Source organism: Vombatus ursinus, unplaced genomic scaffold (assembly GCF_900497805.2).
Source record: "Vombatus ursinus unplaced genomic scaffold, bare-nosed wombat genome assembly UNPS02014772.1, whole genome shotgun sequence".
Lineage (NCBI taxonomy): Eukaryota > Metazoa > Chordata > Mammalia > Diprotodontia > Vombatidae > Vombatus > Vombatus ursinus.
This window is the reverse complement of record NW_020954550.1, coordinates 36059720-36197968: the sequence shown is the minus strand read 5'-3', so window position 1 is coordinate 36197968 and position 138249 is coordinate 36059720. Positions and strand designations below refer to the sequence as shown.

At 36.6% G+C, this 138249-nt stretch overlaps 1 protein-coding gene across 1 annotated transcript; it reads right to left on the bottom strand.

The window, feature by feature from the left end:
- Nucleotides 1-16794: 16794 nt before the first annotated feature.
- LIFR (LIF receptor alpha) lies at nucleotides 16795-97413 on the bottom strand. Its single transcript, XM_027863558.1, has 20 exons — nucleotides 97354-97413; nucleotides 69800-69957; nucleotides 68246-68360; nucleotides 64872-65011; nucleotides 57564-57727; nucleotides 51523-51697; nucleotides 50833-51090; nucleotides 48386-48515; nucleotides 42623-42792; nucleotides 40605-40750; nucleotides 39128-39290; nucleotides 36339-36409; nucleotides 33762-33984; nucleotides 30527-30706; nucleotides 28359-28460; nucleotides 27394-27561; nucleotides 23583-23744; nucleotides 22533-22626; nucleotides 20710-20788; nucleotides 16795-20018 (listed from the first exon to the last, which is right to left on the bottom strand). Exons 2-20 carry the CDS (start codon nucleotides 69933-69935, stop codon nucleotides 19392-19394), a joined length of 3303 nt encoding a protein of 1100 aa, XP_027719359.1. The 5' UTR covers nucleotides 69936-69957; nucleotides 97354-97413; the 3' UTR covers nucleotides 16795-19391.
- Nucleotides 97414-138249: the final 40836 nt, after the last annotated feature.

The following is a 138249-nucleotide window of genomic DNA, read 5'->3' as shown; positions in this document are numbered from 1 at the left end:
TGTGTGTGTGTGTGTGTGTGTGTGTGTGTGTGTGTGTGTGTGTGTGTACCCACAGGTGTTGAAGGGGTGTGTGTGGCACATATCTTGATCTGGACAGTGAATTGAGTGGCCCAGTTACTCCAAGGTAATTTACCTGGGTGTGTGTTCTGTTATTGGCTCTAGGACACATCTTAGCTAAGTTTCTCTATTACAGTGCACAGTGTAGCCACAGACTGTACAAGTCACTTCTCAGGTTCCCACTTTGCTTGCCTTCTCAGCCCCAATCAAAGCAAACGGTTGCCTTGAGTAACCAGGCACCGGCCAGGTATAGCTCCACCAGAACTGGCGAAAGAAGCCCGGGGGAGAGACTCCTCTGAAAGAAGATGAAAGGAAACTTGGAATATCTGTAGCCATTTAAAAAAAAAAAAAGAATCTGAAAAGAAGAGGAAAAGAAGAGAAGGGAAGGGAAGAGAAGGAAAAGGAAGGGAAGGGAAGGAGAAGTCAAGGAAAGGAAGCTTGAACATCTGTACTCATCAGGAAAAAAGAATTTGAAAAGCAGAAAAGGAAAAGAAGCCAGAGGTAGGGAACAAGAGCCATGGGACTGGAATTGTTATGGTCTGAGAAGCTGTGACTCTTCAAAGACTGGAGTACAGGACGGGGTCATCTGGAATGAATTCGCGGACTCCAGCATTCTTTAAGTCAAGTTGGCAAAAAGTTTATTGTTACAGCAGGCAACGATTCTTAAGGAGCCTGCAACCTTAGAGGGGTACAGTTAAAGTTTATATAGGATAAAATATAATAAAAGGTGTCAAATATGCTAAGTAGGTGATTCAGGGTGGGATTAGGGAGTGGTCAGTTCTTAAAGGAACATGCACTTGTACCTACTACGAAGGCATTTTACCCAGAGTTCACTAGGAAAAGCCCACAAGGGGGGCCACATGGAGGTGTGGTTTTAGGCCTGCTAAGCCACTAAGTTAACTAGAGTTCAGGGCTAACTGAGAGTTGTCTAGTCTGCCACCAGGCAATGTCTTGTTTGACAAGATAGATATAGGGAGTATACATATGTCTAAAGTTTAGAATACAGATAATGAGGAGTCCAGGATGAAGATAATGAGGTAGGGCAGTAGTATAGTTATTCCAATGGGTAAGAATGTCTTTATGACCCAGTGCAAAGCCAGTTCAAACTAATAATTCCTTCAGGTGCTGTTTGTTACTGCACCAGGGACAGAGATAAGGGTCTTGCTGGGGACCACTCATGAGTAATTGCTAGGCTCAGTGTCCTTGGGCTGAGGAGAAACTGCCAGAGGCAGTGTTTCTGAGGCTAGGGAGAAATTGGGGTCCAAGCACAAACACCCAAGCACCCCGTCAGAATGGCTACAAAAGCCCTTTTTAGGAAGAGGCAGAAGGTAAGGGGAGAAAGATAAAACTAGATAGCAGATGTGAAAGCTTTAGAGGATTGGCATGCCTAACCTTACCCCTTTTCTCTAGGCCTCAGTTTCTTCAAATATAAAATGGAGGTGGGCCGGGACTTTTCTTGAGGATCTCTTAAGTCCCTTCCGGCTCTAAAACCTGAGATCCTTTGAGGTGTATGATCCCATACTGCTTGGGGCTCATAGAGCTGGGTTGAGAAAACATTTGGTAAGGCTAGTACCTGGAGACCAGGAGGTTTTGGAATGGTGGATACTGTCATACTGGGCAAGAAATGACATCTGCCCATATCTGACCAGATTTTGCTAGGAAGCTTTGATAGGAAGGATCATAGGATTTGGGGGTAAGAAACCATCTAGGAACCTCAGAAATCATCTAGCCCAACTCCTTTAATTTAGAAATTAAAAAACCCAATGGCTAGAGAGGTACAGTGAGCTAGACCCAAACTCAGGGCCTCCATTATCGCCATCTATACATTGACAGGCAGTATAGTCCAGTGGTTAGATGCTTCCTTTAGAATCAGGAAAACATTGGTTAGCGGTGTCACCATGGTGAAGTCACATAGATTCTGTTCCTGCCACCACCACCCAGGAAGCTCTCTAAGACTATAAGTTAAAAATGAGGTGCCCCTCTATATGGATGGGAGGAGTTCCCAAACAGATTTAAATAACAAGCCAAAGCCTTCCTCTCTCTCTCTCTTTCTCTCTCTTTTCTGTCTCTGTGTCTCTTTCTGTCCATCTCTGTCTGTCTGTCTCTCTTCTCTCTCTTTCTCTCTCTCTCTCTCTCTCACACACACACACATGCACACACACACATGGGCACACACATAAAATGTGGTAGGCATCTAGGCTCTATAGAGTGGGATAGGGATTAGATCTGAGTTGGAGGTATGGCTCTAAAGGTAATACCCTTTTATTTCAGGTTTGATATTGGAACAAAGTGAGGTACTTGAAAGTCAGCCAGTCAGTAAAGCTTTATGTAGTGCCTACTATGTGTCAGGCACTGTGCTCAGCACTGGAAATACAAGGAAAGGCAGTAGACAGTTCCTGTCCTCAGGGAGCTTACAGGCTAATAGGGAAGACACAAGCTTCAAATCTGTGCAAAGAAGCTATATACAAGATAATAACTGGAACGAAGGCATTCAGAGGTATTGGGAAAGGCTTCCAGTAAAAGAAGGGATTTTAATTGAGACTTAAAGGAAGCCAGGAAAGTCAGTAGGTGGAGCTGAGGAGGGAGAGAATTCCAGGCATGGAGGACAGCCAGAGAAATGCCGTGTCTGGAGCAGAGAGCTGGAGTGTCTTGTTTGGGGAACATCCAGGATGCCAGTGTCACTGGATCAGCAGCACTAAGAGAACACCATGGAAGTAACTGAAGTGATTTCCGGGTTTTTTCAGCTACATTGTGTGGAAACTGTTGTACACCAGTTAAACTTTAGCAGGAATTGGTAGTTATCAAGGTCAGGATCTTTGCTGCCACTTTTTACCTATGTCACCTTGGGCAAGTCAATTTTTACCTCTCTGGGCCTCCGTTTCCTCAACTATAAAATAAGGGGGTAGTACTAGAAAGCTTCCAAAGTCCCTTCCAACTCTAAATCAGTGATCCTTTGATCATTATTTTTTTTTCCTACTGCCCATGTTTTGGCATTGATGCTTGTTTGAATAAGTTAGATCGAAGCCATTGCAAACGGATGCAGCTCCTTCCAATTTGATATTGATTTTAACCTTTGGATTGGCCATTGGATACTAATTAGTTGATCATCTGACTTTGTAATTGTTTTAATCTCTCACTTGAGCAATTGGTTATTTCCTGCTTAAGATGAAAAATGCTATCCACCTCCAGAGAGAGAAATGATGAACTTTGAAAGCAGATTGAAGCATGCTGCGTTCTTTTTTTTAACTTTCTTTATTTTTCTTATTTTTTTGTCTATGTTTTCTTCTGTAACATGGCTAATGTGGAAATATGTTTTACATGACTTCACATGTATAATCAATGTCAAATTGCTTGCCTTCTCAAGGAGGGGGAAGGGGCAGGAGGGAAGGAGGGAATTTGGAACTGAAATTTTTTTTAATGAATGTTAAATTTTTTTACATGTGATTGGGAAATATTTAATAAAATAAATAAAACTATATTGAAAAAACAAAAACAAGATGTAATCTTACATAGTGAGAAGGGGTCATTTCTACTCTCTTCTTAAAGAAGGTATTCATGATATATAGGCATGAGGCTTTAAGTAGGCTACATATAAACTTTTGGCTTCTTTCATTTCTTAGGTCTGAACCATATTTTCTAACAATTTTTCATCATCTTTTTCTGTGCCCACCTTTGAATTGAAGTTACCAATTAGCCAATCAATAAGTATTTATTAAGCACCTACTGTATGTCAAGCACAAAAGCACAGGTTGACTTGGCATGGAGAGTTTTATCAGGTTTTTTCACAGAATCCCACTGCCTCTTCAGCCTCCGCAGCAAACTGTGGTGCAGGAACTGCTATCTTTACAATGGTCTCCCTGCACTCCAACAGTCTAAGTACTGAGAAACAGAATGATGGATTGTTCCCTGAATTGATGTGTCTTATTGTCTTTGGCTGTAGGTTGAAATCAGTCCAGTCAGATTGTTGCTTGTCCTTCATTCTTTTTTTTTTGTTTGTTTGTTTTTAGGCAATTGGGGTTAAGTGACTTGCCCAGGGTCACACAGCTATTGTGTCAAGTGTTTGGTCTGAGGTCGGATTTGAACTCAGGTCCTCCTGACTTCAGGGCTGGTGCTCTATCCACTGCGCCACCTAGCTGCCCTTTTGTCCTTCATTCTTGAAAAGGACCAGTGACATCAGGTGGGTGATGTCTTGACCTGCAAGTGAATTTAATTTAAGTGAGGCAGAGCTGTGCAAAGTCATCAACCTCACTGTCTCCTCCAGAGTCTTCAGGGTCCAGTGGCAAGACATCAGTCAAGATAAGTGGCAATGGCCCAGGATGCCTTACTATGAAAGGGAGGGGAAAGGGAAGAAAATCACAAAGGATTGACTGAAAGCCATTTAAAATTTTTATTTCATGGGTTCCCAAAGCCAGAAAAGTCCATGAGCTAGTTAGTAGCCAGACTACTGGAGATGGGCTCATCTATACTTACCTGGCCAACCACTTTGAACGGTGGCTTTATTTAGTCAGTGACACTGTATTCAAAGACTGTCTAACATGGCAGAACTTGCCAGTGCCCATCTTCCACTAGCATAGTCTTTGAGAATTCAGGGTCATGTCATGATAAAGCAGCAGAATGTGCAGGTGAGATCAACATAAACAGCAGAGTTGAGAGAAAGGGCAGGCTTAGGAAGAGAAGAATCTGCTTTAAAGCTCTTAAGTTTGATGTGTTGTTTGGATATGTAGGGGAAGACATTCAGGAGGCAGTTGGAAATGGAAGACTAGCGATCTCCAGGAAAAGGCTGGGGTTGGATAGATAGATTTGGAAAGGCTCTGCATGGAGACTATGATTTCAAGTCTGGGAGTAGATCAGGCTGATGGTGAAGAAAGTGCATAGAAGAAAGAAGAGATCCAAAGATGGAGCTTTGGAAAACACCCAGATTTAGGGAGAGGGAGAAGTAGAAACCAAAGAAAAGAATAGTAGGATAGGTGAGAAGAGACCCAGGGAAAAGGAGCATCATGAGATCCAAAGTGTCCAAAATTTGAGATGTTCCTGAAGAAACTCTGGTGTAGCAAAATAACTTTATATTATAATTACTTCTTTGGTCAAAAATATATCATCTTCTCAGTCTGGTTATTCTATCCACCAATGTAGATAAGCAACCATTTTATGCAGCTTTTAAAAGTTGCTGTGGTCAAGGGAAATTAATGACTGAATGGCCAATCCGATTAAGTTTATAATAAATTATTGTTTTAAAAATCACCTCTGCAAATATTTATTAAGAGTTTACTAAGGGCAAAGCACATAGGTTTTTAGATGTTAGCTAATACTAGCACAAATACTAAAGCCTTAGGGCAGCCTTTCTTTCAGGCATAAATTGTCCCTGTGAGAGTTCTTGTAATACTGCTCTGTACTGCAGGAACTAATTTTCTACAGAAAAAAATTCCTATGTCCAGATTAGAGGTCTTCTATTTATTTGGTGGAAGGGGTGAAAATTCAGGAATCTCTTCCCTATATGAGAGCTAAGCCCATCATAGAGCGATGGCAAAGATAGAGGTCACAACTAAAATCTATCACTTTGAGGATTTCACAAGATTCCACATGACAAAAGAAGAGATGAGAAACACTTTTTAATACTCCTTTTTCTAAGTGCACAAATTTTTTGAGGACAGAACATTCTTTCCCATTTGTTGCCTAGATTTTTATTTTGTGCTAAGTTGCATGTGTTAGCAGTGAAGTCTCAAATTCTTCTAACAACAGTGATGTGCAAGACGTCAAATTTTCAAACATTGCCTAAGGTGCACAAATGCTTTGTCCCACCTCCACAAGAGAGACTAGTTCAGTAAACCCTGCTTAATGGCCCCAACATCCAAACTACTTACATATTCCCTCTCTGTAATCATAATATTAGGGCAGCAGGATACAGATGAATTCCCCCCCTTCTCAAGCTCCAACGTTTGGTTAAGTGGAGCTCGGTTCTATTATCTGGATTTAGCTGTATGTCTATGAGATGCATCCACCCATCAAATCACTTTTCTCAGGCCCATCTATGAGCATTCTGTTCACAGTCCCTTATGTGTACCTCATGGAATCACCTTCACCCAAGCCATTACCTTAAAAAGTGTTTCATTAAAGGGCTAAAATAAAAATAAAAATCAGAGCCTTAGCTTATCAAAATTAGTGGCTTTCATTTAATCTAGGGGTTCTTAACCTTTTCTGTGGCACAGTCTGTGTTAGCAGGCTCTTAAAGGCTATGGATTACTCAGATTCATATTTTAATGCATAAAGAATAAAGAATTAAAAAGGCAACTGATTATGTTGAAATAAAGTTATCAAAATAAATTTTTTAAACACATCAAAAGATGTTAGGTTAAGAATACCCTGATTTCATCCAAGCACCCAGACTGGAAAAAGCTTATTCAAGTCAGTGACTATTTCTTCAACCCTAAACTCAGCCTCCTGGGTCAAGGATTGGGTCACCAGGTGAAAGGATTCAGTACCTGGGCATAAACATATCAGCTCCCAGCAAACTAATGCTAGATGTTTATGATTAACTCACACCTGATTATTTAGAAAGCATTGTAGAAGTTCTGGTGTCTACCTTGGTTGAAACTTTATGGGCCTACAAGATCACAGACTTCCCTATATCAGGATCTAGAATTCTTCTGTGCTGTATATCCCAAGGACAGAAAGGATGCTGATAAATTTCCCCAGAGCTATTCTCACCTGGTAGTGCCTGACATAACCTAATGTTCACAGTGGCAGAGGACAGCCAGGGTCTAAGGTACCATTAAGTTTTTTCTGTATCCCTCTCTTTTACCCTTCAAAGATATGTCCAAATTCACTGACCTCTGTCTCCCAGGCCTCCAGGCAGTAGGTAGGAAGGTGGTGTTGTTCATCCTTCCTTTTCAAAGAGGCCCAGTGAAAACATGACAGTATTAACTTGCATGTGAAATGGATTGAAGTGAGCCAGTTACACAAAGTTGTAGGCCTTACTCTCTTCTAGAGTCATCAATGTCCTGACAAAAGTCAGGATGACTGGCAATGGCCTGCCATGCAGTGGATGACCATGGCATCTTCAATGTCTAACCAAGATCTAAGTGCTCCACAGCACCTGCTTGGTTGCTCTCATGGCCATTGGAATAAATTGTTCTCATCTGTCCATTCCACCGGGGAAATCTTCACTTGCTTAGAGTAGACATGCCTACTAACTCACCAAGGTTTGAGGCCTGTCAGTTACCCTCAACCTGGTTTAGCCTGTCTGCTGAGACAGTGTTACTGGGTAGGAAGGTAAGGAAGTAGGAAGGGAGGCAAACCAAGTGAAGGAGAAGAGAATGCTTAAACAGGAGAAAAGAAGAGAGCAGCTACAACCATATAGATGGTTGGAGAAAATCAGTTGCATTCCGTGACCACTTTCTGCAAGTTGGTGTGTATGGGCCGAACTGGCAAGAGAGGAATCCTGCTGATGTTTCTACACACAAATGAATCACCTACATCATAAATGTGAGTTTGAAAAATGGGCTCTCCCTCCTTCAACATCAAATTGGTATCCAACAGTGGCTTCTTAGAGGAAAAAAAAAGCATTCAGCAGTAGAGGATCAGGAAACATCCCCTGCAATTAAACTCACAGGAACATACAGGCATACCTGAGACATTGCCCGTTGAGTTCCAGACCACCACAATAAAGCGAATATTGCAATAAAGTGAGTCACATGGATTTTTTTGGTTTCCCAGTACATATAAAAATTGTAATTACACTGTAGTCTATTAAGTGTGTGATAGTATTATGTCTTAAAAAATGTACATACCTTAACTTAAAAATATTTTATTGCTAAAAAAATGCTAACCATCATCTGCGCCTTCAGTGAGTCATGATCTTTTTGCTGATGGAGGGTCTTGCCTCGATGTTGATGGCTACTGATTAGGATGGTGGTTCCTGAAGTTTGGGGTGACTATGACAATTTCTAAAAATAAGACAACAACAAAGTTTGCTGCATCTATTGACTCTTCCTTTCACATTGAGTCTCAGGGAATAGGGAAGCCCAAGGACAGAGATGGGGGAACAGCTGGTCAGTGGAACACAGTCAAAACTCACAACATTTATCAATTAGGTTCATCATCTTATATGGGCATGGTTTGTGGTGCCCCAATACCATTACAATAGTAACATCAGAGATCACTGATCACAATAAAACATAGATAATGTTAATATGTGGTTTCATAAGTTAATATGCCTCTGTGGTTGTTTATTGGTATCTGACTCTTTGTAACCCCATTTTCGGTTTTCTTGGCAGAGATATTGAAGTGGTTTGCCATTTCCTTCTCCAGATCATTTTACAGATGAGGAAACTGAGGCAAACAGGGTTAAGTGACTTGCCCATAGTCACACAGCTAGTAAGTGCCTGAGGTCAGATTTGAACTCAGGTATTTCTGACTCCAGGCCCAGTGCTCTATTCACTATATCACCAAATGAGTCAATTAGGCAGATATAAAAAGATTGCCTTATTGCAATGAGAGCCCAGCTGAGATTATGTAACATAAATTTGTAGCAGATACAGTCAGCATGATTTTGTAATTTTTCTCTAGCTTCATTCATTGTATTTTACTAGGTACTGAATAGGTACTAAATTTTGCAGCTTGCAGTGATGGGTTCCAATTTATTATTATTAACAACTTGAATTTATATGATGCTTTAAGGTTGTTTCATAGGACTGTTGCAAGCAATCCTTTTTTACTATTGAGAAAAACAAGGTCAGAGAGATTAGTGACTTGCCCAGGGTCCTATAGCTAGTATTTGAAGGTAGATCTCATTCTGGCTGTAATTCAAAGGCATTTTTTTCATTCCATTACAACTGCCTCAGAGCTGAAATGCTAGGAAACAAGTCTAGACCTTAATCCACGCAAATCAAATATAGTAACATCATGCTATAGAGCAATATCCCAAATTTACAAGTAAGCAATTCAAAACCACTTCATTTCTGTTTCAGTTATAAAGTGTTACTTATGTATTATTTGTACGTATTATCCAAAAGTGGAATGTGCTGCCTTACATTAGTGAGCTCGCTGTCAATGCAGTCTTTAAGAAGAGGCTGGATGACCATTTGTTGGGGATATTGCTGAGACACTTCATCCTTGAGGGTAAGAAGTTAGATGGGATGACCCTTAGGATCCTTGTTAAGCTTCTATCATTCTATATAATGGGATAATTAACCTGGCATTTTCCACAACTCTGAAAGGGATTTTCTATACTTATACAGTCGCCCCTCCCTCCATCATTTCCTCCATTGTCTCTATTCATGAACTTCCAATACTCCTTCAATTGAGAGTACTAGAGAGTTTGGCTCAAGAATTTGCCCCGTGGAATCGAGTTAATAATCTGTTCTATAGAACAGAGACCTCCTCTGAGGATATGCTACAAACCATGAAGCCCTCTAGCAAAACCATGAAGCTCTCTAGCACTTAACTGCTAACATGTGTTTCAGAACTCATTACAAATTGTTCCATACTTCAAGTATCCAGCTTCTTTTAACAAAAGGTATAAGAAATCCATGTTTCCATCTGTCTGTGTTTATTTTGAAGCAAGTCCAGACAATGACAAGGACCTTCACATTTAATGCCTTTCTTTGTTTTCACATCCCACCTACTTAAGCTAGCTTGGTATTTGGAAGCCACTTTACAGCGCTCCTGAATCTATCTTAATGTTCTTTCACATTTGAAATGATGTCAATACAGAACACAATATTTAGGAATCTTCAGATACCTTCAAAAGAAAGGGATTTAAATTGCATTTTGGAGATTGACATTCACTTCGCTACTTTTTTGTCTATTTTGTTAGATTATCATGAGGAATGCAGACTCTTGGTGTTGGAAGGGGCCTCAGAAGTCAGTTCATTGGGTCAGTCTATAAAAGTTATTAAGCACCCATATGCAAGCACCCACTAAGTGCTGGGATGAAAGCATAGATCGCCTCTACAACAACCCCAACGAGTAGTCCCTTACTCAGCTTCTGCTACAACACCTCCAGCGATGGGGAACTCACTACCTTAAATTATGTCAGTGTAGAATTACCACATATTTTTTTCCCTTCTTAAAACACTGATCTCACTGCTAGGAAGATACTGAAGTAATGAAATAAAACAGAACAATGCAGTTACTGCTGAATAAATGAAACATAAGAGTGTGCCAGTGTGGAATGGGATGCCTATAAACAGAAGTTTCATGGCCATCTGGCAGGTAGGACTTAAATGTGAGGATGGAAGACATTTATTTATGCACTTTCCTAAACAGTATCTAATTTACTAATGGACACTACCCTATGAGCTACTTAATGCAAGTATTATCCCCTTTTCCCGGAAGAAAAAACTCTTTGCAAACTGGCTTTTGACCTCATCACTCAACTGAAAATGTGCACTCAAAACTGCTCATAACTGCCTAATTTTATGGTCTTTTCTCAGTCCTAATTCTTCTCTGCTTCAGTTGACATTGTGGGCACCCTCTTCCAGGAAACTCTATGGGTTTCTGTGACACTACTCTCCCCTGGTTCACCTCCTGACTGCCCCTCCGGTCTTCTTTGCTGGCTTATTGACCACATCATACCCCTTACCTGTGGGGATTTCCCAAGGTTCTGTCCCAGCTATCTTCTCTACTCGTCTCTACTCTCTCACAACCTTATCAACACCAGTGGGTTTCAATAGCATCTATATGCAATCTTTCAGAATCTATATGCCCAGTTCCTTAACCCCCTCCCCCCAGCTTCAGTCCCAGATCACCAATTGCCTATTGGACATTTCAAAGTGGATGCCCCAAAAACATTTTAAAAATTCAGCATTGTCTAAAACTGTATTCGTCTTTCCCCCTAACCTTTTCAAACTTCCCTAATGCTGTCAAAGACATCACCATTCTTCCGGTGTCCCAGGATCATACCTTGTGTTATCCTGGCCCCTTCACTTTCTCTCACCCTACAAATCAGATCACCAAATTTGGTTTTTACTTCCACATCTCTCAAATCCAATCCCTTCTCTACCCACACCCACCACTTTACTTCAGGCTACTATCACCACCCACCTAGATTATTGCAACAGCCTTCTTAATTGGTTTCCCTGCCTCAAATCTCTCTCCACTCCAGTCCAAATTACAAATTGTTGCCAAAGGAATTTTCCTTAAGCAGAGATCTGACCATGTAACTCCCATACTCAACCAAATAGGGTGGTTTCCTATCTGCTTGTAGGATAAAATATAAACTGCCCAGTCTTTGAACATTGCTCCCCACCCCACCCCATCCATCCCTAGCCTGGCATGTACTTCCTTACTTCAGCCTCTGGGTTGGTTCCACTGTTCCTTTAAGATGCTACTCTGACCCATTTTCTATGCATATCCTTTACAGATCCTCTCCCTAACCCCTCCTGGTTACCTTGTATTTTTCTATGTTTTATTGTTTTAGAATGTAGCTCTTTGTAGTAGGGATTGCTTCATTCTTGAATCTCCAGCACCTAACACAGTGCCTGGCTCATAATGGGCACTTGATAAGTACTAGTTAAGAGACTGAACCATTTCCCAAGGTTATTCAGTTTGTAACTGGTAGAGCCCAGGTTTAACTTTAGGTGTTCTGACTCTTGAGCCCAGGGTTCTGTTTCTACTACACCGTCTTATTTAAAGAATGCCTCTAGGTTGCAAAAACAATTGATGTAGATTAACTCATGCCTGAGGTAGACAACAGTAAATACTTGATGAAGAAATTAACACTTTAAAAAGTGACATGCCCAAGGTCTCCAAATGTGCCAAGTCAAGTACAGTACTTTTTCCAAATAACTTCTCTCGGGTCAGATGAATAGAAAACTCATTGGTACCTTCCAATTTAAAAATTCTATGATTCTATGATCTCAAATTTTAGAAATAGATTCAGTTAAAGTTGCATGTGACAAATTAAATTGCCTACTAATGCAAAAGTACAAGAAATATCTTCCTCCCCTCTTGCCCCACCCACTCTCCCTTCTTATGTCCACCAAATCAGGCAGGAACCAGTAAAAGAAAACATAAGCAACAAATGTCCAAACTTGTTAGAGTGTAAGAAAATATATTTATTTACTTTCATGGCAATACTATGGCAAAACTGTTAAATACATGCATATTTTAAAAACAGACATAAGCAACACTTCAAGAGTTAACAGCCAAGCAAACTAGTTTTACATTTACGGTGTCTTAATAATACATGAGTTAATAGTCTATGCCTTTGCTGTAACCATATTTTCCAACATGATACTAAATCTCACTTTTAAAGTGTATACATTATTTCCAAATGCTTGCCTACTAATCAGTCAGATTCTCCTATCCTAACTCTACTTGGTGCAACAACACAGTTCCAGGAAGAAATTCCTATGTTTGTTACTGATAGAAAACAACAGATAAAATTTCAAATTCCCATGTAAAGGGTTCTTCATGGGTTTATTCCATGGCTTCCAGATTGGGTGAATCACTTTAACCCATACTGTTTGCATCCTAAATATTTAAGTTCTGATTTCTTAAAGAGGTTTCTTTTATTATTAAACATACACTTTTAGATACTGCATACTTCACATGTGATCAGATTTAGAGGTAAATCTGGGGTTAGTTATTACATGAATATAAAAGGTATAGTTTTGAAGCTTATGTTTCTCCCAACCTTCTCTCAACTTGTACTCAGAATATCTTTACAGAACAAATTAGTAAACATGATTTATTAAAATATGTAGCAAACTGAAAATGCTTTAACATATTTAACATTCCCTTTAAAAAAGAAACACATATTCTACATACAACCTTACAAAAGACATAAAAACTTAAACCTGTTCACAGTATGTGTGTATTTAGTAAACAGCAATTCAGTATAATGCAATTTTCGAAGTGAGTAAGGGGGATGATTTCCTAGATTTATGAGGACACATGACTTTGATTGTTTAAAGAGAGAGAGAAGTTAAAACAAGCATTTTTTGGTGTTCCTTTTCCAAGAATGGCAAGGATACTGTAAGTTAGACAAGTAAACTAAAATGTAACAATTGAATATTTTGAAATATGCACTCCAGCTCTGGGTTGTATTGTTGACTGTATTCCTTTAAGAAAAACTTACAGAAGCAAATCAGACATAGTTTTTTTTTGAATCAAGTGCATTATTTTTTTTTTAAAATTCATGCTCTTTTTCTTTAAAATAGAATCACAGGCTACAAGATACATAGAGATGTCTCTCTCTTCACAAAAGTACATTGAATAGACTTTATTTTTATGTCTTTCCTTCAACTGCATTATTCTTAGTGCTATTCACATTTCTGGCATTTATGTTGGTGGGAATAAAGTTAAAAAAGAACTAATGGTTTGTGCTATATTAAGAACACGAGTAAAGTACAGGATATCTATTATCAAATTGGGGGGGAAACTACTGGTAGAGAAGGGAGCATCTATGAAAATATAAAAAAATAAACTCTATAAAAACTAGTACTCAGTGTTCTTTTTCAATGTTCAACAGCAAAATCATGAACATAGCCACTTTTAAAAAAATACCAGATTAGCAATGATTCCTTAGAATAAACATACCATTTCACCTTTCCAATAAGCCAACAGCAATGTGTTTTACCACAATGGAATAAATAGTTTCACCTTTTATACAACATGGAATGCTCAGCAAATAGAATAGTGACCTAAAAATTAGGAGTTACCCATTAAAAATGGTATGCATTTTTAAAAGAAGTGCATACAGCATTTGTGCAATATGTAATGAAACTCAACTGGAGATTCAGGAGAGAATGAAACTAACCACCTTAATTCAATAACCTAACCAAATCATTTTCAATGATACATACTACATTAAGTTTAAAGTATTTTGGTTCTGATTTTAAAGGAACCTTAAAAGACAGAAATCAATGTGATTAACTCAATTAACTCTGTCTCCTTCACATCAATTTGTTGACAAGATAATCTCTTTTCAGTAATGAAAATGATGAAAATTATTACCACTTCATATTTGGTTGAATGTATTCAATTATAGTTTATTTTTCTAAAAATTGTATTTGTTTCAGCTAGGCACTTTCACAGTAAAAAGACTAATTCAGAGGGTGGTTCTTCTAAGACCACAGCAATAAACTCATCAAAATATTAGGAAGTCAGAATTTGACTTGCATAGGTAAATTTTATTTAAGTTGTGAATATCTAAATTCCAAGTATTATTATTTCAAATATAGAGAGGAAATTATAAAAATTACAACTGATCCAAAGGATGCAATGGAAAGACACATGGTGAGCATAATAAACAGATTACAACATGTAATCAATGACAACATGCCCATAAGAAGCAGCATGAGACATTATCATGGACATGTATGACCAGAAGAGAAGGGACAAATCATTTATCAAAAGTGAGACAAATGCACAGCCCAAATGATGCACTGGTACCCAAAAGACACTAAGAGAGCAACACAAAAGTCTCTGGTATGCTGGAAGGATACTCTATGAAGGATTAATGGGAAAGCAGCGACAAGAAAGGAACACAAAGGATGAGGAGATAGGGAAATGCTGTAATCGGCATCATTTCATACCAATTACAAAGCATGGAGAGAAATCACCACTACTGGTCTTATGATCAAAATGCTGTTCGAAACACAATAGACCCTGTTATAATACAACTCAACATTATCACATGGGGTCAGATAGAATCTTGGTCAAATTAAGTGTCCTGAAACACATTTATATATAATAAAAGCCAAACATCATATGGTTTATAAAGTGGATATTGGTTTGAATTCCTCAATAACAGCATTTTAAAATCTTTTGTTAATTAGCATGAAACAAGTATCTTTGACAACTATGACAAAGGTACTAACCAAAAACAGGGTAAATAAATTAAAGCACTAATATAATCTAAATTTTTCATGATTATTACTTAAACATGGTATGGTTATAGAGCTAAGGAGCTGAATAAGCCAACTTTAAAAAACAATTTCAGAAAATATCCTAAGATTATAGTTTGTATGAAGCAAGTATGTTTTCTCTTCAATATGTTATAAATGGAATTTGGATGCAAAAAGATAAAAAATAAAGTTTGATGGCAATTCAATATTGGCCCACAAATGAAACTAATGTGACCAGTTTGATATGGGACATGTGTTTTAAGTTGTATGCACATTGTGGCAAAAAGAAACAGTCAGATTATGCACAGGGTATAACTACAGACACAATAATTCTAGTGGCATTTATGCTTGATCATATCTCAAAACGATGGAGTGTAAAAAATACAAATAGGCCTTTTATATACAACAAATTAGACAAATTTTAACATGGCTCAGAATAAAAAACAACAATAAAAAGGTGGATTTTTTTTTTTTCGCATTTAGTGCCTCAAATTCAGAGAAATAAAAGAGAAAGACCCTTTCCCTCTCACTTCCAGGAAAAGGTTTCAACTCAGTCCTCAGAAGTATCCATCTTATGGGAGTGGGGACAGGTAACTATGGATCCACGAGTTAATATTCAGTCCACATCCATTGATCCATAGTCTGGAAGAACTCTGTTGTGAAGTCAGTTAGTTACATGGGACCACTTCTACAGTAGATTTAACTGACTCAGGAATAGACCCTGCCTTACAGGGCTATTCTAGACTTTAATGGATCACTTGAGATTACCCCAATTGGAAAGACTTGCTCTAGGCCAAGGTTCAATCATATATACTTTCTGGGTATCTACATGCCCAGTCTTTCTGTAGCTGTAGGACAAGCATCATTAACCTGGCCCCTCTGTCCTAGATTGATGCTCAATGCTGAATTTCTACATAAATAAAAAATCCTTTTTTTTAACAAAAAATTATACAAATTCTAATATGGCTCAAAAGAGAAAGCAGCAGTGATTGATTCAGAGTAATCACCCTAATTTATAGAAAGAAAAAAAAGTAACAAAATATCTCATTTGAAGCAAATGCCTTAAGGATATGGATTTCTACTGCAGTCTCCAACAGTACCAGTTATAAGAGTTTTCCCTTTAGAAAATGACTAATAGAAAAACAAAAACAAAAAAACAAACAATGAACCTGAGTATTAAAAGTTAGACTGAGAATTCTTGCTATATACTTTTTAAAAAAAATTGTATATCTTTTTCAATTAATAAACATCTATTTTCTCTCTCGGTTCTAGTTCTTAATTTGCACAGAGACCAAAAACATATCACATACAGTGTTATTTAACTGGAAAGCTATCATTATCCTCATTTCAATATATTCAAAGATAATTTTAATTTTACCACAGGTGAAATAATTTACACAATATGAAATATATGTTTTGTCCAGATCTGTGATTTCATAAGTATAGGGAGCTTCCTGGTAAGGAAACTTCCTTTACCAAAGTAGACCAGCAACAGATTGCCTTAGATTGTTGGCTTCGGACACTGAGAGATTAAATGATTTGCCCAGGGTCATATAGCCAGTATATGTCAGAGGATGGACCTGAGCCCAGATTTTCCTGACACTGAGGTCAGGCCTTTATATTCACTATGCCTTGTTATATTTTTGAAATGTATAAAGACATTCTGATAGTCTGACTGCTTTTTTTCCCCCTACGGATGGTATGTAATTACCAATTTACCTTAATCCAAAATGGAGTCATGAAGCTATACTCAAAACCAGCTTCAGACACTTACTAGCTATGTGACACCTGGCAAATCACTTAACCTTTGTCTGTTTTGGTTTTGGTTTCCTCAACTGTAAAAAAAATAAATAAATCAGGATAATAATAGCACCTATCTCCCAGGGTTGTTGCAAATATTAAATGAAATAATATTTATAAAGTGTTTTACAAACATGAAAGTGCTATATAAATTCTAACTATTGCTAATAGGTTGTTTGTCCCTGGTAGGCAAAGGAGATTTGTTTGAAAATGTAAAATTTGGGTTAAAATTCCAGAAATGTTCTAATGCTTTAAATATGTTTCAAAGTATGGTACTATTCAATCAACATGGGCATAAACATATTACAGTTAAAATTTTCTAATGTGAATTGACTTTATGAAAAGGTAGTATGGAATCATCTACCAGTTTGACTTAATCAATTGCTTAAAGTCTGACCTGCCCCAAATTCTTCTAATATCTTGCTATAATACTTCTTACCTGGCCTAAAAATTTCAGCTTTAGCATCACTTCTTTGGTTAGAACAAGGAAGACAGGACAATGTCTCCAGGTGAACACTGCTACAATGCACTTCTGTTACTTTAAAGATAGGGAAAAATTTGGGGATGTACTTTCCCCCCAATTAGCTCCGATTAGTTCACTATCACCTTGAAACATCGATAGCTTGGCCCTGTGAACATAAACTGCATTGTAGGCTATGTAATTGTCAGAGTGGGTATCATGGCGAGAGACAGTTAGGTAGCTGTGGCAGAGTCACTGGGTGCCTGCCAGGGACAGCAGGACTTACATGATGAAGTGTAAAGAGTTTAGAAACTTCATGGGGAGTAAGGCAGAGTGCAGGAAAGAGGAAGAGAGGGCTTCACAAAGAGAGAGAGAAAGCTAAAAAGTGGAGGAAAGAGGAAGAGAGGGATTGAGAGAGAGAGAGAGAGAAAGCTAAAAAGACACCAAAGGAAGCATCACCTACTTCACAATTCTGTTTAGGGATGGCCCTGGGGATTGACAAACACATGTGGTCAAAGTTCGAATATGCTACAAATATTCTTAGTATATCTTACTCTAGCTAAACCAATCGGTTAAAACGAGGGTTTAAAAACATGATCTCTAAATGAAATTTGCTCCTAATTGTCTTAGCACTTTCTACAAGATACACTAGGACACTTCAGTCAAGGGTCCAAGTGTACAAACAGAATGTTTCTTTGTAAGTAAACAAATAAAAACGAAAATAAAATGCCTTGACTTATTCAGATATCAGAGTATTTTAAGTATTTGTAACTTAACTATTAAAAGGCAAAATACACACAGGTCTTGAAGCCAGAATAAAAAACACTTTGCAATTTGTAGTTTGACATGAAACTTTTCTAGAAGTCATTTCCCTGAAAAGCAGTTGTTTCTGAAAAACTTGGAGGTTAAAATGATTCTTTATAAGGGCACTCAAGCTTTTAGTATGTGATAAAAACAACTGTTTACTTCTGTGATGCTTAATAGAATTAATTCAAATTGAGTTTGAATTTGAAGGCTTTCATCATATTTACTATAAAACAGCCACCAAGTGATTATTTTAAAGCAAAAAAAAAAAAAATCAGTTCTTTAATTTCATCAAAAACAGTAAGTATTCCACTAAGGAGGTGGTACTTGATGATCTATTAAAGAAAAATAACTATTAGACTACAATTAGGAAATAGCATTATTTTGTGGCTCACTATTTAAAGAGAAAATTCATAAAATCATTTCTTCATGGAGAACTAATGCCAATTGTTACTACCAGTGGCAGAGATTGGTTTGGCTAGATCTTGCTGATAAGAATAGTCTCAAATGGAAAATTAGTGCAATTAATGCTAAAGCATTATATTTAAGTGTGTGCTTTGTTCACACATTCATAAAACTGGCACTTTCACGAAATAAACGGCAAGAGTTTGGGTTTGTTTGTACATAATGTCTAAGATATGCAGTCCGAGTACTGCAAATTACTAAAGCATGCACATTAGGGTGCCCTATTACAAGTAAGAATTAAAAATTAATGGGGAAAAGAACCTGCAAAAGCCATATTCAGAAATGTGGCATAAATCAGTGTTATACTCATTTTCCAAGTTTGTGCCCCTGAGTCAACAATTTGATAACCATTATATAGTAGGCACAGAGACCTAGTTATCAAACAAGAAACTAAAATAGCTGCTGCTACATTTTAAAAGCATGTTAATTACAGAAAAAAATGGTCTCACGTTACTTGATCTGTGCTTTGCTTTTATCTAGATTTGAACAAATTTCAGTCAAATAATTCTCTGTTAATCTGAATATCTGCACGTTTTTTCCCCCCTGCCTGCAATTTCAAACACTCTGGTTGGGATTCAATAATGTATCTATAACAAGAAGTGATTAGTGAATGAATGTAAAAAGTTTGGGTATCTTCTAAAATATTAAGCAATAATTAATTTGACAATACTACTTGACAGTAGAGTAAGTGAGGCTTCTTTGGCTGGAATCACAAATAGATTCAAATCCAGTATCTCGGATCACATGAATCAAATTACTGAGTTGCTAGACTTTGGCTTTTAGACTACAGTAAAACAACATTAACACTTTCAGTGTAACTTACATGTGGTAAAGTTCATCTCACTAAAAATACACTCCGCTGGAGGCTCCTAGAATAACCAGTGCTGCTGTTATTACAAGCCCAGAGTCAGAGCTTATTGAGATGGTAGACTGATGCCACACGACCACTATTGCTAATCATTCGGTTTGTTCTGAAAAAAATGTGTAAATGACCACCCTCCGTTAGAAGATTTCGGCGATTCTTCATCCTTTGGGGGAATCAAGAACTGCCGAGAATTAACTGAACACGGGCTTCCAAAGGACACAGTTTCACTGTTGCTGTCTATGGACCGAGGAGAATCTGGAGAGTCCAAGGTCCAGGCAGTGACGTGTGTCTGAGGTCTGTAACCTGCAGCTTTCTCTAAGCCATCGGCTGCAATCATGTCCTCGACGGCAGAAGTAACTGGCAGGTGCATTTGTGGCTTATAGCCTGCTCCACCCACAGAGTTGTTTTCTAGTTCTTCCTCTGGTTTTGCCTGAGGTTGATACATTGATTGAATATCAATGTAAATGACTTGTGAAGAGCCTCCAGCTTCCTCCCCTCCAGCACTTGCTATCTCCTCCTCAATGATTGGTGGACAGTAGGAGACAACCACATGGTTTTCAGGCTCAGCATCAGACCCTTCTTCAGGACCATCAGCAACTGGGGATTTGATCTCAGTATCCTCCTCTATCTTAGGAGCTGCTGATCTCGTTTCCACCACTTCCACATTATTAGGAGTGCAAGGATTCATTTCCAGCGTTTTCAGAGTACTGCTTCCCTGCAAAGGGAAAAACACTGCATGAGAACAGAAGGCTCAAACTGTTGTCACATACAAAAATAACAACAAAGTTCTATATCAGCTCATTTTCCAACTGTAACCTGATCACAAAAACTTGTTGCATATATTTTCTGTCATATATTTTAACAAAATTACAAGATTTTTTGCCCCAATCTACTTTTTGCTTTTTATTCAATCATGTCCAACTCTTTGTGACCCCATGGACCATGGCATGCCAATACCGTCCATGGGGTTTTCTTGACAAAGATACTGGAGTGGTTTGCCATTTCCTTCTCCAGTGGATTAAGGCAAAGAGAAGTTAAGTGACTTGCCCAGGGTCACCTACCTAGTGAGCGTCTTAGATCTGATCTGAACTTAAGTCTTCCTGACTTCAGGCCCAGAGCTCTATCCACTGAGCCATCTAGCTGCCTCCTACTTTTTGCTCACCAATTACAAAAAAAACAGTGAAAGAAAAAAACAGATTAGAGTCCAAAGGAATCTTTTAAACCTCATAACTTGAGATGACTAAATATATTATTTAACATTTCAGACATAAAATTTTCAGGTTGACATACAGCTTTAGTTATCTTCCTCCTAAACTTGCTTAAAAATAATGAGAAGGAAGCTATTATGTTAAGGATGAACTAGAAAACAATGCATTTTAAAATCTTTAAAAAGAGACAAATATTACCTCACAGATGCTTTTATGGAACTGCAATGCCTTACTATTTTCTGGATTTGGAATATCAGGATAGAAAGTTTCTTTAATCCTTAAAAAAATAAAGGAAGTATGATTAAAGAATAAGCTTTTGTAAAGACAAGTCTACCAATAAGAAAATTAGATAACAGAAATTAATATTTTAGTATCTTCATTTTTAGTTTTCTTCATACGAACTACTTTAGTAATAAAATATTCATTGGTAGCAGTAGATCTGTGCATGCATTTTTTCCTGGACATTCAATTATAAATACATATACATATACACATATACATATAGTAATTATGGAGTTTCTAGATTGGAAATACATGCATACTGTAAACACAGGCCTCTAGATTACACCATGTCTGGTCTTCTCCAGGTCATAGTGACAACGCATATGATAATGAAAAAGATATTTGTTAGCTGCTTGAACAATTCAGGACCTTACTGTCCTCCAGTTACAGAAGGAAAAACCTTTCAATAATTAGGGCTGGATAACAATAGGGAGGAATGGGGACAGTGATAATTATACTGTACTTTGCCCTCATCAGATTTCAATCGGAGAACCATTTTCAGTGTTGATAAAGCTAGAGAGTATTCAGATAAGGGCAACTAGGTTCACCAAGGACCCTGGGATTTCTTCATGTATGCACTGGATTAGATGGATGCTGAAGTTGCTTCTAATTTTCAAATTCAATGATAATTAAATGAGCTGCCTCAGGAGTTATCAAGTTAATTGAAACTGCAGATCTTTAAGGAAAGGCTAGAAAGGAAGATCACTTTTCAGGGATACTGTAGATATGATCTGTGCTTTCTGGTATGAAGGGAGCAAGAGTTGGACCAGAGGATCTCTGAGAGCGCCTTCTAATTCAGATTCAGTGCAGCATTACATTGTATTTATAGGTGAGGTGCATGTTATAGTGAATTATGTTCCATAGTGGGTGATATTAGAAAGAGGCCTCAGCATATTATAAGCCATGATTTCAGGAAAGGGGTGTCTTTTATATTAGCAGGAACCGGTAAGATCAAAGAAGAAAAGATGTTAGACTAAAGCCAAATATTTCTCAAGAATATGAATGAGGAAAATGAAATTTATCCCTGTTTTCTAAAAAAAACAAATTAAACTTAAAATTTCACATTAATTTTTCAAATTCCAAGAGTGCTAGACAGTATGGTGTAATGAAAAATGCCCTGGAGTCAGCCTTAGGTTAAATCCAGACTCTTTACTAGCTAAGTATTCATGAGTAAGTCATAGCCTTTGAGACACAATTTCCTCACCTGTAAAATAGGGATAATAATAGCTGTGACTAATTCAAAAGATTATGAGAATAAAATGAGATAATATATGTAAAGTGTTTTGTAAACCTTAAAAGTGCTTTCTAATTATCAGCTATAAGTTAAAGTGATGATATTTCTCCTTTTAGCCTAGTATCTACTAATACAATACTGAAAACCAATGATTTTATAATTAACAGTGAAAATTATATAACTAAATTATTAGGAGAGAAAATTATATAACTAAATTATTAGTAGAGAGATCTAAAAACAGCCTGTCTAAAAATGTAAAGCCTTTTTTCCCTAATAAGTAATATTTTTGTCTATTTTATCAATTATGCAATCATATCAATTTAGGGACCTTTCCAAATATAAGTTCTATGATTCTATACCACCTTTCAGTTCCATAAATGCAAAGATTTTACTCAGTTTTACAATACTCTTAGGTAATGGAAATTTGTAAACCCAACTCCCAAACAAACAACACTACCCATGAGTACAAAAACATCATTCAATATATCTATGTATATGTGATTACCATTCTCTTTTACGATAACAAAGAATACTGGTTACCACTCCAACAAAGACAGCTACTGCCACAGGGATAAGAATGGCAATAATTAATCCCTCAGCTGAAAAAGAGAATATTACAGATTATTAGTTGTCATTTTTATTAGTCCGAAATACAAGCAAAAAATTTATGGTTAAGGAACAAATTAGAAAATGAAAATATTTACCATTTCTAACTGACCAAATTATTGTGAAATATTCCTACTTTATCTGACATTATGAAATTAAATATACTGTCTATTTGTTAAATTTTGGGGTGATTATAGTCATCACAGTTTTCTAGTTAGAAATTGTAGGTAAGCACCAGGAGGAAGTAGGGACCACTTTAGTGTTCATCTGAGAGCTGAGAGTCACACCGTAATAAACTGAAGACTAGTTCAGCCATCCCAGGTGCCACCTTTCCACTTTTTCTCCTGAAGAACTGCTCCTTTTTTTTCCCCCGAGAGCAGTGGACAGGGCATCTGCTAGAGAGGCTTACATGAATCAATGGGTGATAAAATTTGAAAATCAATGCTTTAGCCTATAATATTATTAATGTTAACATCTAGTTTAATATAATAAGCATCAAGTGAAATCTTTTGGTTCTGACCTCTAAAACATAAGTATCAAACTTGCTGCCTTGCACTCCCAGAATTGGCCAAAACAGAATAAAAATGTAATTGGGAAATATTAAACAATAAATAAAAATACAATACAGTATATATAATGTTAATTTGTGGTTTTCTAAGTCAATCAAAAGCCTTTGAGGATCCTTTCTATTTTTTACACCACTTCCCTAGAATACACACACGACAGTCAATTTAGTTTGAAAAGAGTAAACCAAAAAAAAAAAAATTTTCTTACCAGTATACCCCGACCAAAATCAGACTGTAAACTTGAAATTGTCTCCCCCAAAGCATTCCAGAACTACCTTGAACTTCATTAAGAGATTTCTATTATTACATTTCAAGATTTACTAGTAATATCATACAAATATGTGCAGAAAACATTTCTATTAATAAAAATAAATTTAACTTACAATTTTCCTTTGTAACCACATACATAGCCTTTCCTGGACCTATTCCACCATCTGTGTAAGCCTGCAAGAGCAGATGGTAGCCCGTTTTTCCTTGAAGATCGACAATTCTTAATGTTTTCTGTGTTATGTCAGTAATATTCTTAACTTTTACATCAGAACGTCCTGTTTTTGAAATAAATATACCAATAATTCATAATCATTTCATGTGAAGCATTTTTTAAATGACAATACAAACTGGAAAACAGTGTGTTCTGAGTTATACTTGTAATACTTCAATCAATAATATATAACTCTAATCCATGATTTGGGTGGACATTATCATAACTATTATTCTTACAGATCTTGTTCTACTACTTTATTTGGTGATCTCATTAGTTCTCATGGATTTAATTACCATTTCTATGCTGAGGATCCTCAAATCCAAGAGATATCTTATATTCAACGTGTCCAAAACCAAACTCATTATCTTTTCCCCTAAAACCTCCCCTTCTCCTACTTTCCCTGTTACTGCTAAGGGCAACACCATCCTCCCAGTCCCCAGGCTCACAACCTAGAAGTCATCCAGGATTTCTCACTATCTCTCACCACCATATCCAATCTGTTGCCAAAAACTGTCGATTTCACCTTTGCAACATCCCTGTTCCTACATGCCCCTTCTCTCCTGACAGTCATCCCTCTAATGTAGACCCTCATCACCTCATGCTGGGATTGCTGCCAGAGCCCGCGATTGGGTCTGCCTGCCTCCAATCTCTTCCCACTCCAATCCACCTTCCATTCAGCCACTGATTTTCCTAAAGCACAGGTCCAACTAGTAACTCTGATGGTTCCCTATCACCCCTAGGACCAAATACAAAATCCTCTGCTTGGCATTCAAACTCTTCATAATCTAGCCCTCTCCTACCTTTCTAGTCATCTCACATCTCACTCCGCAACATTTACTCTTCAATCCAGTGACACTGGCCTGCTGGCTGCTCCATGAATAAGACACTTCATCTCTCAGTTCCAAGCACTTTCCCTGGCTGTCCCCCATACCTGGAATGCTCTTCCTCCTCATCCCTACCTGCTGCCCTTCCTTGGCTTCTTTTATGCCCCAATTAATATCTCATCTTCTACAGGAAGCTTATCTCAACCTCTCTTAATTCTAGTGCCTTCCTTCTCTTAATTATTTCCTATTTAACTTGTATATAGTTTGTATGTGCATATTTGTTGTCTCTCCATTAGATTGTGAGTTTCTTGAAGGAAGGGACTAACTTTTTTTTTTCTTTCTTCTTCTTCTTCTTTTTCTCTTTTTTTTTGGGTATCTCCAGCACTTAGAACAGTACGGACATAAAATAGGCCTTTAAATAAATATTTATTTACTGACTGTTACCAATCTCTTTGTAAGAGACTAATCCCAGGGAGTGAATGGATTGGTAATAAAATGCAGTCTAGCTAGGAAATTCATGGTCTCTGAAGGTTTTGCTAAAATACCCATTTTTAGATCTATTAAATCTTATTAGTTTTCTCTGATTATATGTGTATATATACATGTATATATTTATCAGTATTCTCATTCCTAACCTCACAATAATTAGGAGATTGTGAAGGGAGGGGAAACAAAGCTAAATTTATTCTACTATAAATATCATTTCCTTTTCACAAATGAGAGAGCAGAGACAGAAGATACAAGACTGTTATATGAATTAAATGCAAAAGAAATGACAGCTTCTGGATCGCTGATGTGCTCAAAGTTTAGAAAAAATTCTGCTAAACTTTAACGACATTTGGACATATAATTTGTGAATTAATCATTTAAAAGATGTTTAAATTAACTGATAGAATGAAGGGGGAAATTTGTCATTGACCAAAACAAAGGAAAAATGAAATGAGTTGTACTTGAGCAAATTATATTGTTAAACTAAGGCTTTCAAAATATATTATGGAAGAGTATTACCAACAGTGCTAAAGTTGAATTTATTCCACATATATTTACTTAAGATAGGGTAAAATTATTGAAATTGTCTATTATTTTGTGTGCCCTTATTAGTAATTTCTTTGGTGTACATTTAAAAATGACTTATCATTAATATGCCCTCCATTGCAATAAATATACATAAGATTTTTCCACCATAAACTGCTATCTTTCTCATGATTAGATTTTTCTTCCATTTATCAGAAAACAATTTCTATTAGTGGCTAATTTAATCAGTTTGTGTCCAGACCCAAATCTCTAAATTTCATTTATATAAAGTACTGAACACACAACACTATAAAATGCTTTGATCCTCAGGAAAGCATATTTCTTTCAAAATTTTCGCTCCTGAAGTGAGGCTTTTTTTTTGTTTTTTGTTTTTTTTTTGCCAAGTCATCCCTACAATGTGGTAATTTGATGGCAACTGCTCTGGGTTAAGTAATCTAAAAGAAACCCCCGAGATTCTCAGAATTATTTGGTGTCAGCAAGGAAGCCCCATCACCCTTCTACCGTTACCCAGGCATCAATTAACCAACAAGCATTTAAGCTACATTGTGCCAAGCACTATGCTAGGCACTACAGATACAAATATAAAAATAAAAAGAGTACCTTTCCTCAAAAAGTTTATATTCTATTGGCATCTTGGGAAAAGATGAGACTGGCTGCCTAGCAACAGTGTTCTTCTTTCTACTTAAAACCACCATCTCCAGTCTACACAAGAACCACAGCTCAGGACTGTCCAACTCCATGAGATTACAAACCTTCACCACCACCCCATCAGTGTTATCAAGCCACTATGAGAAGAAAGTCCCAAACACATACACACACATACACACACACACACACACACGCATGCACAAACACACTCTCATTCCCCTTAGTAAATGTGAAATGAAAACAGTGGGTGGTAAGCATCCTCACAAGTGTAATTTACCTTTTCTCCTATATTCTTTCTATTGATAACTCTAATAGTGAAAACAAGAACTCCAATTTTTAAAAATTACTTTTATGTAAGTTCACTAACTTAAATAAATCTAAGAAATGCTCAAGGTTTTAAACTCATTCTTTAGAGCCCAAGCTTCTTGAGGGCAGGAACTGTCTTTTGCCTTTCTTTGTACTCCCTGGGTTGACACAATGTCTGGCACATATTAGGGGCTGAATGAATGCTGACTGATTGACCAACTCATGTCCAAGAATCTGGGGCAAGTCCAGTTCTTTGTAGAAGCTTTAATACACAAATGTGCTCATGATGAAAGCAAGGTAAGTTGCCAAGTTTATACAGGTCATTCTTAACCATGATGCTAACTGGATGTTTTTGCAATGTGAACAGCTCTATAACAGATAATGAACTAGAAACAACTTAACCTTTCTGAAGGTAAGAACTTCACTTTTCTGAACACAGGTTTCATTTTCTGTAACAATAAGTGTTTGCAATGGGTAAATTGCCAAGATTCCTCCTTTCAGCTTTTACCTTAGTATCCTATGACCATGATTCTAAGACTGCTTGATTCTTAGGCTTGCTGTACCATTACCATAATCATATCAATTCATACAATCAACCAATCAATCAACAAATATTTATTAAATACCTACTGTGTATCTAGAAAGACAATAGAATGATGCCTCCCCTATAACCTTAAATGCAAACTCTGTAAAAGTCTTCACATTCTCTTTTTTACATATTACATTAAAATGTAAATAGTCATAATTACAAGAATTGCTTTGTTTCCTTGCTTAGTGACAACAACAAATTTTAGAATATCATTATCTAAAATAATATCGAAAATTTTCAGATAATACTTTTTTGGTAGATAAGGAAACTCAGGAAATTTTCAGCTCGAAAAATGAGAATCTATTTACCTGATTCCAAACCCTGGATTTTAGAAGTGCCTTTCTCCCCTTTTTCAAAGTAAAATAAATATCCTCTTAAAAATCCCCTAAGGTCTTCAACAGGAATATCTTCCCATTTTACTAATATTGAATCTGCAGAGGTGTCTTCCACAGTAAAATTTGGTGCAACGCTTGGAGCTGTAGAAAGAAATTGTCAACAACTAAAGGATATTTTATTAAGACTGAGATTTTACCAAGGAATCATGAGTCATAGTTCATAAAACTTCATCACATCCTTAAAAAGAAATTCAACAAATACACTTTTGCCTTTACAGTGAAACCTATTCTAGAGGCATACTCATACAAACTCCTCTTTATTGAAAAAAGTAGTACTTAAATCCTTTTATTTCTTTGAACTGAATATTTCAATTTCTGAAATACAGGCCTTAATATTATTATATATTTATTACAATTTCCCATGTGATATTTTGTATATTTTGTCATGCTGAGGTTTTATTTTACTTTAAAATCTAAACTATCTAATAATTCAAATTGTAAGACATGAATGTAATGGACTATTATTCCATCATAGGAAATATGAATACAGAAAAGCATGGGAAGACCTATAAATTGATGCAAAGTGAAGTAAACAGAACCAAGAAAACATACATAATGAATGCAATAATGTAAATGGAAAAAGAAAAAGCAAAACTGTATGTCATGTAATTAAAATGACCAAGCCTAGTTCCCAAAAAGATGAGAATATGCGTCTCCTTTCCTTCTTTGCAGAGGTGGAGAGAGTTATGGATATGGAACACTGCATCTACATCAGATTTGATTAATGCATTGGTTAGTTTTATTAACTGCCTTTTTCCTCTTTCTTTTTTGTTCTTTGTTATAAGGCATGACTTTCTGGATAAGGAGATATACTTGGAAATAAACATGGTATAAAAAGAAAATATGCAAGTAAAATAAAAAAAAATTAAATAACTTACCAAGCTCTTCTGTATATCCAACTACTGAACGCAGTAATTGATATTTCTGATTTTTGCAGCCATAGAGGAAAAAATTATAGCGTGTTCCAGATCGAAAATTATCTGTAAAGAATACTATATTCAGTAAAATTTAAAAATAACCCTCTGTCACAAATAGATCTACTTGAGAAACACGTAATTTGTAACAAATTTTACAATTAAGACTATCTTCTTAAAACTAGTTTAAAAATTTATTCCATCTATTCAAAGGAAATGCAGATTAGTCCTACTTGAAAAGTCACTACTTCTAGGGCTATATTAGCAATTTAAGTTCATAAAACTGTTTATACATATTAAAATTAATTTGGAAATCTGATGTCTGGAGACAACTACAATAACCAAAGTGACCAGACACATTAGGTGAGAAAGTCCTAGATTTTAACTTCTTTAACCTTAAGATCAAACCATTCAGAACTTATCCTAGATTTCACCTAGGGATTTTTGATCAGTTTATTAGTCTACCTGAAGACTCTGTTCCCATTCCCAACCCCTATGCCTCTCTGAAATTTCTTTGCTACAACCAAAATGGCGATTTCTGACTCTCAGCAACGTGGAAAATGCTGCTCCTGTTGTCATTCTCCTTTAAAGTTAGCACTAAATTTCAGACAAATGAATTTCCAACATTCAAGGGCTAGTTCAAATCCCAGCTCCATCATGAAGCCTTCTTTGACTACTTCAGACCACTTTATTTTCCCTTTGAAATCCTATGGCAGATAGTTATCACAGAGATTAGCATTTAAAGGTTATTTGTTTCATGTGTGCTAGGTTAGGTTCTTCAATTAGCTGATAAACTTCATGAGAGAAGGAATCTTTAATGCTTCTGCTAGTCACAAACAGAGGATTCCGTATTTCTTGTTGGGGAGTTGATTTTTCCCCTTTCAGGAGACAAGGGGTAAGAGAAGAGTGGGCAAACAGAAGGGATCAAGGAGAGTAAGCATGGGTGGGTAGATCACTCTCTGGCACTAGCATGAGCAGTGACCCTTCAAGGTAAATGGTAGGCAGAGACTCAGATGAGAGTCAGTTCAAAAACATTGAACTGCTGGAGATTGGGGGATGGGTAGATGGAACAATACCCAGAGAAAGAAGTGGCTTTGCAGAGAGCCTGTTAGTCCATGTTAGATCAAACGGAAGGAGTAGGGCTCTGTATTATTGTTGTTATCTCATCTCACCTGCTCATCCTATGAATATATTTTTGAATGTCCACTACTTGGGAACTTTTTGGGGGTGGGTGAGAGGAAACTTGAAGTGACATACGTCATCCCCGATATTAAGCAAACTTGTGTTTAAAAAGGCCTTGGAAGTAAGAATTTTAATTTTAACTAGTATTTTGAGATTTTCCTTCCCAAAGACAAAATTTGAAGAACTTAAATTTTAGCTTTTATTCAACTCTTTAAGAGTGAATAGCAATTATTCAATTCTTTAAAAGCAGGGAGCTATTACTGCATTCTACAAACAGTGGGAATCACCAATGTGTCACCATCATCCTCCCAAAGCCTTGTGCTTACTCCTTACTGTCTTACAGTGAAAGTACATAGATTTTGGGAGTGTATTTTAGCAGACAGAATAGAAATGCTCAAAGGAAAACCTGTGAGAATACAGCAGTCCAGAAAGATTGCAACAAAAGGTCATCTGCCAGGGGTTAAGAATAAAAGTGTAATTCCCATGCTGCTTCTCCTTATATGCTTCTATCCTAACCACTGTGTACACAGCCATACTGGGGATGATATTATTAGGGCTCTATCTTGAAGACTTGCTTCATTTCTAAACATTCATCCTTATTTTACTATCTCTCTGTATCCTCCTACTTACTTACTTGGAGTTTACTTCAGCTATCATCCACTGTTTCTAAAATTGCTGTTACAAATCTCCAATGACCCTACATACAGCATATAAGAATAATTTAAATACATTAGAAATGCCTTTACAGAATTACATTAAAGTAAAAAAAAATGTTAATTTTCTTTTTATACTCGTTAGCTGAGCAAAAATCTCATACACAAAATCAGTCAATATGAAACCAACAAAACAATTATTCATCTAGGTTTTACTCTCACCTATGTACATTTTAACCCGGAAACTATGACACTACTAATTTTTAAAGAATTTTAGTTGAAAGAAATAACTTTTACCATATTCTATGAGTGCTCCAGTACTATTTGCAGGGAATTTTTTCCAGTCAATGAGGCAGGGTTCAGATTGAGTTGAATTACACCATTTTATAACATAGTCACAAGTCATGTTGGGATCATAATTCCAGTGAAATAATATGCCATTTCCTACTCCAACAATCTGCTCTACTTTGAGGTCTTCTACAAAAAGACGAGTTATAAAGAGATATTATTGTCTTCAAAACAGTAATACAAGTCAGAGCCTATAAAAACAGATTTTTAGGGGTAGTACAAATTACTTCATATATTGGAATTTTGTTAAATTAGATTATTTCCAACTAAGTTTGGAGTTTGGAAATATTGTTGCTTTGGTATGATTTTTATTATAAAAAAACTCATAATAGTATTTGACAAAATTGCTCATAACAAAGACTGCAATTGTTTCAACCACCATCTTCAGGTGGCTGAAAATTATTTCATTTCACAGTGACTTTTAGATCTGTCACCATCAAGGAATAGTTTTGCCTTCTTTCTGATCTCCATAATACAACAATACACTGTCAAGTGAATGAGTTCTGGTTTTGAAAGAATGATTCAAAGACAAGTTAGATGAAGGTGGGGGAGGGAAAGAATCAAGTAGGACTCAGAAAACTGGATATATTAAAACCAGGGATTTATGGCATATACCTTGGAGTACAGTAGTCTGACATTTTATAAATAAATAATTTGCCAAAGGTTAGTTCATACACTGGTTGTCTGGTAATTAGATAGCATTTTCTCCTAGAAACATTATACTATAAATAGTAATTAGGTTTTTCAGGCCAACAAATAAAAACCTACATAATCCATGACATGCCTTAAAAACAAAACAAAAGTCTTTTCTAACTATAGTGGTATGTGAGTTACTTGGGGTGTGCAATTTAGCTCGATATGGTTTCATCCTGTATCAGCAATGATCATTCATATACCAGTTTAGCTTGGGATATGTTGAGTTTAAAATGTCTATGGGACATCCAGTTTCAGATATTCAAGAGATAGTTGGAGATGGGAGACTGAAGGTCAACTGAGAGGTTATGGCTGGGTAAGTAGACCTGAGAATCATCTGTATAGAGATGATAATTCAATCTATGAAAACTGAGAAGAACGCCCATCACAGAGACTTGGGGGACACCCAATGTTAGTGGGCACGATGATAAAGGAAGAGAATTAAGTAAGATACTGGCTACACAAAAATTTTACGAAAATACTACACTGGACCGAGTAAGAACAGGTTTGAATTCAGAGTGGGGGTGGGAAGTTGATTGGAAATTAACAATTTTTGCTAAGTTTGACTCTGTTTTCCCTTCCATACTCTCCCCTCCCCCTAAATACAATCCATGGAAAGGAGCTTATGAAGAAATTATGTGGAATCAGCAACACCAGACATCTTTAAGAAGAAAATAAATGTCTGTTCTGTATGATTCACTTTCCTGAACATCTGTGCGAGACTAGATGGACAATTTCTTTTCTAGCTCTACTAAGTCCTTTATAAGATACAAAAACAGCATAAAACATGGCCCTGGATTTCAGAAAGTTTATAATACATGAGAAGACAAACTATATAGCAATACTAACAAAGGAAAACTATGAAATGTAATCCCAGGCAGAAGCTAATTCAAACAGTTACTCACATATTTATTATCTTTTCCAGGTCAAAATTACTATCTCTCTTCATGTGTTCTCTTGGTGAGCGCTCCCTGGCTTCTATCTCTAGGTTGTTCTTATGTGATTTTTATTTATCTCTTAGATCCACTCTGCTTTCTCCACTCCTGCTTAACCTTCCTTCTACAAGCACCAGTCAAAGAACACAATAAAGCTGCAAGTGAAGAGAAAGTGACTGCCTCTAAAAAACTAAGAAAACCTGTAAATGTTCATAGCTGGAAGGGTATCTGAAAGATTATCAACCATTTTCAGGTTTGTTGGGTTTCATGCTCGTGGAGTTTATTAACCCCTTCATTGTTTACAGACAGGTCATGTAATTTGTTTTTCCTGGTCCTGGACAGGGACAGGAAATGCCTCCCACTGGGCTGAAGTGGATGGAAGGAAGAGGAATCATTTGTGAACTGGGAGTTAGGCGATGCTAATGTCATGACTAGTGAGGAGAAAAGAGAGGAGACAGTAAGCAACAGCTTGACTCTGAGTAACAGAGAATCCAGGTCACATGAATAATCCAGAATGAAGATGATCCACCCACAAATAACCAGGAGTTTATTATAAATTAATTTTAATGGAGGAGGGAAGGAGAAGAAGCAAATGAGCTGTATAATTCATCATATTTTTTAAATAAAAAAATTATAGGAAATGAACTTAAATCGAAGGGAGTGAGTTCCACATTAGATATAACAAATACTTCGCTGACAACAAAGTGCATTAAATATTCTTCCTGGATGCTTTGGAGCCTTGGAGAATCTCTATCCTCAGCTATCTCAAAGAACATAGATGTCTACTAGGTTTCATGATAAATATAGTCCTATCTGGTTGCAGGGAGATGAACTAGAGCAGAGAAGTCAAAATATATCTGGGAAATGTTAAACAAATAAAAACACAATACAACATAGATAATATTAATTTGTAATTTTTACTAAGTCAGTATGTAGCCCAAAGGGAGCTTTTTCTGAGTTTGGAAGACTGAACCAGAGGATCTCTTGAGCATTAGGATTTTATATATGAAAATCAAATCTATATATAAATTATCAAGATATTTTTGCTCTTTCAGTAATACCCATTAGGCAAAGCAGAATACAATTGTATATAGAAGTTATTTTACAAGGTAGGATGCTTCAAGACAATATTAATGAGTCCCGTTTCTCACTATACATTAGAAATATTTTCATTCATTATTTTTAATAAAGAATCTCACTAGGACTGTCCTGGGAATATGCTGACAGTTTTACCACGGAGAAAAGAAGTACATCAACGTGACTGATTTTTTTTTATTTTTGTGCATTCAAACATTTATATTTGTTAAATTTAATATATTATGAGGTTTTAAAGAATTTTTAAATACATATTTTTCCATTTCCGAAAGTCATCAGAAAGTGCAACAAATGAAAAACATCATTTTAGTATATAAGAACACTTCTACCAAAGAATGTAAAAATAATCATTATTGAACAAGTTATCTGTTGCAATTAAAAATATATATTTTAATTCATATCTGTTCAGATGAAATATAACATCGTACAGTTAATAAATTACTACTGTTTTAAGTACTCACCATTTGGGATTTCCATACTAGTTATCTTAGAAGGTGGAGATGATCCAGCTGAATTTCTGGCTACAACACTAATGATGTAATCATTGTAATCATTTCTGTCAAGTTGTATTTCTGCTCTGTGCTGTGGATCAGGAATCTCAGGAAGGTACTGTTTTTCTTCTTCTGACCAATATGATATATCATAGGAAAGTATTTTTCCATTAGCTTCATTAATAGATAAGGGCTAGAAATAACAAGAAAAAATCCTTGCTAAGAAGTTCATGAAGAAAGTGATTAGGAATATTATTAAAATGATTATGAAAATGTTCATTAATTCTGAAAATGATACAAAGCTGGGAGAAACAGGGTTTGCCTACACTGAAGCAAAGATTAGAATTCAATGTAACCTGGACAAATTAAAAGCAGACAAGGTAAAAGAGCAACCTTTGCAATGTTGTGCACTACTAAAAAAACATAAGAAGGCATGTCACTCAGAATGGAATACAAGCTAAACACAAATAAGAAATGTTTCTGGTATTAAAAAAAATCAAATACCATACTAATAATAGATGAATTATGTATTTAAAAAAACACAAGTTAACTATTTGAACTGATCAGCAGAAATAACTTAATTTAGAGGAATTAATCCAATTATGGTTACCAGATTTTGAAATTATGGGAAACTTAAAATGGATCCAAAAAAAAAACTGTTTGAGAATTCTTTAAGAAATTTGCATAAAGATTTTTTTTAATCTGGGGAGAAAAGATATAAACTATGGCTATCTTCAAATATATGAAAAATTGCATGAAGATTATCCAACTGTTTTTCATCTATGTTAAGGACAGAGTTGGAGGAAGTAAACAAACTATAAAAAGATATTTTTTAAAAGATTTAAGAAAACTCTATTATAAAGGAATAACAACATATAACAAGTTGTTGAAGCAGCAAGCAAATTCTCTTCCCTAGAAATATTTAATACAAATATTATGCTTCTAAATTTGTACTTGATTTTATTAGTAGCTATGTTTTACAAAAGTTGTATATAAGTCAATTTTTGCAAACATTTTAGAGACAATAGAAAAACTCATTATTTACAGGTATCCTATACTGAACCATCTTACAAAGGGAATGATTACTTACTTGTTTAACAAACTCATTTTATAAATTGTGTTTTAATTAAAATAGGATACACTCATAAGCTATAGTGACAGAAAAAATACTGGAGAACTAATCTTCATATAAATTGACAGAAAGCTATCAAATCTGAAGCAATCATGGCTTTATCTCAATTTCACAAAACAGTTTACCAAAATAAAACAACAAAAATTAAAGCAATCCTACCTCTTACTACATGTGTCAAAATAGAAGGCATTTGTTTTTCATTGTTGGACACTAATTTGGTTCTGTACCTGAATCTTCCACTGAAGTTCTATTTCAATCCCTTCAAAGTCCAGCATTTGTGGAGGTGGACCATAAGCTCTGGCTGGTTCTAACAAGCCAGAAAGTTTTTGGTGTAGGCCAAGTGATGGACAGTATATTAGCTGTCTGAAGACTAGCCTCGCTAAGTTTAGTGAGGCTCATTAACTCTTTGGCCACAGAGCAATAAATTTATCAGACATGACAACTCTCAAAGACTATCTATAAGATTAGAGGAACAATAACCTGCTTCAGTGGAAGGAATAACCACGATGACAAAACTACATATGCCTGAAATTCTGATACTTGTTGTTCAGTCATTTCAGTCGTGTCTGATTCTTCAGAGACAGAGAAGCAGAGAGAGAGATTAAGATTTCTTGATATCACCTTAACCTAAGTCCTTTGTGTTGTTACTTTAAGATTTTTTGGAGTTATGAGTTTTTTTCCCCTTAGCTTCACATCCCAAACACTATCTCTAGTCTCTTGGAATTTTTTTTATTAAGAATTCCAGATTATTACCCTTGCCATAGTGCTGATTAACAATTTTATCAACTGAAATAAGAAAAATGTTTTCAAATACTAACTCAACAATATCTTTCCTAGTTCCTTCAAAAGGACCAGATATCTGGAGTGGAGTACTAACCCATGGATGTTTTCTGGCAAAGATACTGGGGAGTTTTCCATTTCCTTCTCCAGCTCACTGTACTGATGAGGAAACTGAGGCAAACAGGGTTAAGTGATTTGCCCAGGGTGACACAGCTAGTAAGTATCTGAGGCCAGATTAGAACTCGGGAAGATGAGTCTTCCTGACTTCAGGTCCAGCACCCTATCCACTTCGCCACCTAGCTGCCCTGAAATACTGACATAAGTATACATAAATGGATCATTTCACAGCTCTTACTGAGTTATTTAAGTGTGCTGTTGCCTGAAATGAAGAACTGAAAACACAGCATAGGGACTCTAAAAGGAGAGAAATTAAGATAAGATTCTACTGACAGAGAATGTGATAAATTACCAAAAGAATGTGACAAATTACCAAGAGAGATGTGATTTTTAATATAGCCTCAACAACATGTTAATGTACAGTGGAAAACTGTACCAGATGGTATCCAAAGTAAATTATATAATGTATTAGAATTAAAAGTTATTTGAGTATTCAAGAAAAAAATATAGATACTTACCTTCCAGTATATTATTACACTTTTACCATCAGCACTCCACTCTCTCCAGATATCTGGTCCTTTTGAAGGAACTAGGAAAGATATTGTTAAGTTAGTATTTGAAAACATTTATCTTATTTCAGCTGATAAAATTGTTAATCAGCACTATGGCAAGGGTAATAATCTGGAATTCTTAATAAAAAAAATTCCAAGAGACTAGAGATAGTGTTTGGGATATGAAGCTAAGGGGAAAAAAACTCATAACTCCAAAAAATCTTAAAGTAACAACACAAAGGACTTAGGTTAAGGTGATATCAAGAAATCTTTATCTCTCTCTCTGCCTTTCTATCTCTGTCTGCACATACACACACACACACACACACACACACACACACACATGCACACAGTAGCTGATTTTTTATATATTATATATATCATATGCACAGTAGCTGATTTTTTTCTTCATTTCCACTATTCCTTCCTTGGAGCTGGAGATAAATTACCTAAGGAGCTCTCATTCCTTTTAGGGTACCTTGTGCAAGTTGTGTTTTTGCAAGCATAATTAGTTTTTGTGCCTGGCTACATTGCTAAGCTATTCCTTACATAAGGAAACAAAAACTCAATTAAGGTCTGTATTTGTTTTATAAGATATAATTGATTACATTACAAATCCTACTTGTTCATATACTATAGACGAAGTTCCTATTATTGGATAATTTTTGAGATTAATATATATGTGTGTATATAAATATATATTTCATGGTCACTTAATCACTCAACAAGCATTATTATGTATTTACTATGTGGCAAGTACTGGCAATACAAAGACAAAAAAGAAACAGTCCCTGCCCTTAAGCAGCTCATAGTCTGATAGGGAGATAAAATGTGTTTGTGTGTATATATGTATATGTGTGTGTGTGTGTGTGTGTGTGTACACACACACACACAAAATGTATACAAGACAATTTTGGTGGGCAAAGCACAAAGAAGGGAATCATGAAAGGCCTCGTGCATAAAGTGGTACATCTACAGAACTTCTCTAATATATACCTCCTTCCCTCCACTCACACAACCATCTCCCTGGCGTAGGCTCTCATTATTTCACACCTGGACAACTGCAGTGACCTTCGAGCTGGTCTCCCTGCTTCAAGTCTCTCCCCACTTCAATCCATCTTCCACTCAGTGGTTCCCTATTACATTCAGGCTCTGTGCAGTTTTTAGAGTCCTTTACAACTTAGCCACTTCCTACTTTTCCTACCTACACTTTACTCCCCTCCAAGCTGGAGCAAACGATCCAGCTACCTTGGCCTATCGGATCCTTGCACATGACATGCCCAACTCCATGGGTGTCTCATACCTGCAATACTCTCCCTCCTCACTTCCACTCCTGGCTTCCTCACCTCAAACCACAACTTACGTGGAGGACTCCCTGGTCTCTCATGGTTGTCTCTCCTCTTCCCTTCTACCACTGCTAATGTCTTCCCTCTGAGATTGGCTTCCATTTACACTGCATGGAACTTGCATGCCCATAGTTATTTGTATGTTATCTCCCTCATTAGAAATGTGAGCTCCTTGAGGGCAGGAACTGCATTTTTTAATTTCTTTGTATCCCCAGGCCTTAACACAAAGTCTGACATACAGTAAGTGCTTAATAAATGCTTACTGACTGCCATAAGCTGAGCTTTCAAGGAAATCAGAGACTCTAAGAAAAAAAAGAATAGAAAGTGAATTCTAGGAATGGAAGAGAGCCAGTGCAAAAGCAGAGAAGGGAGATGGAATGATGTGCATAAAGAACAGCAAGGCTAATTTGGCTGGACCATAAAGAGTCAAGAGATGGGAAGTATGATAAGACTGGAAAGGCAAGTTGGAACGAGGTTGTAAAAGATTTTAAATGCCAAAGAGGAGTGTGGATTTGATCCTAGAGGTTACAGGAAGTCACTCAAGTTTATAGAGAAGGGAATAACATGTAGGATTTATGTTTTAGGAATATTAATTACTTCCACTGCTATGAGGAAGATGGGCTGAAGAAGGGATACTTTAGGAAGGAAGATCAAGTAGAAGGCCAATGAAATAGTCCAGATGAGAGGTGATAAGGACCTGAACTATGGAGGTGACCATGTGAGGAAAGAAAGGGATGGATACAAGATATGCTGGGAAAATAAAATTCACAAGATTTGCAAACACACTATACATGTGGTAAAGAAGAGTGATGGTTTAAAGGGTAACTTGAAGTTTGAAAACCTGAGTGACTGAAAGGATAATGGTACCTTTGGCAGAAACAGGGTTCTCTGGAAGAAAAATGAGGTTCTGGGGAAAGATAATAAGTTCTTTACAGGACAAGCTGAGTTTAATGAACTTTCAGGATATGCAGTTTTAAATGCCAGTTTGTGATGGGGGTCTGGAGGCTGGGAGAGTAAGTCGTTCTGGATATACAGATCTGGGAGACCCTTGAATAAAGATGGTAATTAAAACTATGGGGGCTGATAATGTCACCAAGGGGGAATGCAGAGGAAGAAGAAAATTATTAAAAATAATTAATAAAGCCTTCATGTAGTTGTTCAAGAGGGAATCCTGCCCACCTCTCTGTGCCCCACCTCTAATTTCACATAAAATCTGGAAAGATGAATGATCCTTACTTGGAGAAATGCCTGGTTCCACACCAACCATGGAGAAAACAAACTCTATAAGATCTTTAAAATTCAAATCACACGTTTTTAATCCTGAATCTCAATACCAGGTCCCAAATATGAATTTTTAAAGATAGCAACTTTATTTAAGGACCAAGTCCTTAAATTACTCAAAGAACTTACTTCCTTCCATGGTTAAGTATTGCTTTTCATTACTCCATTTGCTCCATTTCCAAAAGTTCTCAGAAGAACAACGAATCCGGAAAGTGTACATAGTATATGGCATCAATTTGTCCACAGAAACACGATAACTAGAGGTTTCTAATCCTTTAACAGTGATGTTCCGCTGTTAAAAATTAATGGAGTTTTAAAAATTAACAAAGCTTTCTAAACTTTGTATTATATCAGACACCATAAACCTGTTATATGAGTACAAAGACAAAACCAAACAACTTACCTACTTTTTTCTAACCCTTACCTAGAGAAGCTGAGACATCTCACTAACAATGTATGATTTAGAATTAAGTCAGGGGAAGAGGCTCTGTTTCACCAATAAGCAAACATTCACTTATTAAGTACCCATGAGTAAGACTGGGGATACAAGGACAAAAATGAAAAATAGTCCTGGCTCTCAAAGACCTCATATGGACCTGGAAACATAATACTTCACATATTCATGTTAGAATTCAGTTTGAAAGCAGGCTAATATTATTCATTTAAGAATATTATTTCATTTAAGAAGCTGGAAAGGACACACTGTAAAGATTGAGTCCAATTCACTCAATTTATTTATGGGAAATTAAGGCTCACAGAGGTGTGGTCTGTGCCCCTTCCACCTTGCCTACAACTGGAGTAGCAGGAACTCAATAACTATTACTTTAAATAAATAAGCAAAGTTGGATGGAGAAGTACTAGTTTTAAGGATTTCTATGTCTAAACTACCTGTTGTATGTTAAAGAACTTCAATAAGTATTTTTATTTAATTTCTCAGATATCAGCAGGCTTTTGAATGCATGTTCTTGAGTGTATTCAACTGCAAAATTATTCATTCTGTATTATAGTCTTTAAGTTTCTAGTACACAGATCAAATCAAGGCTATAATCACTCATGAGCATTTGAAGATAATGCTCTATTTGTGGCCAGTTAGATCTTTTCTCAAGTCCACCTTTTCTTAATAAAAAAAAAAAAAAAAAAGATTTACATTTTATATGCCCCATATATTTATTTCTGGAATCCATTTGTAATAAATTTCTACATATAGCTCTGAATCAATCTGAATTTTTCTATGGAAAAATTATTTTAAAATTCAAGTATTTATTTGTATTTGTCATACAGATGGCCCCTGATCCTATTCCTACTTAGAAGCTTTGGTTATCCCCCCTTCTCTCTTCTGTTACTCATTAGCTTACTAATTAATTAATCTCACTGCTGAGAGTTGATCCTTAAAACATTGATTTATCTGCCACAATATCTAATATTATGATTGTACTTTAAAACATTGATTATGATACTGTAATGCTGAACACCAAAACATAAGGCTCTAAAATAGATTCCTTCAAAGTTCCTCCAACTAACCATACAAATTCAATTTTTGTGTCTTGCTTGAAATAAAATATTTCATTAAAAGAACTATTAAGTTTACAGGAAAAAACATACTTACCAATTCTTGCCCTGAATAAGGTGTATTAATTTCAATTTCACATAAAAGATTAATATTTGCGAAGTTGCCAGATAAGTGCCAATGGAGAATAATGGCAGTTGGATCAATGTCACTCACAATGAGTTTTGAAGGAGTATGAGGATAAACTGAAAATGGAAATTTAAAAAATCATTTTGTAATTATTTAAAGTGAAAAAAGCAACAGTACTACATTTTCTAATATGACAACGTAACAAAATAAACACATAATGAAATATCTATTAGTATTCCAGAAACATGGAATTCATTTGTTTCTACCTTTGATTACCACTGGAAACAAGAGGACCCTTTATTGCTAACACCATTATAAAAAAAAAACATTTTTTATTTATTTAACATGTGCAGGATAGTGTATTTGTTGCTGAAAACATTCAAAAGTAAAAGATATGAGTACTGCCTTCAAGAGACCTAAAGTCTGTTTGTAAAGACACACCATATATATAAAAATATAAACCACAACTCAAGGAAATCTATACTGAGTATTTTAGGTAACAAGCATTATGGGAGTTCAGAGGAAGTGTTCACTGAGAGTTAGGATGGTCACGGAGGTTTCACAGAAAAAGCAGATCTTCAAGGGAAGGATTTAAATGGAAAATAAGGCATTCCAAGAAGGTAGATAACATGAGAAAAAGCTGAAAGGTGAAAATATGATTAGTTCTTCTAGAGAATAACAGGTAAACCCCTTTGGTTAGGGTAGAAGGTTCATACAGCAAAAAAGTGGGAAATATGAGGAGAAGCAGATAAGATTATAGACATATAAGTCAGTCTTTTTATTTATGCTTAGTGACTTTGCCTTACCATGTCACTCTTGATCTCTATGGGATGCAGGGTGGTCACAAGGGAATGGATTAGAAACTAAAACAGGCTAGCTATAACCCATTTGCATACATAATATCTATTTTTCAATAAGCCCTTAGTATCTAAAAGCAAAGAATGATTCTGGGTCATTAAGAAACCATGAAATAACTTTGAAGGAGAGCAAATGTTGAGTTTTCACTATTGTTGATTATAAGCCAATTATTTAATTAATTAGAAGATATCTGTGAAATGTTCAGGCTTTAAGAACTTAGCTTTGATGAAAATTAAGTGAAAGGCAGAAAAAGACAGTAGGAATACATGTGCCCATTTGGGCACAGATTAACTTTTTTTTTGGCTAATATCAAGACAGATTAACAGTTTTAATGGTTTTAAATCTTCCCAAATGGTATATGAAGGGAGAGTGGGGGTAAGGTGGGGGAGGAGAGAGAAGGAGAAGATTCCTTTATTAAAGCGCACTAAGAATTTTATAAATATTATTTCACTTGACTAGGGCTCACTTGTATATCAAGAAAACAGGCCTGCTTACCAGCAAATGAATAGACTTCCACATACAAGTTTTACAGATAAATGATAACGTTAGAACCCTCAGAAAGATGACTGAGGATTAGTCTCTTAAATGTTTACATACAATATAATATTTTCTCTGTCATATAACAACACAGAGGGACCTCTGAAGAGAGACCTCACAAAAGGATCTGGTAAAATATCAACATATCTACTTATACAATTACACTGCATGACTACTGAAGTGTAAAATGACCAGGCCATTTATTTATGAACTATGAAAGATTTAGGAAGTATTGCATTTGGGAATAGAACACAAAAATAATACTTTCGTCAAAATCAAAAGCTGAGCAATACCACCCAAAAATGAGTATAATATTTTGTTACTTTGGGCTAGAATGATGAATAGGCTTGATGTATAAGTTCTACTTATTGATAAGCATTAGGTATACTCATCTCTGAGTACCGGACACAATGTTGGCAAGTAGATTACTGCTCAACTTGCCATTTTCACAACTATCATTCTCACAAAATGTTCAACATTACTAAAGAACATAATTAGCATAAAAGTCATTCCCAAAGGTACTTTTGATTGTTCTAAAAGTGTAGGTGATCCTTCTAAAATTACATAAAGAGCAGTTTACGTAGCACTCTTACCTCTTTGAGTTATATCAACTAAAATTACTGCTTCAGATCTACCCACAGGATTGCTAGCTTTCAAGGTGAAATTATATATTTCCTGACCAGCTATCATCTGAAAGATTAACTGATGGTTTTCATTCATGTGTTCTTCATCTCTACTGTATGTAACATTTCTTCCAGAAAATCTGTAAGTCAAAAAAAAAAAATTAATGCTATAGTCTGATGAAGAGCTTAGGAAAGTTATGGAAAAATTACCAAAAATTAGTTAAGAAGTAGTACAGAGAAAATTATAGTGGTTTTGGAGTCAGGAGACCTGGGTTTGAATTCCATCCTTGTTTACTCATCAGTGTGACCTTTGGTAAGTCACTTAACTTCTCCAGGTTCTAGTATCTCATCTGTAAAGTAAGGGAATTGGTTAAATGGCCTTTAAGGTCCCAACTCTAAACATACGATCCAATGATCCCAAGTTTGATTTTAACAGAAGTATGCACCTACCAATAAAGTTCCTCCTGCTTTCTTTCCATTTGGAAAATAAAATACTTTTTTAAAAAAATTTAGGACTCAGACATTTAAAAAATGATTATTTTTATTTAAAGATATTTTACAGAATGATTATATAATTTTAAATTCAAATAAAGCATATACAGTATATACAAAGCATATACAAATAAACTATATTCAGGTAAATGTCTTATAATACAATGTTTACAAATAACTGAATGCTGACCTAAAACTCATGCAAGAATTTATATCTTGGAAATAATTTTGAAAACACTGAGGGTTTGATATTAAAGATATTATAGGTATGATACTAAATACAGGGAAAATCACAGGTATTAGAATTTTAAAAAGACAAGAGAGAAGACATTTAGAAGACATTTCTAGCTACCAACATATAGATCTGCTGTCTTATCTCTATAAAATCTTTATAATGATCTATACACACATCAATAGAATCCTGAATGAAAATATGAGAAAGGAAGACAGAGGCTTTAGCAAACTACTTTGTACAAAAGACATCTTCAAGGTCACGCAGTTGATTAAAAAGTATAGAATATGCAAAGAATATGTGTTTGATTATAAAAAAAGCATTTAACAGAGGAAAACAAAGTTATAAAGATTATCTTTTAATGAACATATATTAAGACCATATAAGACTCAGACATATGTTAAGACCATATAGGTTTTCTAACAGATCTAACTACAGAAATAAATTTGTTCAATGATCCTCCACCAATATCAAGCAAGGCATTAAACAGGGCAATGAGTACTTGTCAAAGGTGTTTGGCTCTATCATAGTAGATGCTTTGTACAAAATCCAGTTGGATAAGGGATTTGTTAGAGATGGTGGTGTCCTCCACATGTTCCTATTTATGAATAATGTCCCGACAGCATCAAGTATCAGAGTACTATATCAAGTATCAGGTACTATAGTACCTCTTCACCAAATTCAAGACAAATCAAAAGAAAATGGCCTAAAATCCATATAGGAAAAATCAAATGGATGAAGAAAGTCTATGCTCAAATTGTAACATACAGCTGGATAAACAGTTCATTGAGTTAGTCCATCATTAAATCTAGTTTGTACAAGCAGTGCAGATAAACAATAAGGGAGGAGGAAGAGAACAGGCTGGACTTTATTTGGAAAACTGTGAAGCGTTTTCAATGATTCCAAAGTGCTGCTTGATATAAAAGAGAATTTTAAAAATATTGATATGCTTCTGATAAAACTATATTGCTATGAATCATGAAGACCACAACTTCTGAAGAAAATTGCATGTAGGCCACAGAACACTATTCTGGGAGAAGTATGCTAAAATACATTACCGGTGATAACTTATGAACAAGAAATGGAACAAAAAGATATCAAATATCCAGGAAATGTATGACTGGTAAAGGAGTACTTATCATTTCTGTTGAATTTAATTGGAAAAAATAGCTTTTTAAAATGGTCTATTAAAATGCTTTCTGTAAAAAGCTTTTATGAAGATAATTTTAAGATGTGTTAAAGCACAATGATAATGTGGAACACACAGAATAACTAATTACGTAGTAGTGAAAAAAAATGATGTTATTGAAAAGTTTTACAGACTAAAATCACTATATACAATAGGAACTCTATCAAAATCTAGGAGTCCTATGACCAAAGATATAAATTTTTATCATCAAGTTATAGATCTGATCCTCTTGAAATATAGATAATTTAAAAAAATGTATTCAACTCTTATTATAGTCCAGCACTGGAGATACACAAAGATGAAAAAGAACACAAGCACTGGCAGAAATACAAAGATTACAGTTTATTTCCTCATGGAGCTTATAGTTTGATAGGGCATATGTATACACAGATAACTATGTAACACAAAATAACTCATAAAAAGGAAGGGAGGGAGAGAAGGAAGGGAGGAAAAAAGGGAGGGAGGAAAGAAGAGAGGGGAGGGGAGGGAAGAAAAGGGAAGGGGGAATTCATTAAGTGGTGACTACGTGCCAGGCATATAGCTTTATAAATATCTTCTTTGATCCTCACAACCACCCTGGGAGGTAAGAGTTATTTTTTTAATCCCCATTTCATAACTGAGGAGTGCTATGTAAAGTTCATGAAGGGAAAATTAATCTTACTGACTTTGAGCAATCAGCTAAGGTTTTACTGAGAAGGTAGCATTTAACTGAGCTTTAAAGGTTGTGTAGGAATTCAAGTAGCAGGATGACTTTTCCACCAAGAACAGTAAGACCCAAGGGCACAGTAGTGAATGGTGGAGAAACAAAGGTTTCTGTTCCTAGTGTACGTGGTAGTCCAATATGGCTGAAGCACAGAGCATATCACAGAGAAGGATACGACACAAAGGTGGAAAGGTAAGGTGGCACAAGACCGTAGAAGTTAATGAACCTCTCAAAACTTATCTAGGCTTATCTTTAGACAACAGACTCAATGTCTGATGTTGTGCCTTTACCATTCAGTATGTTCTGAAAGGGCTTTTGTTTTTACTGACAAGCCCTCTAGAATGCCAGGTTACTGCCATACCACAGTGAAGCAACAGAGTAGGATTTTAGTGAAAGACTATTACTCATTAACATAATTTTAAAAGTTAGTATGTTTAAATAGTGCATGAATGGATAATTTTTTTTGGTGACAAGGGCTTTTCTATTCAAAACTGCTCATGCCTCTGGGAATTTTCCTTGAAATCAGGGATTGCTTTTTGCCTTTCTTTGCATCTCCAATGCTTAACCTAATCTGTGGCATATAGCAAGCACTTAATAAATGCATGCTAACTCTGAGTATGCATACAAAAATATAAGATGTGATCATTTAAAAAAAAAAGTAATGGGTTGGATTCCATAAGCAACAGACGTCAGACTAGTTCATAGTTACCCACTGCTTAGATATAGTTGAATATCATCAAAGCTTAATTATTCATGTGTGAATTTTTCTATTTTGTTGATTATCTGATACTAATTGTTAACTTTAACACAAAGAGTTTTCCCTTACACAAACAAAGCACACTGCCAGGCAACCTCTCTTACAATCAGATGATTTATGCTCATGGAAAACTTAACTTAATATAAGCCTAAAATAAGAAAGGCTTTTAAATCTTTCATCTCATTTTATCTTCATAACTCTGTAAGCTGGCACAGGTAGGTACCATTATTCCCATTTTATAGACAAGGAAACCTGGTGAGGTGGCAACTTTTTCAGAGCTACACCACAAAAAAATTATGTATTCAAAAACCATATTACTTCCATTTTTTTGCAACATCGTAGGTAGTTCATTAAAGCAAATATGAAGCACTTAACATATAAATAAGTAATTATTAGATTAATAATTTCATTGGTGGGAATACTTCTTTCTTAAATTTAGGTTGTAAAATCCCTACACCTCCAACTCCTACTCCACTCTAACAACTGCCTTTTCATGTATTCTTGTGGCCAAAACAATCTCCTGGAAATCAACCCTCTGATGAGTCAGTCCTCTATGAGCAAATATGCAATCTATTCCTAAAGCCTTTCAAGCTTGGTAGATTCTAACAGAAAGAATACTCTATTGGAATACTTTCAAGAACCTGATGTCATCTTAGCTGTCACCATGTCACCTCTATACTCCAGGCTTCCCTATCACCCCCCAGGATCAAATTCAAAATCCTGTTAGGCATTCAAAGCTCTTGACAACCTACCCCCCTCCCCACCTAGCCTTCTAATCTTTTTATACTCTATACACCACTATGGATTCTTTGATCTAGTGACACTGGCCTCCGCACTGTTGCATAAACAAGGCTCTCAATCTCTCAGCTCTGGCTAGGCAATTTTTCTGGCTGTCCTCTATGCCTAGGATGTCTCTGCATATCTACCTCCTAGCTTCTCCAACTTCCTTTTACCTATAGTGCCTGCCCTCTGCTAATTATTTCCTATTTTTCTTGGATATATTTATCTTGAATATAACTTATTTGTACATGTTTTCTTGTCTCCTCCACTGGATGTGAGCTTGAGGATAAGAACTATCTTTTGCTTTTCTTTGTATCTCGAGCTAAGCACAGTGCGCCTTGCACATAGTAGGTGCTTATTTAATGCTGTCTGACCAACCTCAGTCATTACAAGACTATATGTGTGTATGCATATGTATGTACGTGTATTATGTGTATATGCACACACAATACATATACATACACATATATAAAAATAAATACACACATATTCAGGTCATAGATTAAGGGTTCAAAGGGACCTAGGAGATCTAGTCCAACTCTGACATCACAGTGATCAGGAAACTGAGGCCTGGAAAGGCTAAGCAACTTGTCCAAGATCATATAAATAGTAAGTGGCAGAGTCAGGATTTGAACTCAAGTTCTTTCACTCTTTTCAGTGGCCTTAAGCAATCATGAAATGAGTAGATTGTTCTGTGTTAACCATTTCTTCTCAGGTGTTGCTGTAGTGACATAAAACTGAAAACTAAGGGAATGCCCATCAACTGAGGAGTGGCTGAGTAAGTTATGGTTCGTGAATGCAGTGAAGTACTACTGGGACGCAAAAAAGAGAAGTTAGAGGATTCCAAAAAGACATGAGAAGACTTAAAGGAAAAGGTACAGAGTGAAGTAAGCAGAACCAGAAGAATAATTTATAGTATAACATCAATATATAAATGTGAACAATTCAAAAAACTTAGAAATAATGAAGTAGAGTCAAGAGAACAATTTATATAACAGCACTGTAAAAATAACTTTGAAAGCTATAAGAACTATGAACAATACAATGACCATCTGTGATTTCAAAGGACCAGTGATGAAACATGCTATCCATTTCAGAAAGTTAAAGGATTTAGGGTGCAGAATGAGACATGCATACATATGTGTGTACATGTGTGCATACATGCATATGTGTGTGTATGTATACAGACATATACATGAAGGAATAAATATACATGAGGAATCTGTTTTGCTTCACTGTGCATATTTTTTACTCTACCTTTTTTTTTCCAATGGGGGGAGAGAGGAAAAAAAAGTTCATGTGATACTTAATTTATATCTTATAATTTTTAAATTTTGAAATCTAAAATGGTTCAAAGGAGGCAGGCCTGTACAACCTGTAGCCCGCCAAAGGATTTCCAGTGGCCCATGAAAAATGTAGAGGAAAACATCCTCTATATTTTATGCGGGCCACCTGAAATCCTTTGGTGTGCCCATAGGTGGTCCATGCACTACAGGGTGTGCAGGCCTGGAATAAGGGAATCAAATGATTAAATTATTCTTAATATTAACAGTGTTAAACCTTTTAATAATAAATCTTACCTTTCATACAGTATATAATTTGTATCACGAGGGCCAACCAACCCAGTTGGTCTTCCTGGATTCCAACTACATATAATTTCTTTCAAATCCCGTGTTTCACAGTTCAGCTTTCTAGGGATATCAGGTGGATCTAACAAAAAGAAAAACCTATAGGTATCATGTCTGAAAAAGTATACTTAAAACAAAATATCTTAATAAATGTGTTTTATTTAGTAACTAATTTTTGTTCAAATTCCAAAAATGGAAAATGCCATTCCCATTTCAGTATTAGTTAATTATATAATTGTATTCAAAGAACTCAAGAATTACATTTACTGACGTAGTATAGTTTTTTTTTTTTCAGTTTCTTTTTATGTCTTCCTCCATTAAAATATATTCCTTGAGGGCAGGGACTGTCTTTCCTGTATTCTCAGCTCTAGTAAGACTTGATTTGATTCGACTTTTTTCATAGTTCATTAAACTAAAAATTATTTTAAAATACTAAAGTGCTATTTTTGTTGTTGTTCAGTTTTCATTCTAACACTTCATGACTCCATCTGAGGCTTTCTTTTCAGAGATACTAGAGTGGTTTGCCACTTCCTTCTCCAGCGCATTTTACAGATGATGAAACTAAGGCAAATAGGGTTAAGTGACTTGCCCAGAGTCAGTAAGAGCTAGTAAGTAAGAGCTAGCCCAGAGCTAGTAAGTGCCCTGAGGCCATCTTTGAATTCAGGTCTTCCTGACTGCAGGCCCTGCACTCTATCCAGTGTACCATCTGGCTGCCCACCACTACTCTTAATTTGTGATAATAACAATAACATTGAGGTAGGATTTGAACTCAGGTCTCCTGACTCCAACTCCAGCCTCTAATAAGTATTCAATGCATATGATCATGTAGGGAATTAGTGATTATGATGACAATGATGATCATAACTACCATAGCTGGTCAGCATGAAACTAAACACTACCACCATTTTGTAAGAAGAAGATCAACACATAAATTCACCCCCCGCCCAGTTCAACATAAAAAAAAAACAACTATGAAGTAAAATATGAATGAAGTAAACTATGCAAAGTATTTGATAAACGCATCTATCTTCTCCCAGTTAATACGACAGACGCAGAACATGGTTAGAAGTAACAAAAATGAAGAACAGGTATGCTCTACTCTTTAGGCTTAAGGGTTTGTGTTCTGTCCCCTCCCTAGAAGAAAAAACAAACTACTTATTCATTTTTTCCAGGAAGGAAACCTATAGTGTATAACGTCTCATTTATCCAGAACATTTATCTGACAACCACAACTATTCAGAACACACAGTAAGCAAAGGTCTTTTGCAGTTAAAATAAATAATACAAAATCCACACAGTAAGTTAATACCCTTTACTCATAAATAAATGTTCCTTAAGCCCTTACTCTGAATCTACTTATATTTACTTTAAACAAAATATTCTAATAAGCTTGATCTGGTTTCTCAGACTACAATAGATTAGACACAGATAATTTGATGATACGGGAAGAGGAACTGTTGGAAAGGCATTAATAAAAAGCAACAATTGTGAAACGATAGCTATAAGAGAGTTAGGAGAAGGAAAACTACAAAAAGTAGCTTTTTTTTTAAGGCAACCTAGGAGAAATTAGTGACAAGGTTACTTTTTTATCTAAATGGCCCCTTTCATTAGATTACAACACAGTATCCACGATGATGAAGAAATCATTAAAAATGTTAAATTACTTCATTTCCCCTCTAACTTTTAGTTTATTCTTTTCACTCTTATTTTGATTGTTCTAACATATTACCTGCATCAGTACTGTCTTAAACTATTCATTCTTGGAGGGCAGGGCACAGATTATCCATCAATTTTGAGCTACAGCAGGTTTTAGAGGTCATGTAGTCCAACCCTACCATTTTATGTATAAGAAAACCAAGAACCAAAATGGTGATGTCCCATAATTAAGCAGAAGAGCTAGAACCTGTCCAGGACTTCTGAGTTCAGTTCTAACTCTTCTGTCACTGTATCCATCATAACATACATTTACTATTCTCTTTTGAAAAAGACAGGGACACATATGAGGTACTGTCAGAATTTCCCGATATTTTTTTTAATTTTCATAAAAAAAAATCCCTTTATGTGAAATAGTTCATTTCCTGAGGGCATCAGATAAATGAGGTAATAATATAAGTTGGTTTAGAGTAGACTGAACATACTGTTAAAAACTCCATCTATTGTAGCAATTAGATGCTACAATGTGTATTAAAGAAAGATCACAAATTATTCTGATTCAGATTAGGAGGAAAATAAGTAAACATTCTGAAGTTTTTATATTTTCATTAATATTAAGAAACAAATAAGGAGAAACAGGATACACTCAGCAAAGAGAATTATAGAACTTGTTAAGTAGCACTAACACTTTAACAAACTAAACAAATGAGGTTAGCAGAAATACATTTTAGTTTTACATAACTTACATCCTGCAAATACAACTGTTCCATACATATATGACTTTGTTGTAAAAACCACATTTGTTCCACTACTTGGAGAAACAGCAATATTGTTGATCTCGATTGCAACACTTTTATTATCAAGGCGAATAAGAGAACATCTTTCACTTCCAAATTGTGCAGTTAAGACAGGTTCCTCAACAACACAACAAAACGTCATATTTGAACCTACTGGTACTACTTTGTCTTGAGGAAAAACCTCATAATTTTCTTTTATGGGAGGTCCTAGGAAGAAAAGAAACACACAAAGTTTAATAGATAGATAGAAATTCTCTATCAAAGTATCTTCTGTAATGGAAAAGTAAGTATTAATATAGATGTAAAATAAGTCTGAACTGTCACATCAAAAATCAATGTATTAATTTTCTTCTTTTTTGAAAATTATTTATAAATTCAGGTAACACCTGAAAAATATAAAAAAATTTACTGTATCATAAAATGTTTTTTCTTTTAACTTTCAGACCAGTATTTTCCTACAATGGATAAAGAGATATGACAAATGAAATAAGTTTCATTACAGCAGTTAGCATCTCAATGAAGACGTAGAGTATTTGTAAAACTTAAGTGTTTCAAAACACTACATTTCGTGTTGAACCCTGCCCCAGTCATGTGATAAGCAGGCTCTGCTAATTACCTTAAATAGAATACATGATTTACCTGAAATATTTCTAAGTGGACTCCATTCACTCCACTCTTTTTGACCAGAAAAATGAAGTTCATCAATGTAACATCTAATTTTCACATAATGTGGAGTACATTCCAAAGGTATATGTGAGGTCCAACTCCAGTGATGGAGTGAATCCTTACCAATCAGAGTTGTGTTAAGTGTTGCCTAAAAAAAGAGGGGAAAAAAATCAGATTTCAAAGTAGTGACAATCATCTCTTTAAGGACAGAAAAAGAAAGCCTATTTTACACTGTGCAATCATCTAATATTTAATAGTTTAAGGTTAGTGGTCTTCCATTGCCTTACACTGGAATCACAGATTTTCAAAAAGTGTGAACATGTTAAAATTATACCTGTCTCATTACTTCCAAATTCTACCCCAGTTCCAAGGACCTGGAATTATGGGATAATTAAACACACTGCTGAAGAATTCCACAACCTAAAATGTTTGAACACCACTGGTCTGGATGATAAACAAAACAGATGTTTTCTGTTTCACAGGAAGAAAAGAATATGAATCAGCTCACAAAACCTGAAGATCAAAGAATACAATGAATTCAATTCAACAAATATTTATTAAGTCCCTTCTATATGTTAAGTCTGATAGGGATGCAAGAGTAACAATAATACCACTGGCCCAAGGGGACTGACGGAACCCCACCACCGAGATAACACAGATCTGGGTTCATAGACTTCTATTATACTAAACCACCTTGTCTGGGATCTGAGGGGCTGATTTCAATCAACCCTGATTGCTTAATTCTCCTTGGAGAGCCGCATATATGTTCAAGACTCATCTCAGTTTGTTTGCTTTATTTTGGCACTAAACTTGCTGTCCTAACAGTAGGCAAATCTAAACCTCTACGTGGCGAGTTTTATGTGTTGCATGAATACCTAGAGGTCTTTTAGATATTTTATCAGACCTCTATCCATATTGTCCAATGTACTGACAGGGGATGCATCAGAGAAACAAGGGTACTTCAGGGATACAGTTCGGTCTCTCACCTGAGGGTAAGAGGGTGACTTCCAGCTTACCCCAAGTTCCTGAACTCTGTTGGGAGAGTCCCATGCCAGTCGGCACTGAATGAGGAATCTAGAATTCTTGAACTCAGAGTCCTAGAAACATCCATCTCAGGATTTCTCTTCAGTTACCTGGACTCAAGAAAAGAAATAAAAGCAGACAAGGGAGGTAGGGCTTTGAGATCCAGTTTTAGGTTTACCTAGGCATCCATGTTGGGGCCAGAAGCCATTGCTTTCTAGGTGAGGGAAGGGAAGGGAAGAAATTCCCTGCAACTCACCCTCTCTTTGCCCAGGGGAGGTCTCAAGGGAGAACTGTCAGAATCCTAAGCCACATATTTATAATAGAGGAAGAGAGAAGAAGAGAAAGTTGTCTGTTCTGGCAGCTCATCTGAAATTAGAGTTTCTCCCTGAGAAGGAATGCTCATCTTCTTTTTTCTTTTCCTCTATATTATAATTTTAATAGTTTGACTTCCATTTAAAATTTTTGTTTAAGTTGGGATGAGCCCTAATTAGCAACATGAAAGTTTAGAACCTAAGATAAACTAAGGAGAATGTCATTTGTTTGCTGAATTTGTTTATCTTTGTATTTGAGGGTATTTTACTAACTCTTAACAAAGGACTTACTTTGGAGATTGTCTAAAAACTGTGCAGTGGACTACAGGTCCAGAGAGAAGTTCTCATAACTGGAAATACGAACAAATGTGCCAAATGCACACCAGCTGATTTGCTGAGGACAGCAAATATGTAACTGGGGGAAAAGTAATGGGGATACAGCCGACTCCATGGAGCTGAGCTGTCCTATCTGTTTCTAAGTTCACAAATACTCAGTACTGAAATACTGTGGGATGATGGTCCCTTGTTGGCAGCTGAGGCAGGAAGAGTTACCCATTTAGGGGACTTTCAAAGAAAGACAACTTCCACCTTTCCTCTCTTCTTCCCATGTTCTGAACCCTGTGGCTTAGGATTCTGACAGCTCTCCCTTGGAACTTCTCGTAGGGATGGCAGGGAATGTCTTCCCTTTCCCCCTCACCGGGAAGCCATGGCTCCTGCTCCTCTGTAGGGGCCCAAGTGAATCTACGACTGGACCATGAAACTCTAGATTCCCCCTTCTGCTGTTTCTTTTCTTGTACCAAAATAACTGAATAGAGATCCTGAGATGGATGTTTCTAGCTTTGGAGGCACCCTAAGTTCAAGTGTTCCTCAGTCAGTGCAAGTGGTGTTTTCTGCGGCTACTGCAACGCTTCTTGAAGAAGGTGACCACTGACAGAAGAATGAGCCTAAGTTGTGGACACTGAGATAGTTGTTCAGATGGTGAAAGCCAAGGTAAATGTGAAATAAATGGCTGTTCAGCAGTCCTAAGAAGTGTCTCATGCTTTAACGTTTTTAAAGATCAACCTCTTTGGAGAATATAACAGGAGTTATAGATTGGTGTCTGATGTTACTGTTTCAAGGTAGAGTTAAGTCTTTCTCAGCATGTCCTATGAGTCTTGTATTTTAAGCATTTCTTTTGTGTGACGAAAATAAATGGTGATCACTATACCAGATCTACCCTGCTTCCCTAAGCAATAGAGTGTGCCTGGAGTTTATTTATGACAAAGACAGACATCAGGAGATAACTCCCAACTCCAGGAAACAGAGATCAATGATTATTGATTTTGATGTTTAATGAGCACTGAACACCCTAGACCTATGGCATGTTTCAGGTCTATTCTTGAATGTTAGAATCAGAACCAACAGAATGTAAGCTGTTCGAGGACACAGACTGTCCTGTCTCAGTATATCCAATATCCAGCACCATGCTTAGCACATGACAGGTGATTAATAAATGCTTGTCAAATAAATGAATGACTCCACATTCAGCACTCTGTCCATTATGCCATACTGCTTCTAGTATTAATTAATAAGAAGGCCCCGAACACAGAGTCTGCGGGTCATAGTACATACCAATGCTCAGAGCAGAGCTGTGGAAGTCTTTTGTGTGAACCTCAGGGTCATAGGCTTTGGGCCTTTTTTTTAACTCTCACACCATCCTTTAGGGCCGACCCAAAATACTGCCTCTGCAGGGCCTTTCCCAAGTATGCTAACCTGAAGTACCCTTCCTTTAGTCTGAATTCCTGGGGAAATTATTACATTAAATATATAAAAACCCCTTTCTGCTTTCACTAAAAACTATTCATTATATTTTTAATGAGAACAACCTGAATACGGTTGATTATTTTCAAAAATTTTGGTTTAATATTTTATGATACAGGGATCCAAAGGTATGATTCTAAGCAGAGTTTATTCTGATCATTTATTGGTTTTAAGGTCATCATTGCTCCAATTTTTTTTGAAAGCTCCACGTGAAAGAAGTGTATCATTGGCCACTGAAACTGCTCTCTCCTAATTACCAATGATCTCTTTAATTGACAAGTCTGTTTTTTTTTAAGTTTTCATTCTTCTTGACCCATGTGTTGTATCTAACACTGATGATCACTCTCTCCTTATGGATAATTTGCATAACGAATACTCTCTCCTGCTTTGCCTCCTATTTCATGAAATCACTTTCTCTCAGTCTCCTCTGCTAGTTCATTATCCACATCAGGCCCCTTGGTGGGTATTCCCCAATACTCTGTTTTAGGTCCTCTACTCTTTTTTCTATATACTTGCTATCTTAGTGACTTCAACAGTGCCATGGGCTTAAGTACCTCCTCTACATAGAAGACTTCCAGCTCTATAAAAGGCACCCCAATGTCTACCCAAGTCTCTCTCCTCAACTCCTATCCCACATCACCAACTGCTTACTGGACATTTTAAACTGGATGTCCTGGGGATCTTTCAAACTAAATATGTACAAAACAGAACTCATCTTTCCCCCCAAACACACTCTGCCTTTTTTATTTCTGTCAGAAGCACAACCATCTTTTCCCACCACCCCAGTTCAGCCTTAACATTATCTTGAACTCCTTACTCTCCCTCAACCCACAAATCCAATCAGATGCCAAATCTTGCCATTTCTACCTCTAAAACACTTCTTGCATCTCACCTCTTTTTTCTAACTCACAAAACTTTCACTTTAGTTCAGGCCCTTATCTAAACTAAGTAAAAAAATCCCCTAATTAGTCTCCCTGCCTCAAATTTCTCACCACTCTAGACCATACTATATAATTCTACCAAGGTGATTTTCCTTAAACATAGATCTGACTATGTGACTCCCCTGCTCAATGCAAGCCAGTGGCTTCCCATTACATCTCCTCTGTTTAGCATTTAAAGTCTTACACAACCTGACCTCAGATGACCTTTCCAATTTGACTGGACATTATTCCACCTTCCCACTTCATGATATGGCCAAACTGACCTTCTTTTTGTTCCTCACAAACAAAACTGCATCTCACTTTTGCACTGGTCATCCCTCAAGCCTGGAATGCACTTTCCCTCAGTGGATCCCTTTCTTCCTTGAAGATTCAGTTCAAGTACCACCATGTACATTAAGTCTTTCCTGATCCTTACTCCTCTCCAAATGCTAGGACTCAACCTCCCTATCTTGCTTATTTTATGTTTATTCTGTATACAATAATATATCATCACTTTGCCTCCCCTGATATAAGTTCATTCTTTCAATTTGGGTCCCCAGCACTTAGCTTTTAAATCCTTCACAAGCTATCTTTTCCATCACCTCTAACATGAAGATTTCCCTTACCCATCCGGCTATTAGTCCCTTCCCCCTAAAATTACCTTGTAATTAGCTACTTTGTATTCATTCTATTTATATTTATTCCACACAAATTCCTATAAGTTCTCTCCTCTGTTAGTAGAGATTATTTCATTCATTGTATTTATGTCCCCTGTGTGTACCATAGTGCCTGGCATGTAGTAATAAGTTAATAAATACTTGTTGACTAGCTGTCCCTTTGTTTCTATGATTACTTAGAATGACTGAATAAATGAATTTCACTCTCACCCATTGCAAATAAGTAGAAACAAATATGTGTGTATGTGCACGCACGCACGTATGATACAGAATTCTTATTTTTATATTATACATAAGCATGTGTGGATGCATGCATAGAATAAAAGATATGTAACAATCCTTCAAGGCCTACATTAAATGTTTCTTCCAGAAGACATTCTTTAATTCCTACAGGTAGAAGTACTACCTCTATTCTCTGAACACAGCACTCTATCTTTCTTTTATTGGACATTCACATTTCACCTTCTGTTGTAGCATTATCTCCCCCATCATACTGTAAGCCCTACAAGAGTAGGGTCATTCATTCTTTTTTGGTCCCTGCAGCACTTGGCATTGTCACTCAACAGGTAGTCAAAAATGTATAGCAGATCCCCAAATATTGGTAGAATGAATGAGGGAGGTGTATATATATGTACACACAGACACACACACAAATACTACATATAATGTAGCAAAGCTGTCCAAATAGGAAATGATATGGTAGATAAAGTGACTGTGTAACATATTAATTCTTCTATTTACTATCATAGAGTTCAATGACTAAATACACAATCCATTAGTATACTACAAAGCTATCAAACAACATAAATAGCATTATTAAAGAAGGAGCAAGAGACTAAGGAAAAAATATATTACTTGGTACAGGCCCTACAGTTTTTCATTACTACCAAAATAAAGCAAAATGGAAAGAAGCCAATTGAAAATGACTCACAGGGAAATCATTCCAAAAAGGTATAAAAACTGTAAAGTAAATTATGATATACCAGGACATTTTTTTTTCTTAATTACAGGATCACAGATTCAGAACTAGAAGGGACTTCAAAGGTTATCCAGTTCAATTACCTCATTTGAAACATGATTAAACTTATGCCAAGAAGGGTTAAGTGATTTGCTTAAGGTCCAAGAATATGAATTACCTTGGAAAGTTACCTAATCTATCCCCCAAATACAAAAATTCAATAGTATAACAATGCCACAAGAACACTGAATGTTATGAAAATCGAACTTCTCATATTACTTAGGAAGAAGAAAGTAACATTTTTTTAAGAAGGCAAGAAACTTACTATTGTTGCAACTTCCATGTCTTCTTTATATAGAACAACAATTTCCCAGGTGACATTTGAGTGACGGGGCAAAACAGAGCCATTGTCATTCCACTTTAGGTGCAATGTAGAGGTTGAAAAATCAGCCGTCAAATTAAAAATCTGTAACATGGCTGGAACTAAGGCTTTTGAAAATAAAAACAATACATTACTAACTTGTTAAAATAATGAACTTCACAGTTAATACAGAAACTTACTCTTCATAAAAATTAAAAAAGGAAGACCTAATATTTAAATAGAAAATTCTCACCAAAATTATACATATACATACATACATGTGGCTATGCATATTAAAATATGTATATATATATACATCTAAATGTATGTATGTGTGTATATATATATTTTTTTAACTTTTACTTTTTTGGACTGGACCTATGATTTCGTTTGTGTAGAAGGCACTGAGAAGTTAATGATACATAAATGAAATTTGAACCCAGGTTTTCTTGACTCCAAGGCCTCCTCTTTATCATAATGCCAAGCCAACAGATACATATCCACACACATATCAATGAAACCACATGTTTATTAAAATAAATCCACATGAATATTATCAAAGCTGTTCCCCAACTATAAACTGGTTATATTTCAGAAGTTCATTGGTAAATTATCTGTGTGGAATTTGTGCATTTTCCACGAAAGTAATATCCTAATACTGGATAAGAAACCAGGTGAGCCTACAAGCACCTATATAAAATAAGTTTAATGTAGCTGAATTATGTTAAAAATATTGTTTTGGGTTTTGATTATTGGAAGTCATAGAGTCACATTGTTTCAGAAGAAGAAGTTTTTCTCCTTTTAGTGATAGACAAAATTTCAAAATGGACTGTTAGTCTCTGGCATTTTCCCATCTCATTGTCCATACCTTCTCTCAGGCCTTAGTACCATTATCTGACCTCATTCGTGACACTTTTATCTTCCCAGTGTGATATTCCTACCTTAGGGAGGATGTGTCTACCCTACTCTCCCAAATACTTTATGCTTTTTAAAAAAAAAGTATGCCTTTTCCCTATATAACCATATGAAATTCTCTGTTACCTTAAGAAACGAGTAATTTGTCTAAATTATTTCAAGTTAATATATGAATTACAGATAAGGTCTTAACCCTTATCTAGAAGCATATTTTAACTTCAACAGATTTCTAATTGGTAGAATTTATACAGTGATTTACATTTACAAGACACTTTGTTTTACATGTTATTTCATTTGGTCTAGTAATACGAGAGAATGTATTTTTGAGGAGGCAGGCCTACCTAAATGTGTATCTCTGGTATCAGCTTTTCAGAGTTTCTTCTCCTCCAATTTTTAATACAAAGATTCTATACAGATTTTGTGTTTTTCAAAACTACTTACATTGATAAATGGCACAATGGAGGAACAAAGACCAGTATTTTTAATTTACTGTATTCATGATTTTGTCACTGGTCTATATTAAAACCAATAACAAAATCAATTACATTATCATGAATATTACTAGAGCTTAAAATATCATTTTAGGTATTAAAGCCAAAAGGTTTATGTCTCAAATATTTAAATTTTCGAGTTGTTTATCTAATTTCTAAATATATTAAATTGCATTTCTATTTCATTTTAAGTCATAATGGTAACCGGCCAATTAAAGTATTCTGAAGATGGCACTTTATGTTAGTTAAAATAACAGAGTCAAGTCGAGTGAAGTCAAAGAACCACCACAAAAGTATCCGGCAGACTTTGGAAGATCATTTTTATTCTGGTTTCAAGCCAACGAATTTCCTGTTAGCTATTCCTGAAAAAGGTATCAAATATACTCCTCATTTGCAAGTGATTAAGTCCGCAAATCCTCTTTTAGCTCAGATATAAAATTCCTATAACTATCTACCACTTTCTAAAGAGATCCAATAATGTAGTGGAAAGAAGACTGGTTTAGCTCACAAGACTTGAGTTCTGAGTCCTTGGCTCTGACAACTAGATATGACTTGGGCAAATTATATTAATTCTCTTTTGACTGACTTTGAGCGCTCAGCTTGTAAAAGGAGAGAATGAGGGAGATCTTAGATAACATCTAAGGCCTTTTTTCAGTTCTAAAAATTCTATGATTCTATGTTTAAGCCTGCTGATTATCTTGGAGAAAAGACCCCAACAAGTCACAATTTCTATACTAAGGAAAATAAGAGATACTTAAAACTATGAAAACTCAACTGATTAGAAAGATTTCATGTATTGCAAGTAAATACAATAAAACATCACTAATTCAAACTAACTAGGGGGTAAAAGATGATGTCTTACTAGCACATTATTTGAAGAATATTTTAAAGAAAACTGGAATAGATTATCTATAACGTAATCTGCAACTCTAATTCCAGTGATCCCATGGATAGTTCTATTATTTTTCAGGACAGTAATGAAACTAGGTTCCATTACATTCCAACATAGGCCTTTTTAACAAATGGATGAGACTTATTTGTAAAAAACACTTTATGAAACGGAGGATGTTTAAAACACTTTGTTCAAATATTTTAAACATTTCCTTTACCATTCATATGATCTGCTAATTTTCATCATATATGAAGTATATCCTAAACACAGGAAAACTTCAGCCAAACTCTATTCAAATCAATCACTTAATCAAGTATTAATTGAATGTCTACTATGTTCCTAGTACTGAGCTATTTCAGTTCCTGAAATGCAAGACTAGATTTATGAACACAAGAAATTTATAATCTAATTAAGATTATGAAGCACACACAATGCAATGAGAAAAATTAAATACGAAACTGATTTTGACTAACTCAATTCAATAGGAGTTTAGAAAAGAGATAAATCAGTAAAGAGTAAAAAGGTTCACAGAAGAAATTAAACTTCAAAACATATAGATATTAGATTTTTAAAAAACCAATTCTTTTTAGCTATAATGACGGAAGGAGGAGATTGAAAGGACTAGGACCATCATGGAGAGTGAGAAGAGGATACTAAAAAAGGAAGAGACGGTAGAGCTGCCTAGCTCTTGTCTTGTTTTTATTCTCTCCACCAAGGAGAATGGCATGTTAACTTGAAATGACAGGAAAAAATGTCTGATCAGGGAGCTGATACCCAAGACAAATAGGGAGACTGAAAAGAATCTTTTGATGTACTCAACTCACTACTAAACTACATCCTAGTTTACTTTAAAACTGGTAGGTATGACTGCTGGGCCAATTATGACAGGTCTTCGAAAGATCATGGAGAAAGGGGCAGTTCCACAGGATTAGAGAAGAAGAACTGATACTGCAAACAACAGTTCGATGAAATCTGACTGGGTGGCAGGACTACATGGTCTCTGGAGTCCTTTCCAACTCGGAGGTTCTATGATAAGTTGGAAAATCAGGAGGGATGTCACTCCAAGAGGGATAAATAGTTTAGACTTTTGTCGGAGAGCGAGAGAGTAAGTTCGACAAATATGGGGGTAGTTGTAAAGCCACTCTGACTTGTGAAGAGTTAATACTAAGAAGCATTCTAAAAGTTGTATAAGTAGCATACAACAAGATCAGAAAAAAATGAAAGCTAGATGGAAATTTTATAGCTTACTCCCTCATTGTACAGAAGAAATTCGTATCCAAGTTAAATGAGTTGTCCTGAGTCACAGTTAGTTAGCGGCAAGGCCAGGACTAGAATGCTCATCATTAACTCCCAAAGCAGTACTCTTTTCGCTATATCACTACAGGAGTTTGAATTTAATGTTACTCAATAGTGAGTCAAAATATAGTCATAAGCAGGGAATGGTGTGATAAGATTGCTTCAGAAAAGTTAGTTTGGCAGTACAAAGAAAGAGAATTTGGAGGGAAAAGAATGATGAGAGGGAGATCGGGTAGGAAGGCATTTCAATAATTCTGACTATCTGTTCCCCAATATTTTTCAAAGGATATGTCAGTTTTTAGAAGAAATGAAAGTTCTCGATACCCTACGCTTTACACGTTAAAGTGGGCTTTTAAAAAAAATTGTAACATTGGTCGACTCATTATTTATTGGGTCATCTAGCCTCTTATAAAATAAGCTTAGGTTTTCTACCTCCTGCAAATTCTGCAGCTTTATGTTTGGCCACAGGCAAAATTTCAATGAAGAATGTATGAAAGGACTTGTAAGATGTTCAACCTAATTGAAACTGGGAAGGAAGACTTCTATGAATTTGACTTTGCTTTCAATATGCTTAAGACATATGCATAAGACAATGAAATGTGAAATTACCAAGGCCATATATATCTATTAAAATAGATATATATTTATAAAAATCTATTAAAATAACTTTTTCCGCCAAAAATGTCTTCACTATTTGAAAAGATATAAAAGGAGTGATGTGTACTCAAGTTAAGTATAAGAACAAGCAAAATGTGAGAAGTCAAAAGGGAGGCCTGTACAAAATATTAAAAGAAATCTGAGAATAAGAGGAGGAATCACTTTAAGCTTTGAGGCAGGGGAGGAGGGAGGAACAATCAAGGGAAGTAGAAGGTGGTAGCAGGGTTTGGCCTTGAAAGACGAGAAGGATTTCAATAGATCAAAGATACCACAGACACTACGGACTGCCCTGTACAAATGCATAGATATTTTACCACAAAAATGAAATGCATTGGGAGCTCCTTCAGTACCAATTTTCAAAATGTCAACAGTTTTTGCAATTGCATGTTATCTTTGCACTTCTCTACATCTGGAACAAGAACTTAAGATCTTAGGTTTAGATCTTTGTGGCAATAAAAATTATCCAACATACAATAAGAGAGACTGAGGCAGGACTCTGAGCCAATGATATTTTATTAAAAGGACATGGTCCCCTCTAATGAAGTGGACTTCAGATCTTCCTCATGATCTGAGATGCCCCCTTCTTCCAGGGCCCTAATTTTATAGGGTTAGATATCTAAACATTCAAGAATGGGCATATCAAATACAGAATAATTCCATTGGTTGACATATGATGCATAGACTAAAATAAGCAAAAATGATCTATCAGCAGGGTCAAAAATCGGGTGAAGAAGAGAATATCTCCACTGACTAGGTGGTCATAAGATGGTTGCCTACTCATGCTGGACAAGAGAGAATGGTTCGGAGGTACAAAAATAATTGGGAGACTTTCCATGTAGTTGAGTCACCTCTGTCACACTGGGCTTGGTCACTGTGACGAGGAAAAACAAGGGTGAAGGGCCTCCAGCTGGCTTGCTATGATTATGCAAGTGATCTTACCATCTGCAGCTCACAGCTCTGGGGCCAAATATACACAACTTATAATCACTATCCCTAGCACATCACATTGATTAATACTGATTGGAATACAGTAGGGGTCCTCAATGGATAAACTTTCTCAGCCAGAAAGGACCTGAGGGGCCATCAGGTCCAAGCCCTTCATTTCATAGATGAGGAAACTGAGGCCCAGAGCAGGAACATAACTTGTCCAAGGTCACAGAGGTCACAAGACATAGAACTGGGAGGTGAACCTAGGTGCTCTGACTGTAAACTTCGGGGTCATTATGTTGTACCATGCTGCTGATGTTGCAGCTTTCTAAAAAGTAAAATTTTCAGCTGAAGTAGCAATCTGATCAAAACTCTGCTCGAGTGTTAAAACAAAACCAGTTTAAACCAGGTGTTCATTTATCTACATCAAAGGTTCTTCACTTTTCTTACGTCACATACACAGGGGTCAGGTTGGTGGTACAACGGATAGAGGTCCAGGCCTAGAGTCTGAAAGACCTGAGTTCAAATGTCACCTCAGACACACACTAGCTTTGAAATCAAATGACAGTTACTAGGCATTATTCCATAAAAAGGTAAAGCAATCAAGGGCAGGTAGGTGGTGCAGTAGATAGAGCACCAGCCCTGGAGTCAGGAGAACCTGAGTTCAAATCCAGCCATAAACACTTGACACTTACTAGCTGTGTGACTCTGGGCAAGTCAATTAACTCCGACCGCCTCATCAAAAAAAAAAAAAAAAAAAAGGAAAGCAATCATATGTTGCTCATCAAATCATATTTAATGATTGCATTAATAAATCAAGGGAATTCACAGGATCATAGATCTGGAGCTAGTAGATCTTGAAAGGCCATCTAGTTCCCTTATTTTACAGATGAGAATACTGACTCCAAAGCAATAAAGGTGGGATTTGAACAAAGGTCCTCTGAATCCCATTCATTGCTCATTCCACTATATGATTCATTTGAAGTATTACGTAAGCTCAGAATTTAAGAGGACATTGATAAATTAGAGGAGGGTAACAAGATCAGTGGCAGGGGACCTCTGCAAATAATTCCACATGAAAAACAAATTTTAAAAACTGAGGATATTTAGTATGGAGCAAAGAAGATTTAGGGAAAACAATACCTATCAAAGAATACTTTAACTATTGTCACAAAAAAGTAAACTTATTCCTTGCTGTTGTAATACATAAAAAATGTAATATTAAACAAACAAGTGGAAGTTTTTAAAATGCATAGAAGAGAAGGAAGTTTAGAGGCAAACACAGACAAGTGGGACAGCTTTGGAACTAATGTGCCAAATTTAGAATATACTTTTTTTTAAAAAGCTATAAAGAGATTCATAGTTTCATATTTGTATATGAATGTATATACACTCTTTTTCTTTGATTTTTTGCACATGGAAATGTCCAAGTTTGTTGATGTTTATCACGTTTGGAATAACAAAACCAAACCAAAAAAACCCTAGAACTTTCTTGAAAGAAGCAGTTAATATTAAGAATTCAGAGAAACATGAACTGAATCAAACAGAACAGCACAAAGCAGAATCAAGAGAACATGCACAAGAAACAGTACTATAAAGACATCAAAACAAAGCAATGAAATGACCAAACTGTCTCTAGAGGCATGATAATGAAACAAAATTGATGATGACTTGTTACCTCAAACTGCTATAGTGTGCCTGCCTCTACCACCATACCATCCTATCCCCCTGGCTAAATTTTGTTTCAACTTGCTGTTGGACATAACACCAAATGAGACAACTTTGTTAGAATTGTGTCCAAAATAAAAGTAAATTACCTCTAAGCTCTACTAGAAACAAAGTACATGAACTTCTGAGCTTAGATTTTTTTACGTCTATTTGAACCAGTACATATATGCCCAGTTTGATTTCTTAATGATTCTAAGGTATTTGAAGGATAGTTTAGATTGTGAGAATGAACCTTTTGATAAATTAAACATTACTACAGTACCGTAATGACCTTTTCCTACCAGCTAGAAAAGCAAAAGATAGCAATATCCCACTAAAAACATTATCTTTATTTAAAATGAATTTTTCTTTAAAAGGGATACTTACAAACACTTCTTTCATTTAGGATAAATTTAGTAACAGAATTCCCAGAAGCATGCATGGAACTTATTTTTATTTCGTGATCAGCAAGTGAAAGAGCTGGAATCTCAAAACGTGTTTTCTCTGTCTGAATACATGGATAAGAACTGCAATATAAGAAAGATCAGTTGAATTAAATAAAGAAAGTTGGCAACAAAATCTTCGGAGAGAATGAATAACACTGGAAATATTTTTAGGAACTTTCTGTATACTAAGGAAACCAAGAACTTGAGTAATTTTAGTTCTAGGCCTAGTATTTCTAGTATTATTTTTTTTTAAATCCCTTGGTTAGGGGACTTATTAGTCATAATGCCTACTCTTCAACAAAAGAAAAAAAAATAACAGAGCCAAGTTTTTGACAGCAAGGAAGAACTTACATCAGAGAGGTATATAGTAGGTTTTATGCAGGGTCTCCTGCAGTTATTTAATGAACATTAAATTCACAATAACAAAAACCCTCATCACATCAATCCAATTCAACATTAAAAAACCTTGTGATCACAATAATAGGAAGTTAGCAAGTATATCAAATCAAATACTCAATAATAAATGCCTACCATAAACACAGAACTATATGGTACATTTTGGAATATACAGAAGAACTGAAAGGAAGATGTTTTGAGGATGGTTTAAATACCAAATTAACAGTATTTACTCGTCATATTTTTCTGTGATTTCTCACAATAAAAGATGTTATTTTAGAACTATTTTAACTTTTTAATATATAAATGTATGCATTCACATTAATTTTATTTGTATAATCGCGATAATTAGCATTCAATTACAAGTCTGGACCCCCAAAACATTATCCGGCAGATTGTGAACACAGATGCCCCAGGAGTCCACTGAGCTGCAATCCAGGATGACTATGGTAGTGTAGACATTAGAGTTGAGATTTATCGATTAAATAAGCTATCCTAGAATAAATAAACTCTTAATCTGTTCAACTCTGCAATTAAAGGGCCAGAACTCCATATGGTAGAAGCTCTAAGAATTCTAAGCTGCATATTATGCCAAGTAGAATAAGGCTGTTAAGCTACTGTGAAAGAAAAAAAAAACCCAATATTCAAACAGATCAACTCCATAAATCAATCAACAAATATCTATTAAGTGTCAACTACATGTCAGGCACTGTGCTAGGCTCTGGGAATTTAGAACGACAACAATGAAACATGCCCTGCGCTCATGGACCTTACGTGTTACTATGGAAGACAATATATACGTACCGAAGTACATACATACAAAATAAATACAGAGTAATTTGGGGGGAGAGATGGAAGGGAGAGGCATTAACAGTGGTGGAAACCAAAAAGGCATTATGTAAAAGGTAGCATTTGAGCAAGGCTCTGAGAGAAACTAAGGATTCTAAGATGTGGACGTGAGAAGGGAAAGCATTCTAGTTATGAGGAATAGCCAGTGTAAAAGTATAGAGAGAAGAGCTGGCATTTCAGAGTTGAAGAACAGCAAAACATCAAGTTTAGCTGAACCAAAGAATCCATGAGAGTGAATACTTATGTTAGGGGTAGAAATGTAGGCTGGAGCCTGGGGCCCCAACAGTCTTGAAAGATGACTGTATCACACTGCCCTAAAACCACGTTTAACATTCCACCCTGGTCATCTTGCCAGGGCAGATCCTTCCCCTGCCAACCTCCCCCCACCCCAAACGGGAAGCATAATCAAATAAATACTGACACTGCAAGTCCCCATTGACTCCACTCACCATCCTAATGGCTTCCTAAGCTAACGTATCCTTTTATACTTGGTAACACCATGAGAATATATACTTCTTGGGGACAGGGAAGCTAATTTTTGTATTCATAATCTCAGGGCTTAGCACACAACTTGGCAAACAATAAATGCTTTTTAATTCATTCATTTATTATTAGTTATATGGCCACTGTTAACATGTTACAACCCTTTTTAACTTTGGTTTTTCCTTCTGTAAATTGGGAGGCTTTATACTTAAACCTACCTTACAATTATTCTGAAAAACTATGCTCTTTATATGCCAAAAAGTGTTAAATAAATAAAAGCTATTATTATATCATCTTGAGGACAGAGACAGGACAAGATGCCTGTTTTCACAGCTTCCTTCCTCATAGGAGAAGTTGAAGTAGCTCTGAATCATGCTTCTACCAACTCCTGAACATTAACTACGATTTCCCTCCAATTTTCCTGGATTGGTGTCAGATTCCCAGATATAGGTTCACCTCTGTCATCTGCCATTTCTGAGAATGAAGTGTTCCATATAAATGAATTTTCCAGATTACTCAAACATACTCTTTTAAGGTACACCACATTTTTTTTAAAGTTTTGACAAATATTTCTAAATACATCCCGTAGTATACACTGAACACCGTTATTCTAGCACTGGACCTGGACCTGAAGGACTTCAATCTCACCTAAGCCCAGCTACTTATCACCTGTATAACATTGGCGAGTCACACTTTACTTCTCTGAGACCCAGTTTCCTATTTGTAAAATGGAGATAAACGACGGTACTGAGAAGGGTCATTACAACTCTCAATCCTATAGTTCAAGTTCAACTTTTTCTTAATAACTCAGGTTTAACATTTAGCACTGTACAGAAGTACAAAGGTAAATATCACTGCTTAATACCATATTAAATAATCCTGGACTGCTATCTTTTCAGAGTTTCTTTGTACCCACTAATATATCTTTACTTTTTCAAAAAGAACTTGAGACTCAAATTTCACATAAAATCATCAGTTGTAAATGGAAAGCTGAAAGAAAACATCTTCAGAGGGCAATCAGACCTTAGAAATAGCCTGACAATTTGATGAATCCTAGCTTGGGGATAGAAAATCAATATGGGCTTAAAAAGGAAAGTTTGTTCCTTTGTGTGGCTCTAGGGGGCACAATATTGCATACTTAAAACCAAAATAGGAGGATTTGGTTGAATTTAACATTTTTTGGTAGGCATACATGGGAAAAGTTTTAGAAAAGAATCTATCTAGTTAACAATTAAGCCCAGAGTCTAAAATTAACTTCTCTCAGTAAAAAGGAAAATACTAAAGCAAAAAAAAGAAAAGTATCTCCTTTCCAGAACAAAAAGGGTTTAACATCTAAAGAAGAGAAGAAGCATAATTCTAGGGGAGATATTTCCACCAAAGTTCACTGACAGAAATGATATTATCTTCTTTAGAAATGACTGAACAAGAAAAATCTCACCAAAATATATTTAAATGTCAGTGAGAAAGGTATTCATCCAGTTGTATTATACAGTAAAACAAGTGTACATTTTTCTACTTTTTTCACAAAATTAATAATTTTCAAGTTTTTTAAAATTTTCACTTGTTTTAAGAAAATTAAAAACATACCTGTTTATAATACAAATTTCATAAGTAGTACCATGGTTTATTCTAGAGGAGGCTTCCCAGGAACAGTCCCATTCCTTTAAGTTATGGGTTATACATTTTAAATCATGAGGAACCCCTGGTGAACAAAAGTAATAATATATAATTATTTACATAATTATTATTTCAATGTGCAGTAATAAAAGGGTAGCATATAAGAGTATTTCAGCTATGTGACTGGTATACACAGAATATGTGTCACACACACGCCTACAAAAGTATCATTTCCAGGTATACGAAGAAGAATGCCTTCTGTTTGTTTTGTTGTTCCATCTCTCTTACTTATTTCCTGGGCAAGGATTGGGAAGTAACTAGAAAGCTGAAAGTTTGCGAAAGGTCAAAAAAAAATGAGTTGGTGTATCTCAAGAAGAAGGACTTCTATCAACACCAACTATAATGGCAAAGAGCAAGGATAATGAGGGTTGGGCGGATTGAATGCCTAGATTTTTACACAATATGTTAAGTTAAAAAGGAGAGATGCATTTTGTTTAAGTTTACAAAATGTTTTGCCAGAGAAACAAACGGAAAATAACAAATGTGTTATAATTTTCCACAGGCAACTAAGTAACTGCTATCCATAGCAAAAATCATTTGAGGATTCAATGTGTAAGAATGGTAATAAAATAGTAAGTAGTCAGATACTATGCAATGAGAACATCAGTTACCCAAAGAAAATAGCAATAGTAGCATAAGTAAAACTCCCTTTTCCTATGCTCTAGGTAAAAATGTAGATACTCCTGTGACCAAATATTTGATTTCTTTCCTACATAAGGGTTGAATGGATTTTCATTTTGTAAGACCAAGTTACAGAGAGATCAGTGCAAAAAAGAGAACAAATTAACAAAAGGCTATTTAATCACTTTCCTTGAAGATGACACAGGACTTGATAAACTATCAAAATATTACAAAATCAAGACAGGGAGCTGTGTAATTAAAATGTTATTTATAAATCTAAGGCTCAAAATATCTATACTAGAGGTATTCAAATTAGATGGTCTTCACATTTCAATGAGCTGTGATTTTGCAGTGAGGGGTAACTTCCTTCATTGAGGAAGATGACAACTCCTTTGACTTAACAGTCTTTCAGAGTGGCTATGATTGAAAAATCCATCACCATGTGGCCAAATTGGTTATGTGTCACTGAAGAATTATTGATACATGTTCTTCGCCAGGACCATACTCAAAAGCCTTTCCAACTTAGCAAGACTTGCCAGAGCTTGTGCTCCCTTCCATTGGTAACAACCTTTGAGAATCCAGGGTCTTCTCCTTGACAGAATAAGGCACTAAAATATAACCTTAGTGAATGGTCTTAAATACATTATTTTTTTTTTAAATACAGGGCAGATGGGGACAAGGGAGAGCTGAAGAGACAGATGGAGAAAATTAACAAAATAGTTTTAAAAACTTTTGCTTAGTTGAAACATTAAATAACTTGATAGCTAAAATGCTCAATAAATAGTCCAGGTTATTTCTGAGTAATAGCATTAGATTTTAATCAATTTCCTAATTCACACTTACCTCTTTTCTGGCCATGTGCTTGGTTCACTAAATATAAAAAAATAACAGATGACAGCCATTGAAACTTTGAACTATTCTTCATCCTTTTATTTTCCCCCATTTTTGATAATAATCTCAAATAAAAATAAACTTCCATTTTTGACACACATCAGTCAAACCTAAAATTCAAAAGAAAACATTTATTTTAAAACAGCATGCACTGTAACAGAATCATTTTTAGGCAGATCTACAAAAGAATTGTTATTAAATATATAAACACTAAGATCCACCTACAATGTATTGTTAAGAAATCAGAAGCTATCAAGGTAATTCCCTAATTCAATATATTAATCATTCTGTATGAAAACAATCTGTGACTCTAGTTTGACTTTGGTACAATCCATTCTCAAAATATTATGAAACTGGAAGAATTAAATGCAATTCAACAAACATCTGCTGAGCACTTACCATACCAAAAGTGTTGTATTTTGTTGTTGAGTATTGGATAGAAAGATAAACAAAATATAATTCTTACCCCCTCAGGAATTTTACGGTGTAGTAGGTAAGCTAAAAATGTTATAATATAATGCAAAATAGTAACTTAAGAGCAAAGGAGAAGGTGTAAAGTACTCCAGAGAAACCATGAAATAATCTAAAAGCAGGGATAACAAACAGAATAAAATCATTAAAGCTTGGGGAGCATCAGAAACGACTCCAGTCTCTAGAAGAAACTATAGTGTGGCAACTGATTTTATATAAATAAGAATATAATAATTTATATAAAGAAGAAAAATAATAAAATTTTATATAAATAAGTATTTCCAAGCGTAGTCAGGCATAGGGGATAAAGGGTCAAGAAGATCTGAGCTAAAGTCTTGAACCCAACACATATTAGATGTATGACCAAGGGCACATTTAGTCATCCAATGCCCCTAGACAACCTTCTGAGATTATTACATGGGGAATTTCTTACACCAATGAAATCACAATTTTGGATGATGGGGTGGGGGGGAAAGCATCCAAAATATTTCACAAAGCATTTTTTTCCTCTCAAAGAATAAACACAACTTATACATAAAAGTTACCTTTTATGTGCTACTCACATATCTTCTCTATTACTATTGTAGTTTATTGATTATCTATACCAAGGTTAATCTCTTCTTTGTATCTCTTAAACGAATGTTATAGTTTGCTGTTTTTTTCTTAACTTGTGCTGCCTAATTTCAGGAGTTCTACTTAAAACAAATGAAAAGCCCAAAGCAAGCTGGATGTGGTGGCATATCCTTTCTCCTTGGTGGCAAAGATGGGGGATGGGGGTGTTTGAGGATGGTGAATTTCTTGTGTTCAGGAGTTCTTGGCTAGAGTAGGACTAAACCTAATCAGGTGTCTGCATTATGTCCAGTACCACATGTGATAATGGGGGTTGAAGTGGGATTAGAAAGGGAGCAGTGCTGGACTGTTTGTAGCAAAACAACAACAACAACCAACCACCACCACAAACACACAGCAAACCTATTTACTCTGGTATCTGGATTGTTTCAACACAGTGTACACATCCTAGACATTGTGAAAAGCCATTGTAGACAAGTCAAAATCAGTCATATGATAAAAAATTTGGCCTAATAATGTATACCAAAACCAATAATCACTTGACTGTTAATCTGACTCAGTGGTAATACAAAAACAGTGCCCATTTAGATTTCATGTTTTCAATACAAATATTTTCTTCTACTATTGCCCATTAGAGATAAATGGAAAAATTTTGTAAGTTTAAAATGAAATAAATGCAAAATGTATACCAATGTAAACCAATAAATAAAATAAACACCCATAAATCTAATTTGAGTACCAAAGCCCAAATGTAGATGAAATGCAAATGAAGTGCTTATCAATAACTTGAGCTTATTTTTAGAAATACTGTTGTGCAGGGGATACTATTAAATTTTTAATAGTTTCTATGATACTAGCAAAGAATTTAAAGACAATACTCAAATTTTAACTTGAGTAATGAAATAATTCCAAAATAGTTATTTATGCAAGTGAACCAGTAAAGAAAAAAGTTGAGTTACTTTAGTAATCTATTATATCCAATATTGTTCCTAGTTATAGACAGAAAACAATACCATCATCACTAAATAAACTGCTCATTATATTGTTAAATTCAAATAAAATCAAGCTGAAAATAAGACTGTTTTTAGTCCGACCTGTCATTTGATAACATTAGGTGTAGGCATAAACTTTTAATTTAAAATTTTAAAATATTTTCCTTTAAAAAATAAGTATTACTTGAAGTGAAAGATTATAACGTAAAATGACAATTTTCCCACATTAGTTTAACTCCTACAGACAAAGACAATGAGGGCCTTATAAACTGGGATTGGAAGCAAGGCCTGCTGACCTCTAGTGTAACACTCTTCAAAGGAAGTTAGTAGTAGACTAATACATTCTGCAGGATGTCCCAAGTCTCTTGCTCATCATTCTGAATAACAAAGGTCTGGCTACTGAACTTCTACTGGGAGGGGAGGAAAAAGCTTCCCCTAAATAAGCAAAAGCTAAATATTATAATTCTTCACATAGGAAAAATCAAGTAGATGTGACATTCAGTTGGATGGGCAGCCCATTGAACTGGTCCATTAATATGTACACTAGGAGAGTTATTTCATATGAAAATGATCTATGCCCAGAACTAAACAGAAGAGAGAAGACTCCACTTTATTTGGTAAACGACATGGTACTTATGTTGACTCCAACAATTTCCCTGAAACAAACCTTCACTTTTAAACACCAGTACTGTTCTGATTAGGGACACTAGGTGGTGCCATAGTGCACAGAGTACTGGGCCAGAAGTCAAAAGACTGCTCTTTTTGAGTTCAAATCTGATCTCAGACACTACTAGTTGTGTGACCCTGGCTGGGCAAGTTACTTAACCCTGTCTGTCTCAGTTTCCTCATCTGTAAAATGAACTAGAGAAGGAAATGGCAAACCACTCCAGTAACTCTGCCCCTTCCCCCCCCCAAAAAAACAAAACAAAACCAAATGGGGTCACAAAGTGTCAGACATGATTGAAACAACTGAACAACAACGACAACAACGTTGTTTTGGTCATGATACACGGCTGTGAATCACAGACTATCACAGTCTCTGAGGACTCAAAACCATGGGCTGCCCAAAGAGTGACAGAGATATCCATGGTGGTCACAAAAGGGTTGCAGCAATCCATCTCCCATTCCATACCGTTGCACAGACTGTCTTGTACCTGGAATGTACTCCCTCATCTCCTGCTCCTAAAAACCTTAGGGCATCTTTCAAAGCTCAACCCAAGTGCCACTTCTTACAGGCTACCCCTTTAAGATCCTCTTAGCTGTTAGTATTATTTCTCTCTTCAAATTATCTTGTACTCATCTTCATCTGTGTTGTATCCCTCCAGTTGAATGTTATCTCCCTGAAAACAAGGAGTTTTAATTTCTGTTTTTGTATGCCCAGAGCCTAGCTGAGTGCCATGCACATAGAAAAGTGATTAAAATAAAGATTTGAATGAAGAATAAAAGCAGACACATACAGCACCAAGTTCAAATGGGTAAGATTTTATCTTCTAGGATTTCATGCTACTATTCTCTAAATTATGGATATCCAAATTAAAGAGCTGTTTGGATCTCATTAAAAAAGAATTCAGTTGTATTAGTTTCAAGTAAATACAAGATTTTAAAACTAACAGATATTTTACTAGTAAATTTCTTCTCAATGATAACTACAATATCCTCTTGTAATGACTATAAATAAGAATGGGAATTAACATGCCAACTGATTTTACAGAAATGCACGCCATAAAAATATTTCAGGGTGAGAGAAAGTAATTCTATGTCTTTAACAATAAACATAATTTACTTACAAAAGGTCTTCTACTTTTTGTGTGACCAGCAGTTTTCAATTCCTGCTGTTAGGGAATACGTATGGGTAGCATCAGTTAACCAGTACCAAAAGGATCACAGGATGACAGATCTAGAACTATAAGGGACCTCAGGAATCTCCTCCCACATCCCTTTCATTTTACATATAAGAAAACTGAAGGTCAAGGAGGTTGATGGACTTTTCTAAGGCCACAGAAGCAATAAGCGTTAGAGGAACCCAGGTTCTTTAATGGGAGTACTAGTGTTCTTTCCTTGGACTTGGGGAAAGACAAGCAAAAGACTCAGGAATCACACTGGAGGAGGTAGTAAGGATCAAGGGTGCACCATAAAACCATAGATTTAAATCTGGAAGGCCTACACAAAGATTATCTAATCCAACCCCATAATTTTACAAATGAGAAAACTGAGGTCCTACAAGGTTAAATGGTTTGTCCAAATTCATACAGGTAGAATGGTAGAGCTGGGATAGAAACCCAGGTCCTATGACTCTAAATCCAGCAATCCTGCCCCACAATGCCCTCACACATGTGGCACCAGATGTGAAAAAAACCAGAGTAACCAAGACCCACTGTAGAGTACTAGATATTCTAGTTAGTAGGCCTATAGCACTGAAAATAAGTGAAGAAACCCCAGACTACAGTCAAGTAGCAGGATTCAAAATAAATGACCCCAAATTATCAGCATTCCTATTATCATTCCTACTAACAAAAATGAGGAAGAAAAAAGGAAATTACTTTCAACATATCTATAAATTTATATAGTATCTAAGAATTAACCTATCAAGTGCTTAGCACAGTACCTGGCACATGGTAGGTGCTTAATAAATGTTTACTGATTGAAGACACATGCAAAATTTGTTTAAACAAAATTACAAAATGTTCTTTACAGAAATAAAAAGAAACAAATAATTGGAGAGCTATATAAGCCTAGTTCAAATGGCATCTGAGATGTCTTCCAATTCTGTGATTGTCATATACACAGTAAATTCTAGATAAATAATATGAATCAAATAAAATAATACAAATATTTTGTAAATTAAAAAAAAACTTTATTTATAAACATAAGGCATCACTATCATTAGATGCAATCCCATGTTTTTTATAGAGGTAACTTTTCTACTTTTCAAAACTTCAAAATGAATTTTTTTTAATAATATCTCTCATCAATGTATGTTTTAAAACAAAGTACTTTCACCAACTTTTTCATTCCTTCCTTTTTTGACAAAAATACTCTCACCAATTCTGGAGCAGCCTAAACAATTTTTTCCCCAAAATTTTGCTGCTGAGCAAAGTACATAATTCTTTAAATGGGGATATCAATAACTTTCAGATACACTTTATAGGTTTTTAAAAATTAATTATAAAATACCCTATAGTATAAATAAATCTTGCAGTTTACCCAAACTAAACATAAATAATATTTTATTTATAGAACTGGTACTTTGGGACTATGGTAACAGCCTTCTACTTGGCTTCCCTGCCTCCAGCCTTTCTCTCCCTCTTCCATACTGCTGCCAAAGTTAATTTCCTAAAGGTTAGGTCTGACCATGTAACCTCCCCTGCTCAATAAATTCCAGGGGATTTCTATTACCTCTAGAAATGAATATAAACTCCTCTGTTTGGCATTTAAAACCTTTCACAACCTGGCTTCAACTTACCTTCCCAGTCTTATTGTATATTACTTCACTTCACATACACTTAAATCAGTCAAACTGGCCTTCTTGCTGTTTCCTCATATGCAACATTCTGTCTCCTCTCCTCATGTGTGAACAGCATGAGCCGTCCCCCATGCCTAGATGCACTTCATCCTTTGCTCAAAACCCCTAATTTCCTTTAAAGCTTAGCTCCAGTGTTACCTCCTACCATGAGGCCTTTCCTAATCTTTCTTGTCTTTGTACTCCCAGCATTACCTGATACATAATATATGTTTAATAAATACTTGTTAATTGATTGATTAGTAAAAGATGGAACAGATTTAGGGAGAACAAGTACCTTTAGCTGGTTCTTGAGAAGTTAGCATGATTTAGACATAGCCAGGAAATGAGAATGGATATATGGCATTCCAGGTGAAAAGTACATCAGAACAAAGTATCACTGAGCACCATATCTTCAAAGGAAACTGAGAAGACTAAGCATGACTAGAGAAAAAAGTCCACGCTGGAAAATAGTAGAAAATAAGTTCAGAAAAGTAGTTTCTAGTCAGCTATCCTGAGTGGGTAGTATAAACTCATATAACCTAACACATCTTACCACCTTAAATGTGACTAGAGTCATGCTGGATATAGATTAGACTGACTTATCTGCACAGGGATGATTAAATCTCATAGGACCTTATGAGATCTCCAAGAGAGGAAGTGGAGAGAAGGAAGAGAAGAGGGACCAATACAGGGCTCTGCTTACTGAACTCATAGTTAGGAGGCAAGATATGATAATAATGTTTCAGCAAAGGATTCTGCACATACTCATTTGTATATATATTGCATCCTTCCAGTAAAATATAAGTTTCTTGAGGTCAGAAACTGTTTTGTTTTGGTCTTTATGCATCTAGCATGCACAACTCTGTCTTGCATATCAACAAGAGGACCATATTCAAGAGTCTCCTAGTTTCCAAACATAAACTGATGGCTTAAAATACTTAGCTGCTGCAGTTATATTTCTAAAAAGAATAAAGGTATGCATTTGGTTGCTATATATCAATTTTCAAGCAAAAGAAAGGCCTAAAAATTCAAACTTTTCAGGATAACTTCTTAAAGAAATAAGCCACTCAAATCATAATGGCAAAACTGTAAATTATAAGGAGATCAAAATAATTAACTTTTAAATTTCCTATCATTCACATTAGATAAAACTTATATGACTGTCATATGTTCATTTTGTATAATCAAGACGTACCCGTGGGACATTTCTACTTATTTTCTAGGACTTACTTTAAAAAAGTTAGTTGGACATAGTAGAAAAATGGTCTGGAAACCAAAAGATGCAGATTTTGGTCTCAGCCCTATCACAAAGCAGCACTAGATAAGGTATTAAAGTCTCTGGGCTTCATACTAAACTCAATTTGTTAATAAGTAGAGTCACTTGCAGGGATTTTTTAAACCAGTATGCATATTTGCAAGCAACTAACACACATAATTTTTGATGATGACAGGTCATATATAGGGTCAAGGCCAAAATAAGTGAGTTTAAAGATAAGGTGAAGCAGAACATATGTCTCGACAACTTCAGATATTCATTCTCCTTTCCTTACCCCTGTTACAAAATGTCTCATGGCCTCCACCACTACCCTCCAAGAGCTTTAAATGATCAGGTCTACATATCAGCAGGCAGCTGAGAATCTGTGCTGGAGAGACTTAAATAACATAGAATGACAAAACTGTGATAGTTGGAAGCAACCTCAGAAACCATCTGACTCAATCCATAAACCAAGAAAGAATCCATAATAATAATAATAATAATAATAATGTTAATAATGATGATGATGATGGCTTGCATTTGCATAGTGTTTTGAAGGTTTACAAAGCACTTGACAAATATAATTTTATTTGATCCTCACAGCCACCCTGGATGGTCTATGCTATTATTATCCCCATTTTACAGATGAGGAAACTGAGGAAAACAGAATCTAAGTTTCTTGCCCAGGGCCACACAGCTAATAAGTGTCAGACACAGGATCCAAACTCAAGTCTTCTTGATTCCAAGTCCAGGGACTCTCTACTACCTAGTTGTCTCATCCAACCTTTGCTCAGGCCTCCAACGAGGAAGAACCCCTTACTTCTCCTACCTTCTGAGGAAGTCTATCTACTTTAAAAGAGCTGTAATTGAAGAAGTTTTTCCTAACGTGAAGCCTAAATTTTCCTTTTCCACTTTCACTCCTTGCTCCTGGTTCTGCCCCATGAGGCCAAACAGAACAAGTCTAATCCACCTACCACAATACAGTCCTCCAAATCCTGCTAGGACATCCCCATCCAGAGATTCTGTGATTCAAGGACAAGACGTACTAAAGGGAGATTTGAGTGTTTATCCCTTGTCCTAAGGTGTCTTCTGGGTGAACCCACTTCTTCTCCTATATCTTGTAAGGAGGATTGAGAAGTCTGAGGTTAGCCAATCAGCAATTGTCATCTGCCTCTTGCAGGCTCAGAATATAAGAGATTTGGAGCCTCAAGAAGCCAGAGAGACTGCACTAAAGGAATCCAACATCCATTTAAGTCCCTGAGCACAGACATAAGAAATCCTGAGCTTCAGAGCACCAAAAATATTAGAAGAGCTCTGCTCCTACGGAATCAGGGACTGGGAGTTGAGGTGCTTATTCTACATGCTTTAAGATGTGCCCATCATCTATCATCTTGGGATGAGGCTTTGGGGATGATACAGAGCCCTAGTCCAGTATCTGAACACCAACTGCTTCATAGCACTCCCTGCTGCCTATTCTCAATTCTAGATGATGCCACAATTTCACCATTTGCCTGGAATCACAGATTCCTACAGGATCGGGGTCCTACACCGATCAACTATTTCCATCCTCATCGTATCAGAGAGACAAATTCAGTCTAGATTTCTTGTAGTCATTTATAAGCCACCAGACTTTTCTTCTTTACTCAGAATTCAGCACCTGGCTCATAGTTCTCATCTCAACCCACTAGAAATTTCAATATGCTGTATATGAACACTGTGGACTCACAAGTTATCAACTTCAATTCTCATAACTCTTTCACTGAAAATCTAGACAGTTAGATGATACAAAGTATAGAGCTCTGGATGTGGAGTCAGGAATATCTGAGTTCAAATCCCACTCAGATACTTATTTAAGCTGTGTGACTGAGCAAGCCACTTTAATCTCTTTCGGCCTCAATTTCCTAATAGGGAAAATGAGGATAATAATAGCTCCTACCTCACAGAGTGATTCTGAGGATCAAATAAGATAACAAACATAAAGCACTCTGCAAACCTTAAAGCATTATATAAATGCTAACTACTGTTATAATTTTCATTATTATGATTACTATTATTAAATCAGAATACTCAGAAAGATGGTCACCTCTAAAAATTCACCATTACTCATAACTGGGCTACCTCCACAATCTTAAACTCTAAAATTCTTCTCTTTGATCTTGTCCAACCTCCCATCCTTTCATCTCTCCCTATTCATAACTCCCTCTAAATCTATTTTGCACCCTCACCATGTCTTCAAGACTCCTTCAAGTCTTCCTATTTTACCAGTCTATTACTCCTGCTCTGGCCTCTCCTTTCACAGTCTTGACTTTATGGTTGACTAGCTAGTTCAGTTATATACTATCCTCTAACACTGAATCCATTGTCCCCTTACCTGACTATCATTCTTGCTTTGCTAAACCCCAACCCTGGGTTACCCCAACACATACATCCTCCACTTCTATTTCTGAATGCTTCTGAAGAAAAGTCATCCTACTGTGCCTACTGGGTCAACTATGAATTAATTTGATCTGACCTCAACTGTGCCCTATTACACAGTAATGCTTTTATTCTTCCCTGATAGACTATCAAACTCCTAGAGGGTATTCTCAACATCTTCAAGCTCCAATACCACCACCTCTTCTCTAACTCTCAGCAGAGGGATTCCCCTCATACTTTCCTGAGGAAATGGAAGCCATCCACCATGAGCTCCTTCTTCTCCTCTCTTATGCATCATAAAATCCCTTTATATCATCTCCCAGGGCAAATCTTTCTCTAAAATTTTTTGCCAGCAAACTCGGGAAATTTTAAAAAAAATACTATTTTTAGCCCCTTGGACTTAAAAGTACTTTACCAGCTTATATCAAGACAACATAATGTGAACTACCTTTATCAACCCTGCCTTACTTTCACCTCCCCCCCAGATCTGTACTGTTTATAACTTCCTCAAAGAATTATCTGAAGTTCAGAGAGTCCAAATGCCATGTCCATGGTCACAAAGCCAGTAAGTGTCAAAGGCAGGATTTGAACCCAGATTTTGCTGCTTCCACTACTTAACATTGCCTTTATTTTACTAGTTTAGAGACATGAAAACATATATATGAATTGTCTATCTGAATAAATCGGCTTGCTAAAAAAACCACACATAATACACAAAATTAAATATATAGCTAACTGGAACAATTACAAATTTACTTATTGAATTAGAATTAAAATGTTTAGAAATTTCACTACAAGTGGAGCTGTAAGCTGCTGCTTAACCTTAAGGACTCTACTGTTAATTTTTTGCCAAATCACAAGGAGCATATAGAAGTCTAACATAGTAAACTATCAACATTTTTGGTGCAGTAAAGAGAACAGGATTTGTAATTTTTTTAAAATGTCATTTGGAGTTTTAGTTCTGTAATTTTTCCACCACATGGCTTTGAGCAAATAACAATCTCTCTAAGCCTCAGTTTCTTCATTTATAAAAGAGATAATAGCACTTAACACTACTGGGGTTGTGAAAGTCACATGAAAAGATTTATTAAAAGTCTTCTGTCTGCATAAAATACTATGTAAACTATTATAATTATCATAAAACAAAGGACAGATCTACCACTTTCAGATCCAAAGTCACCAGAAAACACAGAGGGAAAGAAGGTCTCTCTAAAGGCAGAAATACATCATGCTCCTCTACTGCTTTTGGTCAAGGTATAAACAAACTGCAATGATTTGATACAGTTTGTTGTTTTAGAATGATTACAGAATTTTAGAGCTTTAGAAATCACCTAGTCCAAATGCCTAATCTTAAAGATAAGGAATTTGAGGCCCAAAGATACATAAAAATGTTTCAATTATATAATGTTTAGAAACCAAGGAACAGAAGCTTCATTGCAATACATAAATTTAAAAGAGATTAGTCAATATTAAAACAAACATAATTAAAATATTTTCAATTTTTCAAAAGTAATTCTTAAAAATTAAAAAAAAAATTCTTTTTACCAATAGGACCTTCATATTTCCAAGTTGAGGCTATAAATTTTTAAGGCTAAAAAGTGTTAGGAATTACACTGTTCATTGAAAATTAATCAGAAATCATGATAAAATACATTTGAAATGACTGTGTAAATCTTCACATTTAAGTGACATATCTGTCACTTAAAATTAGGAACTACGAAGGTAAAATATGACATTAAATTATCCTCCAGGTCAGCACCAATATCTACTTACATAAAGTTCAGAACATTTTTGGTCTAATTCTCATTGTAAATAAATGAAAAAGCATGATTAAGCGCTTTTTATGTGCCAGGCACTGTATTTTATATTACTCTCTGGGGATAAAAAACATAAAGATTAGATTGTTTCTGCCCTCAAGAAGCTTACATTCTAATAGGGTAATTAAAAATTATGAAAGGATTAGTGGACACTAAAGGGTGCTCTGGTCTGAGAAGTCAAAGGGATTATAAGTAAAGCCATAATACAGTCACAATTGTCACATCCTTTTCAGTATGGCAAGGTAGATAACAAAATGCCTGGATAAATACTGGTTTCTTGATAAATTATACTTGAAGCAGTTTGAGACCAGCTAGTTACGGTACAGGAGGTGAGTTTCTACTCATTCACTCACCAATCACGGTGTCCCAACCCTAGGATAGAGTTACAGATACGAGAACTTTTATGAAAGGGGTGAGGGGAAGGAGCTAGTTGGTTTCTGGAAGTGTGGTCTACATCAGTGGTGTCAAACTCAAATAGAAACAGAAGCCACTGAACTGTACATAAGGATGCCTGCAGGCTGCATATTGACTTATAAAACCACATATTAACATTATGTTCTACTATATTTTTATTTATTTTGTTAAATATTTCCTAATTACATTTTCATCTGGTTCAGGCTTCAGATCCTTAATATTTTCAAGGAGCATGGACAGAGTTAAATAAGAAAAACAGAGGACCTGGGGATGGGAGGGTTGGTTCTAAAAGTGTTAAGAGAAGAAAGGAATATAATAGAAATACAACCATGTACAAAGGAGGAAGAAGGGGGTAGAACTTGTTATTTCTCATAATTGGGTTGTGTAAGGAGAATAAACAAACATGGAAGAAGAGGTAAGAGAAGCAGGCATCAGATGAACCCCACTCTTACAAGAAATTGACAGTTAAGATACCCCCACTAATTCTCAGAATTACCTACGGGGTCTAATTTTCCTCTTTCTAGTAGAAGCTTTATTGGTCTTGTTTAGTGTCTGTGTTTCATTCATTTGTATTTAAACATATAGCTATTTCCTTGAATTTTGTATTCTGTGAAATATTATAGACAAATATAGAAAAATATAGACAGACATACATAGTGCCCAGCCTTTTTTAAGATGCACTCTAATCCTTGAGTCAAGACAATTGCCTGGCAATACTCATATATTTTAAAATCACAGTCCAGAAATCCAAATGCCAGTCTTCTATAAACTGCAAATAACAATCCTCTACCGATCAGAATTTACTAAACAATTAAATTGTCAGTAATAAAAATCTGGTGTGCCTATCAGGTCACAGAATATGATAATAATAATAATGATAATAGCTAACATTTATATAGTGCTTTAAAGTTCCAAAGTTCTTCACAAGTTATTATCTCATATTTTGTACAAGATACAAAAGAATCCCCGCCATCAAGAATCTTATGATCCAGCATAATTAAGAAAATCATTTATTTAAAATGTCTTAAATTTTTCATATAATTTATCAATAACTCAAAATACTAGACTTTATAATGTATATAATATATAATATAATACTTTATAATAAAGTAATAGAAAAAGCAATGGCCTTGAAGTCAGAAGATGAGATTTGAATTCCGCTCCGACGCTCACTAGCCATGAGACCATGGCCAAGTTGCTTAGACTGTCCAAGCTAAGCATCAGTTTCCTGATCTGTAAAATGGAAAAACTACCACTAGCACTAACTACCTCAGAAGACTGTTAGGAAAATATTAATATAATTTACAAGGTTATACATAAATATGAGCTATAAGAAAAAAATTTTAATTTCTATAATTTAAAACAATAATACAAGAGAGACAGCCTTGACATAACTGATTATTGGTCTCAGGGTCAGGAAGACTTTACAAGTCTTGTCTCTGATACATACTGTCAGTTCCTTAACCTTTCAGTAGCCCAGGAAACTGATAAAAACTTTAAATAGAGCCGGTGACACTCTGTGCCAGTGAAAGGTGTGAGCTCCCTAAACAGATGAAATCACAGAAGCCATCAAAAAAAAAAACCTAATGCAATAACTCATTGATCAGAAAAATCATGTTTATTGAAAAATTATTAAAAGTATTATTAGAAAATATTCTAAAACATTAAAAGCTAACAAATCATCAATTCAACAAATAATTCAATACAAGACACCCTTAATCAGAGTAAAAATCGTGTGTATAAAGGATACCAACTGACCCAACCATGACATGACATGGAGCTGGGAGGACAACACATAGAAAAGTCAACTATCACCAACTATATCCTGAACAAACCCTGAAAAGAGATAATGAACTGGGTTGAGAATTGAACAAGCAGAGAAGACTAAACTGGATTATCTCTGGGAAAATTCAGAATTCTAAATGACCCCAAGTTTTCCCCAGCAAATAGGCCTACCTTTTAAATAACAGTATTTTTCAAGTGCGATATGGCTGCAGGGTATGGAACAGTACAGTCTCAAAGAAATAAACTTAAGGATCGCCCAAAGGAAAAAGGAGAGGCAAATGGTGTATAAGCAAGATGACAACACATTACAAAGAATTACAAAGGAGTAATATAAAGGATAATTAAATTACATATTTCATCAAAAAATATATATAATCAAAAAATGGGCTGGTCAAGTGGTAAAGAAAAGAGATAAATGATGGGTAGTCCATTCACTTCATTGGTATCCTTTCAAGGTCAAGAGAAATTAAGAAAGGCACCTAAAACACTGGATCAATCCCCTCTGGTGAACTTACTGGAGGGAATAAACAAGTTATCACACAGTGAGGAGGCATGGACAGGCTGCATTGTGTATCACTGGAAAGAATATCCACTTTGATGAGGTCATAGATATATCTGAGTATTGCAAACCTATTTACAAGCACTGTGCTAGGCACTAGGAGAGATATAATTGTGACTTATACAAATCATTGTAATTTAAAAGGCTACAGTATACACAAAATAGATCACAAGTGCAAAAGAGAAGTGGCAAAAAAAAAAAAAAAACCACTATGATGGATCTGAATAGTTAAAGATTACTTGACTTCAGTGAGAAATGTAATCTTGGAAGACAATGTAAAGGATGACATGAGCTGAGTTTTAAAAAATAGGTAGAAATTCAATAAGCAGAATAGAAGAGAGACATCCGAGGCACGGAGAAGGGTATAAACAAAAGCATGGAGGTGGAAAAACACAGAATGTATACAGGACATAATGACAAATACAGTTTGCCTGGAATGATGTACGTGGAGGTACAAAATGTAAGATATTAAATACTAAACAGTGATAAGTCACACCAAAATAATGTAAACCTTAGTCAATAATAAATTAATTTCGAGTATATTTTCTTTTAAAGCTTTTCAAGAAAATTACTTATGATGGTTCAATGAGATTCAGGAACTAGAAAGTTACTAAGTGCTAATTTGAGAAAAGTTCCTGTGAAACATGGCAGAGTCTTTCTCTGCCCTGAATAATCCAGCATCATACAAATCCTAATTAGTACTTTGTGCCTTGGTAAAATCAAAGATCAATAATAAAATGAAAACCAGTTTTCTCGATTTCTATTTTTGTTGGAAATAATACCTTTTGCATACAATTTATTTCAAGTATCACTCACTGTTGTCCATGAAGTAAAGCTAATAAGAACAAAGGCAGTTTGTATGCCCTCCAAAATAATTAACTTTGATATCTGAATTTGCTGCCACATGGACCAGCACAGTCATTCTTTACTTTGCAAAGCAGTGAACTTATTAAGGTTGTTTGATCAATCTGTTAGTAACATGCTTAAAGCGAGACATCAGAAACACAGATTACATTATATAGTACTTTATCAAAAACATAAATCTGAACATGCGCTATATGAACAAAGAAAAACAACTATTCTTAAAACCATGGAAAAAGCATTGGCTCTTGTTTAGGAAACACAGAAAGAAAATGTGCCTACAAGTCCTGGTTCTACTGCATGCCTGGCACATGACGTTGGATAAGACACAATTTCTCCTAGCTTCAAGATGCTTTCCATAAATTGATGTCAAGCTATATATGACTACCTTAAAAGGTTACTATGTGAAGGTCAAATGAAACAAAGCACATAAAAAGAGCTGGCATTTATATAGAGGCCTTCAAGATTTACAAAATGCTTTGGACAAATTTCATTGAATCTACCAAACAACCCTAAGAATTAGGTACTACAAGTATTATTATCCCCATTTTAAAGATAATCAAATTGAGGCTCAAGAGGGTTAAGTGACGTTCTACTAACACAGCAAGTAAGTGCTGATGGCAGAAGTTCTCTTTGGACTCCAAATTCAAATACTTTGGAGTCCAAATCTGAAGTGTCAAGGACTATACAAATTCACAGTATTATTACACAAACAGAAGTAAAGGTGATATATCACTTAACTCTCCTAATTTCTCCATTACCTATATTTCCTTTATCACTGTCCATGAGAAGTCAGAATTGTCTTAAACTGTCAAAGTCATAAACAGCAGACAGTATCGGTTAAATCAGTCTATTTCCCATAGCCATACATACGTGTTTTGTGGTGACAACAGTAAGGGACAGTGCTCTGCATGCTCCTTTTTTGTTATACTAAGTGGCAGTTCAACCAAACTCCTAACACAACCTTACAAGAACTACATTACTTCCCTTGTGCACAAGAGAAAGGTTTCTACAGAGAGAGTGACATGTTCAAACCTGTGCCTTAGAAAGATCATTTTGGCAGTTGAACGAAGGAAAGACTGAAGTAGGGAGAGGCTCGAGGCATGGAGACCCATCAGAGGCTACTATAACAGTCCAGATGTAAGGAAAGGAGGGCCTTCATCAGGTGAGGCAGGGTCAGGAGGAGTACAGTGGATATATGAAAGATGCTTCGAAGGCAGAAGCCACTGAACTTGACATCTGATTGGATTGGGGATGGGGAGTGGGGAGAAGTCAAAGATGACATCTAGGTTGCCAGCCTATATGACTGGGAAGGATGGGAAGGATGATAATGCCTTCAACAGTAATAGGGAAATTTGGAAGGGGGTAGGGAAAACGAGATCAGTTTTGGACATGCTGAATTTATGATGTTCCATAGGACATCGAGTTCAACCATTTCTGTTTTCGTATCTCTAGTGCCTAGCACAAAATAGGTGCTTAATAAATGCTTGCTGAATTGGAGTCTAAAACAAGGAAGATTAGGAATTTACAAATTAGAGTCATCTCAATTCAGTCATGGAATGATCCTGATACGAACTGAAAGTGTCATTCAATTTTTATGAGATCCTGAAAATATGAATCCCTTCATGGAGATTTCTATACAGTTCTCTTCATAGCCTGGTCTAGGGATACAGAATAGATAACTCTACAACCAGCATAACCACAGACAAAACTTTAGCTGAGAGATATTCTTTAACCTATCTTGAAAATTTATGCATCTTTCCATGCTTATCATCCCTTAGGGGATGCCAAATACTTATAGAACCATTTGAGAAAAAAGGCCAATCTAGGCCAATGTACTCAAGGTAGACCAGAAAAGAAATACTAAAGCATCATTACTCTATGATGATGTCAAGATCAACAATTTTCAGGATCCTCTATTGGGTACATTACTTTTTGAAAATTAATTAAATTTTTGTCATTGAAGCACAAACATGAAATCTTAGAGATTTTAAAAAATGCTGACAGAAAAGAAAAAAGTTATTCCATTCACCTCCTATTTTAGTGAGAACAAGACCATGTGATACAAATTCCTTCAACTCATATTTACAATTGAGAGTTCTTAACCTTTTTTGTGTATGAATACCTTTGTCAGTCTGAGTTGACTCATTCTCTAACTATATAGGATTACAAAGGAAACCAATTGTATTGAAATAAAGTTTTTTTTTCCCATCCTACTTTATGAACCTCCTGAAATCTGTCCACAATCTTTTGGGTTTAAGAACTCCTTGACCTATATTTTCATTATCCTCTTTTCTCCTCTTCTCTCCCATCTTAGAAGAAGACCAGACCCCTGGCCAAGCCTAACCTGTTCTACCCTTCTCATTTTCCTCAGTATCTTGTTTCAAGCATTCTTTCTCCTATTATCTCCAATCTTTCCCACTTCATTCTTCCTAAAAAATTATCAGGTCTTTCTTATTCTAAGAAAATCTTCCCTTAACCTTATTGCTCTATTAAAACTAGTATATCATCTCCCTCATCTCCTTCATTGCCACATTTCTAAAAAGAAAGTATATAATATACTCTGACTGCTACCACTTCTTCATCTATTCTTTTAACACTTGAAATCTGGCTTCTTCCCCCTACCTATCTGAAATTTCTTGTCATTATTTATCTCAATTGCTGAATACTGATCGGCTTTTCTAAGTTCTCACGCTCCGTCTCTTTGGGTTGAACATTGTTAATACCTCCTCTCCTTTGTAATTCTCTATCATCCTCTGCCTGATCTTCTATGACCACTGTGCAGAGAAAGATCTCCTTCTAGATCTCAGACCACTCCTTTCTTTTACTGGCCCTCTTTCTCAATTCCATCCCTAAATGCAGGAGTAATATAATGCTTTATATTGGTCCTTTGTTCTCTCCATTGCCAATAAAAATGCTTAACTATTCTCTGATGAAGGCATAAAATGATAAGCTTACCAAATTTACAGATGAAAAGATGAGACAAGTAATTAATTCAATGGATATGAAAATCCAAATAAAAAAAGAGACCACAACAGGCTACATAAAAAATTGACTAAGACTCCCAAATCTTTATCTCTAGTCCTAACTCTTCCCAAGAACCTAGATCTAATAATGCCTCAAAATTTCCATATGAACTTCTTCCTGCTTCAATTTGAGCATGTCTAAAATTTTAGTTATTTCCTTCTTTGTACATGCCCCCCACCTCCTTACTTTCCTATTCCTGTTAATGGCAACACCATTCTCCTGATCACCTATTTTAAAAATCGCAGAATTAGCTTTGACTTGCCAACAATCACAAAGTTTGGAAGTAGCAGAAACCAATCTACTGACTCTTAGTCAAGTGCTTTTACTAGTACACCAAGCAACCTTATACATACGTGTATATGTGTGTGTATATACATACATATATACACACACATACATACATATGTGCACACACACACAATGAAAATTCAGTGGCTAACATACACCTTCAAATATCAACAGGTTTATCTAAATGGAACAGCAAACTATGGCTTTGTGAAACTCCCTTAGAGGTTCTTTTTATTAACTGTACTTAAGGAGGTGCCATAGATCTAAAAGGTGACAATTGCTTAAGTAATTACTATTAGTCTTTCTTATGCTTATTTTGAGGAATCACTTTTGAGAATTTTTTTCTTTTGAAACTGAATATAAGACATATTTTTCTTATCAATATTAAGGTTAAATAGATTTCACTTTGGCCACACAATTGTCAATCACATTTATTACATATTTCTCTTTTCTAATTCTATAATAATAATAATAATTTTACATTTTATATGTTCTTACAGTTTTAAAAATGCTTTCACATATATTCTCATTTGAATTTCAGGCTGTTGTACAAACAAAATCTTGAACTTTAATATCTGTTTAAGCTCCAGACCTATGATTGTATGAACACAGAAACTTGTTAGCCATTTTATGGAACTAGAACAAGAATCTACTACAATAACAACCTTCATTTCCATGGTAAAACTTCAGTTGTCTAGACAAAAAAAGCAATGATAGGAATTTTTTTTCTATATAGACAAATGCTAGAACCTGTTTTTAGTGGAAAACTTTCTAAAATATATTACACATTCCCTAGCCTCTTTAAACTGTACTGTGTTATAGATATAAACCTGTATTACTTAGCTTATCCCTATATACCACTGCATACAGTAAATACATACTCAGATTTCTTTTTTTTACTGAACTGGTTGGCATACTTTCTTCATGGTACTCATATACACCCTTAAGGGCTACAATCCTGAAGTGCAGGTAATGTTTTTCCACCATCCACCACCACACGTACATTGCTAAGAAGGCAGAGTTGTTCTATCTCTGTTTCTTCAGTGGTTCTGTTTTCAGAGCCACCTGACAAGTTGTTACTCTCACTGCTGCTCTTAACTGCCAGTTGCCATTACTTCCATTTTATGTCACCGTTGTCACTACCCTATCACTGAATCTAATCTTTTCCAGATGCTGAGGCCACCACCGAATCTAATCTCAGCAACTTTCTCCATCTGATGTTCTCTTTCCTTTTGTCTCCACTTTTCTTTTCTGTCATCTCTTCTACCTTCTGTTGCCCCTAACACATTTTCTAGTTTTTACATTAAAAAGCTCATCTTGTGCACTTATCTTGTGCACAGTTTCTGTACTCCTTTCTTTTGATGTAGTTAACAGTGCCAGACCAAAATCAAAATTTCAATTCTATACTATTACTGGTCACTGTAAAGAGACAGTGAAAAAAAGGAAAAAAACACAGAGAAGCAGAGATGCATGTGGAAAGATACACAAAAGGAGTTACAATGAGTTATTTTATGGAATAACAGCTGTTTTAGGATGTCATCACTCAAAACTTTTAAAGTTGTGCCTCTTTTCTCAAATATAGGTACTTGCTTTGTGGATCTGACTTTCTTCAATTCCAAATGAGTTCAAATTTAAAAAAAAAAAGATTATATTGAAGTTTCAATCACCATTCATCTACTGTGGATAAGCTTACTCCCTGTTTCCAGTTTATAAACGGTTCAATGGAAAGTGTATTAAATATGGAGTTAAAGGACCTGGATCCAAATTCTTTCTCTGACGCGCACTAAATATGTGACCGTGGGCAAGTCAATTAACTTCCCTCAGTAGCAGTTTCATTTCTGTTAAATGAAAGAATGGACTAGATGGCCTCCAAACTACAGACTACAACCCTACGATACTAAACAATGATCCAATAACCACAAAACTCTAAAATGCATGACATTTTTCATACAAGCTATTTTTTATCTTTTCATATCTAAATTCATTTTATTTCCCTTGAAGGTCCTATCATATAGTTTATTTTTTCTACTCGACATTTCAGATTCCATAAAGAAATATTATTTTTTCCAGCTGCCTATTTTACTGTCCCCCATACACAGAGCCACATCCATACTTTCACAAAACCATTTCCCTTGATTGGAAGGCCTTTCCTACTAAAAAAGAAAATAAAAATACACATATATGTGTGTTTGTATGTATGTACTGAATACTACTAGAAAGAACTATTAGGAAACATAAATAAGCATATACATGGATTCTCTCTTCAAGAACTTTACAATCTAGTTGAGAAGATAAAAATTCATGATATCCAAAAAGATGAGCTCACCAGTACAAAGTAAGAAACGCCAAAAGGCGATACAGAGTTGATTACTAAATAACAATAGGTTGCCATGAGTTCTAGGGAAGGACAGATCATGGTAGATTGAAATCATCCAAGATAACTCCATGGAAGAGAACAGCATTTGATTTGGGACTTTGGAAAGGAAGGATAGGTTGAATTTGGATAGGAACAATGTTCTAGCCAGGGGTAACGTAAAAAAAAAGCTAGGGTAGGAAAGGGAGAGGACATTAAACTAGGTTTGGGAAAGCCCAGTTTGGCTTAAATAAAAAAATTTTAAAGGGGAAAAATGAGAGATAAGACCATCAAAAGAGACTGAGAAGCCTTTCAAAGAGTTTAGACTTTATTCCTCAGAGATTGGACCTGTGGATTTTTGAGCAAGGGAATGACATACTTAGAACAACAGTGACAAATTTATAAGGTCTGGCTTTGTGGTGTATGCCTGAAAACCCTGCTACTGGGGAGGGGGAAGCTGGTGGATCTTTTGAGTTCTGGAGTTCTAAGCTGCAATAGGGCTAAGAAGATAACTGGGTATCTACACAAAGTTCAACACCAATATGGAGAGCCCCTCAGGAGCAGGGGACCAACAAGCTACCTCAGGAGAGATGAACTGACCCACGACAGAAACAGAGTAGGTCAAAGCTTCTTTGCCAATTAGTACTAGAATCAGTGACCTCTGCATTTCCCACCTGGATGAGATAGGCAGACCAAATTGGAGAGGGGCAGTGGGGAAGGCAGGAGGGGGAATGAGGAGGAAGAAAGGAGGAAGGGGATGGGAAAAGTAAAGAAACTGGAGGAAGGGACATACCAACTAAGAGTTTATGAGAGTAGTCTATGTTAGATAATCATCGAGGATAGCAGTAATGGAAACAGGGAATATGGAATAAATTGGACAAGCTGAAAAAGAATAATTTATAGGATTTGAAGGTGTATGGCAATAATGATTGCCCCCTCCCCTTTCTGGATATTCTCTTTTTTCAGAGTTTTCATGAAACTATCCTTTTTTGGTTCTCTTCCTAGCTGTGAACTCTGCATATCATTCAGTCTCCTTTGCTGGTTCTTTCATCCACATCATGACCCTTAACTAGGTCCCATGATCTCACTTGGTAATCTCATCAATTCCAAAGGGTAATTATAATCTCTATGCAAATAACTGTTGGGTTTATAATCAGCCTTAAGTCTCTCTTCAGAGCTCCAGTCCCATAACAAAAACTATCTACTGAACATCTGAAAATAGATATCCCATGAATATCTCAAACTCAACATGCTCCAAATGGAACTCTATTACCTTTCTCCCCAAAACCCACTCTTCTTCCAAACTTCCCTATTTCTGTTGAGATTACAGGTGTTCCTTCTGAGCACATAGTTTTGATATCTTGAAATTATCTTCAAATCCTCATCACTCTCCTTTATCCCACATATCCAATTACTATATCCATCTCCACATCTCTAACATACGTCTTCTCTTTACTCACATGAACATCACCATAACTTGAGCCCTCATCACTCCTCACCCGAACTACTGCAATAGTCTCATAATTGGTCTCCCTGTCTCAAGTCATTTCTCTCTCCAATTCATCAGCCACACAGCGGACAAAGTAATTTTTCTAAAATACAGGTCTGAGTATATCATTCAAACCCAGTAGTTCCCTATTGCCTCAAGGATCAAATACAAACTTCTCAGTTTTTCAAGTATATCCCTCTGTCCTCAATCTACTTTTCCAGCCTTATTATACATTACTCCTCTTCTTGTACTTAACAAGCCCTTATTAAGTACCTACTATGAATCAGGCACTATGCTAAGCACTGGGGATACAAAAAGAAAAAAAAGGCAAAAAAAGTCTCTGCTCTCACAGACCTTACAGTATAACAGAGGAGACAAAGAGAAGGCACTAACATAAAGGGAGATCAGAAAAGTCTTCTTGGAGCTGAGACTTTAGCAGGGAAACCAGGAGATTGGGATGAGAAGGGAAAACACCTTAGGTATTGGGGACAGTGAAAATGCACAGTCAGGAGAAGAAGCCAGTGTCACAGGATCATAAAGCACTTGGGAGGTAAGTAAAGTGTAAGAAGATTGTTAAGGTAGGAGAGGTGCAGTTTATAAAGAACTGTTAATGCCAAACAGAGAATTTATACTTGATCCTGAAGGTTAGAGGAAGTCATTGGCATTTATTGAATCCAGGGGAGGTGGGGCTTAATCTGAACTCGAGAAAGATCAATTTGACAGCTGAGTGAAGGATGCACTGGAGTAGGCAGAGACCAACCAGAAAGCTATTAACAGTAGTTCAGATGAAGTGATGAGGACCTTCACATGTCAGAGAAATGCTCTGAAGGTAAACCTGACAACTGATTGGATTGAAGGATCAGGGAGAGAAAGAGTGAGGTGCAGAAGATGACCCCTAGTTTACTAGCCTGGTCACTAGAAGGATGGTGATGTCTTCCAGAAAAATAGAGAAGTGAGAAAGAGGGGAGGTCTTAGGGGAAAAGATGAATTCATTTGAGTCTAGAGATTGGGAGAGAGGTTAGACCTATATAAGCAGATTTGAGAATCACCATCATAGAGATGATAATTAAATACATAGGAGGTGATGAGATCATCAACTAAAATAGTATAGAGGCAGAAGAAAAGGCCTAAAGCTTAGGAGATAGCCACAGTTAGTGGGCATTACCTGGATGAAGATCCATCAAAGGAGATTTGAGAAGGAATGATGGTCAGAAAGGCAGAAAACTAGAAAAGAGTAGTGTCACCAAAAATCTAGAAAGGAGACAGTATCAAGGGATAAGACTAAAATTGATGGGGGATTCACGAGTTTAAGGCAGCATATTCCCTTCCACTTTTGGACAACCTCAATTTTTCAGTTACAAATAAATAATATATCCCCTGTATTAACTAAGGCTTTGAGCTTTCATGTAACAAATGTGATTTATCATAAAATATATTCCTAGTTGTCATCAAAAGCAGCATTTGGGGGTATTTTTAAAAAGTGCACGTATGGAAAGTATTATTAAAAAAGTTGTCTCCCACTGGATGTGCCTTGCTTACCCTCTACCACACACACTCCACTCCCCATGACTGGGAGCTCTCTACCTTTCCTACCTTTCATTCTCATTCTTCCACGAACGTTTGCAAATTTTGAACCTCTCAGGGAAAATGCTTTTTGGAATGAACTACAAGGTAGTTGTGGATTGCAATATCTGACAGAAATATACCAGGTGAAGATGAAACCCAGACATTCAAAGACCACCTACATTAGACTCATACGCCGTTTACAGTATGACATAGGACAGTGGTTCTCAACTTTGGGTGTGTGGACTTTTAAGAAAAATTTTGGTAACTAATTAGTTATCCTCTGTAGTCCTATGTATTTTATTTTATGCATTTAAAAACGTTATTGTTAAAAGAGGTTCAGGACACAAAAAAGGTAAAGAATACCCTTATATAGGGGAAAGAATACTAGTTTGTAACAGAAGACCAGGACATTAAAAGTCTGGACCTCAGTATCCTTATGTTTAAAAAATAAAGAGACTGAACTGGATGATCATTAATGTCTTTTGCAGTTCTATGTAAGGTTCATCACCAAGATTACAGGTAAGTACCTTAAGGTTCTAATATTAGAAAATTTAATATGCAGGGTACCTGCCATCAAGTAGCTTACATAAGCAAATTTAGAGACTGTATGTAAATGCTAAGGACATGGCCTCTACATTTATCATAGTAAAAATTATAATTATCACAGTGGCTTATTTCATTCCTTAGGCCTAAAGAACTATTTTACACTTATATCTGCAAGCATAAGGCTAATTTTAGTCTTCTGAGACAAGTAAATTTAAGACCAGCTAAGATTTAAACAGCTAAATGCCTTCGTTTATGTTGTCTGCCCTTTACCTTACTACTGTCCTCTGAAATTGGTGCTGTCAGTACTTGGTTTTCCAAACCTATTTTTAAACTACTACTTTCACATTTCCCCTGGACTTTCCAATTAAAAATAATGATAGTAAATATTCAGATTAAAGTTGAATATACATATAATTCAAGGTTCAATTTCACATTTATTGAGTACCTACTACATATAAAGCACTGTGAAAGCAAATAAACAAACAAACAAAAAAAAAAACCTGAACATAAAGAGAAATCTAATTAGATTAAAAAATAAACTGTTAGGTTAAGGTATCAACCCATTGGGGGAAAAAAAACTTTTTTGCAACATGATGACAGAATCATAAAAATCTTAGTGGTCAGATAGGATAAATAGATACTTATTATAATTTCTATCATAATGCCTGCCACCAAAACTAACTTTACTTCCCAAGCTTGCAATTGACAAGAAGGGAAGAAAAACTCATTTGCATGAGCTTGCTAGCTCTCTCTTTGTCTTTCTCTCTCTCAACATGTATAAATGCACAAACACACAGATTCAGAATGACAAGTAGCTTACAAATTAGTATGAGGAAATGCCACAGGTTTCGTTACCTAAAATAGAGAAAGAACATAATCCTTTTATGATGACAATGACAATAAAATACAGGTACTGTTTTATATACATATTTAATCTTTTAATGAACAGTTAATAGAAATTATAATATCCAAAAGAGTGCTTTTGAAAACTTCACAAGTAAACAAATGGATGCTTCAATAAAACTGAGATTTTATATAGGCTATATAATATTAAAATATTCCATTATTGCATCAATAAATCACTGTTTTAATAGTTTGATTTCATGTTACAGTAATAATCATGAATAAAACACTGTATTTTCAGAGAACGTACTAAAGTATAAAATGTAGGGGAAAAGGCTGCCTAAAATAGGGAAAGGGGGGCATTTAACTTTTAATTATAAAATATAACAAGATTCAAATATTCAAAGTAAAGGATTTAAATAAGGCATAATTTAGTACAAAATTCCCCCAAATCTGGGTAGAGTTACCAAGACAGGGCAACTTACTTAAACCATCCAATACCCAGGTCTGGTTCTATTGAAAATTTCATGAAATGTTTCCTTACTGTAAGTCAAAGGTTATTTTCAATATGGAAGATATGGGAATCTATGTACCACAGTGATAGATGTCAAATAAAATTTCAGCAATTTGTAAACATTTAGATATATGCACATGTAATATGTGTTCTTTTAATATAAAACCTTAACATTAGATAATTCTCAAATTTAATAATAAAGCTATAAATTTTTATATAGCCCATCCACATTAATACTGTGCAAAAAAACCAAGAATTCAAACTTAAATGAAACAGAAATTCAATAAATATATCATTAGTGCACGTAAACATATATATTCTCCCACCTCACTAATGTTATTAAAGGACCATATCTGAGAAATGATAATTCTTGTAACTTATTTATCTATGCTTGCCAAAGGAGTGTAAAATTTGTAATAAAACTGAATAATCTATTGGATTCACTGATCCTGCAGCCTAAGGGTAAATACATTACTTTAGAACATCAACTATTGTTTCCTTATTTTAATCACAGAAATTCTTTTCATGTCCAAACTTATTAAAAATTTAAGCATAAACACTATTTCTTGAAATGCAAATTTCTCACTTAACTAGTAAGTTGTCTCACTTGTCTTACCTCCCTTTCAAATGAATAGCTAATTTCTTTGACAAGACATTATTGTCTGGGTGAGACTCTAGCCCTGTATATTATAATTAGAAAACTTATTTAAATATTGCTTGATTAAATAAATACTAGAATTAACACTATATTGCTAAGCACCATAAGAATCTTTAAGGATCTCTCAAGCGTTGGCATATGTTGTGGGTTGCAAAGGACCAAGTACAGTAGAATGTGAATGATGGAGATGGAATATTCATGTTTCGGTATCTGTAAACATATGAAGTATGCCTTAGACAATATTCTGTTATTATAAGAGACGTTCAAATCAACATACAAACCGTAAAAATGTACAGGAAAAATATTTTTAGACAATTTTAGAGATGACACCTTAATGTTTTATGTTATTTGAGTAAGACCATCAAGAAGAATTATATTTGTAAGAAATCAAACACAATTCCTGATCTATTCAGTTCCTAAGAAGCCAAAAACCAAGACTGCACTGCTTTAGATGTGGGTGTGATATAACCCAAACCCAGTTTTTTTGGAAGAAAAACAGCTCACCTTGAAAACATGCCACACGAGTTTAATTTGCAATTAGCTAATACTGACTGCAAACCAACAGTTTCAACCTGACCACTCAAAGACCAAGGTAAGAAACACACAAGAGAAAAAGAACATTGTTATGACTCTATGAACTACATACAAAATTTCTGCCCTCTTTCTCAGTCTGGGGGAAAGAAACAGTGATTTAAGGATCTGGGGCAACTCCTAATTAAAATTCTCAATGTTTAAAAAAAAAAAACTGACACAAAATAAAGTTTCCATAACAACAATGCAAGGAGATGCCTTATGCAAGCTTCCTCTGAAAAACAGCAAATCACTGTTATATAGTATCACATAGTTCGCAAAATACTAAAAATATTTTTTTTTTAATGCAGTATAGGGCTGGATAGAGGAAGCAACTCCCATCAGTCAAGTTCACTTAAGAGAGCACCTTGCATCGGACCAGACACGATTTCCTTGCACTAATTCATTCTCGCTCTAGCTTCTACAACTACTGTACTCCACCTGCACCAACACGTTCAAAACTTCACCTTATATAGTAGCACACTTTTCACCAAAGTCTAACTATATCCAGTTAACCATCATCCAAGAAGAAACCTTGGGTTGAGTGTATTTTTTTAAGTTGTTAAAGAGGTAATTAAGTACAAAGTCTGGGCGTGGGGGAGGGGGGACAGGAGGAAGGATGGTTGGTGATGTTCCTGAAGATGGACGGAGCCATATGGACGTAGAAACTAGGGAGCTTGTCCAATTTCCAAAGAGATAAAAATCAGCGCGTTCTTTCCCTCATCCCAGCCAGCTGACCTTTGGCCTCGAAACTTAAAATTATCCCATCCCATCGCCTTCGGAACCCCAAAGGGGGTGGAGGGGAACTTGACCATGGGAGAAATCTGGGGGAATCCCAAAGTGAGGGTCTTTGCCCTCTCCTACCCCCAGCCCCCGCGGCGCTGTCACCGTGCTGCGGGAGGGCGGCACGCGGCGCCGTGCACGGGGAGTCCCGGCGGGGCTCGGGGGTCCGCGCTCCCCCCACCCCCCGCAGGGACCCCCGCCGCCCCGTCTCGCCCTCCCGTTACTCACCCGCGGGCGGGCGGCGGAGCCGGCGCCGCTACTTCTGCATCCTCCCGTGGGCGGCGCGGCCGCTCCGCAGCCTCCGGAGCTCCGGCTCCGAGGCTCCCGGCGCCGGCCCGAGCGAGCGAGGGGGGAAGGGACCCGCCGCCGCCGCCGCCGCCTCGGCTTTCGCTCCGCACTCCCCGGGCTCCCGAGGCCACAACAGGCCCGCCCCCCCCCGCCTCCTTGCACGGTGCCCCCGCCGCCTCGCCGCGAGCCCCGCTTCCGCGCGACCGCCGCCTCCGCGGGCGCCTCGGCTCCAGTCCCCGGGCCCTCAGGCAACTGTAACGGCCCCGGAGGCAGCGGCGGCGGCCGAGCCCGAGAGCCGACAGCTGTGACTGCGGCGCGCGGGGGCGGCGCCTGCACGCAGCACAGCTGGGGGCGCTGCTCCCCGGGGCTCCGCCCCCGTCCCCCTCCCCCTCCCACCCACCCACACACCCTCGCGGCTCCACCCGGGTCGCTCCTTTCTACTCCAGCCGGCTCCCTCTACAACCACAACAGGAAGCCTGGAGCGCGCCCCCGCCTCCCTCTCTCCCTACTTCCCTCCCTCTCCTGCTCTAGTCCCGTCCGGCGCGCGCGCGCCCCGAGCTGGGAGAACCGAAGGGAAGCTCGCGCGCGCCCTGGGGGCCTTTCCAGGCGCGCTCCAAGGTGCAGCGGGGGTCGGGCTCAGTGGGTGGTGCTTCCAGAGGGACTCCCCCGACTTCTTTCACCTCCCCCACTCCTGTCCCAGGGTAAATCTTGAAAGGTCATTTAAGTCTCCAAGAGAAGGAAGGAGAAGAGAGAGAGAGCTGGTGGAACTGGTCCCGGGAGCTCGGTCCGGGAAGGATAGCCTGCCTACCGGGAGCCTGGCGAAAAGGACCGAGCCGAGGGCTTGGAAGGCTCCGACAGGGGCTACAGGAGGCTCGGCCGGTCCAGACGAAGGCTATGCAGAAGTTCCAGAGACTCGAGTGCAAAAAAAAAAAAAAAAAAAAAGAAGAATCTGGCAATAAGCCCAATAAGCATATTGCTAATTAATAATAGTAATATAACGTGGGGAGGGGAGAAAAGCGAGAAGCACATCCTTTCTACTCACCGTGGTGGCACACACAAGCATATCTCCAAGGCTGTGCATTTCATAGAAGGTTCCAGAGGCATGGTTATTCTTTTGCTTGTTGTGGGGAGGAAGGGAAGAGGGGGGATGCCTGAAGCTGTCCTGATCCTCTCCACTGCCCCCCTTCCAGTCCCATGTTTTAAAAGCCCTCATTCCCCATGATCTTCGAGGGTCCTGGAATGGTTTATTACTTTCTTTATTTTGAAATAATCAGGCACCGCTACCTTTTAACGAGTGTGCAAGTCAGGGGCTCCTGATTCCGGGCGCTAACCCAGGCAGTCGTGCCCTGAGACTGTGCTAATGAGTGCATCCCAATTTCCCTGGGCTATTAATGTTCCACTCTAGGTAGCCCGTGGTCTTGGCCTTACTGTAGGTGAGGGCAAACTTTCCTGTGGGGGGGATACTTAGGTTTGAGACGACAGACAGAACATTCTCTTTGCTGAGAATTTCCTGGAGCCTTCTAGTCTTGGCTGTAAAGTAAGGCGTGGCTGGGCTATTATTTGTGTGAAGAAGAAACGGATCCCTTAATGGTGTAAGATTTTTCCTCTGTGCATTGTTCCCATTTCCGCAGTTTCACTTGGCCACGGTGTGCTCCCAAAGTAATGCACAAGATGAAATTAGCTTTAGAGTGTTTGATGGCGCAGAATCACGGTGGGAAGATGTTTACTCTTGATGCCGGACACTTTTGATAATGTTTGGCTTGGCACAGTTAATTTTTGCAGTGTTCAGAAATGTGCCAGATGGAAATGTTGGCACGCAAATTACAGGGGTACTGGATACACACCTTCCTCTGGGGACCTGATTTTTTTTAAAAGTCAGAATGAGACATTGCAGTTTCGAAGCATAGCAGTTCCAGGTCAGTTTCTAGAGACACTAGTCCATGAAGAGGACTTAGTGAATGTTGTCCTGTGGCAGCTTCTACACTGGCAAAGCTTGGCATGTTTTTCCAACCTTTTCCTGTTGATGTAACAGTGAAATAAAATGCCATAGAATGTTTTGTTTGATGAAAAAAAAATAGTTCCTACAGGAGAGGTTAAAAAAAAAAAAAGCACAGGACTAGTCTATACTCACTAGCTACATGCTTGAGCTGGCTACGTGGATTTTCTTCCCTGGGCCTGTCACTTCCAAGGAGTATGCTTTGGAAAATGTTCTGCCCTATATAGAGGAAACTCCGTGATGTGTCCCTTTTCCATTCTTGTCTTACTCTACTTGCATCCTCGCCAGTTGGAGAAATACTTACTATGCACACATAGTGGGAAAAGTTAGCAACTGGCTTGAACGTAATTGAAACACCCTTTCCCTGAGAATTTTACAGTGTTAAGTACTTTATATAGAAATACATGTTTTAGTGGCTTTTCAAAAATATCCTTGAAAAACACTCGTGGTATCATGGGAGTTTAGATGAATGAGTTAACTTTGCAAATTAAAAAAATTTATTACTGCTGCAATGTGATTCCTTTTTTTTTAAGCTACCTCAGATATACCTCTGTTCACAACGGTAGTGTTGTAAACTTTTAATATAGATTTACAGGTGAAGGATAATGGATTTGATATTTACATACTGAAGAAAAGAGCTTACAAATTCATCAATGACTGGAGATCTGGGTATGACTAGCTCTGTACATGACCAATAACTCACTACTGAACACCTAAAAAGTCTAAGTATATGTAAAGCTTTACATATATGGGCTATGCAGCCGAAGTGAATTATCTCAACCAATTGTGGAAAAATGTGAATTAACTAATGTGAATTATTTAGATAATTTTCATTTTAATTGAATAGAATAATATAGAATAGAATAGAATAATAGAATAGAATAATCTATGACTATCAGTAACCTTCATTCCCCATGAGCTTTGAGGGTCCTGGTATGGTTGATTATTCTCTTTATCTTGAAATAGTCAGGCACCTCTACTTATTAATGGGTGTGCAAGTATTCAGGATTTTCACCCTTCTTAAAAATGAGGGATTGCACAGTGATAAGCCACTAGCATGAGAATTCAAGCTGTGTGAGTTTTAGGTATTAATAATGCTGATGGACAAAAACTATTGTTTCTGTATGTTATAAAAATGCCCAAATTGTTAATAAAAGGTCACATTATGTAACAATAAATTAACCTTGTTCAGGATGTGAATGTGAATAAAGTAGCATATCCTACAACAAACTTCAAGTAGTAGACATATTGCTGGGCAAGCAGGGCAATCTTGTTACCTGACTGCATTTTATAGACCTGTGTTCTTCCTTGTAGCTCTTCAGCCATTAGTATCATAGATTTAGGGGTGGAGGGACTTTGCAAGTCACTTAGTCTACTCTAGCCCCTTATTTTGTAGATGAGAAAACTTGGGGCCAAAGAAGTTAAATGATTTGCCCAAGTTCACATAGATAGCAAGCAGCAGGAAGATTTAAAATTGAGCCCTCTTTTCATTACAATTTGGTTCATTCTTCTTTCTTTTTTTAATTGGCTTTTCTGTTTTGTTCTAGTTTCTTTAGATATCTGTTATAACTTTAGGAGATATCAATGGAAATGTTTGTATGAGAAATGACCTTTCAGTCAAGCAGAAAATAATGATAATACCTGTGATGAAAGTTCTAGAAGTGAGGGGCTTTGTCCTTTGAAAAGATCAGTCAGTCATGAAAGCCATGAACTTGAGCTGATGGTTTTTTTCTTTGTTATTAAATTACACATATCTTGGCCCATTAAACATACTTCTCATATTGTGTGAGCTAATATGTACAGTGTTTATAAATCAGTGGAACAAGATACGGCAGAGTTCCTGGAAGAAATTTTGGAACTGAATAAAAATCTGCAAATTAAGTATAGTCACTAACAAATGTCAAAGCTTTTTACTAACCAGTAAGGGGTGGAGGGGAGTGAAACTATTCCTAGTCTTAAGCCTGATTGATAAATGTGGAATAAAATTGGTTTACTTTGAAGCAATGTTTTGGACAAGATTCAAACTTATAATTACATCACTTGGAAAAAAAAAGACATAGCTAATTTTCCCTCTGATTTAGAAGTCTTTACCCAGAGTAGTTTGGAATTCTAAGAGATATGGAAAATGTAACAGACTCTATTCTAGATAACATATCCCTAGGAATCTGTTTAGAAACTTTCTTCAGGGATAAGATGTGTGATTTTTTTTAAAGAAAAGTTTATACTGAGGAAGAGAAATCCACAAAATACTTGACATTCAAACTTTTTTTATTCTCTATATTTGCTTTTTTTCATTTCATCCCTTTGATGTTAACCAAGGGAACTTGATATACTTGAAGGAGCACTGGGCAAGGTCCTCTGCTTAAACAAAGGGGCAACTTTCTTCAGGAGGCTGGAGGCAATGAGATTCATTCTATAAAAATTTATTAAGTGTATATTATGTGCCAATCAGCACCCAGTGCTTAGCACAGTGTCTGGTACGTAGTAGGCACTTATAAATGTTATGTGGTTTGATTGATTGTTATTTTCTAAGAATACAGGGACAACAAGGAAGCCATCCATTCACTCAAGGAGTTTATGCATTATTGGGGGAGAGGAACAACATGTGCATAGCAAATGAAATACGAAATATATGCAGATTAATTTCCTAAGGAGAGAGGATGTGACACTTAAGTTGAGCTTCAAAGGAAGATGGAGATTCTATAAGGTTAAGTTGAAGAATGAATACATTCCAGTTATAAGTAATGACAGCCTTTGTAATGACATGAATGTTGGAAATGTAATGTTGTATACCAGGAACAGCAAGCAATCCACTTTAGCTGGAACATAACATTTTCAAAGAACAGTAATGTGCAATAAGACTGGATAGGTAGACTGTAGCCATATTGTGAAGGGCTTTAAAAACCAAACAGAGGAGTTTACATTTAATCCTATGGGTAATAAGTTGCCACTGAAGTTTCTTGAGTAGGGGAGTGATATGGCCAGACCTATGTTTTAGGAATAAAAATTTAGCCAGTGTGGAGGATAGATTAAAGAGAGGAGACATTAGGGGCTGGGAGCCCAGTTAGGAAACTTTTCCAATAGTCCAGGTGACAGGTGATGAAGGCCTGAACCAGAGGTGTGCTGGAGGCAGCTCAAACCTCTTTGAGCCAATTGTTAAATTTTCAGTGTGAGCATTTACAGATAGGAAATCAGTACTATAGATTTATTGTTTTGATGATTGATTAGATTTAAGAAAGTGATAGAGCAAATGTTAATGCTGCAGATTAAAATTAAAGGCATATCAGGGCCTACAATTTTTTTTTTGAGAACTAGTTGTTAAATATTTTCCATCACATTCATGACCTGAACTAAAGTGTGAACTGAGAAGGGAGAGGTTTGAAATATGTAAGTTCCTTGAGGGCTTGGAGTGTCTCATATCTGTGTTTCTATCCCAAATGACTGGCAAAATGCCAGGTATATAGTAGACACTTAACAAATGCTTATTGATTAATATAGCATGGAGGTAGAATTCACAAGACAACAACTGATTGAATGTAAAAGTGAGGAAGAGAAGAGAGTCAAGAATGATTCTGAAATTGTGAGACTGAGTGCCTGGAAAGCCAGTGATGGCTTGCAGTAGAAATAGGAAAATTCAGAAGAGTGAAGGATCTTTGGGGGAAACTAGGGTGTTCTCTTCTGGACATACTGAATTTGGGGTGGAGAGTAGAGGCAATCAGGGTTAAGTAACTTACCCAGGGTCACACAACTAGTAAGTTTCTAAGGTTAAATTTGAACTCAGGTCCTCCTGACTACAGGGAGGGTGAACTAACTGTTCTGCCACCTAACTGCCCCTAGACCTGCTGAATTTAAGATCCCTTTGGGACATCCAGTTGGAGGTGTTCAATAGGCAATTTGTGGTGTGGGACAGAAGACAAATTCAGGAGACAGTCGAGAACTAGATACATAGCTTTGACAGTCAGCTGAATAGAGGTGATAGTTGAACTCATAAAAACCAATGAGGTCATCAAGAAGGTATAGAGAAAAAAGAGGTCTTAGGACACAACTCTGGAGTAGAATAAGGATAATGATCCAACAAAGGAAACTGAGAAAGATTCATCAAAAAGGAGAACCAGGAAAAAGCATGATAAACAAAAATCTAGGCATAAGAGGGTATTTATGAGGAAGCCATAGTCAGCAGCATTGAATGCTAAGAAAGATCTGAAGAAAAGGTAATTAATGGATCATCGATGCAGGGAGAAGCCCAAGTTGAGTGATGAGGTTGAAAGTACAATTCCAAGAGATTGAGAAGTGAATGTGAAGTGAGAAAAATGATAAAATAAGTCTAGACAACTTTTTGGGGGGGGAGGGGGGTTGTAAAAGGAAGAAGAGATAATAGTAGCCTTAAGGAAGTGGTAAGATCAAATGAAGATTTTTTTCCAAGGATAGGGCAGATCTGGGTTTGTGTGTGGTTTGTTCTTCATTCTTGAAGAGGACCATGACATCAGGAAGATGATGCCATGACTCGCAAGTGACTTGGATTTAAGTGAGGGAGACTGTGCAAAGTCACCAGCCTCACTGTCTCCTCTGGAGCTATATGTGTCCAGTCTGTTAATAGTAATAGATCAAAATAGATTGAAAGGTAGAAGGAAAAGAAGGATAGTCAAAGAAGCAACCTCTTTTAGGAACCAGGAGGAGATGAGATCAAGGGCATAAATAGAGGGATTGGCATTTGTTAAAAAAAAAATGGACCCCTTTCCTCCAAAACTGGAACAATGGAGAAGAAAATGAAGGGAGATACTGAAATGATTTAGTGTGTAGAGTTGAAGGAAAAATGAAGTTCATGAATGTTGGCCTCATTTTTTTCAGTGAATTATTTGCTGAGGTCTTCTGCTGAGAGGGACAGAGAGGTCTGTATAGGAGGTTTGAAGTTAGAAAAGAAAGTTTGGGGACAGATGCAGAAGGGAGGTAGGAAGTCAATCAGTGAAGAACCAAAGGATCAGCATGCAATGAGGTCCTAGTTGAGATTACATAATATAAATTCATAGTGGACCCAATCAACCCAGTTGTGTGACTGCCTCCATCAGTTGTCAGCCTGGCTCCCAGGAGCAGACAAGGTGGATGGCAGGAGTAATCAGGGCTTAGGGTTTGATATAAGTCATGGGGTAAGGAACTCTAGAGTAAAATGTGAAGTTGAACTAGTTACTAAATGGTTAAAGTTTGGCCTAGCACAGACATTCTTGAGATATCATCATTAACCATTTCTTCAAATCTTGAAGGTTTTTCCATCTTCAAGAGTCTTATCTTAAAATTTAGGTGTAACTGCTTAAGCTGCTATGAACTAATAACTTTATACAGTCTTTGACAGCTAGCTAAGAGCATCAAAGTCCTACTCAAGATAAGAGTCTAAGAGAAAATGTCCCAGAAAAGGATAGAGAGACACTAATAGGAGAGATGAGAAATCATTAAAGATAAACCCTGTGTATTTCAAGAATTTTGCCTACAAGGGGGTCAGTGGCAAAGAAGAAAGGCCATGTAAATGTCTATCTATCCATCTCTCTATCTATCTATCTCTCTATCTATCTATCTATAAGTCTGTCTGTCTATACATAGCAATACTTTGTAGTAGCAAAAGAATTATAAACAAATTAGATGCTCAGTGACTGTTTTAAACAAAATTTGGTACATGAATGCAACAGAACATTACTGGGCTATAAGGAATGATATATATAGTGAATACAGAGAAGCATGGGAAGGCTTATATGAACTGATGCAAATGGAAGTAATCAGAACCAAGAAATAATATACTTAATGACTCTATGAATGCAAATTTTTTTCTCTTTTTCATTCTTCATGACAAGGGATGGCTCTCTTGAAGGAGGAGGATTCAGTGGGAAATGTAGGGGATGTAAAAATAAACTATTAATAAAAATTACTATTTTTTTAATATTGTATAGGGTAAGTGGACCTTGTCTGCTACTTTCCTGCTTTATAGTTAATACCCTGGTCTGCTACACTCTGGTTTTACTGTCCCTAAACCCAAAGTCCTTCCTCCTTCTTCTCCTTAACCAAGCTTATCCTCTTCCTCCTCTCTCTTACTGTCTTTTCTCATCACCTCAGTTACATATCTACCACTTTGAATTCCTTTTCATCTCTATCATTCTCTGTACCTTCTAGTTCTTTGAGCCTATGTCCCCTTCATCTCCCATCATCTCTTATTCCTTGTCATTTTGTATTCTTTAACTGTTGCTTGGAGTTGGGGGCAAGGGTGGGGGATGGAGGGAGGGAGAGACGAAGAATTCCTTAAAGATCACTGCTGCTTTTAACCCCAGGACAGATTTCTTTTAACCTCAGGACACAGGATCCAGTGCTAAAATTCTCAGTTGAGCTAATGGATCTCACAAAAGAACAATTTACTTCCATGGCAGTATTAAATCCATTATTCATTAATTCCCACAGCCATCCAATTGAATAGGATGCCAGAGGTTCCATTTTGCAGGTGAAAGGAACAAAGTGGAAGATTAAGGGATTCAGCTGAAGTCAGGCCAGAGAAAGATAGCAGAGCCGCTAGAAATAGAAAACTGATTCCAAAGATCCTTGAATCCAATTCAGCAAATTACTCTATTCAAAGCATTCAATCCATATTTTTCAAGATACTATACCAGGTCAGAAATCTCAAAGCTATAAGAAATGAAAACCCTTTTCTCCTGTTTTTTGTGACTATAAAGATTTTTTATTGTAAAAATTTGCTTCCAGGGTAAATTTAAAGCCTCTGAAGGTCTGGTTCGATGAAAAGTTCCTTGTTCGTTTAGGAAAAAATAATTTGAATAATGATGAGGTCTCTAAGGCTTATTTCAGGTGCTAAATCTGGTTCACTGCCTAGGTTCTACGTTGGAAAGAGTTGTCTCTTAGGTAGTCATCACCATGGTAGCTTTGGCCACCAGGGATGTGTCACCTGATGATTTCCAAATCTGTATCTCAGGTGATTGAAGACAATTTTGTCTCAGCACAAGGTCTCTATTTGTCACGATTCTTTGACAAATGTAGCAAAATGTAGTTTGTTCAGTAAATATACCATCGATTCAAAAGGCTAGAGAAAAATTTAATAGTAGCCTAATCTAACATTACATCTTGGCCCCCCCCCCGCCCCCAGCCTTTGAAAAGCCATCTAGACTAGTTCTGACTCTTTAAGTAGAATTGACCTAACTTACATTATGCCTAATTTCTGGCCTTTACTTAAAGACCTCCAGGAAGGAAAAACATAGTCATTTACACTGACATTCATTGTTCTAGTAAGTGAGGGTATTAACGCACATACCTGCCACCCAGCCATCCACCCGTGGCATCTCACCATTTGTCTGCCTCAGCTGACCTGCTCTTGCCCCCACCTTGGACCAGTGCTCTCCACACTGAACCTGAGACCTGGACCTTCCTGAGTTCATGCCCCTTGTCCCTGAGGAAGCTAATCTGGTCCTCATTTTTGGAATTCCGGACTTATGGCCCAAACCAGTTGATTATTACCTGTGTGAAAACTAACCCACTTAGCTGTCTAATTAGCATATTCATTGCTGGCTTTAGACACTAACCATCCTTCAATTTTACATCCTTTCTAGCTATCCACCCAAACCATCACCTGCCTCCTCTCACCTGTTCCTTCCCACATGAATCAGAACCCTACATACCAGATATTCTAGAATCTCATCCCTCTAAACCCCCTACTCAAACACACTGGGGCAGCTAGGTGATGAAGCAGATAGAACACTGGTCCTGAAGTCAGGAAAATTCATCTTCCTGAGTTCAAATCTGGCCTCAGACATTCACTAGATGTGTGATCTTGGGCAAGTCATTTAATCCTATTTGCTTCAGTTTGCTCTCTGAAAAATGATCTGGAGAAGGAAATGGCAAACCACTCCAGTATCTTTACCAAGAAAACATCAAATGGGGTCATGAAGAGTCAGACATGACTGAAAAACTAGTCAGCAACAGCTTACACACACTACTTTCTATCTCCCCCGGGGGAAAAAATACTCCCTTCCCTGATCACCCCTCCCCAATATTTCTTGTCTTCCCTTATTAGAATGTAAATTCTTGAGGATAGAGATTGTCTCTTTAAAAATATTTGTATCCCAAGGGCTTATCATAGTGTTTGGCACATAGTAAGTGCTTAATAATTTTTTTATTCGTTCACATTTATGAGAGATATGAATTTAGACATTATATATTGAATGTATTTGGCGTCTTAATTCTTGGAGACAATTTAGAAAATAATGGTTAAAATCATGGTGCTAAAATTTGTAGTCATAAAATCCCTCCTGGCTAATAAATAAGTCTGCTTCTGACTACTAGAGCTAAGATAGATGAAATAGATAGACAGATGGATGATAAACCATTGAACTAGATTCAACCTTGTTTGTTAACAATCCTGACCATGGTTCCACCTCTGGTGTAATAGACAACTCAAAGCCTTATGGTTAAGCTATGACATTTACTTAATAAAAACATATTCAGTAACCCCCAGGTAAAAGCATTCCTTAGAGCATTAAAAGCAGTCTCCAAAAATATAACAGCAGATAAAGATATAAACACAGTCCACAAGAAAGTTCCCCAGGGACTCAGGTTTTCTGCTCCAAAGTCCTAGGGACTGTCTATATTCTTCTGGCCCCAAAGGGCCCATAACTGGCTCTCCAATCGATCTACCCGAGGGCAAAGTTAACTCAAATTACTCTCCGGTTCTGTCCTGTTTCATCTTGACTTATAACAGTGGTTGATGTTGTGGGAATGTTGGGGTTACCTAAAGTTTCTCCAATTCTGTTCGCATCCTGTCCTACAATAGGAAGCATTACCATTAAGTGATTTTTACCATCAGGTAATACATTTTTTCAGCCACAGCAACTCATGAAAAGTCTACCGGGATATAGGGTTAAAGTCTGCCCTCTTCATCACTGCATTGAGGAATCCTACCACTGAAATAACAGATTCTTAAAGTATTATAAGGGTATATTTTGGGGATGGTAGAATTTAGAGTACCTTAGTAGGTATTTTTTTTAATTTACAAAAGAGGATTTTTCGGTTCTTTGTTCTTTGTTTTTGTTTCCAGCAAATGCCATGTTGAATTCTTAATGTTAAAGAATTTAACATTTGATATCATCAAAGATCTGGGGTTAATTACAGCTTATAAAAGTGTTAGCAATTAACATATAACTTTAGTCTACAGGATTTGGGAAATTTACAATTCCTTAAATTTTAAATCCTTGGCAAGCATATTTTATTTTTAGAGAGAAATTAAATAGTGGATACAAATTAATAACAGCTCACATTTCTAACAGTGCTTTAGAGCTACAAAATGTTTATGTTACAACAACCCTAAGAGGCAGTGGGAGTATTATTAGCCCCATTTGATATAAGAAGAAATTAGGGCTCAGAAAGATGAAATGGCTACATAGACATCAGAGACAGGGCTGTAACCCAGAGCTCTCTCCCAGCCCAGTACTCTTTCTGTCACACAATAGATAGAGAAGCCTTAAGAGTAAGGTTAAAAATCTAACAAGACACACCAGTACCTGAGTGGTAAAGGATCCAGTGATCCCAGTCTGAATCAGTCAGTGTGGGCTCAGCATTCCTTTGCTTTGAATCATTCCTTGATTGCTTGCTCTATCTTTTATTTATATATTTTTGTCTGTTTGGGGTAAAAGAGTAAAGAGAGGGGGAAATCTGAATTTTTCATTTTGTAGGAATTATATTAATATTAAAGATTGCTTTGGAGTTCAACTGGCATAATAATAATATTAGCTAGGTCGGAGGAGAACCAGGAAAGAGTAGTTTCCTGAAAATCTAGAGAGGAGAGTTTCAGGGAGGAAAGGATGATCAACAGTGTCAAAAGCTTCAGAAAGGTAGAAGAGAAGTGAGAAGTAAGAACACAAATATGTAGTGGATTCTGTCAGAATGATTGCATGATTTTCTCCATCTTCATTAACCAGTACTCTGGTAATGGTGAGAGTGATCCAAGGCTGAGGCTTGTTAGGGTAAAATTGGTGAAATGATAAAGGGATTTGAGAGAGGAGAACAGGGTGAAGTTGAATTGGTTCACCAATGGATCAAGATGAGACAGCGGCTAGTACAAACTTTAGGGTTTATAATGCACTTTACATATATTAGCTAATTTGATCCTCCCAAGTGACCAGGAATTGAGGCACAGAGAAGTTAAGTGATTTGCCCAGAGTGACATAGCTAGTAAATACCTGGAGTAGGATCTGAACTCAGGTCTTTCTGATTCAAGTCCTACTCTCCACCCATTGCATCACAGCTGGTTGTTGTTAAGGTGTTTCAGTCATATCTGACTATTCATGATCCCATTTGGGGTTTTCTTGGCAAAGATTTTAGAGTGGTTTGCCATTTCCTTCTCCAGCTTATTTTACAGCTAGGAAACTGAGGCAAACAGGCTTACGTGACTTTCCCAGGGTCAATCACACAGCTAGTGAGTGTCTGAGGTCAGATTTGAACTCAGGAAAATGAGTCTTCCTGACTTCAGGCACAGCACTCTCTCCACTGAGCCACCCAGCTGCCCTAAGCATCAGGGCTAGTTGGTTGCCTTTTAACATCACCTAGAGGTACTTGCAGATACTGGCTATATTGCCAACTCTAGGATAGACACATATTCATTCACCACAGCTTTTGAAAGTAGAACACCCACTCTTACAATTGAGAATTATATACTCAATGAAGGAATACTTGCTCCCTGTAGGAGAGGAAATGTGCTGATTCAAGTTTTGTCTTTTCCTTCTTCAAAACTTCCTTATTTAGTGAGAAAAATGATTGCGAAAATTTCAGAAATCCTGAATTCTGACTTTTTATTAAAAATGTAGAATGAATACTAGGCTTTAGGCTTTGGTCTACATATTTTGAGAAAATGAGAACAAAGCACTATGTTTATAGATTAATTCATAGAATTCTTGGATTGTACTCCTACTTCTTCATGTTCAAAAAATGCTTGCTTTTATATACTACACTTCACTTTTCTGACTCTTGATGAGTATTTTACCTAGCTTTACCCATACTTGAATTTAACTAATTTTTATCCTACTCGGCATATGTAGAGCTCATTTTCCTTTTTCAGATATACTATCCTATTAAATTCCTTCTCTCTTTGTTTCTGACAACAATTTTCCAAAGTCACTTCAGGTTCTGACTCTGTGTTCCAATATGGTAGTTTCTCTCTGAGATTCAACTAGATCAGCTCCATCTGTACATATAATGTATCTTCATCTGTGTGATTGTTGAAAATGTTAAACTCGATGGAATACTACTATGTTGTAAGAAATGAGCTCGATGATCTTAGGAAAACATGGAAAGACTTGCATGAAATAATGAAGCCTGAAATGAGCAAAACCAAGAGAACACTGAGTATGGTAACAGCAATTGTTTTAAGAACAACTTTGAGCAACTAAGTCATTTTGACTATTATAAATATCCATATTGACTACAAAGGACATATGAAGAAAGATGTTATCTGCATCCAGAGAAAGAACTGATGAATAGCGATATGGATAGAATAATTTTACATATACACACATTATATATGTATATATACACATACACACACATATACACACATATATGTATGTCTGTATGTATATATGTGTGTGTGTATATATATATACCTATTTGTGTCTAATGGTAGCAATCTCTAGGAGAGGGGGAGGGGAGAGGGAGAGAAGAAAAAAAGGAAAAAAATAAATTTACATGATAACTTTATTACATATTTAAAAGGAATAGCAAGTTATACTTAAGAGATTTTCAGTCATGTATAATCTTTTTTACAATATTATGTTATATAAATATTTTTTTTAATTCCATAAGTTAAAAATAAAATTAATTTAAAAAAAAAAGAAAATATTAAACTCTGGAGAGGGACTGGACCCCTATAGAACTACTTGTTACCTATCTCTAGGTAGATGTTGGTCCACTAAAAACCACTTTCAGGGTAAGAGTCTCTACTCAGTGAACAACCACCTAAAAGTCATGTGGTCAAGAACATAAATAGGTAAGCATTTACACAGTTTATTGACCAATCTGTTGAATAGAACAAAATTAAAACTATGCTACAATCAAAACATATGAAATCTACCACTTTCTTCTGACATCTACTTGTCCTACTTGCCCAAGATCTACCCTCAATTGAGCATATCTGGTATGGGGAAAAGTATATACTAATTTCAGAGTTAGGAGATGAGAAATATAATTTTTATTCCAGACAATCAACAAAACAATAAACAAAACAAGCTCTGATTTATAGCATTTGCTGATTTCTGAGGTGTAAATGTTCACAATGAATTAGAGCTAGCTTTAGCATATCCCTAAATGGAAATGCCCTGAGAGGTCATCTAATCCAATCCCCTTAATCTACAGATGAAGAATTTATACCCAGAAAAAGTTAAATACTTTGTCCGTGGTCACACATGAAGTCAAGAGACAGGATTTAAACTCAGGTCCTCTGAGTCAAAGGACAATATTCTTTCTAATCCTCCACACATAAATCAGCCACAAACCTCAGTCGAATCACTTAACCATTCTGGTTCGCAGTTTCCTTTTCTTAACTGTAAAAATGAATGGGTTGGAGTAGATTTTATGTAAAGACTAGTACGGTGCTGTGGAAAGATGGCTGGCTTTGGCATCAGGGAGCCTAAGTTCAGATCTCAACTCCGTCACTCACTACCTGTGTGACCTGGAACAAGTCATTTCAGCTTTTTGGGACTTGGTTTCCTCATCTGGAAAATGAATACGTTGCAACAGATGACCTATGAAATTGCTTCTGGCTCTAGCTCAATGTTCTATGTGACCCTTCTACTGCTATGATTCTAGGTCATGGGGAAGTTTGATGTAATGCTTGCTCAGACTTTTTTGGGCATCTAGGTGGTGCAGCAGATAGAGTGCCAGGCCTGGAATCAAGGAGACCTCAGTTCAACTCTGGCTTCCAGACACTTACTAACTGTCTAACCCTGGGCAAGTCACTTAACCCAGTTTGCCTCAGTTTCCTCATTTGTAAAATGAGCTGGAAAAGGAAATGGCAAACCACACCAGGATCTTTACCAAGAAAACCCCAAATGGGATCACAAAGAGTCAGACATGGCTGAACAACAATAAAGACTTTCTTGCTTTCACTTAAATGCTTCTTGCTTTCACTTAAATATAGAGTCAGCACATTAGGGGACCATAGAAACATTATATTTCTCAATAGCCAAACAACTGTAAACACTAAGAATCAACACAGCACTTGATCCTTGAATGAAAAGAACTTGACAAGTTCCAGTTGGTCATTATTATTATTACATTAACATGGGACATTAGACAATTTACTTGAGTGGCATCACAATGGCATCAATTTGGACTTATCTAGATACAGTAGTTGCTTTAGATAGGAAAAGATCAAGTTACACTCTCTTTCCTTATTTCTCCCACAGTTTGTCTTGGGGAGTATAAAGAAAGGGACAAAATGTTAAGTTAAAAGCTATTGACCACAGAAGTACAAACAAATGAAAATTGGTAAACAAAATGCCACGAAAGTATTTTTTTGATTAAAAAGAGGTTTTCAGTAATGGTACTAAAATTCTCATACAAACAAAGGTAATTGCATAAACTATTATAAATCCTTGAAGTTAACACTGAATCTCATTTATCATTTTGTCAGTGGAAACTCTGATTTTAGCTGATGTCGATGGCATGAATTGTCATTGTAGCAATAAGGATTTCAAAGAGATCTAAGCATTATCCCAAGAAACTGATGGCAGTGTTGTCTATTCAGAAAAGGCTATTATGATTTCATTTCTAGGCATAAAATGGTATAGTGAATGGGGTACTGGACTTGGAGTTAGGAGAACGTAGACTCAAATCCCACTTATGGTACTTAATAGTTGTATGACCAGGGGCAAATCATTGAATTCCCTGAATCTCAGTGGTTTCTTCTATGAAATGTGGAATAACAGCACCTACCTAAGAGAATTTCAAGGATCGAATGAGGTAATGTGTGCAAAAAAGCTTTGCAAACCTTAAAAAACCATTATCAATGGGTGCCATTTTCATATCTCTGCCTCTTCTCCTATTATAACCACTTGTAAGGTCTGTCCTCTGACTACCAAAAAAAGTGACCCAAACTGAACCTATGAATATTTTAGTTATTCAATGTTATGCATTCATCATTTTATCAAGAATCATTTATCAAATAGTCAAAGGATATGAACAGATAGCTTTCAAAAGAAGAAATTAAATCTATCTATAGTCACAAAAAATGCTCTAAATCATGATTAATTAGAGAAATGCAAATCAAAATGACTCTGAGGTACCACATCATACCTATTAGATTGGCTAACATGACAAAACAGGAAAATGACAAATGTTGGAGAAGATGTGGGAAAATTGGAACACTAATGCATTGTTGGTGGATTTGTGAACTGATCCAACCACTTTGGACAGCAATTTGGAACTATGCCCAAAGGGCTATAAAAATGTGCATACCCTTTGACCCAGCAATAGCACTTCTAGGACTGTATCCCAAAGAGATCATAAAAATGGGAAAAGGACCCACGTGTACAAAAATATTTGTAGCAGCTCTTTTTGTGGTGGCCAAGAATTGGAAATTGAGGGGATGCCTATCAGTTGGGGAATGGCTGAACAAGTTGTGGTAGATGAATGTAATGGAATACTATTGTGCTCTAAGAAATGATGAGCAAGCAGACTTCAGAAAAACCTGGAAAGACTTATATGGACTGATTCTGAGTGAAGTGAGTAGAACCAGGAGAATGTTGTACACAGTAATAGCCACGTTGTGCAATGACTAACTTTGATAGACTTAGCTCTTCTCAGCAATGCAAGGATCTAAGACACCTTCAAAAGTCTCATTATGGAAAATGCTATCCACATGCAGAGAAAGAACTGTGGAGTCTGAATGCAGATCAAAGCATACTATTTGCTTTTTTTTCTTCTGTTTTCTTTTGTTTCTTCTTTGTTGTGGTTCCTCTTATTGGTTCGAATTCTTCTTTACAACATAACTAATGTGAAAATATGTTTAATAGGAATGTATATGTAGAGCCTATATCAGATTGCATGCTGTCTTGGGGAGGGAGGGGAAGAAAATTTAAAACTCAAAAACTTATGGAAGTGAATTTTGAAAACTAAAAATAAATAAATTAATTAAAAAAAACTACTCTCACCTCCAAAAAAATCATTTATCAAGTCTCCTACAACTACATAAGGGCAGAGGGGGTCATGGAGAAGGAAGTTAGGGGAAGACAGAAGCAATGAGAGTCTGGGCATATATTAATTTGGTTCCATTGTTAGCATTTTCTATCACAATCTGAAGATGATAAATGCACTGTTATCAAATGGACTCCCCAGATAATGAAATGTAAAGTCAAAGAGGGTGGAAAACGCCCTTGATGCATGATCATACAAGTCGTGAAAGTAGCTTACATATTTGAGTGTTTACTCTGCAGTCAGAGGACAAAACCTGGGGCATCCAGCTTTCAATGTTGTCAGTCTAATTATCTTCCTAAATAAAGTGTATTTCATTAATTAGGCTTTGTTATAAAGCTTGGACAATAAAAAGCAAATCTAGCCACTACATTTTGGAGGATTCATAGTTAGTTACTTAATGAGCTCCCTTTTTAGTAATTTTCCCAGTCCAGGCGGATTCGGGCCTAACTTGGAAGTTTTGTAAGGAATGACCTAAACTGTCACTCAAGACATAGTCGCATAGTAGAAGCCAAGTGTGTTCATGCACAAAGAGTTAGTTAACAAGTATTTATAAAGGATCAGTCCTATATGCACGGTTAGGAGGCAAAACAGAATTAGAAGGTGGGGTATCTGCCCAAAAGGGACTTAAAATCAAGTCAGACTAAGAGTAATCAAATGGAGAAGTATTAAATTAACAGAAAAAAAGACTGTAGGTGCAAGTTTGTTGTGCCGATTATAAGAAGCTGAAGAAAAAATGGTCTTAAGTATTGATGAGGTAGGCATTCCATCTACGATCTCTTTTTTCCCCCTTAAGCATATTGTAATAATAAACTGTGTTTCATTAAAGAATATCTCATGCCCTTAGAAAGGGGAAGATAGGGGAAAACTGTCAGACTTGTCGGATAGTCTTTGACAAGTGCCTCTTCTTAAACCGGCAGAGTGAAGTACCTCATCTGCAATTCTTGGACTAAGTCAATAAAAAAGAAAATAAAAGACAAGTACTGCTTTTCTCTGGGATATTTTGCGAGATCCATGTGACACCTGGCTCTGATCCCAGTCCTTTAGGAAGCTACTTAAAGGCCTGTAGGTCGCCAGCATTTTCTCAATAACCTTTACCAATCTCTAAAACCCCTAGGCCCTCGGTGTATAAGCTAAAACATCTAGTAAAAAGATTTACCTTTCTTGCAAAGTTTTAGCTGGAAACGAAGGACTTCTGATATTTAATGAAGATATTATTGGGTCATTGTTTCCTTCTGTTTATTTCTGAGGTGGAAGTAATATCTTTTGCCTCCTCTTGTTATCATGGATCAAATGATTTCCCCAACTTTAGATCCATCATGGTGTAATGGAAAAAGTGTTGGATTGTTGAGGATTCTGCCACTATATGACCAGTGGATAGAATGCTGGGCCTATAGTCAGGAAGATCTGAGTTCAAATCCAACCTCAGACACTTACAGGTTGTGTGACGCTGGGCAAATCAACCTCTGTTTGCCTCAGTTTCCTTATCTGTAAAATGGGGATAATAGCACCTACTTCTCAGGATTGCTGTGAGGATCAAATAAGATGACATTTGTAAAATACTTAGCACAGTGCCTGACACATCGTAAATGCTATGTAAGCATAGGAGTGATGCTGCTGCTGCTGCTGCCGATGTCACTCAAACCCTCTGGGCCTCAATTTCCTAATTTAACAAATAATTCCTAATTAGAATAGATGATCTCTAAAGTCCTTTCCAGCTCTAAACCAATGATCCTATCTATGACCTATTTTAGAGAAAAGTCTCTCTTCTCACTTAACAGACTATCTTAAGATCTGTCATAGCTCAGTCACAGCATATGATTGCTGGCACATACTTTTCTGTATCCTCAGTGGTAGTATAGCTTATCTTCTGAGGTTGGATTTGAGATTTGAAAAGAGCCAGTCATCCAGAGCAAAGTATGGTGTATAGAATATGTGATCAAGTTCAATAATATGATTTTGGGTAAAAATTGAGATGTAGCTATAAAGTAATAAAATGATTTTCCGAAAAGAGTCATATAGTTCTCACAAGCTATCATCCTATATCACTCTTCTTTTTCTTGACTAAACTCCTTGACAAATTCCTTTACACATGGTGCCTATATTCCTAGCCTCTCATGAGACTTCCCAGGGAGCTCTGCATCAATCCCAATCCAGGTCATTGGCCTGCGGCATCTATCTGTACCTCCAGTGTTCCAGGAGCTTTTCTCAGATCAGTTCTACTGAATTTCCAGATTCTTCTTCCTCTCTGAACTCCTGCAGGTCATATCTTTGGCTTCTACTGCCAGCTGTAAGTCAGGCCTTTTGTACCTTACATGATATAGCATCACCAACCTGCATGAGGTTGGAACTCAAGAGAAAGCCTTGATGAGCTTAGCCACATGTCACCATCAGAGGACCTTTCCAGCCAATGTTACTCTGCTTGGGCTTAGCACACTACCAGCTTGATAAACTGTCCTCTGAACCACCATCTGTCACTGCAGAAACACTATACCGCTTTTCATACTGCCTGGCCCCTTTACTATTATGCCCATCTACCCTGCCTCACAAATGTCTCATTACAGATTTACCTGCCCCTTGACTATGTTCTCTGGATGCTTACTCCATAGTTAACAAACTTGCTTCCTGATCAATTCACTATCCCACTCACAATAGTGGCTATTCCAAACCTTTTCATCACTTTTCAGCTTCCCATGATACTCCCTTTCCCCCCACCCTCAAATGAAGATGATGACTCATTTTTATTTGTTGTTGTTCAGTTGTATCCAACTCTTAGTGACCCCATTTGGGGTTTTCTTAGCAAAATCATTTCCTTCTCTAGTTCATAGTATAGATGAGGAAATTGAGGCAAACTGGGTTAAGTGACTTGCCCAGGGTCACCCACCTAGTAAGTGTCTGAGGCTGGATTTGAACTCAGGAAGATGAGTGTCCTTGAGTCCAGGTCTTGCACTCTATCCACTGTGCCACCATGCTGCCCCACGATGGCTCATACTTCGCTGAAAAAAACCCTGAGGCCATTCACCAAGAAGTCCTTCTTTTCCTCTCCTCATTTCACATCACTTGAATGTCTTTCTTCACTATCTCCTTCCCTTCTGTCTCATGGGAAGAAATGACCTTCTTGCCAAGGCAGACCCCTTATGTGCAAGTTTGTTCTCCAGCAGATTGCCCCTTCTATCATCCCTGCTCTGTCACTCATCTTTAATCTTTCCTTATTCACTGGCCGCTTCCCTGCTGCCTACAAACCCATGTCTAAAAATTTCTCACTTGATCCTACCATCCTCACTGTTTATCACCCTCTATCTCCTTCCTTTCATGGCTAAACTCCTCGAGAAAGGTACAATTGGTACTTCCACTTTCTCTCCTCTTACTCAAATCTAAACCCTCTTCCTGTCTGACCTTCAACCTCATCATTTTACTGAAGCTACTCTCTCCAAAGTTGCCATTGATCTCTTAATTGCTAAATCCAATGACCTTTTCTCAATCTTCATACTTCTTGACTTCTCTGGGGCCTTTGACATTATTATCACTCTCTTCTAGGTACTCTTTCCTCTTTAATTTTTCATGACACTGCTCTTTCCTTCTTCTCCTTCTCTGACTACTCCTCATTTTCCTTTGATGAATTTTTATCCAAGTCATGCCCACTAACTGTAGTTGTTTCCCAAAGCTCTGTCCAGGGTACTCCTCTTTTCTTCCACTCTACAATCTTGCTTGGCAGCTCCCATAGGCTCAATTATTATCTCTGTGTAGATGATTCCCAGGCAGCTAGGTGGCAGAGTGGATAGAGCACTGGACTTAAAATCAGAAAGACTCATCTTCAGAAGTTCAAATCTGGTCTCAGGACACTATTATTTGTGTGACTCAAGGCAAGTCACTTAACCTGTTTGCCTCAGTTTCTTCATCTGTAAAATGAGCTGGAGAAAGAAATGGCAAACCACTCCTGTATCTTTGCCAAGAAAACCCTGAGGGGCAGCTAGGTGGCACAGTAGATAGAGCTCCGGCCTTGGAGTCAGGAGGACCTGAGTTCAAATCCAGTCTCAGACACATGACACTTACTAGCTGTGTGACCCTGGGCAAGAAGTCACTTAACCCCAATTGCTTCTGCAAAGCAAAAAAAACAAAAAAAACAAAAACAAACCTTGAAAGAGGTCACGAAGAATCGGACATGACTAAAATTCAACAACAACAACAAAAAGGTGATTACCAGATCTATGTATCATCCAGTACTAGCCACCCTCCTGACCTGTTATCTCACATCACCAAACGTAATACAACATTTAGAACTGGGTATTCCATTATTGCCTCAAACTCATTATGTCCAAAATAGAAGTCATTTTCTTTCCCCTTCTTTCAAACTTTCTTATTGCTATCAGGGGTACAAACATCCTTCTAGTGACTCAAACTTTCAGCCTCAGTGTCATCCTCAGTGTCATGCATCCCACATATTTAATCTTTTGCCAAATCTTGTTGGCTTTTTCTTTGCAACATCTCTTGAATGTGTTTCCCTTTCACTCACACAGCCACCACCCTGGTGCTGGCTTTCATTGCTTCTCACCTGGACAATTATAATAGCCTTCTAATTGGTCTCTCTGTCTCAAATCTCTCTCTCCCCAATCCATCCTCTAGTCAGCTGCCAACCTGATCTTTCTGAAGTGCCCAGATGATCATGTCACCCCCTACTCAATAAATTCTAGTGGCCATCTATTATGTTCAGGATTAAATTTTTAAAATCCCCTTTTTACTATTTAAGGCCCTTCACTACCTGTCTCTTTCCTACCTGTCTATTCTCTTTGTACTTTGCTCCCTTCCATACTACCTGTAATTCATCCACACTGGTTTATTTGTTGATCCTTGCTGATAATGCCATCTCTCAGCTCTGTGAATTTGCACTGGCTGGCCCCTATACCTGGAATAGTCTTCCTCTTTACCTCTGTCTCCCAGCTTCCCTTACTTTCTTCAAGACTCAACTGAAATCCCTCCCTCTGTAGGAGGCATTTTCTGGTACCCCTGATGCTAGCCCCCTCTCATTTGTACTGCATGGATATTTTTGGTAGGCTGTTATTTCCATATTGTTTCACCCATTAAAATATGGGCTTCTTCAGGACAGGGATTATGTTGTGCTTTTTTTTTTTTTTGCTTTTTGGTGAGGCCATGGGGATTAAGTGACTTGCCCAAGGTTACACTGCTACTAAGTGTCAAGTGGCTGAGGCTGTATTTGCACTCAGGTCCTCCTGACTCCAAGGCCAGAGCTCTATCCACTGCACCACCTAGCTGCCCTCTTTGTTTTTGTTTTTTTAATTTTGTATCTTCAGCTGTAACACAGTGTCTAACGCAGAGTAAGTACTTAAAAATGCTTGTCAACTGACTCACTGAAGGCAATTCCAAAGTAAAAGTAATGGCAGCATTGTACTAATCATACAGGCTCATAGATTTAGGGCTCAGGGGGACTTTTAGAAGTTGTCTGGCCCAATCCCTTCATTTCACAACTGAGAAAACTGAGGTCTAGTGGGTTGAAGTGACTTACCTAAGGTCACACAGTTAGTACGTTAAGTAGCAAGGCCAGGATTTGAATTCTGGCTTCACATCCAGTGCTCTTTATACTAGATTATGACTATATGTAGCATTCAAAAGTGATAACTTTAAAGAATATAAAAATCCTGGTAGGATTTTTTAAAATAAATTTCTTTCTTTCTAATTTTTCAACATTTTATTTAAAATTGTGAGCACCAAATTTTATCCTTCCCTCTCTCACCTCCCCATCCCACCCCAAGATGGTGTGCAATCAGATATAAGTTATATATATATATATGATTATATAAAACATCTCCAAATTAAAAGTCATTTTGTACAAGAAGACTCATATAAAAGAAAAAAATTAAAGAAAGAAAGTAAAAATAGCATGATTCAGTCTATATTCAATCCATATCAGTTCTTTCTCTGGAAGCAGATAGTATGTTTCATCATTAGTCCTTTAAATCATTAGATCATTGTATTGCTGAGAAGAGCTAAGTTGTTCACAGTTTTTCTTTTTCTTTTCTTTTCTTTTTTTTTTTTGCTAGGCAATTGGGGTTAAGTGACTTGCTCAAGGTCACACAGCTAGTAAGCATCAAGTGTCTGAGGCTGAATTTGAACTCAGGTCCTCCTGACTCCAAGGCTGGAGCTCTATCCACTGTGCCACCTAGCTGCACCCCACAGTTTTTCATCAAACAATATTGCTCTTACGATGTACAATGTAATCCTGTTTCTGTTCACTTCACAATGCATCAGTTCATGTAAGTCTTTCCAGGATTTTCTGAAATCATCCTGCCTGTCATTTCTTACAGCACAATAATATTTCATTACAATAATATACCACAGCTTGTTTAGCCATTCCCCAACTGATGGGTATCCCTTTGATTTCCAATTCTTAGCCACCACAAAAAGAGCTGCTACAAATATTTTTTGTACAAATAGGTCCTTTTCCCTTTTTTGGGGATGTCTTTGAGATATAGAACTGAAAGTGGTATTGCTAGATCAAAGGGTATGCAAATTTTTATAGCCCTTTGGGCATAGTTCCAAGTTGCTCTCCAGAATGGTTGGTTCAGTTCACAACTCCACCAACAGCTCATTAGTGCCCCCATTTTCCCACATGCCCTCGAACATCCAACATTTTCCTTTTTTGTCATATTAGCTAAACTAATAGGTGTGAGGTGGTACCTCAGAGTTGTTTTAATTTGTATTTCTCTAAACAATAGTGATTTAGAGCATTTTTTATATGACTATAGATAGTTTTGATTTCTTTGTCTGAAAACTGCCTGTTCATATCCTTTGATCATTTATCAACTGAGGAATGACTTGCATTTTTTATAAATATGACTCAGTTTACTGTATATATGAGAAATGAGGCTTTTATCAGAGACAATCGTTGCAAAATGTCCTCCTCCACAGTTTTCTGATATGTTTATAATTTTAGTTGCATTGGTTTTGTTTGTGCAAAAACTTTTAAATTTTATATAATCAAAATTATCTATTTTGCATTTTGTTATGCTCTCTATATCTTCTTTGGTCCTAAATTCTTCCCTTATCCATAAATCTAACATATAAACTATTCTATGCCCTCTTAATTTGCTTATGGTATCATTTTTTATGTGTAAATCATGTATCCATTTTGACCTTATCTTGGTATACAGTGTGAGATGTTGGTCTCTATACCTAGTTTCTGTTAGACTGCTTTCCAGTTTTCCACCAGTTTTTGTCAAATAATGAGTTTTTGTTCCAAAAGCTTGGGTTTTTGGGTTTATCATATACTAGATTATGATGTTCATTTACTTTAATTTGTAATTTAGGTAATTTATACCTAAACTATTCCACTGATGCACCACTCTATTTCTTATCCAGTACCAGAATGTCGTCATAATTATTTCTTTATAATACAGTTTGAGATCCGGTATGCCACCTTCTTTCACATTTTTATTCATGTGTTCCCTTGATATCCTTGAGCTTTTGTTCTTCCAGATGAATTTTGTTATTATTTTTCCAGCTCTATAAAATAATTTTTGATAGTTTGATTGGTATGGCACTGAATAAATATAGATCAATTTAAATAGAATTGTCATTTTATTATATTGGCTTGGCCTAACCATAAGCAATTAAAATTTTTTTCAATTGTTTAGGTTTGAATTTAGTCATGTGAAAAGTGTTTTATAGTTGTGTTCATGTAGTTCCTGGGTTTGTCTTGGCAGGTAGGCTCCCAAGTATTTTATATTGTCTACAGTTATTTTAAATGGAATTTCTCTTTCTATCTCTTGCTGCTGGACTTTGTTGGCAATGTATAGAAATGATGATGATTTATGTGGACTTATTTTGTATTCTGCAACTTTGTTAAAGTTGTTAATAATTTAAAGTACTTTTTTAGTAGAGTCTCTAAGATTTTCTAAGTATAACATTATATCATCTGCAAAGAATGATAGTTTTCTTTCCTTATTGCCTATTCTAATTCCTTTAATTTCTTTTCTTCTCTTATTGCTATAGCTAGCATTTCTAGTACAATATTAAATAATAGAGGTGATAATGGGCATCCTTGCTTCACCTCTGATTGGGAAGCCTTTTCCTCATTACGGATAATGCTTGTTGATGTTTTAGATAAATATTATTTGTCATTTTAAGGTAAGCTCCTATGCTTTCTATATGGGTGCTGTATTTTGTTAAAAGCCTTTTCTGCATCTGTTGAGATAATCATATGATTTCTGTTGGTTTTGCTATTGATATAGTCAATTATGCTGATAGTTTTCCTAATATCAAAAAGTATAAATCCCACCAGTTCATAGTGTATGAACCTGATGATGTATTGCTGTAATCTATTTGATAGTAGGCCTCACTGGTGGTGCACACTGGGAGTGGGGTTCCTGGGGCCTTGCTGCAGTGCACAGCCTGCTCACTTGCCTAAAGGTCTGCTGGTTTGCAAGAGGGCCAGGCTGAGATGGTGGATTGCCCCAGGCTTGGAGCCTTGCTGCAGGCCCCCTGCTGTGAGGCTGCCTCCTGCTGCTCTTAGACCTTGCTCCCTCCTACCCCAGTGAGACATCCCTTTCCTGCTGGGCTGGTAAGCTGCTTCCCTGCTCCCAGATCAATTCTGAGGCAGTTTTCTGGTTGTTTGGTGGGGAACTTGGGAGAGCTTCAGAGGGTTCCTTAATCACTCCTCTATCTCGGCCAATCAATTTTTTTACACCATAATAACATCTCCTATATTTACCTGTATAAGATTTGCCTTCAAGAATTTATTACCTTAGCAGGCAATACTATGATCTAGTAGCACCATTTCTTGTTGTTCAGTTGTTTCAGTTGTGTCTGACTCTTCATGACCCCATTTGAGGTTTTCTTGGCAAAGATACTGGAGTGGGCTTGCCATTTCCTTCTCCAGCTCATTTTATAGATGAAGAAACTGAGGTTAACAAGGTTAAGTAACTTGCCCAGGGTCATACAGCTAGTAAGTATCTGATGCTGGATTTGAACTCAGGAAGATGAGTCTTCCTGACTCCAGACTGGGCACTCTAACCACTTTCCCACCTAGCTGCCTCAGTAGCAGCATGGCATATTGGAATTGGAATCAGATAACATAGATTCAAGGTTCAGATTCACCATATAATCATATACCAGTTATTTGACCACTATATACTTCAGTTTCCTCATCTGCAAGATGGGAATGATACCTGTATTACCTCCTTCCTAGCATCAATGTGAAGAAAAATATGACATTAAAGTAAGCTATTAATACAGAATAAAGTCATCATTTGCGGCATTTTAAGATTGAGAATGAAATGTTTTTGTCTTGCTAGACAAATGAAGATTGAGAGGTGGGATATCTGATTCCTTACAGTACAAGCAATCCCATTTATCAATTCTTCTATGTTGTAGGCAAGAAGTGTTTTTTCTCCCTTCATTACAAAATCTGTAGCTGCAATATGCTGGTGGAATGCTGTGTAAATGTGTTTTAAAGGATTTTAAGCAATGCATATAAAACAGGAAGTCTTTCTATTTTATTTTATCATCTATTTGATACTTTTATAGATCTGCAATCTCATAAAACTGTATATATATATATATATATATATATATGTGTGTGTGTGTGTATGTGTGCATGCGTGTGTTTGTGTGTATAGTACTTTGCAAACCTTAAAGGACAATTTGATGTAAACTATTATTATGGAGGATTGTTGTTGTTTACTAACAAACATGATTCCTCAAATCCCAGACAATAACATATTTAAGGGCCTACTATTATTGTTTGTCCTTTTAATAAGAGGACCAATGACATCACAGGTGATGTCTTCACTTGTGTGTGAATTTGATTTAAGTAAGACAGAGTTGCACAAAGTCATCGGCCTCACTCTCTCCTACAGAGTCATTGAAGTCCAATGGCAGGACAAAAATCAAGATGACTGGTGATGGCCTGGGATGCGATGGATGACTTTGGCATCTTTGATGCCAGACCAAGCCTGAAGCTTCGTGGACATTGGAACAGATTGTCCTAATCTGCCCATTCCATGAGGGAAACTCTTCACATGCTTGGGGTAGACATCCCCCTAACTCATCGATGGGTTTGAGGTCTATCAAATGCCCTCAACCTGGTTTAGTCCATCTGCTGAGACTGTTTACCAGGGTGTGGTTGTTGCTTGTGCTCCAACTTCTTGGCATCACAGGTGAGAGCTGGGGGCCAAAGGACATCAAAGGTAGATAAGCATCCTTGAAAAAGGCTTGGCAAGACCTCATACCAGAGGTGCTAGTCCTCTTTGAACACCCCATGAACCCCAACGGTCTATGATATTATTATTAATGTCAGTACTCCCTGTAACAGTGTAGATTGTAACCCCCATGCCTTCCCATCTTATGTGGTTCCTTTGATGCCATGCTGTACATCCTTCAAGGCAGATTCACTCAATCATTTGGAGGCTTTTTTGGTGGATCTTCTGAAATTATGGGAGTACCAGTGGAACACATGATCTTACTAGAATGGCTAACCCATCTTTTCTTGTGGTCTTTATCTCTATGGTGACCTCTTTTATGCCACTTCTGGTGCACAATTCTTCTTAGATAGTCCACTGCAGCCTAATCATTCCCATGAGACATATCTCCATTGCCCTTTGAGTGACTTCCAACTTTAACTCTTTGGAAACTGATATTTCATGATTTATAGCTATAGAGCATCACTGTAAGAGTATTGATGTTAATAAGATGAGTTTTTGTTTCAGGGGGACATGGGGTGATGAAAAGCATAAAGTAAAATTCCCAAAATGCAGCCCACTCTCTTCTTTTCTTTCTATTCAATTCTGTACTTAATTCATGAGCAGTCCAATGAATCGCATACCAAGGTCTAGACAAGAGGTTTACTTCATGTACTTGCTTTTCTTTCTTCTTTCTTCTTTCTTTTTTTCATTTACTTGCTTTTCTTGTGTGGATCATGAAGCCAAACTCTTTCCTATGATTACATATCTCACTTAATAGTCTTGGCAGTGGTCTGAGACTTGATGTGATCAACTTAATGCCATTCACAAACAAGTGTCTTGAGGATTTTGCTCCTCATAGAGAATACCTTCCATTTGGACTTACCTGTTGTAAATGGTTTCTGTGACATAGCAAGCACACTGGCAAGCATCTGTCTTCCTGTTTAGTGCTTCCCTTGGTGTTTACTCTCAGAGAACCAAGGAACAAAGTTGTCTGTATTGTATCTTTTAGTGAATAGTGTGTGGTTTAAAAATGTGCATAGGAGACACCTGCCTTATTGGAGGAAAGCTTTTAAGTTGTCAATTTGCTCTACTGAATTATTTTTATTTACAGTAAATAAAAAATACGTGTAGTGGGACATTATATTCTCTAACCCTTTCAGTCACTTGTGCAATTATAAAGATGTGTTCTGCTGCAGAATATCATTTGCAAAGGTAATATAAAACTGTCCGGTCTGTCCAGGGGTGAAGAACCTGCAGTCTTGAGTACATGTGTCACCCTCTAGGTCCTCAAGTGCAGCCCTTTGACTGAATCCAAACTTCACTGTGATGGCTGTGCTTGGCCGTGAATTTGGCCCAGTGCATGCTCCAGATTCCTTTAAGGGCTACATACCAGAACTCAGCATGATCAAGGTAATGCCCAGACAAAACTGCACAACTTATGCACTGAAAGACTCTCTGTACTGTCTATCAGCACAGACTTATATTAGCACACACACACACATATATATGTATATGTGTGGATATATATATATGTGTGTATATATATATATTATATATATATATATACATGTATATGAAGTTTGGATTCAGTCAAAAAGCCGTACTTGAGGACCTAGAGGGCCACATGTGGCCTCAAGGCCTAAGGTTCCCCACCCCTGGATACCATCATCAAGGATGCGTTTTCTACATATATAGACTATTTTCACAAAGATATAAGAGTTGTAGAAGTACATATGTGTGAGTAGTAATAGATACTTTCTGGATTACTCTTTTTAGTAGTAATAATTAACCATTACTGGTCTCATCTGATCTCATCAGGTATTTTTATCAATGACTTTTATGAATTTGTTGATAAATAAATATCTCATTTACAAATGGCATAAAACTAAGAGAGATAGATAACATAAAGAAAAACTCTCTAGCAGAAACGTGATTCCCAAGGCAAAACATATTTAAGGGTCTACTGCTATCTGCAGACCATGGTGCTAGGTATTAGGGATATAGAAAGTTTAGAAAATGCATGACCTTTGTCCCTACAGTCTAGAAGGGGTATAAAGCACACAATCAAACAGTTCTAATGCATGATATTATACAAGCATATCAGAGTATCACAGAGCAATTTAGGGGAAGTTTTATATGGGAAGTGGCACTTGAGTTGAACTCTAAAGGATAAAATAATTAGCTAAATCTAAGAAACCAAATGCTGATAAGGAAATAGGTTTATTAGTCATATACTTGGATTAAAAAACTGAGTTACACAGGATGAGGATGAGGGAAATGTAACTAAAAAGCAATGCCTTTGACAAAGCACTAGAAATTCTAGTGAACCATAAGCTCAATGCAGTTAATATTTTATGGCAGACAAAATAGCTATGAAAATCTTAGACTGGATTAATAGATTATGGAATCAAGAGTGAGAGACATGATAGTCCCACTGCACTCTGCCCTTATCCAATCGCATTTAGAGGACAGCGTTCAGTTCTGTTTGTACATTGATGAATGGATCCATCTAAAGGAGCTCAGTGGAATAGGTGAGAGGACTAAAAATTATACCAAATGAGGACATTTGGAGAATATGTTTCTCTCTCTCTCTCTCTTTTTCGCTCCTTCACTTTCCCCCTCTCTTTCTCTCTCTCTTTCCCCCTTCCTCTCTTTCTCCCTCTCTCTTTTTCTTTCTTTCCATATGTCTATGTCTATGTATATATAAAACATTCTATATAGAATATAGATATTATATCTATATAGATCTATATCTATGTATAGTATCTATATAGATATTATATCTACATAGAATATAATATAAAAATAGAACACATGTTATATATAGAATATATGTATAAATTTATACATAGCTCTATATAGTATATGCATGGCTATATCTGTATCTATCTATATATATTTACACATGCATATCTATCTATCTGGTTATTTATTCTGGACTTAAGGCAGGGTGTCTGCAGATATTTGAAAGATTATCTTGAGAAACACTTGTTCTGCTTGGCTTTTATGGGCAGAAGCAGGACTAGAGGGTAGCAATTATAGGAAGCTAGATTTGAGGGTCAATATAAAGAAGAGTTTCCTAACAATTAAAACTGGCCCAGATTAAAATGGGCTGTCTTGCAAATGAAATGGATAACATATGTAAGTGCTTTGCAAAATTTAGAGTGTTATAGAAATTCCAACTATTAATATTATTACTGCTGGAGAGTTATAAGCTTTCTATCACTGGAAGTTTTGGTAAAATGAGCACATTTGACCAGATAGATATTCTCTGAAGTCTCATATAGATCTAGATCTACTTTCCTAAGAAGCTGAACCACAGACTGCAAGGTCACTTGCTGGGGATATTTTAGGCAAGATTTATGATTTGGAAAGGGATTGGATTAGATGACCTCATCTCTAAGATGTTGTGATTCTCTGTTGAAGACAATTCTCTCTCTACTCATTCACTTTCCCTTTCCCCCAAATCTATCCACCTGCACAGAGGAAGGGAAGGAATGTGTACAAGTCTATCCTGATAGATAGTAAAGAGAGTCTTTCAGTGCATAAGTGGTACAGTTTCGTTTGGGTGCTATCTTGATCATGCTGAGCTCTGGTATGTAGCCTTCGAAGGGAGCTGGAGCATGCACTGGGCCAAACTCATAGCCAGACATAGCCAGTGATTGTCATCTTCCTGGAACAGTTGCCTAACCATTTTTAAAAGGATCCTAGACAATTTTTTGCTGGTAGATTCAAAGACTGAGTGGGTGAGCAACTTTCCCTTTCATTTCTACCTAAATAAAGAGGAAAATTGAAAGGAGTGGTAGAAAGAAAAACTACTACTCCATGCCCAGTAAATAAACTCTCCTGAGCCAAAGAGAAAAAAAAAGAGCTTATCAATGTTTTTATTTTCTCTTTAGGTTATATCTACACAATAGCAGCAAATGTTTCAGAAGACAAGTGAGTTTTGAACAGAGACATGATAATTCTTTAATGTGCAAGCAGATTTTGCTCTGTAAATGTTTCATCAGAATCCTTGCATTAAAAGTGATACAAATCACTGAGGGGAGATTGATATTGCTTAACTACAATCTGATTTCCCACCTTTCCTAATCTTTTTGCAATTTTTATAGGCCAAAAAGGTGAGTGTGTGTGTGGGGAGTTTGAAAGGAATTTTAGAGGTGATATTGTCCATTATCTAGCTTATGACTCCCCTATACCACATCCCTGAGATGTGGTCATTTATTTATGCAATTTGAAATACTTTCATCATATAGACATTCACATAGTGTCATGCTGTATATTTACATCACAATATTCTAAATTCTCTACGACATTGACTAAATTTAGCATAACTAACCTGGTTTGTGCTATTTGATGATATGTGTTTTACTTTAAGTTAGATCACATACACATATATCTTGACCTCTGTTTTCATTCGAAACATACTACATTGTGGAACTGGTAGGTGGACCAATGGATAGAGCACCAGGCCTGGAATCAAGAAGACTCATCTTCTTGAGTTCAAATCTGGCCTCATACATTGACTAGCTGTGTGACTGTGGGCACTTAACAGTTACTTCACTTAGGCCTGTGTACTTCAGTTTCCTCATCTGCAAAATGAACTGGAGAAGGAAATGGCAAACCACTCGAATATCTCTGCCAAGAAAACTCCAAATCAAATGGGGTCATGAAGAGTAGGACACAACTGAAAACGACTGAACGACAACATGACATTGAACTAATACTCATAAGACCCTCTTGCTATAAGGAAAATCTTTGGAAGGAATTTTGTTCATGGGGTGGAAAAGGCCATTGAAAAGTCACTTCAAATTCTTTTATTCTCTTACGGAAGAGGAAGTTTGTATAGTGGAGAGGCAGCCTCCTAGTTAAGAAGCCCTGGGGTCAAGTGCCACCATTAACAGTCTTACTGTGAGATCTTAGACAAGTCGTTCACCCTCTTGTTGCCTCAGGAAATTTTCTATAAGTTGCCAACATGAAGATCTACATTGGCATAAGGAGCTTCCTCATCTGAGAGAACCTCAAAGTAATGAAATCATAGGTCTAAACAGAAGAAAAAATGCAAAGCAAAACTAGAAGTTTTACCCAGAAACAGAAACTAAGCTGATAAAAAGGGAATTCAAATTATGTACAGAATATAAAAACAACAAAATATTAATTTTACCAGATGTTATATAAAGGAAAGAGTCCAACTGGAAATTACATCTATTAATTAGCTTAAGAATGAAGTTCTTGATTTTAGTAACCTCAATACAATGTGTTATGTAAGAGTTCATGAGCCTTAGAGAAAGAGAGAGGGCGAGAGAGGTTGTAATTAAAGTAAGTCTTCCCAGAACCCTGGATTGCACCAGGAACATTGCCAGAATAAGCAAGGCTACTGACTCTTTTTGCCAGGGTCATGTTTTTAAGGTTACTTTATCATAGACTTTGGTTGAGAAACATAATTTGAGGAAAAAAGTGCTCCCAATGTTCAGTGATCTCCATGTGCTTCCCATTAGGGTCACAAGAAGAAATGCTGTGGTGATTTCTGCAAATGGGATAGAAGAGGATATTCCAGATCTGTTTCCAACTTGGCAAAAAAGGTACTGTGCCAGCCTAGATGCCAGCAAAACCAACTGATATGTTTCTAAACAAGAAAAGGAACATATTTACTTTTATATACTAATAGGGGAGACCCACAAGAAGTTAACCAGTACATCCCTCAGCCTCTAAGCAGAAGAGCACTTAACCCTTCCTGGAAGATCAACTGCTGAGCCACTTCCTTGAAATTTCCAAAGAGGAAGAACTAATGACTCTTATTAGTCACCAAAACCTTATCCAGTGGACTTTACCGTTCACCTGAAATACTATGGATTTACTCTGAGCTAGCAACTGGCTAAAGGTGGCAAGCCAGGTTTGTTTATTCGCTCTTCCCCATCAAAAGGGTGCACTTTTCATAGATAATAATCTCTTTCTCCTCCAGAAGCCATTGTGGCATGAGGCAGACTTGCATTGTAAGTCAGTAGAGGTACCATTGAGGAAAGCCAGGACAATGTTTGCCTCATCTCAAACTGATATCAGGTAAATGGAGCAATGGAGAAACACATGGTGACATAGAGTGTAGTATAGTCTGTATAGTAGTATAGTGCAAGAAACAGCATTAAATTTCTCCAGGGAAATTATGATTAGAAAAGGGAGTGGACTAACCATGCAGCTAAAGAAAAGGATAACATACAGATAGCCCAAGTGTAGCAGTGATGCCCACAAAATATTAGAGGAAGGTACCTAGTGTCTGTGTGGGTACATGGCTTCCAACCCTCCCCCTGCCCCAGAGAATCAACTGTCATTCCCAAGGCCAGCCTACCATTTTTCATTCTACCATTAGAACTTTAGTTCTTGAAGACTTCACTCCGAGTCCATTTTTAAAAATTTGAATGACTCTGAGAGAGGTTACCCCATATGTCACTAATTGCAAGTACCTTATTATCAGTTAACCTTTTTTCAGGGATTAGTTGATAGCAAGAAGGACAAGAATGGAATACAAGATAAAGGCCTGGTTGGTAGGAGGGGGAAGCAGGAGGATGGTGCAAATGAGAGTTGGTAGGAGAGGAAGATCTAAAGGCGAGATTAACCACAGATATTGTGTACTCTGATGTACTAGTTTACATTTGCTACAGAGCAAAGCATTTGATAGACCTCCTCAATATGTCTTGTTGACAAGATGGAGAGAGGGGATTGCATGATAGCACAGTTAGGTGGACTGGAAACTCACTGTTAACATGGGGTGATCTCTAGCCACAAGGTTCTGTCCTTGGTCCTGTTCTTTTCAATATTTTTTATCAATGACTTGGATGAATGCATAGTTGGAATGCATATAAAAATTGTCAATAATATGGATCTGGACATAGTAACTAGGTCATTCTGTGACATAGGATGCAAAAAAGAAAAGATTCAGCAGGCTAGAACACTGAGCTAAAACAAATCAGATGAAATGTCATGGGGATTAGTGTAAAGTCCTACATGGGTTTAGAAAACAAGACAAAAACCTTGGACTTGAGTGGGTTACAATAGACAAGCCTCAACAATGATGTGTATGGAAAGACTTGGTCAGTGGATTGCAAACTCCATCTATGTCAACAAGGTAACATGGAAGCCAACAAAGAAATAATATGATCTCATATGTTAATGCTTTTGTACTTCAAAAGATCTATGTAATTATCAATATCACCAGCTATGAAACAGATCTAAACCACCTAACTTTGAAATTTTATGATTCTGTAATTGCCTAGTTCACAATTTTACTCAGGGCTCCCATAAATCCCCTCTAGTGGACTTACTGGAGACCTTCCTCTAACATGGCTATCAGTCTACACTTGGGCTATCTATATGCTATCCCTTTCTTTAGCTACCTCATCAGGCTAACATCTTTTCCAATCATAATTTCCTAAAAGATACTTTTAATGCTACTTCTTGCAAATGCATCATTATGGGGACTATACTACAGTCTTCTTATGCCACTGTGCATTTTTCCATTGCTCTGTGGGTCATGGATCCATAGCTTCAATTATTTAGAGTTTATGATGATCCATGATTCACATCCAATTGGTAGAACTTGTAGGGAGGCAGATTTGGGCTTGATGAAAGGAAAAAGAACCTAATAATTAGAGCCCACAAATAAGATGGGCTGACATTCAGGAAACAATGGATCCCACTTACCTGAGGTCTTTAAGCAAAGACCAGATGACCACTTATTGGGAATGCTGTAGTAGAATTTCTCTAGATGTAAGGCTGTACTGGATGGCCTCTGAGCTCCCTTACAATTTTGTAATTCTGTTGTTTTGTATTGGAGAGGAGCTTATGAATTGTGCAATTTCCCTAATGCAATCCTGACCACTCTATTCCCCATCGTCAATTCTAGGCCCAATCCAGCTGCAGTGCCTGGGAAAATTAGATTAACTATTGAACCAGCTCAATGGATTACCCTTTCAGCTGTCATAGTTTAAGTATTAGGAATCTTTCATCCATCTTTTTCCCCATGTAGAATGCATAGTCATGAATTTCGATGAAGAGGTCCTATAATTTTCTGGGGATTAACCAACACAATAACATCTGGAAAGAAAAAGGCATGTCGGAGGACTATGCCACTTATAAGGAATCCTTCTACTTTGGCTCTGCATAGGCTATCCTCCATGACAGAGGTGAACACCTTCAGCAGGTATACTTATTTTGTGTCCTGCCTGATAAATGACGTTCTTAGGATCACCGAATGAAGTTAACTCGGTCGTTCCATTTAATCCCAATGTTTTCAGGGTTGTTACGTGAAAGGATTGAGAGAATCATAGATGTAGAACTGGAAGAGACCTCCGACGTCATGTAGTCTAACCCTTTTGTTTTTCAGGTGAGGAAACTGACGCCCCAAAAGGTGTAGTGACTTGTCTAACATAGTGCAACTATTATGCTTCAAGGCTGGGATTCTAACTCAGATCCTCTGATTCTGAATCTAGAACAATTTTTGTACCATGTTCCATCTCAGTTTTGGGGCCCAGTTTTCTTGGCCTCTAAAAAAGGCCTTGTAAGTGCTTTGAAATGTCAGAGATCTATAATTTCACCAGTAAGGTACTCCCTCAGCAATACAAATCATAGCCCTCTCTAAATCAATGGATAATCTCTGAAAGCTGCTGTGGTCCCAAAATGCTTCACTCTGAGACCAAAATGTAATGAGCCTCTCTAAACATAGCTCAGCTTAGCCTTGATCAATGGACATAGTCCATCACCAGACTCATACTCCATTAAGTCTTTCCAGCTTGGTAGAACCTGTCAGGGTTTGTGCTTCCCTGGACTGGCCACCAAAAATCCAGGGTCAACTGCATGCCATGATGAATTAGAGGACTTCAATGGAGAAAAACTGAGTGTAGGGGATGGACATTTCAAAGTGGCAGATTTCTGCTCTTCTGGACAATTGGAGTTTTGTAAAAGTAGAGTGGCCTGTCTTTGGAGGCAATAAGTCTTCCATACAGGAGATCTTCAACTAGAGGTTGGATGGTTTTGTTAGATATACTGCAAATAAGGTTCCTGCTCAAACATGGGTTGGTCAGGATGAACTTTGAGATCTCTTCCAACTTTTTTTTTGAGATTCTATAATTATATGATTGGCTACTTCACAATTTCACTCTGACTATGCCACTAAAAATAATTTTGCATGTCACCGTATACTACCATACCTTGTAATATACTAAGCAGCTCAATAGGAAGGGATAAGCCTTAATAAACTAACCCAATATAAGGAGGTCAAATTAAAAAAAAAGATTCCTTTTTCTTAAACTAGTTTTCCTATGATCTTATGTTGCACAATTTTTATTGTAATTTAAAGATCTATCGATTAACATCAAAGAACGAAAACTATGTTTTGCAATTATTGGCACCAGTCCTCTCTTTATAACAAAATAACAGGTAAGGTAAACAGACATACCATTTCCAAAACTGTCTCCAGAGTATTTTTCAGAAGTGGTTAAAACTTTTACAGACCTGGTAACTAAGCCTCCAAAACAGAGACAAATAAAAGCAGATGTAACTGAATTTCTGTGACCTACTGCATGCCCTGGTTCTCATCATGGAATCTTGTGTTAAAAAATTCCCATTTCAGGTGCTTACATTCCTTATTAAACATGCTTCTGAACAAGAGTTTCATGAAGATTTGGAAACAACATTTCTGGGCAGTTGGTTCTGAGCTGGAGATGTAATCCAGAGATTAGAATGATATATTTTTACATGACATTGACTACAGTTGTTTTCCAAGCACTAACATGTAAGGTACCTTTAAGCATGTATCATATTTCTCTTTTTAAAAATGCCCTCCAAACTTAGTAACATCTACTTGATGGGCTGAGTTATGGAGGCTATTTGGAACACTGCCATCCACAAGTCACATACAAACATGCAATTATACTAGATTTATCTCAGATCAAAGGATTTTTGCATTCTGATTTCATTTTAAAGTTTGGCACTTTGCTTCATATCTTTTTGCTTTAAGTTGTTGGGTTGTAGGCAGAGCAACTGGTTACAAAGGGCATATTCCATTTCCTAACCTTTCTTAACTTTGCCCTTGGAAAATTAACCATCAAATAAAAAAAGAGATGAAACTAATTTATAACATGAATATCTCTTTTCCTGTGAATTTGCTGAACAAAGCTGTAGTTTATCAACTTTCCTAGACAATGTATCACATTGTTTGTCAGATCCATAAAATATCCTTTATATGTCTACATTTATATGACTACAGCTAAAGTCTGAATTTTCATTCTAACCTCATTTACCGAAGAATTCTAGTGAGCCTTCATCGTGACTTGTACTGATACTGATCAGAATAAGGAGGGTGGGGTTCAAGAACAAGCAATTTGGCGGATGCTCAGTGCAAAGCCAATTTCTCCCACCAACATAATTCAGAAAGAGACATGGGAACTCTTGTAGATAACAGGAACTTGTCTTTGACTTGCTGGGCAGAGTCCCTAGTATAGTGCCATATGCCATAGGGGACTTAAAAATATGGATAGTTCCAATGTACAGCGTAATTTGAGAAATCCTTAAACATCAATTAAAAACCAAATATCCTGTTCACTAGACTGATAGATTCTTTGCCTATTCCAAAGGTGGAAAGTCCCACAGAAGGCACTCAACTATGGAAAGGAAGTGAGAATTTCCTCTTGTCACCAAAGCCTTCTCATATCCAGTCATATTTTCCCCCTTAATCCTTCTAAAGCTAAATGCTGCTTTTGGTTGGGATTGTTCCCAGTATATCAGATTTTTTTCCCCTCAACATATAAGTAAGTAATATTTTTTAAATATAATTTAAAGATTGCATTTTCTCAGAATGTTAATGTTGGGCTTTTGTTTTTGATATATCTCCGTCAAGGTAGTGAAGATTCCCCATTTCCTTCTATAGATGCTCATCAATTCTCTACTCAGCCACCTATGACCCTTAATACAACAAAGAGTGTACTGACTGAACTTTTAGGATTCTATCTGGTTGAACATCTGTTTGACTCTTTCCCATAACACTTGAGATCATGAACTTTGGGGAATTCTCTGAGCTTTTGTTTAACAGTGTAGAGTCAATAGTTTCATTTACCAATGCTTCTATCCATACATAAGTAATGCTTTTATATGTACTATCCATCAGACAACCAGAGCAAGAAAGCCAACAAATTTACTTATGGAGAACAGTCCAAATGAAAAGTATTAGTTTTCCAAGTAATAATAAAACTGCAAATTCAGGAGAATATATTCATGATAAATACTGTGTAACTCAAAACTATAACTAGAAACTGAGGGATAAGAACCTGTGAGCAAGAATTTATAATGGTAGTCTTATTAAAACTATTACAAATATTAAACAATTAAAACTATTACTAAGAGGTAAATTGACCTGGAGGCAGGAGAACCTGGATTTTAGTTCCATCTCTGACTTATACTGGCTGTGTGACCATGGGGAAGTCATTGAAACTCAAATGTGTCCTAGTGTGAAGACTACAAATTACAAACATAGTATCTTTCTATATATAGAGATTTTCCTTATCTAGGAGTTCCTTTTATCAATGAACTCATGGGTCCAGTCCCTGTCTCTGCATGCAGATTAGAGAAAGGTACCAAGAGAAATGAGAAAGAGAAGAGCTAAGAATGGGAGATGAGAGGGTGACAAAGGGAGACTGTTAATTTTGCAATTTTGCCTATTCTTCCTTTTGGGAAAAAAAAGGGGCCTGAAGAGGAGAGGAATGCTACTATTTTTCACCAATGTCTAATTTTGAAGATCTTGGAGAGGGAGGGTTAACTGGGAGGTGTCAGACCACTTCTCTTCATATTGCACCAATTAGTGAGTTATTTAGGTTAATGTTTGTCTTTAAAAAAAATAAAAACATCCTCTTGGGAGGTCTGAAGAAGTGGGAGATGGAATTAATTCTTCTCATCTTGCTATACATTACTTTAAGGGGTATAACTGGTATCTATGCATTAACCTCTCATCTCTTGTTATCCATTGTTATTGTTTCACTGGGAAAATAAGGACGATTTATAAAAAGCAACTAGTGACCTTGTTGCTGAGGATTTCCTCAACAACTCATTGGGAATCTGGCCTCTGACTGTCACCACGTTTCCATTGTGGGACTTCCCACAGAGTGCACACACACATGCTGGGGTAGGAACAAATGAACATGGGCCACCTGAATTGGTGGCTCACCCCTTTTTCATGGTTTCCTTTGAGATTTGAACTGGATTTCCTTCCTCTGCATCTGGTAAAGTGGAGGCTCCTAAGTGAAACTAGAACAGGTAAATGGGGTAGTTTTGCAGCAACTGATTTTGGGAGAATTGAGACTGACTATAGTGGGTTTTTCCCAGTCTGCCAACTGATTCAAGTGCCAGGAGCATGAGGGTAGGGGTCAAATAATCCAAGACTCTCTGCTCACCAGAAGACTAAGCCTGAGGTCTGAAGTTTTGGAAAATAAACTTCTTGGGTTGCCAAAAGCATCCCCTAGCTGCTATGGGAAAGCTGAGGTCCAGACCTGAAGGGAAGATTCAGGCTGCTGGCAGAGGTGACAGGGAACATCACTATGGCGACAAATTCCAGAATACCAGAGACTGCTGGCTCCTAGGGCTAAGAACTAAAAGAGTGATGAGCAGAGGGGAGAGAAATGGACCTTCCTACCTTACTCTTTGAACTCTAAGGTCCCAGCCCCTAACTTCTTCATCAAATCATTTTTCCAGACTTGGACTTATGAAAGAAGATGTTATCTACCTTCAGAGAAACATGGGACAGGTGGAAATAAGCATAAGATGGTCTTACATATATGTGTATGAATGTGTATGTGTATATATGTATATGTTTATAGATATCTATGTATATATGTGTGTGTGTACACACACATTTAATTGTAGTCTTATTTAGGGTTGGGAGGGAGATGCAGGGGGAAACAAAGTAAAAAGTGCACAGCAGAGAACAAAAGAAAACCAACAAGAAAGCAAAGAGAAGCTGGGCAGTTTTAAAAACAATGTGTAGTATTTATTATATGGGTTTTCTTGAAGTGGAAATGTATTGTTTTATATTGAATCCTCTCTTATGGTCTACTGTGTACATGACAATTTTTTTTTCTTTTCTCATTTTGTATTTAAGTTTAAAATAAAAAAAATTCACCAAAAATAATTTTTCCAATCCTGGAAAGCTAAGAGAATTCTGTGGAGGAAGTTCTAGTTTTGGAAACAATTGAGTAAAGCTCCCCAGAGGGGAGTGCTTGACACTTTCTCTGCAATTTTATTATGTTTAATAAAGCATGTGGTTATACAAATCACTATTTGCCTGAGTCTTATGAAAATGGTCAGTCAACAGAAAACTGCAAATTTCCCAGATGCAGAGTAGGAAGTGAGTCAAAGAGCCTTCTATTGTTTAATAGTCCAGAG

Bases quoted from the DNA above. Each gene is read 5' to 3' on its own strand.
- LIFR (XM_027863558.1), bottom strand. From the start codon at position 69,935: ATGGAAGTTTATTTTTATTTGAGATTATTATCAAAAATGGGGGAAAAT. The intron at 65,012-68,245 runs GTATGTTTTTAA...CTTATATTGCAG, and splicing joins GAAATTTGTATTATAAACAG to TTCTTATCCATGTATTCAGA. The intron at 48,516-50,832 runs GTAAGTTATGTA...TCTTTTTGTTAG, and splicing joins AACAGTTGTATTTGCAGGAT to ATCCACCTGATATCCCTAGA.